Genomic DNA, 136,107 nt, shown 5'->3' with positions numbered 1-136,107 from the left:
AAATATGTAGGTTGTTCCACATTGTACTGAACTCGTAGGTATTTTTCATGTTCGTATATCTATATAATATTAATACGAGGAATTCGTTTCGTATTTATTATATATGAAAACCATTCAATTAATAACACTATCGAGTATTTCGTACCCTCGTCACCGTTCCGTTTATTCTTGGATAAATAAGTACAGTAAAACTGTACAGCAACTAATGCTAGGAGCGTTAGTAGTATTTATGATGAAGTTAACTTACCCATGTAACTTGTGAACTGATAGACTCAATAGCAAAGTTCGTTATTATGTATAAAGAGCTGTCAGTCTGTTGGAAACGTGTACTGCCTTTGGCCCAGACTTTGCTATCCCTATCCTTTGAGTTCTGTGGCCTCACTAATTGGGTCGGACTGACCACTGCGGGTAAAAGGAATACCTTCTGACTTTTGGCCACTTTGAGAGACAACATATTTTGATAGGAAGGAATAAAGTGATAAGATATTTAAGTTTTGACGGGATTTATACTTACTATTTCCAATAGTAGGTAAGTTTGTTCAAGAGCTATCTATCAAGAGTTTCACAACACAACAAACCCATATCATGTAACTTAACACCTTCGATCGATTGCGGATATATGGGTTAACTTTGAAAAAAGGTTAAAGCGAAACTCTTACAGCCTTTCCTACTTTACTTATGTATCTATGTACCTACATTATAGATTGTTCAGCATAACACTTTTCTAGCTTCCTTTAAGTATTAATTGCTGACGGATATACAATCGCAGAGAAGAAGCATGACATTCATTAGCTATCGGACGTTTGGCAATGTGTTTCTAACCATACGTGTCAGATTTACGACTAATTTATCACCGACAAATGCTGAACGAAAAACAGTGATGAAACCCGCGCTGTTCTTGATAAATACGAACGCGTGTACCGGCATCAGAACTGCCATAATGTGGAATGAGGCGAATGCGTCCGTAATTTGCAAACACGATTATCTACCTAAACGTTGTGATTCTATACTTCTTGCTATCTACCCATTTTCACGCTTTACAATAACGTAATCTATATAAACTCTAATTTTCAGCTTAAAAGTTTCAACCATAGCCATTCTTAAGTTATAGAAAGTGTAACTAACACGACTTTCTTTTTTATATATAGAAGACGAATCCCTATATCTCTTGGTCACTCCATCACGCGTTAACGGCTGGACCGATTAAGCCCGACCGACTTAGACCCGGGAGATGGACATTGGTTTTTTTGTCGTTTTTGTCACCGTCTAGCTAAGGGAAGCAGTTATCTCGGGACACGAGTGAAACCACGGGAAGAAGCTAGTTTCGCATAAAATTATGATACAAACAAAAGAACACGTGACGTAAAATCTTTTATTATGTCAAATAACTCAGTGTTAGTGATGATAAAGTGTATGTTGATAATGGGGAAATGTATTGGAAATCCTAAAGATGTGATGTAAACAGGACATAAAAATCGTTTTTTATTGTGGTAGTATTTCGTTGGGAAATGTGTAAGTGACTGCTCTGGAATTTATAATACATACTTAGTAATAGGCATGTATTTTATTTGCATGTTCTTCATAGATGTTATAAAGAAGTTTTTCCTGTATTTCAGTGTTAGACAGTCCGTATTTTGAGTTGCTTCACTGAGCACACGCCTCCTGTGATCTATCATTCGGTCAGCCGAAATAGGAACACCTAGTGCAGCTTTTAGCTAGAGAGCAAGGTGTCGAACGTATCGAACATAACAATCCATTTTCGCTGTTTGAATACTTGACATTTCATGGGCCGTTCCATTTCCAGTTGCTTTATCGAAAAAGGTCTACGAATTCAATATACATAAACAGGAACATTCGAAATACAAAGAATTTTATATAAGACATTTAGGGACAACTTTTCAATCATCAGGTACTTGCCTTGCCTTTTCTATGCAAACGCTGTCAAAACGTCAAACATATTTTTCAGATAAAAGTTATCTGCCGATTGAAAAAACCGCACTAAAGATACTAACTTGACATGTTTAAAAAGGATAATCAAAAATCCGAATTCATACTTTCCTACTTAACAAGCGTTAAAAACTTAAGCCCAGTCGCAATAAACAATTGACACGTACAATACACACATGAACTGACATGAACGGTTGGAGTGTACGTAACGGGACACTGAGGAAAAAAGACTTAGAAAATTTTTGCAAAAATTTATTTTTTTGTATTTTGTTTATTTTCTCGATTCTATCGTATAGAACACCAAAAAATAAGGCGAAAAGCATCTGGGTGATTTTTGTCTCCGACCAACCGTTTGTCGTAAAAACGATGTCGAAGGGATTCCATTATAAAGGCACCAGGGACTTAGAAAATAAAAAACATTTTTTTTTATTTCTCTCAAATCGTTGTTTTCTCGATTCTATCGTATACAACACCTAAAAATAAGGCGAAAAGCATCTGGGTGATTTTTGTCTCCGACCAACCGTTTGTCGTAAAAACGATGGCGAAAAGCATCTGGTCTGGAGTGTCATGCAATGGAATTCCAGAAACTCCCAATGTAGGCTTGACTATGACTTTCAAGGTCATTCGACCTTGACCTCCAGAATCACGACCGTCACCTCAAGGTCACTAACCATTAATATTGACCCTTTAGGATAAAAGAGCGAACGAAGCGAGCTCGGAGCATGGGGCACCCCGACTCGGATAGGTTAGGTTAGAAGGGATAAATAGAAACGAATCGCTGCAAATCCGACCCCACGTGGTCTAGTTTGTCCCAACCCTAGAGAGCAATTCAAAAGCGCGTAGGCGCGTAGGGGCGAGGCGGCCCGCGAGCTGAGGAGCAGGTGGTTATTACGCTTGTCGCCGCAGCTGAGGCTGAGCTGAGGCCAAAGCTGCGGCGGTAAGCGTAGTAACCATCTGCGACGACAAGCTCGCGTGGGACCGCCGGAGCACCGCAGCGCCGGAGCCGTCACAGAAAACCTTTGGATTGCATGTCCCTTTTTTGACATATACAATTTTTTTAACCCTCGACTACGCTTACGTATGTATGGCTTTCACAGGGGAAGACACATACACACACACACACACACGCTTCCTTGTCTATTCAAGGAAATCACGGATCTTGCTTTTCGGAATTTCAACCTTGTCTCAAGGTCAATGACTATGAGGACAAGGTCAGTGACATAATTAGAATCGCGGATGTTACTTAAAAATTTTTGACCTTGACTTCAAGGTCATTGATCTTGACCTCAAGATCAAGGATTATGAAGACAAGGTCAGTGACCTTAATAGAATCGCGGATTTTACTTAAAAATTTTGACCTTGACCTCAAGGTCAAGGACCACGAGGACAAGGTCAGTTACCTTACTAGAATCGCGGATTATACATAAAAAATGGGTATGATTTAAGCTGTCACCAATTTAATTCATTTTGTGTTTCTTAAATAATAGGGTTTGCCCTCAAAATAGTAGATTTGTCACCAAATGTAGTCACCAAACAATATAAAATCATTTCCACAATAAATTACCGAAAATCATGGAGATATGGGGTCAAGTACCAAATAAATGATTTTGTATGTATTATAATAGGTTTGTCCTAATAGTATTTAAGCAAACTAATTTAAAGAGATCACCAATAAATCATATATTATATCACTAGAAAATTTCATGAAGGTCTAAAAATGTAGGGTGGTCGTCATCATCATTTCAACCAAAAGAGTCTACTACTTAACTGGCCATGTGCCTCCCCCCAAGGGCTTTAGTTTCCACAGGTAGTATAAATATATTTAAATTAAATTTCTAGCTGAATAGTAAATAAAACAATTAATCAAAGTCAAAATAATCAATATTTATTGTTAAAAATCTCACTGCCCGCGCCCCGCATCGTATGATCGTACCTACAACCAACCTACAACCCATTCGTTGAGGCCCGAAAGCGCGCCAATTTGTCTCCCTTCCCTTCCTCTTCCCTTTGAACATATTTTTATTAAAATTATAAACTGATGTATTAAATTGGTAACGAATACATTATTTTAATAACTGAACGAAATAAAATGTAACTACTGTATTGGTGACAAAATAACAAATAAAAAGGAGTCGCAGTCAGGGATCGATTAATCGATTTATTTGGTGACAGATCTACCATTTTGAGCACCAAGCTATTATTTAAGTAATAAAACTATTATTATAAGAACGAAGTTTATATTCATGTAATGCACTACAATTTTATTGGTAATCCATCTCATATTTTACACATTATATTAACAATAATTTGCTAATTCATACCTGGGAACACTCTTTGTTTATCTGAGAACGAAAATATTTCGTGGCGATAGATCTATTTATTAGGTGATACAACTTGATGACAAATATAAATTTTGGTGACAAAAAATATAGTTCCCATAAAAAATGACCTTGACCTCAAGTCATTGACCTTGACCTCAAGGTCAAGGACCATAAGGACAAGGTCAGTGACCTAACTAGAATCGGAGATTTTACATAAAAAATTGACCTTGAGGTCAAGGTCACCGACCTTGAGGTCAAGGTCACTGACCTTGAATGACCTTGAGGTGCACCATGGTGTTTCCCCACCCTTCTACTCCCACATCCCACCGGGTCCCGAAGGCTTGATTAGGCGATAGATTTTGGTGAAATTTTTCTAAGTCTTTTTTTCATAGTGTCCCGTTTCGTATCCACTGACCCTCGTAGCTGGATTCCCAGGATTGGTGACTATTTTACAGAAATGCGGTGTTACAAAATTAAAAAAAAAACATGCTAGGTAATTTTCTATTTAAAATTGGTTGAAATATAGAATGTTACAGGAAATGTAACCTTTTCAAATGTATGAAATGGAAAAGATCATAAAAAAAATATGGGAACAAAAAGCTTATGCTCTCTGGAGCCAGAGATGCTACCGTTTAGCAACGGGACTTATATTGCTAATGATAATGAACAACTCATAAGTACAATAGGTTTACCATACATAAGAAGCTCAAATAAACTCAAGAAAGATTTCCTCATAATAATATATACTCTGTATTATGTTCCGCAACATATTGTGTACGAAATGAATACAATATATATCCTCGGGAGTAATCTTTTTGATTTATAGTATAGCTTTCAGAAATGTCCGGCCTATGACGAGGGAAAACTTCCTAATCTAAACATGAGATAATAATAATATACCTAATCCTAATCAGATTGGCCAACAGCGTACGGTTTTGATATAAATAAATCATAATTGCAATACTTATACGGTCAAGTACTTAAGTATCGTAGTGTAACAATTATGTATGTGAGGGTAGGTCTATGACGCTGTATAAACAACCTTTGTACTTTGCATTACTGAAAAGTTTAAACTATCCGTGTTATTAGTAATATAAACAACACTATCCTATCTACATAAATATGTATGTTATTATTATAACTAGTAAGTCTAGGCAGGACATGTCCTGCAAAGGTATTACACACCTTGATTTTATCATTTCTTCCAGTAAAGTAAACTAACAGGTACTATTTCTCGATCTTCAAAACATCTGTTAATGAATGATAGAAACTTCTGTAAATCTTGTGTGAAAGTAGTGTTTGAACTATAGATAGGTGCTTACATATAACTGATGTAAAAAGGGAATTTCTTTTCAGTGTCTCGAACAATTGCTCGCTAGGATAGGGGATAAAAGGGTCACTCACAGCACTCGAAATTCGAGCAATTCCGCGTCCCTTTTTATCCGAACACTCGACTTCATATTCTTCCTTTCATTAAACAAAACGATAGATTTTTAAGTAGTTCCTAGAAGGAAATTATTTTCTATACTTATTTAATATACTTACTTGAAAAAAAAGTAGTTTTGTTTGTTTGTATTGGATAAACTCAAAAACCGCTAAAAGTTGGAAAGCCATACTCCTCCCGAATAACATAGACTATATTTTATCCCAGTATGGGCAGTAGTTCCCACAGGACACGGGTGATACCGCGGGAAAACGTCTAGTCTGAAATATAAGAATATCGTTCCTATTCATCATCATCATCATCATCATCTCAGCCATAGGACGTCCACTGCTGAACATAGGCCTCCCCCTTTGATCTCCACAGATACCTGTTGGGTTTAATTAAAAGTTTTCGCCTTTCGCTGTTATTTCTTTGAGCAGTATTTCAGGAATACGAAACTATTACCTATTTCTATCACGCCACTCGTCTCTTTTGCACCCTTGATCTCACAAACGAGATAAAAGGCACATTTTCTTACAAATGATTTGTATTTCTTTGGATCTCTTTTGTAAATTGTTTGTTTTGTGTTCTTAGATAAACATTATTTCCCTTTGGGAAGGGAACATGTTTAAAAATGTTGTCGTCTGTTAATGACATTTGCTGTATGTGTGTACTAAGTTAAATATGTATGTCCAAATAGAGTATGATTATGTTTATATTATTAATGAACAATCTTTTGTGGGAAACAACATTTCAAAGACTAAGAAAATTATATATTTTTTCGTCTTTTTACTTCAAAGAAAGGGAAGATTTTTGCTCTTTTTACGCAAGGGTTCGTGATTTCTGCTAATAAACAACCCTAAGAAACAAGAATCTTGCGAAGATGAGTCAAATTTCCCTAATGTCCTTCAAAAGGGTCAGTGGTGTAGGGGCGTAGCAGCGTAGCGTCGTAGCCGCGTAGACGGATTCGCTACGAAAAAATCTAAAGGAAAAAACAACGCGTGATAGATCTTACTACTGTTTGTAAATTATCTATATAAGATCCCAGTATCCCTTTCCATTTACAAGCTGTTTTGGTATTAATGAAATCAATTAATAAATGACTGTGTTTAATTAATTTACCTCATTCTGCTTCAGATAAAACGACTGCCACGTTTGTAAATCCAGATATTAATTATGAGTATCCGGAAGCTACGGTTTAAGCTTCATTAGAATCCTTCGAGTTAAACATTTGCATAGTATGAATACAAAATCAATATCTTTAACTGAGAGGAGATCTGAGTCAAAGGCTTTCAATCAGACCCAATTTACTTCCGTGGATATTTTATTGTGGATCAAAGAATATGCAAGAACCGATAAAAGACCATATCAATTTGATTAAAGAGGTTTAGAATTTTACTATTGCGGATACCTACACTTTGGAGTATCTCAGTATTCAAACAATTTCAGGATCTTTATATGTGTATTTATATTTAGCATATTTTCAAATTTTGATAACATCTAGCCGCTTTTATACGTAGAGTACCATTTATCATTAATCAAAACCGAGCCCTGTCTATATGGCAATAAATTCCCGTTGAGTCTTACACTTTAATTAATTCTCGAATTACTTGTAATTTAAAATAAAGCATGTTCTATTCCAAACTAATTGCTTTACCGATCAATTTTATTAGGAATTTATACTTAAGCATTTAAATCGTCAACCACAATCTATGAGTATAATAGAGAAAATGAAGAAATATAACATGTCCCAGTACTGTACACATCATTATCACTGAGTCTGGTTACTGAAAGGATTTAGGCGGCGTAATTGTGAGCTGGAATTAAAAAGGCCTTACTTACGTGACTACTATAATCCCCTAATTGTTTACTAAAAAGCCTTCGTACCGGTATCGCAGTATTGAAGACAATATTTTACCGTACCGTACCGTAGATTTGGTAGAAATAGTTTTTGCTGTCAAATGTAGAATAAACCCTGATGCCCATTTTCACCAACAAATACCTAAATTAAGGGATCCCTTAAGAGCATTTACGGAACACTTAATAAGAATTTCGTTTTCACCAAAGTTTAGGTATCCCTTATCCATAGTCATTTATGTCAAAATTGGGAGAACCCTTATTCTAAGTGGCACTTAGATTAAGAGATTGTTGGTGAAAATGGGCATAAAGTTATGAGGGACTTAAAAAGGTGCACATAAATACATGACAGGTTTATTGACAACACTAGAACCATTTAATATGCCATAAAAAATATAGTCTATTGAAAACTTATTATTTTATAAGTCTAAAGTAAAAAAGTCTGCCTGCCTGTTATTTGGATGCCACAGAGGAGCTCTTAAATAAGCTTGAGCGGTTGCAAAATTTATGTATTCGTTTTGTTTTCAATCTAAAAAAATATGATCATGTTTCTCATTTTCGCAAAGAACTCAAGTGGCTTCCTATTCGTCTTCGCAGGAACACGCGCATTTTGTGTCTCCTTTTTAATCCCAAAACTCCTTCCTATCTGCGAGAACGCTTTTCATTTGTTCGCTCGCCTGATGCGCTCTGTAGAACGCATCTCAAATCTCTCCTTGAAATCCCCTCCCATTCCACTGACTTTTATTCCTTCTCCTACACAGTAAACGCAGTACGGTTGTGGAATTCGCTGCCACCTGAATTAAGGAACTGTCAAACTGTTGCTACTTTTAAACAGAAACTCAAAAGTTACTATTTGTCCTCCTCTTCTTCATAGAGTCATTTTATAAAATATGTATTTTTGTATGTATGTATTATCTTTTTCTTTATATATATATGTGTAATTTATATATCTTTACTATGTCCTTTTACACAGTCTATCTACCTACTTCTCTTCATTCTAACTCTCCTACTACGGGTCTGCTGGAAGAGATTTCGATTTAGAAATAAGCAGTACCTTTGTACTATTTCTATGCTATGTCTATTTCTTTTATATGTTCACTGTGTACATAAATTGTTAAATAAATAAATAAATAAAGTCTCTAATCTTGAAATTGTTGAACATGATTTTCAGTCGACTTCTATTATTAAATAAAATCTTTAGCCAAAAGAATTTCTTTCAAAATTAAATTCCTTTCAAGTCTAAAGGGTTATTCAACATTCAGAGCTAAGCTAGTGTCAGCTGAAGTTGAATAAACTTTGCGCGACTCAAAATTAATATGTTCACAAATGTTGGTGCGAATAAACTGTCCCTAGAGACAGATCATATTTATCACGTTGAAATCCCAACGTTACGAGCCACGTAATACATATGTTAAACAAACTTTTCATTCGATACGTGAATGTCACAATACGTAGATACGATATCTCTTGTCTGCTAAAATTAATTTGCTTATCAGGTGAAATTAAATATTTATGTGTACGTAAGTGCGTTATTAGATAGGTTTATCTACTATGTACACAGAGCATGCAATCATGCATATGTTTTGTTTAGTTTGCATCATCCATCATTGTTTTATTTATCAACCAAATTATAGTGTTGTTTTTTGCGCTGCTCACGATATGGTTTGATAGGCTTTGTCTGCAGGCGCCATTAATTGATCTTAATCTATTTTAGTGCGTGCTGGGTGCTCAATTAATATCGAATCTATCAATTTTCTCTAAATACGTCGCTAATCATAAGTTAAGATTGCGTCAACTTAGTAACATGTTCATCATGGCTTCACAATGTCAATTTTTATCTCGAAGATGAATTAAATATAAGCTAATCACTAACATTGGGGGAAAATTATATGTATGTAGACAGCTTATGATCAGGTCTAGTTATCTATTGATAGAAGAGAAAAACGTATGTAATAACAAAAATCGTACGACAAGCTCCATGGGGCCCGTCAGATAAGATAAGCATGAGCCTATAATATTTCATGTGAACACGTCAACTTTTATTTTGCCCTCCGATCTGTTTCAGATATCGTAAAATATGTTTCATGAATTATGTATTAACATAATTATCATCAACATTATGTCAGCAGTGTTGAATAATGCAGAACATTTTGGCAAGTTCTGTTTTACCTTTTGTATTTGACTAAAAGTCGTACGCCATATTTTATTTGTTCGTGGGGAGTACCTAGTGCTTCAAGCGATCTCGACGCATATTGCAAGCAATAAACGCTTCTTAAGAGCTATTTTTCAATACTCTCAACTGAATAAGTATTCAATGAGATAAAAGTTCTGAAATCTCATGAAAATTAGCCAAAATAACTTATATATTTCTAGGTATATTGCTGGTGTAAACTACCTCGTTTAGCATATGATAATATGCAATATTTATGATTGTTTACCAAACAGAGCGTATAAATTTTCTTTAATCATCTTTTTGATAGGACTTCAAATAAATGTTCAGCGGATTTCGTAGTATTCAATCTATTTTGATATTCCCTGTCGCATCAGTTTTCTAACTTTTTCATTCCAATAAATCTTTATTGGTCGCTTTGCTGGTCTCTATGATATTATTATGACGGGCATTCGACGTTCTTACGAGCCTTCAATGTCTGACGCTTCGAGGCTTTAATATTATTGACTTAGGAAAATAGAATGTACGTAAACCTATAGAACAGGTGAATAAACTGTTAAACCAAAATTTGATTTTGTTTACCGCTATAACTAACTCAATAATTAAATGTAAGTAGTTATACTATAGAAGATGGTAACTGAACTATTTCGGTTAGTTGCTTAAAAAATAACAGTATACCTATAGACAAATATTAGGTAAATTGAGCATATAATTTCAATGAATCAGTGGTAGTAGAAACATATATTTATACATAGTTAAAACGAAATCTTCACGTCAATCGAGGATACATACAGCTAACTGCTTACAATGAATCTCCTCTATATAAAACCCTACAACTCATCACGACCCTATTCCGCAACATATTCTCTGAAAGAGTCTGAATGTAGCAGTCCTTTCTGGGTCAACAGAATTTAATCTACGATTATTTAAGCTCCATTTGTCCTCTAACCCGATAAAAATAAATACAGATATTATACAACCAATAACTAGGGTTTTCTTAGAACTACGTTCCAAGTACAAATATATTTTAAAGGGTATGATTATTGAAGGGCTATTTTCGAGAAAATATTGTAATATTTAACCTTAAAATATTCAAATGTTTTCGTACCTAAGTATGAATATTACTCTTATTATTCTATCAATCTCGTCCGAATTTGTATTTCAATCAGAGGTATCTACTTTATATTATATGCCATGTACCAAAGGTGCATGAAGGTGCTACGAAATTAGCTTTCCATTTTTTTCGGGATAATCAGGAGGTAACCTTTAAATCCGTTAAATCATTTTTTTTTGTAAAAAGACTCAAATGTTCGTGGAGCGCCATATTACACATCTAATATTAACATTAGATTAACATGAAAATAGGATGCATCGACAAGTCACTCATCAAATGATTAACGATAGCCAGTCGACTATAAATACCTACATTCCCCTGAGCAGATACAATTTACTTACTACATGTCTATCTTTCGTTAACCTCTGAAGTAAGCAAACACAATATAAAAATAGAGAAATATCGCCTTCCATACAACCGTTGTATGCATAGTTAGTTTGAAGCAAATACTCGCTTTCAGAAGTGAATATGAATTCTTGTTTACTTGGTCAAAATACCTATTGCATAAGTCAACAAAGCAGGGTATAACACGAATTTATTCCATGCAAAATTTTTGACGTTTGGTGCGAGTATTTCATGCATAATTCACCCATTTTTGCTTTTCAACTACTTTATTCCCTTTGTTAAACAAGAATAACATTCTGTGCACAATTTTTTAGCTCGTCTGTCTCTCTTGGATTGTGCGGACATGTTTTTCTTTGCTTATATACCAACATGTCTGATTTCTAGCCCCGATCAATGTCTAAAAGCTTTCAGAATCATATTTCCATTATCAAATTCTTCTGGGATCAAAAAATTGAGATACAGGAATACAACCATATTTTCAAAGTAAACTAAACCCATAAATAAGGTATACCAATACTTCAAGATGTTTCCCATAGAGTACAATTTATAAATTTCTCACCCTATATCCGGCATTTGCCACATGTTCATAAATCAATAGTAGCTAAGCAGAGGCTCTAGCTGCAAGAAATTTAATTAGTTCGTTTAACCTAGTAGCACAGCTACTTAGTAGTGAGAACTAATTAGACGGACCTTTATTGATTTAAAAGGCGCGAAAATATGAGACGCAATGATAACTTCCAGATTTCTCATCCAGACCAAGGAGCCTGGATTGTTTGAAGGGCACTTAAGATTTAGACTTCTAAAATCTCCTACAATATTTTGCTATTGTAATTTTGAGTCAAAAATAGAATATTAAACCGTTTTCACTTTGTAATAGAAATTCACTTATATTTTTAAGTGGACACCTCCCGGGAATTGTTTCTGTCATTGACTTCATCCAGATGATCTACCTTCGTCACGAACTTGTCAAACTCGAAAACTCCATTAATTTTTTTACCTACGTACTTACTTTTTGATATCACAACTTGTAATTGAGTTATGGGGAGATGTGATTTATATATCATCGTTATACGCTTCATGGGGAAATTAGGTTGGAAGTACGTATTCGTCAATTCGTTGAAAGAAGCCTTTTAATTTTCTACGTCCCTAAAGGTTTATTGCGATGTGTTATTTCCTTGGAACATATTCCTGACATTGGCTTTATGAAAGTTTACCTTGAACCTCGATTCACAATAACGAAAAGGTGCTATATATTACACATATTTAGGTGGTATATACACGTGTGCCGATAGATGAACAAAGAACATAACGTCATTCAGAAAGTAACTTTGAGTAGGGTACTCATGAGTTTGTATTTTATCGACGTACCAGATGTTGCCCACTGTTCCAACCACAGACCAAGAGAACGCTTCTAGAACAAAAAGAAACCTATGTCCTTTCACAGGCTTTGGACTACTCACACGTAATATGGGCAGAATTGACGTGAAGGCGCTACAGACAGCCAGACAGAGTGTATAATTTAAATAATATCGTGATAAGAAATAAAATTACATAAATGCAAAAGTAATTTCTGTTTGTCTTACCGATAGGTATACTGGAGAGATCTCCCCTTTCGCCCAGAACCGTGCTTGAGAGCGGACGTGTGTCAATATTAACCTAAAATTATTTTTTAAGTAGCTATCTCCGTGCAAAGTAATATCGCACTTAGGCTATTGATGAAAGTGTTGAACATCGTAACTACGAAACGACGCTAATTGATCGTGCAGTGTGAGCATCCCGCGCTCCCCCCGTACCGCCTTCGCCCCCGCGAGAACAGTACGTACTTCATAATTGCCATCTCGCTTACTCGTGGAGTGTGCGTCTTTGTGCTGTTCATTCAATACTACATCGACATTTGTTACCTGCGCGTGCGGCGACCGCTTATTGGAATCAGCTGTTTACTACATTACGGGCAATACATCACACAAACCTTGCCATGTCTCTACAGCATACACCTCCCAATACGACTTCTAAGAAAGAAACTGTCGTAAGAAACGTCCTTTCTTCGGCGATAATCCAATCAGGGTCAACGCCAAACCTTAGTGCAATTGAGCATGAGAACGTTACCACTAGGTTCAAACGCAAATGGGAAGATGAGCCTACCTGTATGGAGGAGATCCGTCAATTGATTGCTAAGGCTACTGCACAGTCTGAGTCGAAGTATGCGGTGTTGCAGGCATCGTTATCCGCAATTAGTACCCAAAATGACGACATAAAAACCAGCATTGCCTTTATATCTAAGCAGTACGATGATTTGATCTTAAAAATAGGTCAATTAGAATCGGAACGTCGGTCTGACCGTTGCCTTATTCAACGTCTGGAAGAATCTGTAGAAAATCTAGAAAGACAGCTACACTCCACCAGAATTGAAATAAAAAATGTGCCCAAAAGATCTGGCGAAAGCAAAACCGATCTCTGTGAGCTTGTGAAGTCAACAGCTACTGCCATTAACACGCCGATCCAAACCCATGATATTAAAGATGTGTTCCGCATCTACAAAAAAGATGACCCGTCATCGTCACAAATAATCGTGGAGTTCTCAAGCGCTGTCACCAAGGAAACTATAATAAAAGGAGCACGGCAATTCAATAGCAGAAATAAAACGTGTAAACTGAACACAACTCATCTAAAGCTTGAAGGCCCTGTAAAACCTATCTATGTCTCTGAAAAGTTAACCCCAAAGGCTCAACGTTTATTTTATCTCGCACGTACATTTGCCAAAGACAATGCCTATAAGTACTGCTGGACGTCATACGGAAGGATTTTTCTCCGACAAGATGAGGGTAAGAAGCAAATTCTAATACGAAAAGATGAGGACATAGACATTCTCCGGCCAAATAAGTGACTAGGAATCAGTTATTGTACTTCTTTTGTTATTATTACTTTGTCATATAATTATTGTAATTTGTTGCTACCCCATGTTATACTTTTACACTATACACTAAATCTCAAACACTTCAATTACTCTCACACCCACAACAAACACAAAACTAATATGTTACATCTATATTCACATCGTAATGCACAGGGATGCTTGTTGTTATATACTGTTTATATAATTAGAAATATAACTATTTCACTATGTATTCACTCCATATTATTAACCTTTTACACAAATCACTATAACTCAGTTATTCATATCACTCGTGTAGTCACAACAAATACAAAGTTGATATTTTTACATCTATACAGCGTATATACAATGTTAAATAAAAGGGAGTTTAATATTCGTGGTTATCGCATAGCAGGTACCAACATATGGTTAGTTCACAATTTGATATTTAGAACTACGTTTTATTTCTTTCTACAATGACTCATTCGATCATAAACACGTCTACAGAAGTGGACAAAATAACTATTGCTTCGGCTTATAATTGCGATACTTTGACGTGTAATACTCTCATTGGTAATAACAACAAGTCATTAAATATTTTTTCCCTTAACATTCGTAGTATATACAAAAACTTAGACAATCTATTAGTTTTATTACACAGTCTAGCATTTGAAAATGACGTCATTATTTTAACGGAGTGTTGGCTTCACGCTAATAAAAATGTCCCATCTATTGATAACTATAACACATATATTTCTAAAAAATATTTGAATAAAAGCGATGGTATCGTTATATACGTTAGGAAATCGATTAAGTGTTCTGTGGTGGAGCCGGATTACTCTGGAGCCAATTTTTTATTGTTGCACATTGAACCCGATATACTTATATTGGCTGTATACAGGTCGCCGTCCATACAATGCCTGGATAGTTTTCTTGACTCGCTGGATAATATTCTACGCCCAATGAATTCTAATAAAAACGTATTTCTAATCGGAGATATTAATATTGATATTAAAATTAATAACACAGACAGATGCAGCTCGTCGTATTTGAACCTATTGGCAGAATTTGGGATATTACCTGCTCATACTTATCCCACCAGAATGCTTAACTGCCTCGACCACTGCATGATGAAAACTATGTATCCTGCAACTGTATGTGTTATTGACTCCTGCATAACAGACCATTTACCTGTTATTATCTCATTGGGCATGTCCCAGCGTAGAATTGTAAACAAGAACTGTAGTGTAATTAAATTAGACATAAAAGCGTGCGTTAGTCAAATAGAAGCACTTGATTTCTCCTTCATTAACACTATTTCTGATGCAAACAATGCCGCTACTGTTTTTGTTGATAAACTCTCTAACATTGTGAATATGAATACTAAAGTCTATCGAACAACTTGCAAAAAAAGAATCCTTAAACCATGGATTACTGGTGGCCTTCTGCGCTGTATTAGGCATAGGGACCGACTGCATAAACGACATAAGACGTGCCCTTCTAACCACATCTTAGAAATAACGTTTAAACGTTACCGGAATTATTGCAATTCTCTGTTGAGGAAATTAAAATCTAACTACGAAAAGTCTTTACTACAAAACGCCAAAACTCCTAAAGATTCGTGGAAAGCAATAAAGGCTATAATTAACTACACTGGTGATAAATCGACCTCGGATGGCTTATTAAATTCTAATTTAAACAATATTGACACCATTAATAAATATTTTTCGCAAATTGGCAAGCAACTTGCCGATGCCATTACTGTTACGCGTAAACCTAATTACAATTTTAAAGTCCCTCGCAACCATAATTCTATAGTTCTTTTACCGCCGGATGAATCTGAAATTGAAGCTTTAATATCAAACCTTAAAAACAATTGTGCTACTGGCTGGGACTCTATTCCAGTTCAGTTACTCAAACTGTGCAAAAATACTATAGTCCCTCCTCTGACTTGTCTGTTTGAACTGTGTTATGCTCAAGGTATCTTTCCAGATGTGTTTAAGAGGGCACTCATTACTCCTGTGCACAAGGGCGGGAATCGAGACGATGTGTCGAATTATAGGCCTATCTCTGTATTGTCCTCACTCTCAAAACTATTAGAAAAAACTCTTAACAGCAGACTCATTAATTTTCTTGAAAGTAAAAGTATTTTGGCAAACAATCAATTTGGTTTTAGGACATCAAAAAGCACCGATGATGCAGTTAGTCTACTTACCGATTTCGTAACTACTAAAGTTGACGAAAATCAAAAGTGTATAGGTATTTTCCTGGATTTAGCCAAAGCTTTCGACACTGTCTCGATTCCAGCACTTGTGAACAAGCTGGATGTCATTGGCGTGAGGGGAACGGCCCTAAAAATTTTTGGAGACTTTTTATATAACCGTAGACAACAGGTAAAGATTGGAAGTTATGTTAGCTCTGAAGAAAATGTTGTTTTTGGCGTTCCTCAGGGCAGTATTCTAGGACCGAGTCTCTTCCTGGTGTACATCAATGACTTATGTCTCCAACCACTCTGTAACGGGAAAATATTTACGTATGCTGATGATACTGCCATAGTATTCCATGGTGGGACTTGGGAAGAGGTAACTCGTATTGCCGAGAATGGCCTCCATCGTCTTGGCCAGTGGCTGGAAACCAATCTCCTTACCCTCAATGTATCTAAAACCTCATTCATTCAATTTTCATTTTCCAAAAACAACCTTAATAACATTACTATCAGAGCTCATTCCTGCAATTATCCTAATGGCACAGGCTGTTCTTGTCTTTCTATTAATAAAGTTACACATGTCAAATATTTAGGTGTTATATTAGATGAGAGGCTAAGTTGGGAACCTCATATAAATGTTGTGACGTGTCGTACTAGGAAGTTAATTTGGGTTTTCAAAAAACTCAGACACGCCGCGGACTTCTCGCTTCTCCGTAATATATATTATGCCTTAGCTCAATCCATTCTTGGATACTGCATAGGAGTTTGGGGTGGTGCCTGCAAAACCCGCATGATGCAATTAGAGAGGGCTCAAAGGTCATTACTAAAAGTGATGACCTTTAAGCCCTTCAGATATCCGTCTAAACAGTTGTACGAAAATTGCGAGCTGCTTACAATTAGACAATTATACATTTTCCAAATTATAACTAAAAAACACAAGCAAACTCCCTGTCCTGTAAATGAGTATAAGAGGAAACGAGTTATTAAAAACGTTTGCTTACCGGACAGATGTCGGACGGCTACGGCTAGACGACAACAATCTTATAGGTCATCCTACTTATACAATAAAATAAATAAATTAATAAACATTCATCCACTTACCGTTCGAGAAACAAAAATCAAAGTTAAAAACTGGCTACTTCAATTGAACTACGACCAAACTGAAAGGCTATTGCTCGCAAATTAACATTCCCTATTATCATATTCTGACATAACACACGCACTTACACACACACACACACACACGCACACACACACACACACACACACTCACTCACTCACTCACAAAGACTTCTATAAACACTCATAAGTAACCTTCCATTATTAGATTTATGTTAAGCTACTTTAATTTTCTAATTTCCTTTTTTATTCACAATTTGTATAACAGAAACTGGAAGAGGGCACTGACTTCTGTAACACAAGTTTTTACTTAGCTCAGAAGTCAGGGTTTTCAATAGGATTTTTGTAAAAGTTTGTGTGAATAAATTATTTATTATTTATTATTATTATTTTTGTTTATCTTGTTTTGTTTCCTTCCCTTTTGGGAGTATTAAAAATCCTTGCACACGGGCCGGAGCCAAGTGTGTAAGGGGGTAATAATTAAATAGAAAATGTGGATGTTAAAGTAGATGAAGTTAGAAACTTTCGGGTGATGCGGCAGGTGTTGAGGATTGTAGCTTTTTGGAGCATGTGTACTGTGTAACTGGGCATGTGTAGAGTGTCGAGGCTTTGTTTGAGCGATTTTGGTATGATACCAGTGGTGGAAAGAACTATGGGGACAATATGTACTGTTTGGGCTTTCCACTGCGTCTTGATTTCTATTGCGAGGTCTTGGTATTTGCTGAGTTTTTCAGATATTGTGGTTTGAATATTGTGCGAGTTAGGGATGGCTATGTCTATTAAGTATACGGTTTTGTTGGTTTTATCATGAAGGGTTATATCCGGTCTATTGTAATGGATGGTTTTGTCCGTAATTATCGTTCTGTCCCAGTAGATCTTGTGATTTCTGTTCTCTAATATTGTTTCTGGTTTATATTTGTAATATGGTATCATATCTTCTATAAGTTTAAATTTGTGAGCTAATTGCTGGTGAATTATGGCTGCAACCTGATCATGCCGATGCTTGTAGTCAGTTTGTACTAATGATTTACAGGCACCTGTGATGTGTTGTATAGTTTCACTAGCAGTATTGCAATGCCTACACATGTCCGTCTGTTGGTTTGGATCTCGTATAATGTGTTTTCTGTAATTACGTGTAGCTATAATCTGATCCTGGATGGCCAGCATAAAGCCCTCGGTCTCGGGAAACAGTTCGCCTCGCCTGAGCCATTCGTTTGACTGTGCTTTGTCGACGTGTGGCTGGCTCAGGAAAGCTCGATGTCTCCCGTGAAGAGCTTTAGCAGACCATTCAGAAATTTGTTGTTGTGTAGTTGTAAGGGTTTCAGTGCTTTGTGTGTTTCTATCGTGTAGGTTAAGTGGTGTTAGGTTTTTATCAGTGTCTGCTATTTGTTTGTGTAGTGGTGAGTGTTCTGTTTTGTGATGAAAGTAAGTTCTGAGTGTTGTGATCTGTTTATTATGTAGGTTGTGTATGTTGATTAGGCCTCTGCCTCCTTCTTTTCGTGGTAGTGTAAGTCGTTGAATACATGATTTTGGGTGGTGTTTTCTGTGTTTCGTTAGAGCTGTGTTGATGATGCGCTGTAGTGTTGTGATATCAGTTTTTGACCATTTTATTATTCCAAAAGAGTATGTTAGAATAGGTATTGAAAATGTATTGATGGCTTTAATTGTATTTCTAGAATTTAGGTTCGTTTTTAAAATTAGATTTAAGCGGTGTGTAAATTTCTTCATCAGATCCTGTTTTGTTGTCTTGACTAGAATCTGCCTAGATTGTTTGAATCCAAGGTATTTGTATGTACTATGTTCGTCCATTGGTTCAACTGTTTCACCTGACTCAAGTATATAGCTGTTGTTTTGAATTTTTCCTTTTGACACCGATAATATTTTGCATTTATCAACTCCGAACCGCATGCAAATATCTGTAGAAAATGTTTGTGTTATGTCTGCTAGATGATATAGTGATTGTGTGTCTGATGCGTATAACTTTATATCATCCATGTACATTAGGTGTGATAGTGTGTGTTGTGTGATGTTGTTGTTTAAAGTGTAACCTGCGTTGGACTTATCTAATAGGTGTGAAAGGGGGTTCAATGCCAGGCAGAACCAGAGTGGACTTAGAGCGTCTCCTTGAAAAATGCCTCGCTTTATGCATATAGGCTCTGTAGTGATAGCTGTAGAGACTTGATTTATTTTAAGAGTAGTTTGCCAATTTTGCATGGAACTTTGTAGGAATGCTATTAATGTAGGGTGTATTTTGTAGAGATTTAAAACATATAACAACCAGCTGTGGGGAACTGAATCATAGGCCTTTCGGTAGTCGATAAACATCGTATGTATGTCAGTTTTATTTTTGACTGCACTATTCATGGTAACCGCGTCAATGGTGAGTTGTTCCTTACACCCTTGACTGTTCTTTCGACACCCCTTTTGCTGTTCTGAAAGAATATTGTGTTTAGTTAAATGTGTGTAAATAACTTCACTTACGCAGGCAGTTAGAATTTTATACAGGGTTTGTAAACAAGTAATGGGTCTGTATTTGGCTGGGTTCAGTGTATCGCATGTGTCTTTGGGAATCATGTAAGTGATTCCTTGTGTTATGTAAGCGGGGAGTAAGTGTGGTGATTGGATGAATTTGTTTAAATGAGTGTGTATGTGCGGGTGTATGCTAGTAAGATTCTTATACCAATAGTTGTGGATGTTGTCTGTACCTGGTGATTTCCAGTTGTGTGTTCGTTTTATGATGTCTATGAATGTGTCTATTGGTATAAAATCAAATTCCATTTCTGGAACCTCTAATGATGAAATTTCGGCAATCCAATCTGCTTGGTTATTATGAATGACCGGGTTCTCCCAAATATTTGCCCAAAATTCTCGCAAACTTTCAGCAGACGGTGTTTCTAGTGTTTGTGCATTTGTGTCAGTATAATTGGTTGTAAGGTTTCTGTAGAATATTTTTTCGTTGTATCTAAATGTTGCGTTTTGTACTTTACGTTTTGTGCATGTAATATATCTTCTGAGTCTACTTGACGCGGCATTCAATTTTTGTTTTAGTGTGTCTAGGAAGTGTTCGATTTGTGTGTTAGAGTGTTCGTGTTGTGCGTGTAGTTGGTATTTAGATTTTATTGATTCTACTGCTGTCAGTATTTTCCGACTTCTATTACCTCTTATATACTGTGTCAGCCTCCCTATATTTGCTCTTAGGTTTGCAATTTTCTTTTCTAACCTGATCTGCCATTTTGGTTTTCTGTGTGTCTTTGTTCGATAGGAGTTTTGTGTAATATTCGATATTTTTGCACCATTACATTTAGCTGCCGTCCATGCTGCACAATATATAATAGTCTGCAAGCTGTTAAAATCAATATCTGAATTTACATATTTGGGTAGAATTTGTGTATTTATATAATTAACTATAGCTGCAAACTTCCTAGATGACTTTTGTTTCGGAATGTATGGTCTATTAGTAGGGTGGGTGTCAATAAAAAATTGTTGTGCCTGTTTAAAAGTGTCTTCTAATTCAATATTTGTTTCTGGTGCATTATGAAGGTTGGTTTGATAAGTGTTAGGTTCTTCAACCTGTATTTGGTTTAAGGAAGAAACCTCTTCTGTAGTGAAGAGTGAAAGAGCTTCTTCATTATTTTGTGTAGTTATAACTCTGTCTGTGTCAGTCATATGGATGTTTGTTGGTGTGATAGGTGTTTGTGTGTTTGTGAAGTGAGTATTTTGTGTAGGGCTGTGTTCATCGGATTGTGTATCGTGTTGGGGTAGTATATTATATTGTTGACTATAACTTTCATTCTCTGTTTGGTGGGTCGGGTTGCTTAGTTGTTCGGCTACTTGTTTTTTTATTTCTGTTAATCTATTGTTGTTAATGTATTTGTTATTAATAATTGCTCTCATTTGATCTGATACTCTTTGCTCAGTTATGTGGGATAATTCGGGGTATAAATTTATGAATTGTTCATGTAAATATTTTCTGTAAGCTGTTTTATTGGTTTCTAGTTCAGTTACAGTATAATATATCCTAATAATTGCTTCATTACATTCGTTGGACCATTTCATGCGTTGTCCCGCTTGTGTAATAACTGCAGCTGTTCTGTTAGTTTGTGTGGAGTGTTGTTGTGTTTGTGTGTGTGCAATCTGTAATTCTGTGCGGACTTCTTCATAGATTTGATCTATTGTGTCTTGTGGTAAAAGTTTCTTTTGGACTATGGCTCTACGCTGGTCTCCTATTCTTTGTCTGCTGACCTGCATTTCTGGGTATTTCTCTAGGAACTTAGTATGAAGTGGCTGAAGGTATGCTTTAGTGTCGGTTTCGATTTGGGTGAGTTGGAGATAAGTACGCAGGATGAATTTATTCATTTCCGTACTCCATTTCCTGCGAATTATAGCAGAGCTAGTGGTGGGTACAGGGTCGCTGACAAAATTTGTCTCCTGTACAACATCCGCTGGCTGAACACTAATTGATGATAAAGATGATGATGATGGTGATACACAAAATGATTGTGGTGATGATGATATTGATGGAAAAAGTGATGAGGAATCTGACGACGAGTCGTCCTGTGTCGCTACAACAGTCGGTGACTGGGCAGCTGGCTGCGATACGTTGCCCCCCCCAGAATACGAAGGGCAGCCCAGGCTGGAAGCCGTGGGGCGGGATTCTCCATCGCTGTTAGCTCCGGTACCCGCCTGGGGTATTAATCTATTCCGTAGTCGCATTGCATTGAGTAACTAGAAGTAACCCACATGGGTTGAGAGATAAAAAAGGATAAGTCATATTCAAGAGATACAAAGTGTGATAGGTACTGAGAGGCAGTAGGCATTTTAGTATCTAATTTGATTTGGAGCCTGAAGCTCAAACTTAAGTTTTGTTGGAAGGTGGTAAAGAAAGTAAAAAGAGAAAGGGAAAAGAGGGAAAGAGGAAGGGATTTGTTGGGACCGTTAGTTGGGAAGGGTGAGGTCAAGGTGTTATGACGTTTGTAGTAATTATTTTGGTACCTCCTGTTTTTATATCTGAAAGGACTGAAGTGGATAAAAGTCTCCAAAAAAATCATAGGTAATATTTAAACTTTAGGAATATTCACATTTTCAAAGCCAATGATTTAACCAAAGTTCGGAAACTTGTATTAAACGACACTTTTGTCAAAGTTATGTGTGCCTTTTCTCTGGACTTGACGAAATCTTCGAATACTAAATCAAATCAAATCAAATCAAAACGTTTATTCGCGTATAATACTCAAATAAGATTTCAAAAAGTTGGCAACTATCTACGTACGGTGACAATGAATTCAATTTCACAGCATTACCGTACTCCGTTACAGGATTTTCTTGCTGAAAATTTATTCCCGTTCAAATACGGACCCCAGTAACTAGATTTTCTTTCAATGTTTGTAGCCAGAAAAAGCGAATTGTTGAAAATGCACCGGAAGATATAAAAAAGAGAACAACAATAATAAACGTAGGTATGTTTCAGAAAATCTGGGGCTACATAATATATTGCAGCCCTTCATTTTCTTAACGGTAATAAACTAGTCAACGTGAAGAATTATGCGATTAGTTAGATAAGGGATAAAATTATCGCTGACGCCCTTACATCTGTTAGGACAAATGAACTGAGGTTGCGATTTTTCTCTCCTTGTGTTTTCGTTCTGCGGACTTAGCTACAGATTCTTATACTAATTGTAGATATTAATTTAAATGAATGACAATTATACAATACAGAGTAATAATAATGATAAAACGAAGTCAATCTTAATTAACAAAACCAAACTTTATCGACAAACTAAAATAAATTATGTTCCATTATGAAATTAAACTGTGGTTGAAGAACAGAGTGCTTGGTATATAAAATTAAATTAAACGTTTTACTGTGCTCTTGCTTCCTTTCCAGTATATTAACATCCCTTTGAGTGCGCTACGCACCACAAAGCTTCGAAATAAAACAGCCTTTTTGAGTTCCACTAAAGAATGTATTTATCACATGAAGCAATTTATGTCCGCAATATAAAAAAACAGCAAGCAATACACAAGTCATTATTATTACGCTTGATAACTGTAGCAATTCTGAAGAAAAATACCTTGAGTTTAATATAAAAGAAATTGCATTCGTATCTAGGTGAACTCGTAGGTAAAAGTTAAGATAGTTTTATTACACTCATTTATAGAAGACGCGGGAAGGTTAGAACGGTTGCGTAATCAATGTTCCTTTCCTTGGAGAAAGGTATTTATTTTAATTATACTGTTAATGCTGGCGCACCGTTTTGGTCAAGGCTTAGAGCGAACAGACTTAGGGGTGAATTGAAGCGTTTATTAGTGGGTCGTTCTTCTATGTTTTTTCTTGAGAGGTAGAAAATTATTATTCACCGACTTATCACTTTGTTTGTTTTCATCAAATGCTCTAACTTCAATTGCAGAAAAAAAGACGAATGTCACATGCAATATTAAACATTCCAGAACATGTGTAACTCATAATGTTTCCTCACAGTAAAACAGTTTCATACTGTGATGAAAAAAACAGCCATATTTCTATAAAAAGTCTTTTATGAACACGACGGGCTTATTAAGAGTGTAATAAAATTATAAAAGGCTAGTAATGAACTCATTAATGTAATCAGGACGAAGCTCAGACTTTTAATACATTTTAAAAGGAATTTTAATAAAGAAATTGTGAATGTGTTTTCTTTGAACTTATCACGTTGCGTTTGATTATCCTCTACAAGCGTGTAATGCAGATCTGATGTGTGTTCGGGACTTGAAACAAATGAAAACTACTCTATTTCCAAAGGAGGATTTACTTGTGATATTGCAGTGAATTAGCAGACTCGCTGTGTACATTAAACATTTTCGCTCTGCTTATGCAAAATTAAGTTTTGGTTCTCGTCATTGAATGTGCTTATGGACAGGGGTCAGGTTTTACGAATTTTCAAAAACATTACAGAATAAATATATTTCCTACATTTCTTCTTAAAAAATATTTTCTCAATCACGATTACAGACGATGATTACTTCAAAGAATCAAATATCAACTTCACGGGAAATGCTTACAGCTTTATTACAATGTGGCAGTTAATATTTTCCTATTTACACTTTTTCATGTCATATGAAAAGCGAAATAAAGGCGTGCGTTATTACACTTTTTCTGTGTAACATTCTGTATACGTGTTTTGTTTATGACATGTTTTATTTACATCACTATGCAATCTTTTATTAATTAACGTTGGTACCTACACCTGGTACCACAACCTGGTACTTATGACTACGTTTGGATTGAATGACAAGGATTTGTGGAATGTTACATCGATTTAGTGAAGTGTTCGGTGTCTGAATGCTAGCTATGTCGCCGTGGAAACCGGCCACAGCTTGCGGCGACACCCCGCGTCACCGGCAAATGCAATTATGTTAGCACTTTGTCTTAGGCGCGTCTGTAAGTGTCTATTAGCATCGGATTGAAATGAAATCTGGCTGGATTTGTGTAGAATACTGCGAAAGTAATAAATTAAACGTAGGCTGAAGAAAGAGCAAGACATAATTTTTATGAGATGCAAAAATAACGTAAATCTTCAATGTGGCACACTCCCTCACCGCTGCTAACCCACAGCGGGAGGGGTCATTTGATGATTTTTGACGTCGTTAAAAAAAATGTGTGACTTATGTTATAGATTTTAAGGAGGTTATCGATGCAAACAATAACAAATTCGCAATCGGATCAAAACATAAAACCAGTTGAAGAGAAAATTAATATGTTTAAAAAAAACTTTCGCAATCTCTCCGATGCCAAATCTTTGGCAAATGACAAAAGTTATAGTTAGCTTGGATTTGAAATGTGCGAACTCGGGCTTAAAATGAATTATGGGAACGACTATCCCTCATTTTGTCCATTCGGATTATAAGAACAAAAAAACCCCTCCAACTGGGGCGTTTTAATAAACTTGAGTACTTTATGTAGGTGCTAGTATACTTAGTGTATTAAAGCATAATAAATGGCAAACCGTCTTACCACAAAAACTTTTAAACGTCAGTTTATGCCTTGTCTAAAAAAATGTCAAATTATGACGTTGACATATGGTTCATTTTGCAGCCAAAATTTTATTAGACAAGTGTAAAACAGGGTTTAGAGTTTTTGTAGTAAGGCCCTTAGAGTTTAAAAAGCACTTCACGGCTAGAGCTCTGTATTTTCTTCTTCTTTGTAAGATAATAAGAGTTGCAGGATTTATGACTTTGGAAAAACAAAAGCCATCTAGCAAAGACACATTTATATAGTAACTAATGGTAATAAACATTGCGAGAGAATCATAATTCAAGTGAATCTTTTTTCGCTTGTTCTGCGTCCTACATTTAGTGTGCTTTGATTCCAAAGTTACTCAAGGAAATTGAATGTCAACAAACGATAACTTTGTTCGAGTGCTTCCATTGTGGCAAAGGAATATTCTTGCCATAGCAAAGAATATATTTCGAGACGCGTTCTGCTTGAACTTTGCTACGTATGATTCTAAACCTATGTAGGTATAAGTGAGCCACATTTGTTCATATAGCTGCCAGAAAGAAATTGGTCTTTAAATTAAAATAAATATTATTTCTCTTCTACATACCCGAACTTACGTTACTTAATAAAAACATTATTCTAAATATTATATTAATTGCCCACTAACTGTTTTCAAGAGACCTTAAGGCTAGCGTTTTTATTTAAATCTGTGGACGTGGAAGATTATAGGAGTTCATAAGAATGATCACTCCAAATGATTTTTGTACGTGGTGTGAATTTCGGCGAAAAACATTAAGCTTGTGGAATTTGAAAATTAATTGTTTTGTGGAAACGACGTTAATTTCCGGCTTCCCATAAAATATAAAATATTTGAATTTGGTCGCGCTTTTACCCGGAAATTAATTATTTAAAAGTACCCTCGCAAGATCTGACAACCAATAAAAGTTTTTCATTCACATACCCTTGTCTATGTGTGGACAGGCAGAGTGCTTTTAAATCTGTTTAGGTCTAATGACCTCTTTTGGTTTAAAACTTCTGTGTCCCATGAGTCAAATATGGTACACCCCTATTATTTAACTATTGTGTTTGCATGGTGGACAGTGAAGTAGTTAAGTAGAAATTAATAGTTTTGACAATATGTTTAGGTAGAACATACATACTCAATGAGAAAACTATTTACTTAGTAATTTAGAATTACTCATAGGCAACATGACGTTTCAATGTAAACCTCTCACATTTCACATTTTAAAAGCTAATATTGTCACAGCTAAGTTATACATTATTACCTTCCGTTCATAAAATATGTGCATGTGATTATGTCTGAATAAAACAAATTGTCGGCAGCAGATTTTGCTAGTGACAGCATCTAGTATACCTCTAGAGCACCAAAAACATATGTCACTCGCTCGTTTATTTAATCACGACAATGCTCATGACAACTTTATACGATATGTGTCTCTTTTATGTACTGAAAATATATGGCAGCTAGCAGTAGCTAGGCGTATTCCTAACGACGAAAGTCCACCAACCCGCTCGATCAAGCTGAAATGATAACGAACATAATCTATACATATAATAAAATGATAGGAAAGTCAAAACTGTATATTGAATATTTTTTAAAAAGAATACTTGGGGGGTGATCCGTAATCGATTCTGAACCCAAAAATGTAGTTTTTAGAATTTTTGTCTGTATGTCTGTTTATCTGTATGTTTGTCCCGGATAAACTCAAAAAGTACTGCATGGATTTAAACCAAATTTTGCATGAATATTACTTGGGGGCCGGTTCAACACATAGGCTATATATTATCACGTTATCCCTTACGGGAGATAAGCAATGAACCATTGTTACTGTTAACGTTTCTGTGAAAGCGTATGCAATAATAACACATAATTGAATGTTGTACTTATATTAGTTGACCGGCCTATTATTAATCTTTAAACAGAAAATCTTGTATTTATAAATAACTCGGGGGAAAAATAAAATTTTACGAAATTGTTTAGCCAAGGTTAACGTGGCTCCATCTATGGTATATAAAATACATCAAATTTGACAAAGCAGCGAGGTGGTAAATAAATAACACATATTAATTACCATTTATATTCACAGATGGAGTTGTCTATTTTCTATAATTCACCATATTGTAACAGAGGGTTTAATTTTTTTATAGTTATTTTGATTTAATATTGTTTGTCAGTTTGCCATGCCACATCAATATCCCGCTATAATTGTTTTCGTGATGCAAGTAAAGTTGATAGTACTTACCCAAATTTAAGACGGAGCCTCGGAACAATTAACTATTATGTAAAGAAATAGATGGAATTGCACATTTTTTCATAAGCAAATTGACTTGGGGTTTTATTAGTTTAGCTTATCATCCAGTAATGTGGTGGCTTTTTTTATGAGAAATCATATCAGTTACAAAGGCAGAATTGCCATCAAACATGTTTTTGCTATCCGCCGTTGCCTCCTTCTGCGCAGCAATCATGCTGGAGTAGGAGGCAGCGGACTGACTGAAAATTCGCACTTCTCATCATAACCGCTATGGTGAACGTGGAAGACACCTCGACAGCCGGGTGTCGAGAACTTTGGGAACTTGGTCATCCTTTTCTCCGCCTTCACTGCAGATTCACGGTAGATACATGTAGGTAGAAATTAAATCAAGACATCCTTGGCTATGTGCAATAATCTGTATGTCATCTTCAGTCAAGTGGTCATGTTTATCACGTATTTACCAACTAAATTAAATTAAATTATTAAGTTATATGATTGCGATTTGCATATGTTTTCAAAACGGTTGACTGGACCCAAAGATTTCCTGAACATTACAATCTTTACTTCTTTATTTAGATAAATGGCCACACATCCAGAACACAACATTTATTGGTCAACCTGTGCGGCTGCTAAGTAGTAATCCTCTAGCTCCGCATTCTATATTGCCCACGCAGACGAAGTCGCGGGCAACAATATAGGATATGTAACTAAGATATGTTGTACCTAAAGAAAAGTATCCTACTTTTAGTGATTTTTACGCAAACATACGGAATTCTAATATCCACAATTCTACATATTCCCTAATCTAAAAGTCAATAAGAAAAGTTTCGGGACAATATTTGCGGGACCATTGAATCATTCAAATGAGAAATATTTATATAAACAGTGTAATATATGGAATGCTGGTACAGAATTGAGGGATAAACTATTTTATATAAAAGCAACACATATGATTTATTTAGAAGAATGTATTGGGCGTATTCATGTTCCTTTTGCTTGCCATACAGGGGTCTAAAATAATCCGCAACAAAGGGTACGGCCGAGCAATATTGTAAGAGAAGCTATCGTCCGACGTCACGTTTAAACGATGAACATATTGGAATATAGTGCCCGCCAATATTGAAAATATCGGTGAATATTTTAGAAAAGCGCTGACAGAGGTGAAATTTTGTTGGCAAGTGAAATGTTCCTTTTAGAATATTCATGGTTAATGAAAGCAACGTAAAGAGATGGATGTGTCAACATCACGAACATGGAGCGACATTTACATCCTAAATCTTCTTTGGAAACGTGATTGCTTTGTTCATAATGCTCACCTAGACTACTGAATAGTATATCTACTGGCTTCAATCTTCTATTCGTCAGGTTTTTTTAATTACGGAGCTTCTCTTCTCATTAAAATAGGAGCGTTTGCCAGACATAAAAGTAATAGGAAAAATGAATTCCATTTGTGCCAATTCTCTTAGAAAAACTTAGTTTTTATAGCTGGGTCTAGGAAATTGTAACGTAAGTAAATGTTTTCAAGTAGGTACTTAAACTTAAACGCCGTTTTAGATTTCATTTACCAGAGTGTAAATAGATTGGTTATGGTAATTTGTATCGTTAGCCTAGTTACGTGTTTAATTGCGTACTTAAAACGAGCTCGATTCCCTGTATAAAGCTATGACATTTCTTGCATCATATAGAGAAATCATTCTTCTACACGTACTTACGTATAGCACTTAACACGGGAATTCTCTAACTTTAAATAAGACTGAAATTGAGCATTATGCCTATACTATACATTAAAATACTCTCAAAATATGTAAATACTTTTCACTTTAATTAACAGTGAAACACTTAAATCGTAATTGTACTTAATAAGTTTATAGCAGCTTGAAGCGTAATCTTCAATCAAACACTTAGTTGGGCGCCAGGTGGCAGCTTTTCCGATCGGGCATACCTGCCGGCGTAGTTCGAGAACAAGACTCCTTTGTAGTCGTCAAACCGTGTGGGTGCTCCCCACGATGGTAAACAAAACTAGGTCGGCTGCACACGGGCAGTGTAATAACGTATGAACACAGAGACAGGTGCACGGTTTCAAATAAATAAGTAATCGTGATTGTTTTTGTTCTGATTTTCTTTCGTGAATCTGTGCTTTATAGGTAGGTACGTACATAGTACGCTTGCTATTTAATTTTTCTTTTTGCACAATTGCTGCAATTCACGTAATTTTTTAAAATATTATCAAGGCAGAAATACTCCCACGGCATAAGTAATTTACCATGAAACATTTACATCTAAAAATTTAATATACATTTCATATCATAAAAAAATATTACATTAATCTAAATGTCGACTAGCCTCTCTTCACAATTTTAAAATGAATTTATTAACGAAATCGAAATGGCAGTTGCAGTTGATACAATCGATAAAAACACAATCAAAACTTTAGCCAGATACATCACAGTTCACAGAACAAATCTTTCCGTCAGTGGGAACTGCACTCAAACCAATCAATAGTTCACAAATTAGTTTCTTCACTTGTACTGTCGATACGTGTGTTAGAGAACAATACAGGTATGCGTGTCTATTAAACCTGATGAACGATGATTCTATTAAACTTGACGTTTATTTAATATCATATGTACTTAGGTTTTGATAAAACTGGTGTAAGGAATAAACATGAATTTCATTAGCTAACAAAATGACAGGAAAAATCGCTTAAAAAAGAACAATATTTATTTAGGTTTTCGCGTTAGGATTATCTAAACGTGGCGTATAAGACGCGATGTGGAAGGCTTATCAAAATAATGTGACATATTTTTATACAAAAATAAGCCTCACAAAGCCACACAAATACTTCTAAATCTTCTTACTTTTTGAAGCTACTAAAATCTTTAATTTCGGTTGGAGATTTATCCCAAATTAAAAGCAACATGAGTGATAATAAAAGTTTTATCTACCTAATTAGCAAAGTTCGGTATGTCGTTTTCCATAGAGGAAAGTTACCCTGAATTCACCCAACTCCATAATGAACCAAATCAATGAGTAAATTGGAAAAAACGCTGGAACAATGAAGGTTTATAAAAGTAAGCGCGTTCAGCTATTTTTAGGTTTCCAATTTTAATTAGAACCTTTAAAGGCTTCGTAATCCGAGTTGGTTGTTGATTAAATGGAAATCAGGGACTTTTTTCATATTGTTGCCCAAAATTTCCATGAAACATTGACAGCAAGGCTTTTATGATCGATTATTTTATTTTCAACGAGATAAAAGGGCTGTTTTGACACGTCGAAAAACTTAATTGTCCCAACAATTAAATTGTTATAAAGTTCATAAATCCTTTAATGGAACCTACGTTTACTTTATAACTTACTGTAACTGTTTACCTGGAACTTCAGAACAGTTAATACTGAAGTTTTCATTTTAGAGTATACTTCAGTTTCTATTAACTTCAAGAAAGGACAAAAACTCGTACAGAAATTACAAGAATCGTGAGATGAAATGAGTCTTGGCAAACAATAAACACTCCCCACTTAATCTTTTAAGCTTTGAAACGTGTTCCAATGAAGCACAAAAGGTTAGTATAAATAAAATAAATTACAATTTATGTACTTGTTTAGTGCCGGCCAGTTACAACTGTGGCCGTGGTAATGAAAATAAACACGATTTGGATCCGGCAGTCTAAAACTTCGATTGCTAACCAAAGAAAAGCTCGGACCTACATACATGTAAAAAAAATTCTGGAGACTTTTCCATAAACAACCACAGACAAAGAATATAAAAAAAAAACATGGTTCTCTTACACATTTAGAGAGCACATTATTTTAAAAAGTAAAAATGTTTCACAAGACTTCAATGTAGCAACCGCAATTTACTGAATTGTTAAATACATATTTAACAGCAGTCTAGTAAGTAATAACAACTCGGCTTTCAAGTACTAAATCTTTTTATATCTATTTTAATCTTAAAGTCCACATTTTACGAGTCTACAACAACAGTAAAACCAATATTAACTATAGAAGCCTAGAGAAAATTATTATTTTAAGTACAACAACGCAGAGAACTGAAGCCAAGTTTTATCGTCTGAAAAATTCTTTTGGAAACAATGTTAAACAATCTTATTAATACAAAAGTATGAACTAAAGTCTGAATAGAACTATGTATGCGAATATGTATGTTTGTTACTCTTTCACGCAAAATCTGCTGATGATTTTTTGATAGCATTTGACAGTAATGGGCATAGCTTAGGAAATATATGGGTTACTCTATGTTAATGCGCGGAAAGTATTCCACGTATCCTATATTTCTTTCAGCTTCCACCTTTGGCATTGATAAACTGTTGTTTTGATGAGTACACTCATATGCTGGACCTCACAACCTTCAACGTGATGTCGAGTCGACGATAGATTGATGAATGTATATCTAACAAACGCTGGAATATTTATGAAAACAACGCTTCAATCTCCATTTCGACGCAGGCCGGTGTGCGGCGTGTACTGCGGAATTTGATTGAGAAATACGAGATTTCCTTGTTTACATCAAAGTTGACAATTTCATTATTTTGTTATAACTTTTGTTTTTGTGACGAGTACAAAAATAACAAGCACAGTTAGCCTTTTCAAGAAACGCATTTGTTCCTCAAATAAGTACCTATTGACACAATTTTTAGTTACAGATTAAAATATGATATAGTATTTAATCTTTCGATGTACAAGACAAAGGCATATTTGGCCTAGTGGGCAAAGAACCAACCTCTCGAGTATGAGGGCGCGGGTTCGAATCCAGGTCAGGCAAGTACCAATGCAACTTTTCTAAGTTTGTATGTACTTTCTAAGTATATCTTAGACACCAATGACTGTGTTTCGGAGGGCACGTTAAACTGTAGGTCCCGGCTGTCATTGAACATCCTTGGCAGTTGTTACGGGTAGTCAGAAGCCAGTATGTCTGACACCAGTCTAACCAAGGGGTATCGGGTTGCCCGGGTAACTGGGTTGAGGAGGTCAGATAGGCAGTCGCTTCTTGTAAAGCTATGGTACTCAGCTGAATCCGGTTAGACTGGAAGCCGACCCCAACATAGTTTGGGAAAAAGGCTCGGAGGAGGATGATGAACCCTTTGGTACCTACTTCTGGCATGTAAGTTAGTAAAGTAATGCCAACAGGAAGTGTAACTAACTACTTACTTAAGTACTCATGTGTTGTAATTATTTTAGAATTGGTTTCTAGCCAGGTGTTGTCTAGACTAGATACTTAGTTAGTTACTTACATGTTTATGTATTCATCTAAGTGTCTATTTGAAATTACGAAGAGAAACATCTACGTACATATACGAAAATGCAAACATCCATGAGTAAATACCGAGTACCTAATACCAATAATCATTTAACCAATTTTATTGGGAAACCATTTTCCGTTCCGCTTTAAAAAGTTTGATGTGCGCATTGATTTAATGGTGACAATAAAATATGAATAAAATCCATTTTTCTCCCAATGATGCGTATGAAGGTCGTTTTGTGATCTCTTCAGCGAACAATGCTTCTGAACTGTGAACAATAATGACGTCATAAGCCACTGACCCATATACTTTACTATAGTGACCATAAAACAGGATAGTGACGGATCTCCTTGACTATTTATTGGATGTCCTTATCTAAAGGAGCAGTCATGTATCTCTCTGATGTCAGTAAGTAGGTATTATTATCTTTGTAGCCCCATTCGTCATTCGATAACCACCAAGAAAAATGGATCAACCTACTTTTTGTGTTTGTTTAACGAACTAGGATTCGTTTTTGAACTGATTATTTTCAGAGTGAAATCAGTATTTACAGACAGTTAAACAGAAATATTTAAAACCTAAGAAATTCTAGTTATGTCTGTGATGAAAGCAGCTTTTAATATAATTACGTTAAGATCTTATAGCTAAGCTTTTTACAGGCAATTGCACCCTTAAAAAACCTTTGTGTTTGTTACGATTCCATAAAATATTTTTCTGAAGCTTTCTTACTTTTTATCCCGCGGAGTAAGTCTCACGAACTATAAACCGCTGCTATATTGCTGGCAATACTGACAACTTTTTATAACGAGTACTTTAGCGCCATGTTTTATGTGCAGAGCTGGGCAAAGGTTATATCCGACCATTACTTTAGCACGCACTATTTGAAGGCGTGTGTGACAATAGTTGTTCACCTCCATAGGTTTATGTGTAAGATATGGCCTATCCGTTAGCTTGGAAGGTTCACTTACGTTCAACGGGATTTACAACTTCGATCCCGCTATTATTTCGAATGTAGGTAAGTGGTGTATGAGTCAAGAAAAGGGACTGTGTTTTTCTTTAACATGTTGAAGGTTTCAGTTAGACTTAATAAATTCGATAGCAAAATTATCATTTGCGATGTAGATAGAAAGGACCTAAATCTATCTATAAACCTACTCTACCTACGTACATATCAAGTTACTGACAATATTTCCCATTTTAGGCTTAAAACCCTAGCTTAATCAACACCAATACCCACTATCATAAAAGCTACGTAGATAGCAACCAAAAACCAATTAAGTCTATGCAAGCTGCTATCACCGGCGCCCATACGACCACCTCTAATAGAGTAATCACTATTATCACTAAAATAAACAGGTATAGGTAACTTGTTAAACAAATAAATAGAAAGTAGCTACATTCTTATTAAAGTAAATATACCTAGTAGAAGAAATGGAAAGTACCTAGTTTCATTAGTTGTTTATGTTCTATCTAGTAACTTTTTCCTAGAACAATGATAATGAAAATAAATGGAAGGAAAACTTCCTGACTCACTTTGATCGCATTTGCAGATTGTATAAGGAAATTGAAACGTTTTGCTATTGTGGAGTGCGCGAGAAAACAAAACAACGATGCTATTGTATCATTGAATTTATTTCAGTTATATTAGCATATAATGTCTGTTGTCTATTCAAATCCTTACACTTTCTTACCCTAAATCGCAACATTCAATTGTGAAATTTTATTGTTATTTATATTTAATTATGTAATCTCATCTTTATCCTAACTCGTAATTAGAGGTATAAGTATTGTAAGTAGGTATACTACTATATACACGAAACTAACGTGAGAGATACCGACATTCGTTTGACATCGTTAAGTATAGAGATTTTCGGTTGGACAGAAATCTCCACAGTTTGATGAAAAATTAATTAGTAGATATTAAATTACCGAAACTTAATTACATATTAACAAGATCCGACTTTATTTAGTTACGTAGGTACCTAATTTCTCAAAATAGGTATAGAATAAAGTAACGAAAAGATTGTATTATATCATTATTTTATTAGACAATAAGCTTACAAATGAAAAAAAACATTGAAGCAAGTTATTCCAAAACGTGAAAATATGTACGAAGCGCGATCATTTTTCATTTCTCTCCACGATACGAAAGATTTGTCAAAGCATTATGCGCTCGAGGACCGATAAAACGTTTTCATCAGTCTCCTGCATTCAGACATGAAACCATTTTACTTCAACAAAGTTATCCATTGAAATTTAAAAATATCCTTGTACATTTTAAAGTACATTTTTTTGCTTACACCGCAAAAACTGTGATAGTTTTTTTACCATAGTATGGACAATGTTGGCCTTACTACAAAAACTTTAAACACTGTTTTACACTTGTCTAAAAAAAATGTGGCTCCAAAATGAACCATTTGTCAACGTCATAATTTGACATTTTTTTAGACAAGTCTTAAACTGACGTTAAAAAGTTTTTGTGGTAAGACGGTTTTGGCCTTACTACAAAAACTTTAACCCCTGTTTTACACTTGTCTAATAAAATTTTGGCTGCAAAATGAACCGTATGTCAATGTCATAATTTGACATTTTTTTAGACTAGGCATAAACTGACGTTTAAAAGTTTTTGTGGTAAGACCATAATGGCCTTACTACAAAAACTTTAAACCCTGTTTTACACTTGTCTAATAAAATTTTGGCTGCAAAATGAACCATATGTCAACGTCATAATTTGGCATTTTTTTAGACAAGGCATAAACTGACGTTTAAAAGTTTTTGTGGTAAGACGGTTAGTGTTTTACTTCCTGAATGTAAAAAATGAGTTTTATGAATTAGGTAGGTACTTCATCCTTTTCATGTCAACATTTTTGATCAAAAATATTCAATTTGAACTCTTGATTAGTCCCATTTATTCGAAAAACGATCTTCGCACAGGCGTATTTTTTGGGTACCTACTTGGATTATAAGTAATGTATTATTTGTAAAAGATACTACGGGACACGTGCGACGTCTAGACAGTAGTTTTGTCTTCTTGTGCTTAAAATGTATTGTTGGTGAAATAAAATGGAAAAACTAAGGCGCTTCTCTTTTTGTCAATACATATTGTGTACTTAAGCACTTAAGGAAAATTCTATGTCTTCTTGTTTTAAATGCAGATACTTGTCTACTAACCACCATACGTTGCATACGCGCATAATACGTGTACGTACTTTTCGAGAATTTAGAGACAACTACTGAAATATGACGTAAAATCGTGTTAGGCACGCTTTTAGCTGGGAGTTCCAGCAGTCTTTATTTTCGAACGTGCAGTGCATTTCCACTTTGAGAGATTGAATTCCTGCACTTTGTTTCAGATGAGGACGCGGTGAGCTGTGAGAATGAGTCGGAACTCGAGCGTAGCCGACTCCAATGGAGAACTCAGAATATTACTAGTGGTGACCGTGATCATCGGTCTACTTCTTATGTTCTCGTTGCTCATGTGCTACGCGTGTGTCCTCAAACGACTGTGCTGTGGTACGCCTAGAGAGCGAGCGAAGCATGTGGGCTGCGCTAGGAGAACCGAGAGCTACCCAATGGGTGACGTCACGCTACTCTCGCAGCCGACGGAGAGCGAGCGCGTGTAACTATCAAACACGAAGTCATCACAATAAAGTGACCACTGAACAACATTTACAACGCAATAATTCAATCCGTATGTGGCTATATAAAATAATTTATTGCGTTTACCATTTAGCTCTTTGAGTAATTGGCCCTCGTTTATAATCCAAAAATAATGGTGATTTCTTTATTTGCTAACGTTAATCTTTGTTTGGCACAAAACTAGTCAGTTGTGTAAGGTTAATCGGAATAATCAATCAAAATCTAATTTATACTGCATTTCTTGAAAGACTGATTTAGGTATCTACTCCGTTGCCTGGGTTTAACAGACGAACATCAATTTTTATATTGTTTACCATTTTGTATTTTCTATTTATATTGAAAATGTAAAGACGTATGAGTAAGTGGGTTTTCTCTCTTTTATAATAAAAAATATACAATGACACTGGCACACAGTGAACTGTTTAATGTGTAATTTTATACGTCGACTTCAGCTGAAAAATCAATCTTCGAAAATGAAATGTGATGTTGAAAACGTTGATTTTGTATAAATATTTAATGCAATGTCTATCATGCTAAGTTATGTGAGTAGTCGTAGTAATGTCTATTTGTTTTTACATATTTTGTTTAATTTATTAAAACAACGTTAATGAAGTATCGCAATATAATGTTGACTAGACTGTAATGTTGTGTTGTACAGTTTCAGCAAATTAAATTGGTTTTAGCTGTTATCAAAAGTTAAACAAACGTTCTGTAGCTATAAATAATAGGTAGAATAGACATTTACTGATTTTATAGAATGTATGATGTTTAAAAGTGGAACAATAACAAATAAACTATTACCCACTCTCTGTGGCAGCGTGTTTTCTTCTTCTTATTTATAGATTTCATAGTTATAAAGTTTAAAGACTTACTAAAAGGCGTTGGCGTAGTTGCAGTTTCAATTTTATCAATAAGGTAACCGTTTAATTTGTCTATGTATGTATATAGCTTCTTTCGTAGTTATAAATCCTTGCCAAAACGTTTATGTCAAGAGTAGATCAATTAACTTATAAACCCTAAAACTTTCCCTCTACCGAATGTAGGTATAATTTGACGGACCACGCCAAGAAGTTTCTCAACTTTAACACTTGTAAGTTTGCATTTATAGAGTTTAAAAGGAAAAATTAAATAATCCGATACCTACAAAAAGAATATAAGTAGAAACTCGATTAATGCCTAACTAAAAGCAATGACAATGGTGAAATCTTTCAAAGGTGGACGTGTGTGGGATTCGTAAAATGCGATTTGTTCGCGGACTGAATGCAGGTGGGTTACTAAGATTCTTGCAGGTATATTATGTATGTAGTGGTGCAGACACAGTCTTAAAATAGAAGCCTGCCCGCTTAAGAGAATATCTAAACTGGATGGTGGCTTCTATTGTTGTCCCTGAGTTTATGAACTCGGCCCAACATCCGAACTAAAAATAAAGTTACTACTACAACGGGCGGAAGCTAGTGCAATATTAACATTACTGGCGAGTCTCCACCTGCCATTTTTACGTGTGCAAACATTGTTATCGGCAGGTGCCATAGTTCCCATAGTCTTCCCATTCCTAGTCCACTAACATCCCATCACAATAGCCCAAGTAGTTTTCCTCCATAGTTAGCAATAGTTTAGCACAGAACCGGGGATTGTCCTTGGGTACATTTCTATTGTGTATACAGGGATAATCGTCGGTTTTGTGTCACCATTTCATTAAAGTTGTCTCAAAAGGGCTTCAGCGTGTTGGCTTCGGCCCCACGTTCGCCTCCCAAAAATCCGGGACTCTATAGTCCCGAGGTCTGGTAGAGACATACAAGATATTAATAATAATACTATAGGTAATATCTAGGTACGTACATGGAGTCAAGGTATAGTACATAATATGACAATTATTCATCGTCGTAGCAAATAAATTACAACCAAGTTGTCAGCAAAAGGGCCTGCAACGTAGTAACTATCATAGTAATCTGTGCTGCAACTGCAATTATTGCTACGAAACAGCCTACGCGCGGCAAGCCTACGACGCTACGGAATTCGCTGATTGCTACGCGATGTTACTTATGTCACTAAGGTTGGTTTTAAAGCAAGTGTTTATGTCCTGAAATACGTTATACTTACATAGATTTTCTTCTGATCAGTGCTTTAAATTATTTAGTTTATAAATCTTCATTATCTAGGTAAGTATTCTGACTTCCATAGATAATGAAGATTTATTATATACTTTTTACCCAACTGATTGTCATCATCCATATGTGCAGCCCCGGATCTTCAATTTTTTTTAGGCGGGGCAAAATCTGTAAAATGCCGCCCCGCCTACCTACTTATGTTTATTTTCACCTTTATCATCCATATAATTTTAGCTATCAATATGTAGGCAGGCAGGGCCGTCTCTAGCTCATGTAGCGCCTAGGTGCAATCATCACCCAAGCGCCTGGGTGCAATCGTCACCCAAGCGCCACCTATGTATTGAAGTACTTAGAGTAGTTACAAGGAATATAAATAAGAACGTTCGAATGAAGTGCACTATTTGGTAGGTAAAGGACTTCAAAAAATTTGTCCAATTCATTGTAGGCTCAAACTGTTGGCGGTCTAAGTTATGAAAGTCGAGACAGAACGATGTAATTGTAAAAAGCAGCGCGAGCGAAGCGAGCGCGCAAATTTTTTAATTTGGGACACAAAAAGTTAATTAGTTTAAAAAAGCGCTGTAACAAGCAGCAAGCAAACTTTTTTGTTTTTGAGGACTCCATAAATATATATTTTTTACTACATTTGACCAGTGGCGGCGTAGCATCGGGTGGCACCCGGGGCGGACTACTTATCGAGCATCCCCCACCTCCCCAAAAAAAACGACAGAATATAATCACGTAGTAAAAAAAAACCTACAGTGAGCCCCAGAAATGTTCGAGATGTAGGACACAAAAGATCCCAATTTAAAAAAAAAAAACGGTAAATGAATCCGCGAGCATAGCGAGTGCGAAATTTTTGAGTTTGTTAACACAAAAGTACCCAAACAAGTTTGAAAAAAAGCACTGTACAGTGAAGAAGCCGCGAGCGTAGCGAGCGCGAAATTTTTGAGTTTTGGAACACAAAAGTACTCAAACAAGTTTGAAAAAAAAAACCACCGGAAAGTGAGGCAGCTGCGCAAAATTGTTTGGATGTGGGATACCAAAGTCCTCCACCTCCGCTTACAAATAGCGCCTAAACAACTTAAAAATAACCACTGTAAAGTGAATTTTTTTAATTGTTACTTTTGAGGACTGTAATTTAACTCTGAATTAAGCACAAATAAAAAGAAACCGTGACTGAAGCGAGCGTCAGTTGTTTTTGCTACTTCGGTGCTTAAAATTTTTGTTAGATTGAGTACTCAAAAAGCAAGGGCAGAACAAAATAGAAATTAAGAAAGAACCGCGAGCGAAGCGAGCGGATTTTTTTTTCTAACTTTGAGGAATTAATTTAAGTAATCAGATAAAGCAAACAAATAAGAGAGGGGTGACAGTCGGACTGAGAGGGGTGACCGCCTCGATGTCTCGCGCATGCTCTGTCGTAGTATTGTTTAAAATTTGAATATAAATAAAATGAAACAGTAAATGGTAGTGAACCTAGGCTTCGCAGATAAGAATGTGACTTGTCCCTTCTGCCCGCGCCATCCTGGTCATGCAGATATGTGTCGACCAAGATGGCACCCCCCGAGATGTGGTACCCGGGGCGGACCGCCCCTTCCGCCCCCCGCTTACGCCGCTACTGCATTTGACTTATAAAAGTTAAGGCAGTGTGGACTTGACTTATGAAGTCATTGAGGCAATGCATGTATAATATTGCGCGAGCGAAGCGAGCGCGAAATTTTTTGAGCCCGCGACACAAAAGGACATTGTAAAGCAACAAGTAGCTGCGAGCGTAGCGAGCGCGAATTTTTTTAAATTATTTGTTTGAAGACTCACAAATTAAACTGGGAATTATGTACAAATAAAAAGAAAACGTGATTAGAGACTGAATCAATGACCGACGACCGAGTCAATAAAAATAATAAACAATCAGAAAAACAGCCGTCATTTAGCCGCGAGCGTAGCGAGCAAGAATTTTTTCACTTAGTTGGAGGATGTTAAAAGTAAAAAATAATCAAAATGATCAATCAAACAAAGCGAATGCGACTTTTTTAGAAACTTTGCTTGTCAGTATCGAAATGTAATTTCATCGAAATTTCCTGGTGGTGGGGCGTCCCGTGGCGCCCCTGAGACCGAGCAAGGCGCCCGGGTCATGCGCACACCCTGCACCATCGGTTAAGATGGCGCTGTTGGTACCTAACCATTACAGTAATCTGTGATGTAGGATTTAAAACAAAAATAAATATATGCGATAAGCGTTCCTGGCTCATAGATGATCGCAAATAATTTTTAATCAGTTTTAGTTTGCTAAAACTTCGCCTAGTGAATAATAAATGTTCGTGCAGTGGTGCAGGGTATCGCTCAAGTTGATATGGCCATGAAATTGCTGTACTTGTGCTATTATTTATTCCGTGGTCAAAGTTAAATAAATGATGAGTTATCCATCTATCTACTACTCTGAACCTACAACACGTTATCCATTGGTCTGTGAAGTGTGAATTTGGCAGCCGCCTGATTTTGCCGCCCCCTGAATTTGCCGCCCGGGGCACAGGCCCCGGCTTGCCCCCCCCTAGATCCGGGGCTGCATATGTGTAGTATTGACACATGCATGACAAACGCGTAGGTAACAACATATCCATGCCTATTAGCACAAGAGCCCACGACCAAAACCATGTCTCAGAGCAATACGGCCAAAACCCTATAAAATCGTTAGATTGTATGATTCTGAGCCCGACTAGGTGTGTAGTAACGGTCGAAAGTGTAGTAACTGCGTGGAAGGCCATTTCTACTGTGTAAAAAAAGGCAGTCGGTATTATAGCAATAAGTCTGATAGTGAAAATGTACATAGATTTTATAATTGTATTACGAAAAAGTTTGTTTTCAGACATTTTGCGCGTAGCATATAGCCTGAGCGCATTTTTGAAAATGTCAACAAAAGCCGACCTGTATCATAGCAATACGGATATTTTTTTTTTTAACTTTTCGTATTGCTGCCATGATTACCAAAAACCTGTTTTCAGACACTTTAAGTGTAGCATATGCTCACATGTGTGTGTTTCCTTTTTCCTCAGAATCATACAATCTAACGATTTTATAGGATTTTTGCCGTATTACTATGAGAGAAAAATTTTGGTCGTGGGCTCTCGTACCTACTATATGACGATCCCTTCTCTAATTTCTGCAATGAGGGTTTTCTAAAATGGCGTCCACCAGGTGGCAGCACCGAGTCGCCAGGTCCAGGTAACTGTCAAAGTCTTTACTATGAATAGTGAACGATTTTAGTGTTTTTTTTTATTTTATGATTAAAGCACTGCATTGTTGTTTTACTATTGAGGTTGAGTAAATAAAAAAAACTAAATCATATTGTGTTAACAAATTTTTCAACAAGCTTTTCCTTAGTACCAGTGACTTTTGCACCCTCTCTCTTAGCTCAATTTTTAGTTCGGAAACCTTATTCTGACCGTAGTCCATAATAAAATCAATAACACTTCCAATATAACAGAATTTCAATAAACAATAAGTTCGGACCCTACAATTCCATACTATTTGACAGCTGTTTGGACCTGACGCATACGAAGCGCCGCCTGGCGGCAGAAAAAGTATCGAAAACCCTCATTGGAATGCAGTGCCCAATTTAGCATAGCTCGCTTTATTAGGTACCTACTGGCTGATTCGAAATTGCAGCCTATGTTAGTATTGATTTATTTATGTTGGTAACATCTGCTCGTGTGCATATGAAACTGCAATTTCTAGAGATAAATCCTCCGCTGCGTCTGTCCTTCTTATTGCGATGCGATGGGCTCATAAACTCCTACTAGCAGGATTTTCATTAAGATAGCTACAGAAATGTCGAGGTAAGTAGGTTTTTTTTTTATTGAAAGCTCGAGATGTGTAATTGTGATTATGAACACTGTTAGCTTCAAATTATCTTAGTGGGTTGTAAACTTTGCGCACGAAAAATCTTTTGAGTGGGTAGATAATATTACATTGATTTAGATATCTTATTGGATGGTGAATTAAATGAATTTTAAATAAGACAAAATTGAATTGTAACGAAACATGTGTTTATTTATATTCCATATAAAAACAGCTGTAGAAGGCACTACCAATTATTGACAATATTTTTGTTGTAATAATTAATTTTATTTACCTATTTGTCGTTTAAGGCAAATTTTCCTTTTATCACAATATTATATGCGTAATTCAATTCAATTTTCCAAAAATAAAATAGACTCTTGGACTTAACATACAAGTACCATTTACCTAATTAAAATGATTTTACATACATATCATAAACATTTATAACATACAAAGGTATAATAGAATATATTTTTTTTCTAATTTTACGATCATATCTAGACTTTGTGCAACTTGAACAACAATAAAAATGTATAAATATGTAATAGAACTCTAGATACATTTTCTCTTATCACACGAACATAATATAAGGAGGTTTATCGTCGACATTATCTACATACGTTTATTTGGCAGATAAATAATAGCTCTGCGGTAGTATTAGCATCTTATCTATGTGGTACAACAAGAAACTAAGCAGCAATTTTGAACGATAAACGATACTTTGGACAAGAGTAAAGGGGCATAATAGTACATTTAATGCTAGAATTGACATCATAAAGGGTTGTCAGCAAAAAAAATATCATTAAATATTCTGTAAATAAATTCATGTCACTACAACTTTATAGACATTTAAACAATAAACAAGAGTCACTCTATTATCTAACATTAATAAATCCAAAAAAAAACAATTCAATAACATTTCAGACATTGCGGAATAAGACTGTTTCGTTTTCCAAAGCCCAACAGAAAAGGAAGATTTTCTTAATTGTATATTTTTAAGATAAGATAAATAAGGTAAGTATTTATGGCGTGTAACTCTGTTCCCTCAAAACTCCGTGTACCATAGTTCTTAGTGATTGCGGCTTGCAATATTCTTCGAGCCAGTTGAAAACGCCCGCTGAAAACTCGGCGAAGTTATTCGTTGGTACAGACTCGAACGACTCGAATAGCTTGTCCATTATACCCTGAAACTGAAAAAGAAATAGTTTTATAAATATAAGCATTAATAAAAAAGGATAGTATTAGAAAACCACATACATAGATTGAAATGAAAACTTTCTTAGTTAACTTAAAATTTCGTATACTTTGCGGAAAGACATGGTATCTCTTAAACGTACTTTAGAATAAAATATAAACCAATAATTTTATTTATGTAGGCATGTCAAAAGACTTCATTTGTAATTAATGTTAATTACTACAATGACTCGTGCACTTAAAAAGTAGATTAATTTTCGAATGACAACCTTTCTCTCGCAGTTGCTTAAAACAGAATTTATTTGCAAGAAAAATATTATTTTGAGAAATTAAATAAACTTACAACTTGGAACTTGTCCTGATCGGTGAGCCTCTGTTCATTATGGCCGGGCACCGAGTGCTGCGCCTTCACAATTTGTTCATAGTTAGCCTGCATAATACGCAACGCCACAACATCTTTGCGCAAAGCATTGCGCTCGTCTTCCTGCCTTCGACGCTGCTGTAGTAAGTATTGAATGTAGTCTATGGATTTTTGGAGAACCTGGAAAAATGAATTTGAATGTCTTATTGAAACTCGATAAGGTGCATCTTGAAAATTGTAGACTTTGAATGCGAAAGAAATGCACTTCGCAAAAACTAAGTAGGTATGTATTGCACGAAATAAAGACACAAGATAAATTATACAAGTCCAGAAATGACTAACTTATCTTTATTTAAGGGACGATTAAATTGCGGCTTAATAAACCTGTTACATTAAACCACAGCATTAAACAGATCTAGAAAATGTGCGAAGTCATTGAATTAAAAAATCTATCAGAAATGAATTATTATTTGCTATAGGCGTTCAAGGTTAATACAACACAAAATGTGGACATGTGGTATGGACATAACAGATTTGTTTGTTATTGTAATGATGTTAGACTTCGTATTAAGCAAAGCGATTCATAGCACTAGGCTAGCACGTGCTACTATTTTGCCTAACCAATATTGAGGAAGCAATTTTTTTTACATATCTGTAAAGGTCGTTCGATTTCTGCTAAAGCCGAATATTCAAAGATAAAGATCGTAAAAAAGTCTATGGATGCGCTCTTATGGAAAGATACAATGATTGCTTGATCCAAGATATCTGCCAAATGTAGGAGTAGGTACTAAAAATGACTCGAATCCCTATTTTAAAAGAACTGATCAATATGTGATTTTCATCCTGTATAAGCGTATGCATCCTCTTCTGACACCTAGTGTAAATCTAACTATTATAAAAAAAAAAAAAACTATTTTAGTTTTATATTACATTAATTTAATTCTACCTAAAAATTAAGTGTGCCAGATTCTAATTCGAGTAACCTATCGCATATAATTTACGATTACGAAGTATAGATCTATCACGCTCTGGCCGCATGTTTCTACAAGAGGTGTCACTGGCCTCCATATCTAAGTCGTGGCGACAACACGGCGAAATAACATAGCTGCAAATAACTAGAATGGAAACTGCGTAAGTATTTACTCATTAAACTAAGGAATATGCAGGTATGTATACTAAAAAGGTCCTGTACTAAAAAAATCCTAATTAGGAAAATGATAAGGAGGTTTTAGCTTTAGTCACCCATCATAAAAGTTGTTGTCCTTTAAAGAAAGAGAAACTAAACTACTTGAAAAAAAATATACGTAGCAAACCAAGTGTGTAGTTATAAATAGTACCGCGGATATTATGTAAGCAAGCTACATCGCAATAGGTACTCAATATAGTCAATATTGAGTATTGATTAACAGCAAGGTCGGTAAAACAAAATTGTGATAACCTTCGCCACATAAATACAGAGTGATAAGAAACTTACGGCTGCTTTGCTTGGCTTGTACCCTGATGCGTCTGTTTGCTGGCAAGTCGGCACCAACTCTTGGAGAGAGTCGTAACCCTTCTTAATGGCATCCCTCCTTTTCTGTTCAGCCTAGAAAAAAAATTATTTGGGATAGATGGGAATATCAAAATATTGCAGTTGCTTAACTAGCTCACAGCCAACTCTTGACTACTACACTACCTATATCGGGTGTGTTGTTCATAATCACATTAAATGAAATGCGTTAATATACTGGTTAATATATGTCCATTAACACAGAAAAAAGAAAAATACGTAAAAATAAAAAAAATGAATTTTTCAAACAAAGTAAATAGAATAAAAATGTGAGAAAATTAGAACACCATATAAAAGTCAGTCATTACAAACAACTGTAATTCTCCCTTGAAAACTGACAGCTGTCAACTGATCAAAACATTCGATACTGCTAACTTTATCTCTGCTTTACACATGATGTTGTAAATTATAAAAACGAAAAATGACTCCTGTGGTTAAACCACTGAATGGATTAGGTTATTTCTTTTACAATTTGCCATAGAATATCATAAAGTATATGTGATAGAATTTAATGTGATTGTGAACGACACACCCGATATACCTTTGGCTATTATATGTGGTTATTGGTTGAAGAACAGATGTTAAATACCAAGTTGTATTTTTAATTTATGTGTACAGTTTGAAGTGAAAGTGGTCAGTCAGGAAATAGGACCATTTGATTATTTTTAGTTGCTTATCTTGTGTTAGTATTATCTTAAGAATGCTATTATGTCTTAATAGTAACTATTTCTAGCAACTGTGGTATTACACCTACAAAATATCTTGGTTAAACATGGCCCAGGACATTTCAAATGTCAATCATATTTGATAAAATCATCAATCTTGTTTGTTTCAAAAGGGTAAAACGTAATGATGATATTCAAAAAATTCAATCATAAAAATAATAATATCAAAAAGATATGAAAAAATATGGCCTATCTCAAGCTGATGGTGCATTAATGTTATGTGTTTTCTATTTATATCTCCCATTGAAAGAGTTACTAATGGCCGGTATCTGAGTATGCTTATGAGTAACTTGTCTATTCATCATCCCTTAAAAATTAAAAACATAAAACACTTACAAGGTTGCTCAGAAACTGGCCATGAGTTGCGTTTCAATAAATCTGATGCTGCATATCATATTACTACCTAATACCAAAGAGAGTTACAAAATTATTTATATACTACACCTACTGTGGAGACAGACTGTTGTGAATATATTCAATTGGGAAGAATAAAGAACTAAGTGACATATTTAATATTTACCTGTGTATGCGCTTCTCTCCTCCTTTCCTTAAAGCTAAGTGCAGATGCCTTGTTATCTCCGCTATCATCTTCATCTTCTGTAATTCATAAAAAAAATACCTTTTATTTCTGGTATACTGATGTATTCACACAAAAAATTCATTTGGCCTATGAATCTCTTCAAATCTAAATATGAGAATATCTTACTGGTGATAACATAATAACAAACTTGATTAAACTTTATTTCCAACTTTGGCTTTTTTCATATACATGTTATAATAGCAATACTAGTAAGCAGTACTTTGTTTATCTAAAACTTTTATGGCTTAAGCAAAAGATAAAGTTGTTGAAAGTCTAATAAAATGCATGCAAATTATCTACACTAAGTCTTGTTTTTCTATGGCTGAGTACTCAAAGTCCTGCATAAATAACATACATATGACCTATGTAATATGTTAGCAATGTAAGTTAATGGTATTAAGAACTGAAAGTATAAGAATACCAATAAAGTCCAATAACAACATGAGACTTAGAGAGAATAAGTTGTTGGTAACTATGTTCATTTGCTTACCTGTGTTTTGATTCGAAGAGGAAGGCGTCTGGTGTATATTTTGAATTGAGCCATTACTACCACATCTTGGATACATTTTTGCAATATTTATTTTACCTGAATTTAACTGAAAACAATACTAAGTCGATGGAAATATGATACATAAGATTAAATTATGATTTTAAACTAGGTTAGCAATGCAACGTAAACTACACATGACACTGATTATAGATATTGCATATTGTTATTTATTAATTATACAGCGCAGCTTGTAAACAATTACGCACTTTATTAATTCACTTAGATAATTCGATTCCGTTCCATTATTTCCATGACATTACCACACAACCACAGACTACTGAAACTGAAATACTTAATTTGCTAGACTATCATTCGTTCAAACACTCAATGACCAGCGTCACTAGACCTTATGCCAATCCCACACCAGCTTAAACGACAATCTAGAAGTTATCGTGTTAATTTACCGGTGGAACTTTTAAGGACTATACAGCATAGTCCTTAAAAGTCCTTTTAAAAATCGGAAAAGTGGATTATACTCCACTTTCCCGATTTTTGACACAAATACGACGAAATACGATTCAATTGATCATTTACTATAATTGTAAAAATGACTATTGTGGACGGACCACTTTTTATATAAGAGCAATTATTCATCTCATAGTACGAGAGAAAAGATATTCACACAAAAGTTTAAAAAGAGCTAACCGTTAAAAATACTTTCGTGTTCTATTTCCTTTCTCCTGTATGAGATAAATAATTGCTGTCAATTAAAAAGTGGCCCGTATTGATATAAATCGTAATATGCATGAGGCTTCGATTGTCAAAAAATAATATTGATTTAGGTAAAGTATTTTTTTTTATATTTTCCGCCATCCCAGCCACCATCAGTCAAACTTTCAGTAGTCTATAATTCATACCCACGCACGTACACATGTAAGGTAAATACATACACAAATGCGTCTGGCATTCGCTGGCTCTTATGATATCACTGTGTATAAGCATGGTAGGCTGTAGGTAATCATTTTACTGGGTGCGGTGTAGTCTCTTAGACATTTGGTATTTTGATCGATTAAGAGATTTGTCGATTTGGTCTAAGATGTGGTCATTCTGATAGTAACCCGCATACATTAGAATAACGGAGATACATATTTTTATCAGGATGCAAATATATCACTTAGGAAGTCGATAAAAATGCTGGCTGAAGGTAGTATAAGTAATATTCAGTGTTTTTTTTTCATTTGACTAGTCCTTGACTCCCATTAAGTTATATTTAAAAAAAAACATTGTCAATGGCAGCCTAGATGATCTATTAAATTGTGTAATTATACGAATTGTGAAAATTTTTCTTTTGGCTTATATTGCGCAACAATGTTTAAGGGCTAGCATTTTTACTGCGCAATATTTATATATTTTTATTGTAATTTTGCGCAATTTAATTTGTTGTATGAAGGTTGACCGTTCTCCGCAATGAGGCGACGGTATTCTTCTGTGTGTGTAGGACAGGCATAATGTAACAATTTCATTCGAAAACCGACTCATTCATTCATCTCATCCTTGTCTATTCCTGTGATATCTATCCAATCCAAGTAAAAAAAGAATATTTTTTGTGAAAGCGTAGCGCATTTGTGACTACTGCGTCTAATTATAATTTTGTTTGTAAAGATATTCACTATTTAATTAACAAAAGATGTGCATGAATTCTTCAGTGGGTGATTTGTTTGCAATATTATGATAGTTTCAATATGTAATCCGTAAAATTCATACTTGATTTCTCAAGCGATTAGGTACCGATCTAGTCATCCATGGCCACCATTTTAGAATTTACTCGGTGGTGCTCTCGAGTAATTTATTTTTGTTGTATGAAAAAGATGCGTTGTTTCTGTTGAAAATGTAACTATTCTTATCTTTAGTTCTTTATCTTTGAGTTTCAATGTATTACGGATTACATTTGTAACAAGAAAATGAATATTTTGTAATTTTTGAGAGTGACTCCATAGACTAGTTTAGTTTTCAGGAATACCTAAGTGAAGACTAAATTGGTGGCAAAATGGTGTCGACAAGGCAAATGAGCAGTGTCGGAGGTGGCAATGGGGGCAGCGATGGTGCAGGTCCCTCTCACGCGGAGCCCGTGGCGGTGTCCCGCGTCACTCGTCATTCCAGCGCCTTGATGCCGGGAGGTTCCTCGCCGCACGCTAGTACCTCTAAATGCACTTTAGTGCCGGCCCCCAAGACTCACACTACCAATATACTTGATTTGCCAGTCGAAGTTATTGAGAAGATTATTACCTATCTGGGATTCAAAAGTGTCTCACATCTTAGAATGGTTATTATTTTTTATGATTTATCTAATAGCTAGCAAAATAAGTTCCATCTTGCCCCAATAATAAATTTCAAATAAGATTTTATTGAAATTAGTTATCAATACCATTTTATCATGAGGCTGGCTATTGCTTTTATAGTGTTGGAGATCATAAAGTTTCTTGGCTAAACCTCCTCAAATAATAAAGGGACATAATGTATAGCTGATCAAGGCAAATGTTAAATTGAACAGGCTTGTATCTGGTTATAATGAATGTGAATGTTAAATTCCTTATTGAATTTCTATCAGGGAATATACTGTTGAGTAATATAATGTTCTTTTGTATGAAGATCTCTTTCTGATTTCATTTCAATTTCAGCAGTAATAATAATAAATTCAACTAATTTAATTTGAATGTTAGTCATCCTGTGTTAGTCTTCGCTACATGCAATTTTCCTGTTTTGAACATTGTATTAACTAAATATGATTTTATTGATGCAATTTAGCTAAGTTTGAATTACTTTTTGGTTCTCATGGGGAAAGAAGCAATCTCTGTTGTGTTTTGCAAGACAACATAGCATACTAATAATACAGCACTGCCATTGTTATATAACATTTTATAATATTGCAGGTTAATCGGCAGTTCAATTCAATATGTAGCAGTATATTAAACTCTACGTTTCAACGGTTACAAAATCAGATGTTACATAGATTTCAATCAATCAAAGCTAAGATGCCACGTCGGGAGTCAGCTCGTAGAAGTCACCCGCTGGCATGCGAGTCCGATATTATTGAAACTTTGCATATGAGGCTGAGTCTCTTGCAGATGACGTTTGGAAAGCATATTGAGAGAAAACACTGCTGTTTCTTCCCAGGAGAGGTAAGCACAAGTCTTTTATTATTTCTAGTAACAGCATTTTTTGTACATAGCTGTAAATTTTGTCCTTTGAGATGATTCTAAATGCTTTTAATACTGGATCAACAAGGCAAGAATTATAAGCCCATTGAAACAAATAGGTACAAGCTAAAATTTGCCACAGATGCAAATCATCAGCCTGTATAAGAGGATTTAATAATCTTGTACCTATCACAAACAATATTGATGATTCTACTTTAAATGTACATGATGATGCCTAGCAAGTGTTTGTGTAAATATTATATTCATTTCTGCTGTAATTCACATGTTTCGTATTTACACAAACAACTTGTTTTAGTCCATTTGGTATTTTATAAAATTTAGATAGACATTGCCTTGAGGCATTAAAGACAAAACTGCATTTATGTACAGCAATAAGGAAGTATAAATCATGTGCTAATGTAATGATTCATTTAATTATTACTTGTAATTATTATCAGTAGTATCAGTTTGTGCAATGTGAAATTGTGAATATTGATTAGTTTGAATAGCATGCATATCACTGTATCACAGTTTTATATTCTTTTTTCAATAAAACATGATTCTATGAGTCTAGAAAGAGTATAAAACTGGCACTTAATCGTAAAAACATTGAAGTTACTAGTAAACCAACCATTATTATGGTAAAGCGTGAATTAAGACCTCGTTCGTGCTCCCGCAACTCTGCCATAGAGGTTGCTTCGTGGTTTTTACGCAATGTTTTTTGCCCATGGTATCTATGTGTACTTTACGGTACAAAAGTTGCGCCTCGGAAGCCATGCGGTCCGTAATATTGGTTTTGTTGAATGTTATAATGATAATGATATTGATTCATTAATTTTAACTGCCTTTACTATATACCATTGATTTTAGTTTTTACAGCCATAATTTATCTAGATATTTTTAAAGTGTATAAAATACGGCGACCTATAATAATGAGATCATTTGATTCATCACGAAAATACCTGACGTTTTTTCCGTTTGTCACGCACGGATTATTTTAATCGGCGCTGTTGTCTCTTGGTAATTTATGTATTTATACATTAATTTAGACAGTTGAAAGAGTCCCTTGTAGTTCCGTCTATAAATAGACTTCCCAATCGTTACTGTGTTTATGGGACAGCAACACGTGTATCGTGCAGTGTTTGCATCATGAAAAATGTCCCATCAGGCAATTGCTTTGTACAATAATTAAATAATTAAATCTAAATCTCAATTATTGAGATTTAGATTATGTTGATCAGCAAGGTTGCCGATAGCCTTGTTGACCAATATAATAAAATGCTGACTGATCAAATCTGGGCAATGGTTTCGAACTTTGAGTATAGCTTGCTCAATACTGATCAAGGTAAGTTTTAGCTTATGCAGATGTTCGTCGGATAGGTATTACGTAAACAGAGTAACTATAATTGCTTTGTAGTAGCTAGCAAAAAACTGGCTGTAGGTAGGTACTCTCAGACGTAAGAATAGGATGTGCAGCCCCGGATCTAGGGGGGGGCAAGCCGGGGCCCATGCCCCGGGCGGCAAATTCAGGGGGCGGCAAAATCAAGCGGCTGCCTGATTTTAAATCCTACATCACAGATTACCATAATAGTTACCTACAGGGCCGTCTTAACCTATGGTGCAGGGTGTGCGAATAACCCGGGCGCCTCGGTCTCAGGGGGCGCCACGGGACGCCCCACCACCAGAAAATTTTGATGAAATTACACCCGTTTGATAAGGAAGTTCCATTGTATCATGATACTGACAAGCAAAGTTTCAAAAAAAGTCGCCTTCGCTATGTTTAATTGATGATTTTGATTATTTTTCATAACATCCTCCAACTAAGTGAAAAAATTCTCGCTCGCTACGCTCGCGGTTAAATTACCGTTTCTGTACTGTTTTTCTGATGGTTTATTATTTTTACGCACCCAATCAACGAACACAAATAGCACTCGTTCTAATCGGTTTCTTTTTATTTGTACATGATTCCCAGTTTAATTTGTGAGTCTTCAAACAAATAACTTAAAAAAGTTCGCGCTCGCTCCGCTCGCGGCTACTTGTTGCTCGACAATGTAGGTACTTTTGTGTCGTAGACTCAAAAAATTTCGCGATCGCTCCGCTCGCGCAATGTTACACAGGCTTTGCCTTGTTGGCTTCATTAGTCTAATCCGCGCTATCTTACCTTTTATAAGTCAAATGTAGCGAAAAAAAATATTTATGGAGTCCTCAAAAACAAAAAAGTTTGCGCTTCCGACTGCTTGCTACTTTACAGCGCTTTTTACCTACTTATTAACTTTTTGTGTACATTAATCTGTCTCCAGTAGCGGCTTTAGGGTAGGGCGCGGTTGGGCGACGGCCCAGGGCGCCGGACATAAAGGGCGCCGCAGGCGCCCCCAACCAATCCTTGATCAGAATTTTACTCCTATTTTTGTTTTAAATTTCATCAAAGATCGCAGCTTACAAGAACTGTATCCAAATGTATGGATAGCATCAGGGCCGCCTTAACCTATGGTGCAGGGTGTTCGAATAACCCTGGCGCCGCGAGCTCAGGGGCGCCGCGGTACGCTCCTGGACCAAGAAATTTCAATTAAATTAATGTATTGTCATACAATGCCGCGCGCGTTAGATACACTACTTTTATGTCCCAAAACTCAAAAATTTTCGCGCTCGCTTCGCTCGCGGTTTCTTACTTTACACTTACATTTTTTTTCACATATAGCTACTTTTAATTTAATGTCCCAATGCTCAAAAAAATTCGCGCTCCCTTCGCTCGCGGCTTCTTCACTTCACAGTCGCCTTTTATTATATATGTTAAGGACTTTTAGTGATCCAAATCTCAAAAAAGCTTTTTCGGGCTTGCTTCACTTTATAGTTGTTTTTATTTTTGAAAATTTTTTTGTCTACTGTAGCGTCGTTTGTAGAGTTAAGTTGTAAAAAGGTAGTAAGTTTAAGTCCTTTTATTAATAAGAAAGTAACTTCTAGTTTCTATTTATGGTACTACTTTAAGTCCCAAAATTTTAATTCATAGGCGCCAACACCAACAAAGAGCTATCTACGTTTGGGCTACATTTTAAGTCATTTTTGTTTTGAGTTCTAAAATATAACAAAAAATTTCGCGCTCGCTTCGCTCGCGCAATCACAACCTGTGTTCCCGTGTTTTTGCATTCACCAACCAGCAATAACTTATGTACGATTGGGCTACATTTTAGGTAATTTTTGCTTTGACTTGTTAACTATAAAAAAAAATTCGCGCTCGCTTCGCTCGCGCAATCAGTAACTACATATTATCTCTCTGTTTTTTTGAATTGTAGTTGGGGGCGCCGTAGAAATCTCGCCCAGGGCGCTAGTAGAGTTGAAGCCGGCACTGTCTGTCTCGACTTCATAACTTAAACCTGGCGAACAGTTTGAGCCTACAATGATTTGGACACATTTTTTTAAGTACTTTACCTACCAAAAAAGTGACTTTCGTTGGTGAAAATAAACATAAGTACGTAGGTAGGCGGGGCGGCATTTTTCAGTTTTTGCCCCGCCTAAAAAAAATTGAAGATCCGGGGCTGAGGATGTGTCATGATAATGTGCACAAACCAGTGCAACTACAACATCAATGTTTATAGCATGCCTAAAGTGTTTCACCTGTAAGCGTAGGCAAACCTATCACTTCACATCGTACTTGAGTTTGACAGTTTTGTAATTTTTGTTATCATAAAAATAGCTTTTATTTTCTAAATTCTACAGCGGTGTAACTCCGCTATCTAATCACAGACAAACCGCAGAAACCGTGCATGGCAGAACTCTACCTATAACATTTTACGTAAATTATGATCTGACCGCGGAATTCATGTTTTTGAGAGTTCCCTATATTAATATCGAAAGGAGGATCGTGGAATCGATGAAATGGTGAAATCTCGGTGTTTCTTCAAATACGAACTGCTAAACGTGAAACCCAGTAAAATAGCAATTAATGAAATCAATGCCAAAATAACTAATAGTAAGAACAAAAGAATCTGAAGCAATGGCGTAAAATGGATTTCGAAACACTTAGGAAAACAGATGAAGTTTAAATAACTATGTTCTTTAATGTTATGCACCCCGATTTTCGACTTGTAACATCGTGTTATGCAACTGCATGAAAAGCATGGTGCTGTATGTCATGTATTGGTTTATCGACAGATTACCTATAAATAGTTGTCTTATTGATTACCTTGTTTTGCTTTCGAAGTTGAAGACTTTGATGTATTTATTGGCTTTACATGATACCGGTGTGTATATAACCCCAACGAATAATATGAATGGTTCTCATGACTTCAGAAGAGTTTGTATCTCGTTAATAAAAGCAAATAAAAAGCGCGCTTGTTATCACGTTTGTGGGGTACTGACACGGGCTTAATTTTAACTAGATCTTACCAGATATTATAAAATGTGTACGCACGCTCCTGTCCGTCTTATGACATAATAATCCTTGCACATCAACGTTATGTTATTACATCCTGTGTGTAATTGAAGTCGAGCATACTGCCCTAATTTCAAGATGAAATTATATCTTTTAGAATTCCTATTTCATCCTTTATCATTAAAATAATAGACAATTATCTTGCGATGAATAATACTAATTAGTGTCAATCTATCATGAGTTGTGTGAAATATTGTGCGAGGAATCGAAATATCCAATTTTGAATTAAATTCGGGATAGCAAACGAATTGTCGAGCTGGGCAGTCCTAACTTTTCGTTCTATGGAACCTTTACCTATCTCCGCCCAACCTTTGTATCGAACCTATTTAACCTTTTAATCAATGGCCGTTGAATGAGCTGTACGAGTTAGACATATACGCCCGTATTGGTCAAACTCGGTCAGATGTCGATTTACTCTTTATGATGACCCTGACCTAGAATCGCGTTCTGTTTTGTATGGTGACACAAAAGGAGAGAATTAGCAACGTTCGCAATTACAGCTCTAAAAATCTCTTAGCAAAGTTGTGTCCTAGATAGTATTGTTTTGTTCTCAGTCTTGTTTAGCGAAATGCACATTTCTGCTTTTTCAGAATTTGAATGGATTTGTGCTAAAAACAAAATATGTTGCTCGCTAAATACTTTTTATTGGGCACAGCAAATAGTTTTTTTTTTATAACCAGAATAGTTTCGAAGAATGTAGCTATTCAATCGGTCTGCGTCTTTTTGCAGATAGAAGAAGGGTAGTGTTTAGTACTTTGATCAAACCATCAACTACGAAGCTAATAAGCAGACATGAAACTTATTCACTCCGAAGATTACTATTCAAATTCACACAATTCTTTAACATCATTTACTCTTCATTCAAGCTATACCATATGTTATTTAGCCTACGATTTTTATGCTATACCGGTGCCTATGTCGTTAGTAACGACAAAGGAACATTTCAAGTTCAAAAGGTAACAATGTCACAAGCCACATGGAATAGTGCTTTTTGCAAGAGTATCCAATATTTGTAAGATCTTTAAATGATTTTTGAAAATAAAGCTCTGTGACAAACTGATGACAATTTCATAAAACGAGAAAATAGCATGGGGGATAACACGTTGAAGATAGATAGGGGCACGTTGTGTCTGCTGGTGATTTACTATTAGCGGTGTATGTACCTTCTATGTAATAATAACATGATTTTGTTGAATAAAATTATTCTAAAACAAAACGCCACACACTATGGGTTGTATTTGGTATTAATTTTGTAAACAATAGTATAAACTCATCTCATTATCTTTATTATAGATATTAGATGAAGTATACAGTATTCTGTCATACTTAAAAACCACGACAAAACTAGCAAGACCTTACAAGGTGACTGATGAACTCTTTGATTTGACAACAATGGCCATGGAATACTTCAAAGAACACATTGAACCCAACTTGCCAGAGATAACATACTTTGGTACAGATTTCTTTGATATTACTACAGCATTTTCACGTGAGTATCAAAGCACGTTACTTTTTTATATTCCCACAGCGAAAGGACAGTTTTATCAAATTGTATAATATATTATGCAATTTTTTTTTGTAGCCTGTCCCACTGCTGGCCAATGGCTTACCCAGTCTTCCAATATTTCCTTTCGAAAGCTCGATCAGCGAGGAAGCCGTCTTTAATTACTGACCTAATTTACATAAAATTGAATTTTAAAGGCAATTAATATATATTTTATTTAACTGATTACAGCTGGCGAGAGTAGTAAATCGTACATTTGTTTGGACTCGCCGCCGCCGAGTGGGTTCGAGTCGTCTTCGTCGCAGCAGGCCGGGGCCAGCGTGTCGGACCGCAGGGTGTCTTCGCTGAATTTGTACTTGGAAGAGAGTCTGCCGCCCTCCCCGCCTCCGCCGCAGAGCAACATGGTGCTACGGAAACGGATACATCGCATTAAACAAGGAATGAAAAAGTGAGGACAAATTTTAAATATAACTGTTGTTTTACACAAACAAGGCGATTAACTTAACTGTTAAGACGTCGAATTTCACTTTTTTATGATCTCCAATGATAAATCGTAATAACGGCAGACGAAGTATTAGTTGTTTAATTTTTGTTAATTATATCTTCAGGTACAACGACCAGTTATCAGCATTGCGCAGTGATCTTCGTAGTTGCAAACGCAAGACGGCTCTTCAACAGAAACAAATTGCAGAACAACAGAAGCAGATTGCTGAGCAGCAGAAACAGACCTTGGAGTATGCTAACCGCCTTGATGATTACGATAAGAAGAATGAGGAAACAAGCCGCAAGTTTCAAACTTTATTACAGGTAAAAATATAGCCTTGGTTGCAAGTTGTAGTAATTTTTAATTTACAAAAAAATCTATCGCTGGTACTACTATTAAATACTGTGTGTATTATCTATATTCTTAATTTATATTTTATATTGATCGCTTGATGTTTTTGTTCCACAGGAGTTAAATAAGTGCAAAACGGAGCTACAGTACTGGCGTTCCCGTTCCCCGGCCGTGCCGCCGCTCTGCGCCGAGTGCGGCGCGTCCCTACGTCTGTCGCCTGCCTCGTCACTAGCACAGGTAAGCCTCCACTAGTGGGATGTTATGCTGAAGTTATTTGAAAAGTCTGACAATCAGTTTAACCAAGGTATAGCCTCCATTAAATTCTAGCTCCATTGAAAATTATGGTACTAAGCTGAATCCAGTTAGACTGGAAGTCTATTAAAAGATAAGGCTAGTCTTAATTTCCCGTAAATTGAGACCTATCTCTATTTAAAATTCCTTTATATGAATTGCAGTGGGCGGCCGGCACCAGCTCGGAGCCTACAGAGTGCGAGATGGGCGCTGGCGACGCCGAGCCCGCGCCGCTGCCCAGCGCCGCGCCCGAGCCCACCACCGAGCTGCCCCGCGCCGACCTCAAGCCCGAACCCAAGTCCAAGCCTGACTCTAAATCAGAAACCAAGTCCAAATCCGAGGCGAAAGTGGAGACCACCACCAAATCTAAACCTGAGCTTAAAGTGGAGAGCAGTAAATGTAAGCCGGAGCCTAAAGCGGAGAGCAGTAGTGAGTGCAGCGTGTCGACGCCGCCGTCGCGGCGCCGCGCGTCGGCCGACGCGGCGGGCGCGAGCGGCGCCACGCCCGAGCGCAAGAAGCGCCGCCTCACGCGCCCGCGCAAGCTGTGAGCGATGCCCACGGCTGCACAGAACATTCTCGAATCGACGGTGAGTCGGATCATTCTTGTTACACTACTTCCGATCAAATTTGGCGAGTTTACAGTTAGCTGTTCGGCTACGCAGTAGATTTTTTTTGGACAAAATTTTCTGTAGCCAATAACCTACCTCAAATTCGCCAAGTTATCTCGGAGGTACTGTACATTTGCGGCCCGATGTTATGACAAAAACGAGGACCCTGAATTTAGCGATTCGCCTCGCAATATTTGTTGTTATTTATTTCTCGCTATTGAATCCACTTTAAATAAAATTGACAGTGGGTTAATGCTCGCTTTACTGCAATACACTGTTCCATGTGCTTAACTTATTGACCTGTGATGTATTGCATGCGGTAAATCCAGTTAGCCTTCTTTTTATTCTTTGGAATTAAAAGTGTATTATTATATTCAGATTTTGAATTTCGTTTATATTTATTTATGCACAACTACTGTTTAGTATCAGACATGTACTGTCTCTCGGGGTCCGTGAAATTGCTAAAATGAACTGAATAGGTATACCTATTCTTTTATGGTTATTTGCTTTGCATGGATAATACATGAATATGATTACATATAAAGTAAGCATATTCATCTGCAATCCAATTGAATTGGTTCGAAAGTTGTGTGTTGATAGAGTTAGCATTGAATGTTATATTTGGAGCGGGGTGTAGTAAACCCGCGGTTGACGCGGGCGCCTCGGTCAGGACGTTGTTGAGTAATGATAAAAACTTTATGTACGTACGACGATCCGCAGCCAGTAACCATTATTCTGGAGTCCATTATAAAAATTGCATTCACTCATAGTATGTAAAGTAATATTTTATAGATTTATTAAAATTTTGTAGTATTTAAAATTGGTTACTATCTCAGAATATGATTCAACACACTATGCACATAATATTTTTTATTTACTGACTTAACGGAGTATTGCTTTGATGTTGTAATTTTTTAAACAATATATTCTCCTGGGCGAATTGTTTGCATGTGTATATTATTGTTTAATAAATTGCAAGATTGTGTTGTAGAATTTTATCTGAAACTTAGTTGTAATAGTTGGATTGATTTACAATTTACTGCTGATTTGACCTTCATTGTGGACCATTTGTGAACAAACTAAAAATCTACCCAAAAATACTTGACTATCTTTTTAATTTAAATAATTGTTTCGGAACGAATACTTTGTCAATTTAGCAATCGCAAACACGACTGCTGATCATGATGGTGTAATAGGTTCCATTCTCATATTGGGTTTTCTCGTATATATCTATAAATTAAGATTTTCCCTTGATTAATGAGCATAATATTTACGAAGTAGTCCTTAGGTACGATGTTCCATAAAACTTGCAATTAGTGGTTTTGAGGTTAATTTATTAGGAGTGGATAGTATTCTACAAATTCGCAGCTTACTTTCAAGTAGTCAAGCTTTAATTAATCTGCACAAAGGTGACGGTGTGTTGGGCCAGCGTGCGCTTTATCTTAAACTCAGCGTAATTTTTGCCTCATGATTCTGACATGAAGAATTGCACCACAATATTAAAGAATCTTATAATAGTTTAGTATTTTATTTTTTTGGTTTGTTTACGCTGTTCCATGGGTTTAGATGCTTGCAGATATTGTTCAGGGCAGTATTCATATACCAAATGGCTAAATAGATTTCTTTATGATGAGATATGATGTGTTATAAATTATGAAACATTTAAATGACTTTAGTACTGGTCAATGCTATGTTTGTTTCTTTGAGGTGACAGTAAGAAATTATAATTTGATTAATTTACTGTAGAAGATATTTATTTATTAGTCTATTACACTTGCGTAACAACGTGATTACCGACTTGATTGTCTGGTATAATTACTTTTTGTGGCTTGCGAAACCATTGGCAAAACTTGTTATGCATACGTACATTTTTCATATTTTCCAAAACTGAATTAAACATGATCGAGAACGAAATTATTTCATAATTCACCTCAAGGATCCAATAAACTTTCAGTTTTAAATAATGTTTGAGTAAAAACGGAGTTTCTACTAAATAGAGACCACAGCATCGCGGTAAGTGTTCGCAACACTAAAACGGTTCTGTGGTCTCTGTCTAGAGAGTTACAATTAGTTTTAATTTATAGGTTTTACAGCCCTGATAATTTTAATTTAGCAAAATAGGTTTTAAAAATGATTGTTAATGAAAATGGCGGTTGAATGTTGTGTTTATTTGTAAATATTCTAAAAGTAAAATCACATGTGTAATGTACAAATGAATATATTTATGATTGTATAAATATACAACAGTGTAAATGAAATATTTTTGTGACATGGTGTACAGTTAGGTGACAATAGATGTGGCATAAAGCTATTTTCCATACTTTGTGTTTAAGAGATGTGCTCACGGGCTTCACACAATTCTTGCATCATGTCACTTAACAATTTACGAACATATCAGCCAAATTCATCGAGTCATCATCGTGCAGGTTACCCAAACGATAAGCACCTAGTTCACTATTGTATTCTGTATCAAATACGCACAACTACTACATATATTTATATTGATTGACAGATTCGTTTATTTAATTTGCTATTTGTGAGTCATTCACCTTTAATTGCGTTTGTGGTTTTCATGCTACATTATTATGTACATAATATTCTTAGTGCATATAGTATATAAATATTTCCGATGTTTTTACATACAGAAATCACGAGTACAAATATTTTTCGTTATTATGCCACAAAGGCTTCTTTGTTTCGGTTACAAAAATAATATTCCTCGTTTATAATACATACTATATCGTTTGACTTAGTCATTACACTATACAATATATTACTTTGAACAAGACAGATTGTAAAATATTCAATCACGAGATGCTTTTGAGATAATAATTGTAGAGAACATATTATTACTTAGGTGAAACACCTATTTGGACAATAAGAAATGTTAGTTACCATTGTCTGCCACAGTAGCGAACATGCATTAGAAAATAAAGCTCTTAAGATGCTTGACAGCCACGCTACAAGTGTTTTTACCCGACTGCCAAGAAGGGTTATATTTTTGCGCGTTTCTTGTATGTATGTAACATTTTTTATTACCTCATATCTACGAAACGGCAGAATGCATTACGACAGGCAGGGTATCGACGGAATTGTTTCGATTCCTCAAGTATTCTTTAGACATGACGTTCAAAAACAACATGGCATCTAAGTAATTGCAGATTGAAGTAAAACATTTTCCTTTGTTTTCTGCAACAATTATATAATCATTACCCAAAATGGTATATGATTATCAAAATAGAAAAATAAACTAAAATTAAATTTTATTTTTAAATAAACGCCTAAAATAGAGTGAATAAATTATTAATCATTAAATACCTTCACCAAGTAAACTAAAAATATTGCAATCAAAATATTATTTGAAATAAAAAATCCGCCTGTATGAAAAATCTTAACTCTAACTGAAAAGGTCGAAAACAAGTTGAATAGTTGCAGTTTTGTGACTAACTTGATAAGCAAGTGTTCCATAGAACAGTCCCTTTTTTAATTTTGGAAACCCAATATTTCACCACACTCACAGCAGAATATTTCCACATAAAACAGATCACCTTGTGAAGAAAGAATATTTATTATAACTCACTGACATTGTTCAAATTGTTCTACCCCCTCGGTTCATGAGTAAAGATTTTGCGTGCAGGGTTTTTTGTTTTCAATAATATTTTCTGGGTTCATACACTAAAGTGTAACATATAAACGGGAATAGATAAACCGCTAATGTGTGTTCAACGTACGACGCTACTCTCGTTTGACCTCTTTGCCATGTTAATCTGTATATAGTTACAATTTGTACATACTATGTATGCTGTGTGTAGGACTGTAGATTGTTTCACATTCTTAGAGTTGTAAGGCAAGATATAGAATAAAAAGAAGTACACAGATTATTTTTAATGAGAGAACCGAAATCTGAGTTTGTCTCACGCTGAGACTGGACTTAGCGCCTCGGCAGACGCTGCCGGCTCTAGCGGCGGTGCAATCGTGTACATTGTGTGTTATATTCAATGGCTATGATATTTCAACGATCTAATAACGAACTATAAGGTAACGCTTAAACATTCTTGGAAACTCGGTACATATTTATTGGACTATTTTCTTTTATAATTTATTTAAATGTTAATTTTCTATTAAAGGTGAATGTTACAAATGAGTTTATTATCATTTAGCCAATTATTAGAGTACATTGTGTACATAATAACATATTAGGTTAAGTAGTCCACAAATGATTTTCGAAGTGCATGCAACGGCGACAGGCGGTCTATATTCATTTGTTAGTCGCGTGGAACTGGCTCATTTCATGTTACAAATGATTAAAATGTAAAATAATACTAATTATCTTATATTGTAATAATAATTTCGTGTCGAGTTTATCTTTGAAAGTGTTCCATTATACTTAAGTTGAAGTTTGTGAGGAATAAAACAACTGAAATGTATCTGATAGATTATCTGGAAGTAAAGCGTAAGATAAATATACTAATATTGTAAACACGATGTCATGTATGTGTTGTAGAGCTTAATGAATTTAAATTTTAGAATTTTACTTTAGATGAGAAACGATTCGAAGTGAACATAATTGTGCCTAAATCAGTTAAGTACTTAATGTCATGAAAAAATTGTAAATTATATGTGCGGACCGATATAAGAAGTTACGGTCTTGTGTACAATATAGACATATATTTTATTCACGATCTTTTCAAATGACGCAAGATCATTACTAAATTTTAAAACCTTTTATGATGTTTGAAAACAATAATAAGCTTTTTATGAGGAGTAAAACGATGTGTTCTCGCCAGTTGTGGTTTAAATCACTGCATTCGTTGTAATATGATCTTGAAACTTTAAAATAAAGTGATTCCTTTTTAAGATAATATGTGTGACATAACAATCCTACAAATATTTCAGACGGCAGGCATATAAAAGCCCACAGCTCTGATAAAACCATGCAATTATCCCAATCTTCGTGGGATATAAATACTACCTACTACTATCGTAATGTTTCTGCACCCTAATCAATGTTCTATTTTTCTTCATCATTCAATAGTGCAATATGTGAATATATCCATTCAATGGTGTTATTTTGACAAAATGTGCAGTTTTTATTCTTCGAAACTTTAAATAGATGCGATAGGGCTGTAAATTAAGGTATAAAATAACGTTGTTAGAGAAGATAATGATGTCCTGCCAAGTGCACTAAATGCATTACAGGAGTTTTATGTTGTGCTCTGGCAAGTGTGTACAACCAGCAAGACTGTCAATTGCTGTAGATATTCTCTTTATGATAGTTATATGATATAGTATTTTTATTAGACAAAAATACAATAAATGTGTGAAGTCCAATTTATCTTTTTTTTTCTCTTTTAAACCCTACCAACGAACCTATCATCAATTTGATTTTTTGCGTAAGTATTAGCTACTCGCACAAAATATCAGTTATCTAGACTCAAATCTATTATTAACTTGAGACATGAAAAATGGCAACACCCCAATCGCCACTAAGGATTTATTTAAAGTGTCCGTCACTTGCCTAACCTACCTTTGCCTTAAACCCGGCGTTGTTTGATGTAATTTGATTTTAGCCAATTGATAAAGCTTGACACAAGTAATTCAGTTCAGGCACTGCACGCATGCCTTTTAGGGTGCGTCCACATCTGGCGAATGTGCCGCGAATGCGCAGCACGCGAGCCGATTGCGAGCCGTCTGCGAGCTGCGCGCGTGCAGTCACTGCAATAGTTTGGTGTGCCTCTTTAGCGCAACTCATGCAAGGCTCGTATAGAGCGCGCGAGCGGCGCGCGATCTGCGCGCACTCAGTTCTCGCCCTTACAGTTCCGTATACTGGCTCAGCAGTACTATCGAAGATGTCAGACGTCGCGCGCCGCCTGCGCGCTGATCGCGGCGCTTAGGTCGCGCGCGGGCGGCGCAGAAGCGGCGCACGAACAAAAATGCACGCGCGCAGCTCGCGGGCAGGTCGCAAACGGCTCGCGAGCTGCACATTCGCGGCACATTCGCCAGATGTGGACGCACCCTTAGGGTCGAATGACTATTGACATACTTTTATTATATCTTCCTCGATGCTCGTTGACATTGAAAAGAGAATCAGTCGACTCCCACGTAGTTACATAAAATACATATTTCGGAAACAGCAGGTAGGTACAGCAAGAAGATTTATACAGTCTACAGACGAAGGCAAGGTACTGAACTTGAAATTAAAATTCATGCTTGCAATTCGACAATACCTCAAGCGCCTCAAAGGTTTCAAACCCAAAACGGTGTACTTAGGTATATCGTTAACAATAAGACGGATAACTACTGTATAGATCCGGGTAACTGAAGCGTAGGTACCTTCAAAAAAATGTTTCGTTGATTTACAAGTCACATGTGTTGGCACTGGCCACTGACCATGATAGAATTCGATTGCCGGATCCGGCAGTCTTAATGGGTTTGCCAATAAAAACCGATCACAAATCTAGGCGTATATCCTTACTCTAATCTATGAGAATGTAAGTAACTTTGTTGCTTGTTTTTCACGGTAAAATGACTAAAGCGATATCGATATTTGCTATTATGGTGATAGGCAGTTACAATACTACATGCCATCTCTTAGTTAAGTAGGAATACTGGTCAAAGAATAAAATCACAATCCAAATTAAGTTTATGTATTGTTATGTTAAAATAATTCATAATATTTTGTGTTTAGGTTGACCAGTTATCAAACCTACGATCCCCGGCATAGAAATCGAAAACAAGCGCTCTACGCTTAATAATTTACATCCCTTGTCCGTATTTGCGATACCACGAACTACAGCCTTAGATTACATACTACAGTTTACTTAAATATATGCTCCTAATTCCTAGCATATCATTTCGCTGCATTTTCAGCGTATGGGTTGCTCTAAAATAGAGACTTGTCAGTAAAATTCTATAAAATATTAAAACACCATATGACGTACATAGGTAAGTCCTAGGGTGATATGTATACCTACTTGAATTCGAGTACACTATAGCCCGGAAAACTACACACCGAAAGCAGCTGACGTGCTTTCATTATAGGAGGGAATTTATAAGCGAGGGAAATCGTTGGCGGCGCACAGTTGTCTGTGGCATTGTCGCGTGTCCACGCCGCGCCGCTACCGAATGCACCGCACACGCTGCATGTCGCGATCACATTCGTAAACAAGTGCGCAAACATGAAATGAAATTCGTTAATAAATAATATTATTTAAATATTTATTTTGAGGACCCAAGTGATTAGTTTTAAGTGACAATGCAAGTGGTTGCTGCAATATTTTCTGTGTTCGCGCTTTTGCAAGGTATGTTATATTGTATTGATAGTGGATTTATTTGATAACAATAGATGATAGATTTAGCATTTTAATAAACTAAAAAATACTTAGCTCTACTTAGACTAAAAATAATGTTTGCGTTAAAAATGTATTAGTCTTTCTCCGGATAAATAAATAGGACCTGGCAACAGAAATCAAAAAGCTCAAAAAAATTAAATAATATTAATGAAGTTTTAGTGATAGTTAAAACTTTTAATTAAAAATAAAAAAAAAACGTAACAATTCAAAATATACTTACCTACTAATAATACCTAATTATCAAATTTTATTTTGTTATTTCATAGATTTTTCCACAAGACTAGTAAAATAATTTGATCTTCCTTATTCCTTGCGCCCTTTTAAATTTTCTGACTCATGGGATTCATGGAACACCTGCCTAGTTCTAATGACATACTTGAGCCACACTACTTAAGTATGGTTCTGATAAACTGAATAAGGGGGTTAACGTGTCAATACTTATGTACATGACTTGTCATTGACTCATTCTCCGCTCCGGGAACTAAACAAATGTGAGTTATATTATTTATAGATAATTAACCGCTTAAACATTAATTATTTGTAGAAAAGAAAATACAAGGAAACAGCTACGACACCTTTTAAATTATTAGTTTTTCTTTGAACATCGGCTTTTCATGTAGTTAAACACGTCTCTATGTCAAAAGTTTAGATATAAGCAACGTATTAACTTAGTAGGAACCAACCTAACTCAAAATAAATGCAATGGATTAGAGATTAATGACATTAACATGGGAAATATCCTGGTGGTAAAATTTACGTAACAGGTAATACCGAAACAATATGCATACTCTATAAATAACGTGATTTTATACTTGTGTAGGTAAAGGATGTTCACATTTATAATAATTACCGGCAGGATGACTTTTACACTGCATATTATATATCTTAGTTCAACCGATTTCTTTCCTGAATGTGTAATTTACATGATTGACAAAAAGAACAGAAAAATAAACAAAACCCTTTTCATAACATTGATAAGCAAAGAGCGCTAGGTAGCTAAATTCAGTTAGGTCTCAAGTAGAGTTTTTTCTTTGCCTTGGTGCTGGCAAACGATACTTAGTCCCTTCTCTTCTCTATTGGGATATTTGACTGTGAGTTAGGTAGGTATGCCTATAAATAGCTATGTATATAGGTTTATGCGTCCTACACTTATTTCAAGTTATATCAAAAGATTAATTCGCTCGAGTTAACGGATCGCATGATTGGGTATTTAACTCACAGCACAGCTATGCAGTACCTACCTACTACTATAATATTTTTCACTATTTTTTTCAGTTGTTGCAAAAGCAGTATCTTTGCAAAATGAACTAATTAGCAGCGCATTACTTTAAAGTAGTTAAAACTAACACTAAATGATATTTTTTATTACATTGTTGCGACAATTAACGCGGTTTATTGTAATTCCTATTGCATAATAGAGAATTTTGCTGTAGCGTTTCGCATAGTTACCTACACTTGATGCACTCTTCCTTAAACTGAATATTATTAAAATATCATTGCATTGTCGACAAAAAATAAGCTTGTATAGTATCTAAGAAAATATGCTTTTTTCAATTCATAACGGCATACCAAAAAAAAAAGGGTTAACTTAACTTGAACTGAATTCCACTTCACGTAGATAATTAATGGACATAATTCGATACCGGAAGAACAATGAGTATTGACGTCATTTATTTATTATTTAATATCTCGGATGCAATGTTTACTATCACTTAACTGAGGCCATATAAGAGTAAGAGGCGTTAAACATGAGAAAACGAAAGGAGTTTGCGGAGTCCGCGTTGTTTTCAAGCGAAAGTACCTACATAGGTGTCTACTTTTAGTTTGTCAAGTTAATACAAAAAGTAAATAAATGGCCAGCAGGTTTAGGAAAGTAGAAAAATTGCTGGTTCGTAGGAGATGGCAATATCTAGGTACATATTGGCGTCACGCCTGGTTCCTGGTTCCCTCAGAGTATTTCAGAAATCGGCTAGTATGTCCTATAAATGTAACTACTTTTCATATCTATACATTGTTGCTGATTGCAATATGACAAAGCATTATATAAAATACTAGATTAACATTATATCCCCGAGCGTAATAATGGCTAGAAGAGAAAGTGCGTAGGAACGTTAGGAAATCCTGCAAGTGAAAACAAATAAACATAGTAGGCGCACTAATATGTTTTGTTCTGTTTCTTGTGCCTGTTTCATATTTCCGAAGGCTTGTAACGTCTCGTCTGAAACTTCGTCATAAAAATTAAGTTGTTGGTATTGAAACAAATATTTTATAGGTAAGTACTAAAGCTATCCTGTCAAGTCAGCATGAAATAGCGTTAAATCTAAAGGCTTTTTTAAAAGAAAAAATAAGTGCAAGGTTTCTTTATGAAACTGTAAGGCACTGAATGTTTTAATAGGTAAACATTGCTAAACTAGAACTGCAGATAGTCCGATAATTCTGTCCGGGCTTACATAACACTAGATATATCAGTATTTAAGTTATCTTCTATGCATAATGCAACAGATCAGAATAGACACAAATTGGTTGCTATCTGTCACTTCAAGTTTTCAATGATATCCGTTATAATAGGACCTTTATATAAGAACTTTATTTAATTAATCGTGTAATGTAAAGAGAACTTGTTTCTTAGCAGTAACTAATGCTTCTATTTACTTGTGTAATGATTCTTATAAGATATCGGAAATGTCTAGGTATGTCGAAAAGAGAAAAAAAGTCGGCTTAGTATTCACAATTCCAATTGGTAGTAAGATCTTTTTTTGTGAGAAATCATCAAATTATCTTTCCCAGTGTGGGTGTAGGAGTGTTTCTTTTACTGACTTAAACCCACCATATTCCTTCGTGAGCCACCACCTGCAGAAGGTAACTTTTCTCAATTGATAGAAGGACCTACAATAATAAATAATTGTAGTATTTAAATGCTCTATAAATGAATGTTCGAAGGCTCTTAACAGCGGGTCGCAACCAAAACACGTAACTGTGATCGATTTATCAATTCGCCGAATAATCGCTAAAATACAAAGTCACGCAATCATGAAGTACGTGGTTACAGCACAGCCACATGCCAAATCATACCGATCATTCGATGGACATACGGTCACTCCCAACATTCGATCTATCTCTTGGTTCGCTAACTAGAGATAGATATTAGCCCCATACAATGGTATGAAAAGTAACAAAATGGTAGATTATTGGGAACGCTGCTACGCTGTATCTAGAGGCTCAAACAACTGAAATTTTCCCTTGAAAACTGACAGCTGTCAACTGACCAAAACATTCGATACTCCTAACTTTATCTCTGCTTTACACATGATGTTGTAAATTATAAAAACGAAAAATGACTCCTGTGGTTAAACCACTGAATGGATTAGGTTATTTTTTTTACAATTCGCCATAGAATATCATAAAGTATATGTGATAGGATTTAATGTGATTATGAACGACACACTCTGTATAACGGACCTACGTATAAGTACGCATATTTGTACTTTAAAATGCAATATTAAATTTATTAGTAGGAATATAATGTAGGTTAACTTAGATATCCCTTTGAGACATAGGTAGGTATCTAATCTACTTAAGTATGCATGTAAGTACTCATATCCCGCATACTTCTTAGAAACTCCTATTTATTGGAAAATGCAGTTAATTGAAGGGAAGTACCGATACCTAATTAAACCTAAACATGGTTATGGTTATGCGAACATTTTTAAGTGTATTTATACGACTGATACGTTCGGCTGCCTTGACATAGCTATAAAATGCTGTAAGTAGGTAAGTAGACCTATATAGGTATCAATAGTGGAAAATGTAACCAAACTCCTTGATTAAAAATTCTTTGCTTCTTTTTGGTCCTATTTCCCAAATAGGAACCACCGTTGAAAAGAGTTCAACGAAATCAGTCAGAAATAAAATATCCAAAGCAAAGGTACTTAGAGGACTTATTTAAACCTGTGGAGAAGAAGAGATAAGATGATGCAGATCTATGATGTTGTAAATCGCCATTTTTTCAGGATACAACTTGTATTTACCCATTTTTAACCCCCGACGCAAAAACGACGGGGTGTTATAAGTTTGACGTGTATGTGTGTGTGTGTGTGTGTGTGTGTGTGTGTATGTGGCATCGTAGCTCCCAAACGGATGATCCGATTGTAATGCGGTTTTTTTTGTTTAAAAGGAGTGTCATTCGGGAGTGTTCTTAGCTATGTTTGGTGGAAATCGGTTCAGGTCTTCAAGGTCATCAGCACGTTTGTTAGGTGTGAGAGGAATGTTACACGCTCAGTTTACTTGCAAGCATGTGTGGGATCTGAAATTTGAAACACTAATGTCTTCTGGAACCACTGAGCTGGTCTGCTGTTAGGGCACGAAGGTAGGAGACGTAACCCTGAACTGCCTTTTAGTAAACCCATCGAGTTTGGGCTCGTTGAATTTGTCTTGACTAGTTCTCTTCAATTGACGAGAACCTGATACTGGAAATGGGATGTGGCGGATGAAACCCTGGAATGCCGGAATGAAACGGATAAACCGATTTATATCTTCGCTGAAAATCTAGAATGACCAAAGGTTTATGTTTCCTCAATCTGTGCAATTCTCCCAGAGCCAGTATGTTATGAGGATTGTTAAACAGCATCCTTTGGCCGAGATCGCATAGAGCGACCCCATCTTAAAATAAAAGAAATTAACTGAAAGAAGGAAAAATTAAGGAGCTCCTTCAAAAAGCATGAAATAAAATTAAATTATAAATTTAAAAAACCCCCGACCCAAAAAAGTACGCAATTAGTATGACAAAAGGTTAAAAACGCTAAACCCTATAAAAAGCAAAAAATAACTTTTAACTCTACGTCAGTACCAACTAAAGCATGTCAGACTAAACTAAATTTTGACGTGTCGGGGGACCGCTTTTTACCTTCAAAAATACTTACATAAATCAAATGATACCTACCTAATTACAACATTCGTATAAAACAAAATTATATACACAGTTATAAGTAGTATATACTTAATTACTTCTAACGTTAGGCTAATAAATTAGAGCGGTCCCCCGACACGACAAAATTTAGTTTAGTCTGACATGCTTTAGTTGGTACTGACGTAGAGTTAAAAGTTATTTTTTGCTTTTTATAGGGTTTAGCGTTTTTAACCTTTTGTCATACTAATTGCGTACTTTTTTGGGTCGGGGGTTTTTTTAAATTTATAATTAAATTTTTTAAGACGAAAATTCGTTCGTTCACATTAAAAGTGTTACAGTTACATTATTTTTGTAGACTTCTGAATAATCACACATTACCGATGCATACCTACCTATGGTTTTACAGTGCACGTTTTATGCATATGTTAAATCCTGTAGGTAGGTAATCTTATACATTACCACCAAGAAAACCATAAATCACTATTTCTAAGAATCTATACTTAATAGAGATACTGCTCTTGTTATAACTACGTAGGTACATAATAATAAAGACAATCTGACATCAAGTCCAGTAGATCATTATAATGTTTTTTGTGACACCGACTTCAGAAAGACAAGTGTTAGTTATTTTTTAGTGTTATTGATTTTAGTTTTTGCTTTGACTTGAAATCCCATTGACACGTCTATTTTAAGTGTAAAAAATATGTTATAAGGTTGTCACGTCTGCTTAGGGCAGTAAAAATAGAGAATCAATCGTTTTTGAATCAAACGCTGAATCAAATAAATACATCTACTGGATTCACAGTAGGTACCTACTCATGCGTCGTATTGCAATTATTTACACTATGCTGCTAATGTTAAGTAGGTAGGTACCCTTGATTAGATAAATGATATGATACCTAATAGATACATTCATAATTTGTAAAAAAATCCAGGTGCTTTAAATAAGCTGTGGGTCCGAAATAAACAGTATTTCATTTTAATCAATATTTACCAGATAAATAATTTTTAACGTAAAAACCCACTTCACATCGAACACCTGAGTTATATCACGACAAATAGTTTACCGAACTGTACTTTTTTTCTAAGTAGGTACTCTAGGTATCTACTCCCAAAGCTAGCGAGGACATGACTACGTGTCAATGATCCTTGTGGTAAATGCTCGCCATGAATTAATAAAAAATACAATATTCCATTTGCTCTCTGGGCTTGTTCCCACCTGCTCCACAAAAGCGTTCCCAACGGGTCCAATGCGAAAAAAAACTATTCATTATAGTTCGGCCATTCAGAGAATGCGTTCCTGACACGTCGCGATTGAACTGACGACGTAATAACATTCATTGATTATTGATATAATAATGTTGTTTTAATGCTCCTCAATTGTTAAAACGGTAAACAACCAGCAAAAATATTTTTATCGTAACTGCAACGCCATTGCAAAGTTACGTCGTCAGTTCAATCGCGACGTGTCAGGAACGCATTCTCTGAATGGCCGAACTATAATAATAATAAAATCCTTCCCCCGAGCTCCAAAAGTTATGAAAATTTTCATCATGTGGAAGGAATTTGAAGGTACTTATATTTTAATTTATTTTGCTCTACAAAATTTTTGACCCAAATGGAAGAAATGTATGAAAACTTTGCTAACAGGAAACAATGGGTTTGGAGTAGATGGGAACAAGCCGCTCACTGAGGTTCTACCTATAGATGTTTTTATAAACGCTGTGGTTACATAGAAGCAGAGGTTAATGATGACGTTGAGTCAGGCTTGCCACCGGACACTATATTTCATAAAGATAATCTATTCTCGTCACATCCGTGATATATTCCGTACAGGGATCTTAAAGACCTACCGGTTCTTTAACCAGGTGCTACAGATAAGATGGAAATAATACCTTAACTTTTTTGTGTGTAATAGAATAACTTAAAACCAGCTCCATCTACGTAATGTGACAAGATTTATTTTGAACTTAGATTAGAATTAAAAGTCGAAACTACTGTATGATTTGAAATTAGGAAATTTTGAGTTGTATTAGCAAATGCCTGAAAACAAATATGGTGGTAGGATTTTTATTTAACTGTGTACGGTAACACACAGAGAGTCTCTTTGTGACAGGAGGCCTATGCCCGAGCAGTGGGACGATAATAAAAGACTGTAACTGAAAATCAGATGCCTTTAAAATCGAGTTGATTTAGCTAAATAGGTATTTTGTAAATGACTATAAAATTAAACGAATGTGCCAATGTAAACACTAAACTCCCTCGTTGCAGACATCAGACTAATAACTCAGTCACTACTAAAACAGTTCTGGAAATAACAAATCGATTAATAAGGTATCTAATAACATAGTTGCTGGAAAATCGCATGCCACATGCCAATAAAAACCGTTATTATGTACTTTTTTATTTGATTCTACTACTGTGTGAACTTGGTTTTAATTATATCTACCTATACACAAGATGTGGTCCACGTAGTATCTCTACTACGGAGGAAGGAATATGAACGGAGATGCCATAAGTCAGGTAGGTCAGGCGCCCTCTTGTTGTAAGTACCATAGGTACATGATGACCAAAACGATCGGTTACCAGTAAACTAATGAGGTGTTAGGGCTCCTTGAATCATTTGACAAAGTGGTAAAAAAATGGGTGGTTTCCAAAGAAGGCGGAGACAAGTACGTACGTCGTCCCCCAAGTACCCGTATATTGGCGATCTATTTTCTTAGGAGATTTTCCATTATGACATCTCCGCCCGTCATTTTGTTCTCCATGACCTCTACATACATGCTATATTTAAATACCTACCTAACTTCTAATAACTACATACGTAGAAGTTCGTATAGCCTGCATCACGATTGATTACTAATTAATCAGGGGAATATTAAACAAGCAGTTGCCACGTGCCTGTCTCGCTAAATGTTGCTATTAAACAAAATGTTATCACAATTAATAAATTACAATGAACTGTTTTTATGGCGAGTTATAATGCTAACTCAATACAAATAATCATTAATTTTATAACGTCACACGGTGTTAAACACGTGTCGTGCATAATAATGAGAATATATCATATGAAAGAAAGGTACTCATTTAACTAATTCCTTTGTTCTTTTCTAACATAAACATGAAAGAATATGCGTCTTTAAGTTTATTAATTTTCTAGAAGTTACCTAATAATTACTTCATTATGTACATATTTAGCTTTTTTTTCTGTTTGTGTCTGTACGTTGCCTAAGTATATAATTTCGCAATTTACGTAATTTTTATTTCATAATCATAATTCACTGTGAAGGATTAAGTTAAATGACACATTATTTACATTATTTTGTCAGTTTACAAATGAGCTGTCAAAAAATACCACATAATAATTCCCAAATTCCGCGGCCTATTATTTAAATATTCTTTGTGATGAAAAAAAAATATAACTCGGGTTACCTAAATATTCCCAAACCAGTTTTGAAGATAAAAAATGAGCTGTCGGCAAAACAGTGATAAAATCTTTTTCCAACGAAAATTATTTTTAGTTCATTTTAATTAGCAAAGTGCGTTAGTTAAAGGACAATAAAAAAGGCTTGTGTTTAAACACCACCCAAAAAAGTACCTATTTTACTACCAAAAAAATTCTAAACGGTTACCAAAATGGATAAATGGTCACCAAATAACGTTTCCAAAAATATTATTAGGTAAAACCATTTTTTCGTATTATTGACTACTAAAAAAATATATGGACGCCTTTAAAATACACTTTAGACCAAATATTATATATTGTCACTACTTAGATGTTACCAATTATGTAATACCATGACTCCTAATTTGGTCATTTTTGTTAGAAAAGCTAACGATCGCTAGAATATTTCCCAAATACCAATTAATATACTGGGGTTCCCAAACGTACGTCGCTTATTTATTGTTATATGAATTTGTGTGTAACTCAGTAGTAAAATGTAAGCACGAAACATGCAGCAAGCATGGCTTCTGTCACGGCTCCGGCACTGCGGGGCTCCGGCGGTCCCATGCGAGCTTATCGTCGCAGAGGGTTTTCACGCTCACCACCGCAGCTTCGGCTTGCTGGCCGGCTGAGCCGGCCAGCCTCAGCCGCGGCGGCGAGCGCTGAAACTACCTGCGCCTCAGCTCGCAGGCCGCCTCGCCCCTCCGCGCCTACGCGGATTTGAATTGCACTCTAGGGGTAGGGCAGACAAGATTACGTGGAGTCGGTTTTGCAGCGATTCGTTTTCGTCACTAACTTTGATTTTGGTAGTAATATTAATCTTTTAGTTGGATAGAATTTGGTGACCATTAATCCATTTTGGGAACCAAAAATAATATTTGTGCGAGATTTGCGATTTTTCTGATGTTATTTTATTTTTTTTTGGATCATAATATTATATACTTTAGTGCCCTTTTAATAAAGTCAATTTATTTTTTTTTGGAGTTGTTTATTTTATTTGGTGCCTCAGCTTAGAGTCTTAAAAATATTTTTGGTGATCGCCTAAATTATACCCAATAAAAAATAACCTGCGTAAGTAAAAAGACGAATATCTGCGTCAAATGCGGTTGATATAAATGTTAGAAAAAATATGTAAGATAGACGTAAGCGTGGCCATATTAGCCGAAGAACCGATAACCGTTGGGGTAAACGAGTTCTAGAGTGGAGACCACGCCTCGGCAAACGTAGTGTAGGACGTCCTCAGGCACGGTGGAGTGATGACTTGCGCAAGACGGCTGGCAGGAGCTGGATGCGAGAAGCTGAAAATCGATCTCAGTGGCGTGCACTTGGAGAGGCCTATGTCCAGCAGTGGACTGCGATAGGCTGATGATGATGATGATGAGACGTAAGGACCTCATTAGCTCCATACATAACATAGGTTCGTATAGTAAATTACAATAGATGATTGTCTAACAGATCAACCAGATATGAACATATTTGCGGAATGAAACAATGGTTAATTATTCAGTTTTACAGACATGAATTATAAGGCAGGTACATAACCGTATTATTAAAGTCTTACAGCCAGTTTCTTCATCAAAAGTAAAAGCCAAAGTAAAAGTCAAAGTAATGTCTAAAGTAAAAGTAACGGTCAAATTCATTTTTTCTATTAGTTTTGCTGTCACTTTAGCCTTGAAAAAACGAATTTGACCGTTACTTTTACTTTAGACATTACTATGACTTTTACTTTTGATGAAGAAACTGGCCGTTAAGGGAATTTGTTACCCATTGATTCCTTCAAATTTACAATGTATTCCATTGTTGTGTATTAAGCACCTACATTATTCTTTGTAAATAATATTGATATTTTGGTCCGTGACAATGTAAATGCATTTATTACAATATTTATGAAAATAAAAGGACAATTGTGTGAGTAATTATTTCTCTTACATACCGTGAATATCTGTATGGACAGCGTAATAAATATATTATGAATATAAAGATAATTACTTTGATTTCACAGTTCGGTGGCCAAACAAACTTGGAGTTTGGGAAAAATAAGGTTTTACGATCTCCATTTATTTAACAAAGCCGTAAAATGTTTGTGGTAAATAAGGTGTACCTACTTACTTAATTTTAAGTATGTTTTATTTTTTAATAATTTTTTCTCATTGTTGTACGTAAATTGAAAAATATTTAACACAAATGGGGAATTCATTGTAAATGATTATGTATTTCAGTAATTGTTGCTCAATTTAATTATAGGTAAGTTAAGTTTTGTTACACTAAATTGGCTTTTCTGAATCTTATTTATTAACCACCCATGACCCAAGCTTCTTTTTACAAATTGTATATAATATTTTGATCAACAAGTCGATTGAATTGAACATCTAACAATCGATGTTCAATCGGCAGTAACTGTAAAACGGTAATGAAAACGCATTTGAAATCATAACAAACAAACCTAGCCTAGACCGCTTTGTTAATCAGTTGGCATACACTTACACCAATAATACCTAGCTAGGTATTTAGATATGTCAAAGATAGGTTCCGAGTTAAATAATCTCATTGTTTCTGTGATGATCCATTACGGGTCCTGAGAATACGGAGGAACTAGATTCTATTCTGATTTAGAAATACAGGAAATGATTAACTTTAATATATAATATACATACACATACCGTCATTAGAGACCTAATTAAAAGACAGTAGGTGCGCGGACACCGGTATCCACTTAGAATCTGACAATTTAATAGGTATATACTAAGCGTTAGCTAGCCTTTCAGACACAGATTTACATAATTTTGTTACATAGAAACGTTATACCACAGAATAATTAATAGTACCTACAAGGTACAGAAGATTATCGCGCACATACATACATACCTGTAGGTATGTATGTTTGTGCGTAACCATACAAGTCAAACTTCTCAGTTTGGCCTGTACCTATGTCTGATCACCTCCTTTTTTTTTAAGTTGGTTAAATATTTTATAAATGATAAAATTTTTAACTGCCACATAAAAGTCAGAACATATTCACAGTTCTCAATAACATAGATAAAAAGTTATGTTAATTTAATTTTACCGAAGAGGCAGCCCTGCGATTACTGTGGAATCGCGCGGTGCGAAGCAATCACTGCTGTATACGCTTGAGCATTTAGGCGCATTTTAGCATACAGTGGTTGTTGACGCGAAGGACTAGGCAATTATCGTAATAGGTATTGGAAATTTTCTACTGAGTGAAGTATCTGTTACGTAGTAACTATTCAGTAATCTGTGCCTACACTCAACTAAGGGTCTTCTTAAGCGAAGAACGACCAAGTCCAATCAAGGTGATATAAAAATTAACTTAGAAGAAGGTCCATGACCAAGCACAAGCGACTTCTTATGCTGACAGTACTGTCTTTGAACATTTGTCACCACAATAAAATTGGTAGGTATAGTAGGTATAGGTTGTGGTTTCATACTCGCACTTTCCAGCGTCTTTCAACCAATTGAAATCCACGTTTAAGAAGACTGAGATGGAATCCATTTTTGAAGGCTGTTTTTTAAACCAACAACAACATTTCTGAAACTCTGCCTCTGTGGGAATATTGTTATCAAAACAAAATGACAATACAATAATAATGCCTTTTAGTTTTTTTGTTACGTGTCAATCGTCGAAATTGTACGAAACAAATTCGTTGTAAGTACTACATAATTATGTAAATATGTCGTAATTACGAAATAATATCTAATACATGAATTCATAACTATTAAAGTAAACTGAGGTTGTATGGTTTTTGAATGTCAGATGTCGTCATTAATTTTTATTAAGGCTTTGCTTGACAAAGCGTATAATCCTTATTCGGGTTGGTAAGTAGGCGAAAACTGCAATATTGCAAAAGAACCTGTAAAGTAATCGTTTGCCAAGAATTCCTTTAGCGTTCATTGCCTTCAGTTTCAACATACTTTGATGCAAAATAATTTTTAATTGATTCGTATTTTTGTAAGTACTATGTGGATGTTATTATTATCAGACTCATATAATCTTATTACATGAAATGTCGTTATTATCAGACACATATAAAAAGGCACATAAAGTCGATATTTATTTCCGTAATAAAATCTGCACGCAGGGAAAGGCATTGAGTGGCAATTTTATAATATCGATATCAAATGTAATTAAGTATTGCCTTCACCTAACCATTTCTACTAGTGCTCGCAGTAAATTACTCTATTAGCTACCATTGATACTTTAGTACTCTATAACATGCAACTTAGCAATAGGACAATGTGAACATCTACACAGTTTTGTTGTAATGTAGAATTAGGTCTCAACCTTCTTTATATCGGGTGAGCTGCGGGTTTGTGATCACAAGCACTAGTCTCAGAGTTTTCTCACCTGATCTAACCTGGAATTGTAACAATGACTGCTTCTGAGTACCATTCAGAGACACCGGCTTTTCGAGCAATCAATCTCAATGTTGATAAAAGAGATAAACATTTTGATCGTTTCCTGTAAGTCCGAATGCATGTAGGTACAAAACTGCATTAATGTGTACTGCAGTTTAAATGTTATAATTAAACGTATATTTGGCGCTGCACGCTTAGATCCAACGACCATAAAAAGAATTTATGTCAGTTGGACACGAACCAACGGCAATCATAGCTTTTGTATTACGATTGTTAGCTATATTGAAACAAAGAAAGAAGTTTAATTTATAGGAGCGATTTCGGTTCATACGTTACAGGTATGAAGGTCAACTTTACATTGAAAGTTGACATAAAATATGATCAGTCTTGTTAAAGTTAACAACCTCAGTGCCAGCCATGTTTTAGCCTACTGACTAATGAGGGGCGTTACGTCACTCAATTATGTCTATGACAGCGAAATTGATTTACTTATACATGGATAGGTACATCTGCCTATCGGATTTTGTATTCCAGTGATTATGAACTCGTTAGGAAAATTACTGAATATAGGCAAATATTTCCATAGTAACGAATAGAGTTATTAAAATAATCAGGGGTTGAAGTTGTGCTTTCCAGGAATATGAAAGGAATAGCCCTACCTACATTTTCACAGATTTTAATTTAGATTACCTACTGGCGTGTTTATTAAAAGGGTAAAAGTTTTATGCACAGTTTTTAAAAATACCATAGTTCTCATTTATTCGTTGACACCTGTTTTTACCACGGTTTTTCCGAACCATTTTTAATAAAAAAAGCACCAGCTATATTTTCCCCCAGGCTAATAATAGTATGCATTGGACGATAAAGTCTAGTATAAAGGGTACGACTGATTGACAGTTTAGAGCTTAATATACATTATAATTAGGAAAATACCGTATCTGGGGAATTAGTGAAATACATATTATGTATGTACTTAATACTCCCAAATAAGAAATGTCCCAAAGTGACATACTGTTCCCTGAAAAGTACTTAAAAAATGTTAAACACACTTAAACAATTTAGTATAAGAAAGTGACAATATAATGTAGTTACATTTGTATATTTTTTAGGATAAACATATTTTTTATGCTCTATAAAATTTCTAATGTCACTTTCTACTTAATATTAAAATGTTTCTAACTGTCTAAAAAGTGGTTAGGTATTAATTTCTTGAATTTCAACATCATGTCGTTCTTCTCTAGAATGAAATAAAATATATTTTTTTATATTCATGAAAGTATTTAAATCAACTGTTTAACAAAATCATATTACTGTCAGTAATTCGATATTTTCTGCAAATCTAAATTAAGTTACCTAGCGCCTATTACTTACGTCATGCACAACTTTCCTGTAGAGTTTCAGATACCCAGACTTCATATCATATTGTATCATTGAGTAAATTCAATTAATCACTACGATGAGTTTATGACAAATATTACATATTTGTACAAACCTCTTAACGGTATCCTGAAAGATAGTATTAACGAGAAACGTAGTATGATAACATAGTAAAAGTGCCACGATAATAAAGATAGTGCACTATATACTATATATGAATCACAAGCAAGAATGTTTACGAAATGTAGTTCACATTGTCTCACACATGTTTCCTATAAACTTTATGTTGTAGATAGCCATGCTCAAGTGCAGTGTGTCAACACCAAAACATAGCAAATGACTCAGGTACCTATTGTTATAGCTTTATGCCGCGTAACATGTTATGAAGATATGATTTTAAATAGGTAGGTACCCTTCATGGCAAAAAAATATATCTGAGGCAAGTTTTCTTATCGGCTCAGAAAATCTGTGCATTAAAATAAATCTGACTTCTTATGTAACCATAACCGTTTTTATGATTTCAAAGTACAAAGTTCATATGGAACATTTTTTGGAAGCAGAATGCCATAAAATTTTGCTAATGTTATATTTCTCAAGAATCTGCCAATTAGGTAGTTAATTTAAAAGATATTCATTCTCACGATTTAAAACTTAACTATGCACATAATTTACGAGTAGAACATTCTCCAAGATTATGAATAAAACAAACCTAAATCCATACGTAACACTGAAAGGACTACGGAATTTTTTGGAACCACTTTTGTGGAGTCACGCCTACGTCTTCATCTGTATGCAGACAATGTTTTGTAAGTGGTGCAGTGAGTGAGGCTCAGAGGTCGTCGTCGCCTGAACTTGACTAACGGAGCTCAACCGCGAGTTACTTCATAGTTCCTACCTCTACGGAAACAATTACATCTGTATATCATAAGGTTTATGGCGTGGAATTAACGGCTACAAGTATAGCAGAAATGCAAATAGATCAATGGTAATGGAATAACATTACTTTATGTTGTTAACATTGATACCAGTATCAATCATCATCAGATCCTATCCATTTATTATTAATAGGCATCTCTTAAACAATAAAGTTAGAAATGAGATCTTTCCAGTAACTGCTTACTTACTTTGGTTTTACACAATATATACTTATACTTATTGTAAATTCTCTCCACATCCAGATACTTAAGTTGTTAAGCGTAACGTAAAATAAACCATGTGAATTTTATGCAACCGGTCGTCGTGTCGTAAAGGGCATTTCCAGAAAATGGTGCAGGCATTGCATTGGAGAGTCGAGATTACTCAACGCAGGTTTTATGAACTGTCGTCTTCACGAGCGGAGATAATTGTAACTTAAAAGTTGTCAAGTCGTGCTCCACGACATTAACTTTTACTTTTAGTACTTCATAATAAATAAATTGTAAGAAACTCCTTGAAAACTGATAATTATGGTAGACTGGCACTAAACAGTTTCTGATACTAATAAGATGTCAGTGAGCATTCTAATTTAAACAATCAAAATTTTATTCTGCATTGCAGAACCTTGGAGATTTCCTATAAAGGCATTAATTAGAAGGTAACTTGGAATGTCTAATGACGTTTAGCCATTGGGCACCTCTAGGAGTACGAACTACCTTCCGTCTCACTTTCAAGGTAATTTGTCATTGAAACACTAAGGGAGATCATTGATAAAGGTGCCTTGGCCTACTTGTCCCCGAAGCGAGACCTTGTAGTTGCCGAAAGAAGCGCTTTCGCAAATGTTGTGAAGATGCGAGCACCAATGAGCAATGCGCTGTCTATCTAGTGTCTGCTTGTGAGGATGCCAAAGAAGGAAAAGCGGACGAGACAGCTGAAGGCGAACTGCCAGCAATCAAGAGCATCAGATAATCACGCCAGGTTTATGAATTCGTGTGATCTCGAGAATGCAGATGTAGGGAACGCCAACAATCGTAACAACAACGTGGAGCAACGTCGAGGGGCGCCGACCGGCTCCGTGTCGCATCGAGCCAAGTATTTGTTTCTATGTATATTTAAAACTAATTAGGCGAATCACTGAACAAATGATTTCAAAATGAAACAGATGCATGTCTCTTAACGAATTTCCTGTCCACGGCCATAAATCAAAATGAAATGAACTCGTAAATAATGTGATAATCGTCACGTAACATTTGCTGACTATAAAGGACGGAGCACAATTAAGTACGCTATTTAATTCATGACAGTGTATGCCGTGCCGTGTAAGTACCAAACATTGATTTGTTTTATAACTGCAGTGACGTATTGTAACAACGAGCACGAAGCCTATTTCTCATAACATTTGCGGTTCAACAAATTATGCCTGAAATAATGCAAATAAAATTGACATTCGATAGCTGGTAATTGTGACAATTTGATGTGATTACTGAAATTACTAGTGGAATATCAAACAAAATTACACATAACGCTATAAATTGTTTAGTAAATGCCATTTAGGTACTAATGTTAGTTTTCTATTTACTGATTTGTTTAAAGTAGAACTGTTTACTCCGTCAACCTGACTTTGTATGACCATTTAAATTTTGTATGGGTTGGGTGTGAAATAATTAATAGTTTACTTAGCTATGTAGATATGTACCTACATTGTCGGTCTTATTGGAAATACCTGCTTAGGTACATTATTTTTATCTTATCAGATTAAACTTCAACGTATTCAATTTAGAAAATCAAATCTGCATATTCAAGAGAGGTACGTGCTAATCAGAACGAAGTGGTCTCGTCATTCTTTGGAATAAAACTGTATGATCGTAAAGGTTAATGATCGATAACTGTGAGTTAAGTATTTGCAATACAACAAGGCCGACTGTGCCCAAGATGAAGAAACAGTAGCCAAAGGATATAAACAACTCAATTAATTAATAATACAATAAAGGTTCTTAGTTAACTAATACTTACCTCACCTACAGAAAAGTGACAGATATAACAACATTACGAATTCCGATGAAAACCTTTAATTTGAAATGTTCTTTATTTTTCGTGGCTTTGAAGTCGGTCAACCACCCCATAATTAAAATTAAATAGGTTCGATATCGGTAAGACATCCTTGATAATGAGGGCAAACTTTGAACAGCCGCCAAGGCAAACTAACAACCATGTAACTACAACGACGCTCGCGTAACACTGGTAACAAGAATAACACAATAGAACAAAACCTATGTTCTTTTGGCATGGTACACCCTGACTGGTTTCTGGGACCTTCGCTACTTCTATGCCAATTAACGAATTAAAACAATGCGAAACTGTACACGTTTCACGTTTTCACATCGCGTCATAAGACAATCGCCTTTTATGTCCATTCAGAACAACGTTCATCCTTTACACGAGACACGGCGTAAATAATAAACAATATTGTCATTGTATGTATATTTGGACTTTCAAAAGCGACAGCCTGGTTAGTGAAAGCGTGCCTTCGTATAGACATGCCCACAATTGACCTCTAGTCCATTCGGTGCAACAGGATTCCCACCAACTATAGTTCGGCCATTCAGAGAATGCGTTCCTGACACGTCGCGATTGAACTGACGACGTAACTTTGCAATGGCGTTGCAGTTACGATAAAAATATTTTTGCTGGTTGTTTACCGTTTTAACAATTGAGGAGCATTAAAACAACATTATCATATCAATAATCAATGAATGTTATAATTTTGTGCCAAACTGAGTGTCAAATAACTTGGTAAACAATATTTTTCTAAATCTATACTGCGCTATTACAAGGTTATGTCAGCGGTTTATATTTTGTAGTGCTGTGCTAAAAATAACAGGCAAGTATCGTAATCTGTTCTTATACAGTTATAATATAAAATAATACCTTTTGATTTTCTTTTTACTTTTATGAAATATAAAAATAAAACTATGACCAAACCGCATTTTTATACTTAGATTAAAAATGGTAACCCCAAATGGCGTTATGGGCCGCCATTTTGTGACGCTAAAACAGTCGTCCGTTGTCGTTTCGTGCGCATAGACCACGTTTTTCAAGTGTTTTCGATCTGTTTTTATTTGATTACCCGGCTTTTGTTAGACCGAGATATCAGGATTGATTCTGTTATTGATAATAATATAATTATACATGTAGGCGAAGATGATGATGAAGACACCACCTCCTCAAGCAAATCGGAGTCTGATTAATATTCTGTTCGCACATTCAATTCAATGTACTTGTAACAAAGAATAAATAAAACAATTTTATTATATGAATATTACCTTTTTTTGGTTTCCACTTAAATAACTAAAATATAAAACAAATGATTCCGCCAATTTAAAACGAAAATAATCTTAAAATAATGCGGCGGTTCATTTTGAAGGAACGGTAACGAACTCAGTGTTATGTTGTGCCCATCACTAGTCGTGACTAACTGATAGGTGTCAGGAACGCATTCTCTGAACGGCCGAAGTATAATTATGTTGCGGCACCTGCTGTACCTTAGGATCTCACGGGTGCTAAATAGTTTCGCATGTCCATGGACATTGGCAGTTGTAAAAGGTCACTAAAGCTATTATTGTCTTGAGTAATTTATTTTTATCAATGAGTATGACACGCGTCACTAGTTGTTACGGTATAATTTTTGTTTACACAAATCAATTTGTTATTTAGTGAACCTTTATGTGAAACAACCGTGAATATTTTATCACTGATTAAAATTGAAATGAGAACTGGACAATGCCAAAATTCACATGACTTTTAATACCCGCCGCTTCTTATCATACGATTAATCTGGAGTTGGTCTCATTTGGGTTAAGAAGGCTACAGAAAAATATTATATTTTCCTAGTGTAATAATTCACGGCCTCCAAGAACATCTCTGGGTCGCCCTAAAAAGTTGTGGAATAAAAAAAAGATTGATTGAAACCTTGAGTCGCGGAAACAAGGTGAATAAGAAGACATCGTACTCCTCAAGGCGAACTCATTTTAAATTTAGTGACTTAGCCATCCACATCCTTATGCACCTGATAGTTCTACAAAACCCTTTCCTTCTTCCGTATGCAATCCCGTTTTGATTGCATACCTGGATCGTAACAGACGCTATCCAAGTAGTAGACTCATATAATGAGGATATTCATGATATTTATCTGAGTTCCGGCACACCGACTTTTATGGACAGATAATTGCAAATGTGGAAAGCCTTAGATACTGAAGATGGTAGAGTTCCTTAGCAAATAATGATAGTTATTTGAACTAACAAGCATTAAAATGCGGAATCGAAACCTAAAGAGACTGTTACGGCGCAGTAGCACAGGATCTACGACATTTTCAAAATTACTTAAATAGTATGGTATCGATCTTAATAAAGTTATGTTATGTACATAATTGGAGAGGTGAAACGATCTTATATAATTTAAGAACTAACAAAAGACGGTCCATTTATTAAGTTCGATAATCCTTCAACAAGTCTATCGCAAATCTTTTCAATAATTAAAGAATAAGATGTTCATCTGGATAATGCTGATATACTACTTAGGTACTAAGATCGCACTTATTTGAGAAGCGATTACCATTGCAGTTACGTAAATGAATGCTTTTAGATATAGAGGACTTTATATCAATATCCCATTATAGTTTGTCGTTAGACACTTTCAATTAATGAATGCTGATGTTCTTGACTTTCATTGCACTTAGGTAATTGCTTTCGGAAGCGGTTTCCGTCATATTATAATGGATGTGTGCATATCGAGCAAGCGCCCTAGTGTAAACCAACAGCAACAAGTTATTTATGTGTGTGTTGTATTCAGGAAACCCATAGACCATTTGATAATAAGTATAATGACAATGTTCCGTTGTTAAAGGCACACAAAGGCAAAACACGCTTGAACTGGCTTCATCGCTAAATACCTACTGTTTGTTTGTACTAGTGTATTTTATGACACAGATTAAGTACCTAGCTTTCTCTCAACACATCCCTACATTATAAAGATACATACTTAGATAAGTAGGGTAAATATACAAGAAGTATTGAATTAAATGACTCCCCTAAAATCGTTGTAGATAATCATGGAGCAGCTTTTGAGTATGTTCCAGTTAAATGTTTGTTCCACCAAAATCGATTAACTGTTAACTATAAGGTACTGTCGTAACGAATTCTAATTAGGGTAAATACGCCAAATGTCGGCCCCCTTAGCGATTTTCTGATTGCGGTTCGCTATAGCACCGTCAGTTTCCAACGAAAGATAGTTTCTGATGCGGTTTTGGATAGTTTGATTAATCTATGTCATGTTTATAGGCATAAGATTGATATTTCTACGAAAAGAAAAAAGTAATAATGCTTAGATGCGTCGAGAACAGAAAAACCCTAAAGTTGGCCATTCACGGCCCAAGGTCGGTCGCGTTTTTTCCAAATGTCGGCCGGGTATAGGCTGTTTTAAATTAAGGCAGTGACAAATATTATTAACATGATTTATTTTAGCAGAATTATAATATAATACTAAGTATACATTTGTATATATTTTTTTTGTTTCCCCTAAACAAAAAAAGTCGTATTCACGACCAACCATTTATATTTTTTAAGCTAATAAGAACGGTTTAATAGATGGCAAGTATCAAACTATAAAGCTACCATAAACATGCCTACAATACTGTCAACTCCTACATTTAAACTTAACTCCTATACGATATAATGAATTATAATAAATAAATTATTTCATTTTGAGAAAATGAAAAAATATAAGTATTTTTTCATCAGCCTGTATAGTGGCGCTTGAGTTCGAGGCTGGTCGACATTACGATTATTTACGATTCTAATGTCGGCCCCTATTTCTTGTACCTTATTTCTCGAGATTCAACTAATATCACCCCGGCCGTTATTTGGCTATTAAACGTAAAATAGATCTATTTGCCTATAAGCTTTGCAAATTCTCTTGTTAAGCCAACGGAATTAGTACAATAGGAATTTATAAAATAGACTGCATTTGCTTTAAGTCGGCCACGGCCGAGACTCCGGTTTTAAGTCAAAACCGTTGTCCTAATGGCGGCCTCCTATTTTTCCTTGAAAAATATACGCAAACCGCTGAAAAAACTATCTTAAAATATAGTAAAAATAACCTATTAGTGATAATCAAGCTTGAAACAAAAATAAATAAATGTTTTATCGTTCTAATATCAATCCCCAAAATGTGAGTATTCACTTCGAGTAAGCTACTTTACGTGCGAATTTGATGTTTCAACGGCGCAATCGCTACTGACGCTCAGTATGAGAAGAGTAAGTGACAGAATCGGATAGTAACGATTTGTACGTATAGAGTATAAACCAAGGTTGCAATTCGAGGAGCAAAACTAACACTTAATTACCTTTTGAATGAATGCAAGCTGAAAATGTACAGACGGCCGAAGTTTGGGGGGAGGCCGACATTTGGCGTATTTACCCTAGAAGGTGCAACGCTAATAAAATTGAACTCTTAAGTACCTACTTCTTGCATCAGTCATAAAACGTTTAGATCTTTGTTTGCATCATATTGATAATTTTCCTACTGTGGTCGTTAAAGTAATCTCTCTAATGATTCTTATCATGATTGTAAATAAAATACAACAAAGCACCTGCCATGCTTCTGAATTATCATTATTATGAATAAGTAGTTATCTTATATGTAGGCACGGTCTATGAATGAACTATGTAGAGCCTCCACCGTATAGGCGAATGTGCAAAGTAATGTTTATAGTTAAAGTTATATCATGCAATTTAATTATTTTATTCGTTTTTTTTGTTGCAGAACTTACGCATGGCGAAGAATTTGGCTATGATGGAAATATCGGTAAGAAATAATTACTTTTTTTTTACATATCGAGGCGATCACGCACTTTACAGTCACGTATTGCTCTACTTAATTGGTGTTGGTTGGTGTATCAGTTTACATTTTTGACAGCCTTGCCTTGCTGGCAACTCGATTACTTCTACTGAACTCGCCAACATAAGTAGAATTTGTGGTTTGTTTTGCGAAATCTAGATTTCTGTCGCATTGAAATGATGGTAGGCACTTACCTAGCCTGTTCTTATTATATCCGGCAATCTCTACGGAAAATTGAATCAAAGGGAACAAGCAATATCATGATTTATTTGCGAGTTCCTATCTATAAAACAGTAGGAAATCTCGGGACACCTGTGTCTAGCAGCTGGTAACACCTGCCACCATTAATTACTAGATGCCAATTTCCCGGGCCCATTCGAGTTATATAAGTGGTTACCTTCCTAGCAACAAAGTAGCCACCTGCACCTATAAATTTCAATGCATTTCAGATGCAGTGAGTTGTAAACATAATGGTGCCTATTTTAACTGCAAAATTAGTATGTGTCATGGTTTGTATGTACCTACATGCACGATTTCTTATAATTATTTCCTTGAATCAGTGATGGAAAATGAAGTAGATATATAAATAGACTGGTACCTAAACAGCACAGTTAGTTTTGTTTTCATCAATACATCTGCACAAGTTCTAGACCTTACATTAGTACTACAGCATAATTCTACGTGATGCTCTAAGAAAATTGATTTTGCAGTTATAGGTAACCCTACCTACGGTCCATAGCAAGTGAAGTCATACCTACTTCGAACGTAGGTACCCTGTTAAGGAAATTTCTCTAACCGTGAAGTCACTCAAAAAATAGACACGAGCCCTTGGCCCAACTTGCTGGTTGCGCTCAAAGTAAAATTAGCATGAAGACTACAATTACATTATGTAACTTAGTAGGTACACATTGTTTTACAAAAAACAATGAAATTGCATACTACCGTGCTTTTTATGTCATGATCGAATTAACTCCACCCAAACTATCGCTGGTTATTCGCGAATAGAATGCAAATGACAAGGTTGTGTGTAATTTAGGCAATTAGGAGTAATTATATACCCGTGTTTATTGATTAGATTACAGATCTAAAAATACCTAGTTTTTATAGATATTGGGTTGTTTCATAAATACCGTTTTATTGCATATGTTTTATCAGTTTAGTAAATGGGAAATCCGATTGTTAATTGGCCTGTCCGAATGAAGGTTTTGACGTGGGTAAATTGGTGTTTGCGTGGTAGAAATAATAAAAAACGACGGAACTATTTTCTATGGATATTAGTCGATATTTTATACGCAACCAATATGGCTGGTATAAGAGAAATCAGGAAGAAAAATCTGTAACAGTTAAAACCCATTATTGTATCACACAACTGCATTCATTACGGATTACTGCTTACTTAGTTACTCCATGGGTATCGTATTACGGTAGAGTATCTACTTACACCTCGAGCTATTCCTTAAGAATAAAATTCATTCCCACAAATCTTCAGCCTTTAGATTTGCTATAAGACTGCTGTCTACATTGCAGGTCCGCAATACTGGGGTGAAAGGTACCGCGAGTGCGCCGGCAAGCATCAGAGCCCCATCAACATCAACGTGCTGCGAGTAAAGCATGTCACGTTACCCGACCTCGTGCTCGTAGGCTTCGATGATTCCATTGATGACGTTCACGTCACCAACAATGGACACACAGGTACGAGTACTTACGAATTTTTCACAGAAAGGTGTTAAGATATACTTACGGCCCGGACCACGAAATACATACTTAGATACGCCTATTGTGACTCGGTTCACAGTGAATATAAAAACACTTCCAGTGGATGTCGTACAAGGCTACTGAAGGTTGCGCGGTTGACGTGACCCCACCATATTAAGTTCAAATTGTTACCTGGAATACTGGCAGTTCACATAGACTTATAGTTTTTGTTCCAAGTGCATAGGCGCCTTAACTTTATTAAAATAACAACAACATCGCTGATGACCCTTTAACATGATAAGGAGCATAAGAGAACGTAAGATTTTATAAGTATGGTTTGTTCAATCGATTTGATTCTAAGAAATAAGTATGATAATGCACCACAATGTATGATACTTTTTTTTTGTTTTCTACTTCACATTTACACCTGAAACTATGGTTAGGTAGGTACTCATGTAATTGGTAGGTTCGGGTTGATATTAAATGTTGATGACTTTCGTTATCGTACATGTACGTAAGTAGGTACCTACCTATTGTTTCTTTTACAAACAGTTGCATACAGCTGAGCCCCTTTTTAAATGACTCGATGCATGACCAACGTCCTATGGGCGATGGAGTCATGCTTTTTGTCGTATCACAGATGAATTGGTTATTAAATGTATTGTGATGTAAATACTTGATAGCAATTTACCTAGTTTACGATGATTGGAATCTGTAGATCTGTCATATCCAAAGAGATATAAAGGTATAACTATGTTTAATGTTTGATCATAAACACAGTTTCAGTTCATAAACAATGTTAGCCGATAAGTAGGTACCTATCTACTGTTTCAGGGGCCTAAACATTGCCGGCCATAAATTGTAAAAAGGGACGCAGTCTGTATCTTCCTGAATATTTTGTAATTAGAATAAAGCGGTTTCTAAAGGTAAAGAATGAATATTTCACAATTGGCTTTGACAGTCCGCTCTACAAACATTAGCCTGCTTACTCAAGTTAGGACGATTTCTCTCGATTTACCTAACTAATATCTATTGTATTTTTTCATTGATTTTAAATAAGCGTGTAAGTAGGTATGAATGATAATAATAGATAAGCAAAGTTCATGCCTATCGCGATTCAATTTAGAGATGGTGTCAAGGTTCAGTGCTAGAAGTGGCTGACAATTTGCCAGTATGAACATAGTTCAATAATCTAGGGCCTGTTTTGTGTTACACAAACAGTATGGAGATACATAGTAAGATATCCTAAGGATACCTACTAATAAATTAAAGCGATCCTCACTCTTAACAAAAGGCTGAGCGAGGATAGGCATTTCGATTTTGATTTGATTGTTTTGAAAGGTGAAGTATAAAGGCTCGAGCAGACCGGATGCGTATGCGTAGACGTAAGCGTAGACGTGCACGTACCACTGAGTTGTAATGTATGAAAATGTATGAGACAGGCCACACCGCTTGCGTAACGACGCGCACGTCTACGCTACGCAAGCGGTGTGGCCGGTCTCATACATTTCTATACATTACAACTCATGGTACGTGCACGTCTACGCTTACGTCTACGCATACGCATCCGGTCTGCTCGAGCCTTAAATGTTTAAACCGCAGTCGACTCTCTAGATAGGTCATAAATGTCATATGATCTACAACTGCAACTGCCCAGATTAATTAAAATAATGTCTCCACAGTTCTAATAGAGGTGAAGAATGAGCCACACCCTCGAGTGAGGGGAGGGCCGCTCAGTGATGACTACATATTCAGCCAGATGCACTTCCATTGGGGGGACAACGACACCTTCGGCTCCGAAGACAAGATCAACCACAGAAGGTAACATCAATATAGATTAGAGTATAGTGCATACCATACGTAAACAATAAACATGAATTTTATGCATTGTGTAAGTACGTCATGTTTACGACATTGCACTTCACATCGACATCTTTTTTGGGATCATTTAAAGCTGTAACTAACAATGCAAATCTTATATATTTCAGTTTCCCGATGGAGTTGCACATGGTGTTCTTTAAAGAGGAGTACCAGTCAGCTGTGGAAGCAGTGAAGCATTCAGACGGCTTGACTGTCCTCGCATTCTTTTACGAGGTCAGTTTGACTTGCTTCTTATGTTATAGAGTCTCTCCTATTTTGGCTCAGGTATTATCACATGAAAGTAGATATACCTATATCAATTTAGTACGACTTATGGCATGAATTGCGAAATTCTGACGTAACTAGCGTACTACAAACGCCCACGGAGGACCTAGATGTTTTCAAATAAATAGATCCTACCTACTTATTGCTGCATGCACGTGCAAACTAATAGCATTGATCGATTGTAGGCATTCGGCTGCCAAATGTGATGATATGATTACCGATAGATAAGTATAATGTATTTCGTCTTTAATTCATCACGTTTGGCTGTCCGCCGCATCGGAACAATTGCATTCACATTATCTAATAAATAAACCGGCCAAGTGCGAGTCGGACTCGCGCACCGAGGGTTCCGTACAAATGCTGTATAGATAAAAAGTGAGTTTCGCGCCAACCGTTCAGTTTAGAACAATCATAGTTATGCTAATTTCGTGAGAGTCAAAATAGTTAATATTTTTTATTTTATAATATAACTAAAATAGTAGGCCAGTACCTTGTAAAAGTTATTTTATTGAAGTTATTTATATACAACATTTTATAGTCATCATTCAGAAATCTGATTGAAAATAACTAATTATGTCTTAAAGGTCATGGGGCATACCTGACCCGCTTTGTAAAAAGTGGCGGACATGAATCAAAGTAGTTTTAAATCGTGGAGAATGGTATGACGTTTCTTTGAATATAAATATTTTATTAAAATTCCATGGAGACGAATGTCCAGGATCGTTTGAAAAATATAAAAGACAAGCAGTTTCAGAGGATTGTACAGGTTACAATGCTAGTTTTTATTGTTAAAGACATTTCAAAAAGAAGGAAGGTGCCAATCCGGATGACCAGGATCTGATGAGGATCTGGAAATCCTGAGAAATCGAGGGCAACTCTTGAATATTGTAGGCACGCATCGAGTCATAACCAGACATGTGAGTGTATTTTTGAGGGTACTGGTAAACAGTGAAGGTTTGGAGCTGATTTGATTATGGAGACTACAGAGAGTCAAGGGAACTCCCGAACGGTATGTTGCAACTACCACGTGTTTGGGCTTATTTTATTCGTATTGGCGAAGACTTTCCACAAAGATAGGTTTGACTGCCAGTGTGGGATCGACAGCTAAGATCAGATATAGTTATGGGAATTCCTTTACAATTTATAACGTAACCTTGTGTTGGAGCTTATTTTATTTTAGGTGATGAGAATTCACTACTAACTTGGGTTAAAGCAGCCATTGCAGGAATGGGATCTTTTATTTTTGAGGGATTAATCACCTAAAGAGCCCCAGTTTCAGGTTTTTTTCGAAACAGCCTGACGACTTGTAGCTGTTGAATTGTAACAACGACTTCTAGAGAGTAGGATTCGGGGCTGCTGGCTTTACGTTTCTAGAGCCTTGACAAAAGTGTAATTCTGTCCCTTTCTTTGTTTTATAAAGTCGGCATTATTTTATTTTGTAGCATTTTACAAACAAATCCAACTTCAAACATATAAAAAAGCAACAAGAAAACAAAAACAAGAAAGAAATTAAAAAGATGTTAGGTGCATCGGTCTAGAAGTCGGTGTCTAGAGGATGCATCTATATTTATTCTATATCTAGACCGATGCATATAAACAGTTTTCTTGTTGTTTTAGAAGTTGTTGTTTATTTTTGTAAAAAGTTTTTATTTTTAACTTTTGTGAAAAGTTCTCGTCAATACGAATAATATAAGCCCAAACACGACGTAACTAAAACATACCGAGTTCTCTCGACTTTCTCACGTCTCCATCATCAGATAAGCTCTAAACCTTCACTGTTTGATAGTATCACCAGACATACATCTGAGAATCAAGTTTTAATCCTATGCATGCCTACAATTTCTGATAGTTGCCCTCGATTTCTCAGGATTTCCATCATCAGATCCTGACCTGATGACAATGGAAATAAACGGCGAGTATACTCTTTTACTACAAAGAAATGATTTCTCAAATCCGTCAAACTTGGTCGTTTAAATTCCCCATTGAAATGAGGAAAATATTTGATGTTTACACCTGATTTTCTCTAGATTCCCATGGTTCACATTGATGCGACTAATGCCATAGTAAATCAGAGCCTTTATCATTATACTGTGCTATATTTCGTTCGTATCCGCCGTGGGTATGGTTTTCATACTAAGGTGCCCAATGACCTTTGAATGATTTAAAATTTTTCACAGTTTAGAGGCCATTATATTTAAGAAGTGTTTGATATGAATTTCACTTTTTATTCAAAACTTGAATATCTCTACGCGTTCATGTGAAAAAGGGTAGGTAGTAAGTTTATAATTATTAAAAAAATATTTTATGTCATGTAAGCAAAAATAATATTATAATATATACAAATTTATCATTTTCGCAATTTTTCCTTTATCTGTACTATATAACATTGCTTCGTGCCGAATTTTAAGATTCTGAGTTCACGGGAAGTACCTTGTAGGTTTTGATTCCCTAGCGTGTGACGGAAATTCGTCTAAGGTGTCGGTAAAACTGCTGTATCTTTTGATCGCGTTAACTTAGAAGTTTGATTTTTTCATTGCTTAAAGGGACAATAGACCTAGGTATTTGGTATAAATTTCAATTTGGTACCTTTATTCGTTCGTGAGAAATAAGGTAGTAAGTTTCATTTTATTAAAATATTTTTATTATATTATATAACAAAAAAAAATGAGATTTTCGCAATTTTTCCTATATTTGCATTATATAACAATGCTTCATGCCAAATTTCAAGATTCTGAGTTTACGGGAAGTACCCTGTAGGTTTTGATTCCTTTGCGAGTGTCGAGAATTTGTTGAAAATATCGACATAATCGGTTGTATCTTTTGATTGGCTTGGCTTAGAAGCTTGATATTTTCACAGCCTAAAGGGGCAATAAACTCGAGTATTTCATGTGAATTTCAGCTTGATACGTCTACGCGTTCTTAAGATAAAGGGTCTTGACAGACAGACAGACAGACAGACGGACAACAAAGTGATCCTATAAGGGTTCCGTTTTTTCCTTTCGAGGTACGGAACCCTAAAAATACTCGTGATCTTTGTTACGGGTGATTAGAATAGGAATGTAGCTAGATATTATTAGTACCGCATCGATACTTTTTTGTTCGCTTTGTAGACCTACTTTTGATCTACGCAGCGCGCTGAACCGTAGTTTCAGAATAGAGCACTTTCGAGCGGTAGCCGTGACTTCCGAATCCGAAGTCACGGTCAATGATCGAAAGTGAATGAGATTTACGGTACGCTGATTTAGTTTATAACCCTAAACTTTTTACTAGTTATGGTTTCAGGCCCTAAGCCCTGTTTAAATATGAAGTTATAATTGTATTAATTTGATTATCTACGGGTAATAAATATCACTGTCTATAAAATAATTATTCGCGCTCTGTAACAATATCTTATTTATCGAGTTAACGCTGTGTTACCAACAACGAAATTCCATTCCTCCTTCTTTTCCTTGATAATCATCAACCCCAATTAAATAGAGTTAAATATTATGTCTTCATACTAAACATTTATTTTCTATCATTTCAGTTGGACCGTCACCAACACCCGGCTTACGATGATATAACATCTGCGCTGGTGAACGTAACGGAGCCCTACAGCAGCGTGGTGATGAGCCACCCGTTCTCATTCCTCCACATTCTCCCGTACGACCTAAAGAGATACTTCACGTACCAAGGCTCTTTGACAACGCCGCCCTGCTCTGAAGTCGTCACCTGGCTGGACTTTGAACAGCCAATCAGGCTCACACATGAACAGGTAAAATAAATGTCCATCCATGCTACAGTTAAAAAAAAAAAACAATTTATTATTTTTGCGAATAACTTAAGTAACTTAGCAGTCAGTGTTCCACTTAGAACTATTATATTAAGAACTATCAGATAAGATCGGCGTATTTCTCTATAAATTCGGATTTTTTAAATTAGAGTCAGTAATTTGGTACTTTGAGTGTACTCTGTAATATACAAAACTCGAACACCTTCACTGAAATATAAAAGCTACTTTCCTATTTTTTTAATAAGACGACTGGTTATACTTACGTCATACGAACATGAAAAAAAATGATGTATGCATGGAAATAAAAAACTGCCAGTGAGGTATTACAAAAACACTGGCCTCTAAGGGCCAATAGTGCATGACATTTATAGTTTCGCAATTTATAATGTCTGTATAATTCTGTGCTTTGATAACGAACAATACAGTAAACATGTATACATGGGAAATCTGAGATTGGTATAATAAAGAAGTGGTTATATTCATTATGATTATTTTTCCTGTGCAGGTATAACTAGCATGTGTCACGTGACACATGATACTCATTAACACGTTGCATTGTTATGTCCACAGATAGAGGCATTCCGAGAGATAAGATCATCACATGGGAAGATCACACACAACTTCAGGCCAATTCAACCGATCGGTGACAGAGTAGTATTCTACAATATTGACAAAGACTACTACTTGTATAACAACGAGATCGATGAACAAGAAGAAACCACAACTAAACACCCTCAATGGAGAAAAAAGGGCCGCAGCAATGCTCATAGTATAGTTCCTACAGTTTTAAATACAATCTGCCTTACTTTACTGATGTTGTTTGGCTTGTGATAATCTTTGAAGACCTGTATTTACTCAGCTAAATATGGTTTACATTTCGTTACTGTTGGATATTGTATATCAATAGGGTAGTAAGATTTTGTTACTAAACAATGTCACTAATTTAAAATTTGTTGTGTGTATGTGATGGAATGAGCATGAAGAGAATTATTTATAATTTAATTTAAAAACTTCATAATAGATGAACTATGTGATAGAAATGAAATTACTCTTTATACATATATTAAAGAAAGGTACATGTAGTTGTGAGAAGATTGTATGCATTGTAGATGTGTTTAGTTACTCAGTGTTGTCAGTTTAATGCTTCCTCAAAAAGAATTACTGCACTTGGTGTTTGTCAGTGAATAAAGAGAACTTTAAAATAACAAATAATACTGCTTACTGACACAAATTGGGTTTTATGTGTGTTTTAAAATCTTATATTTAGAGCAGCCAGGTAAAATGAAACTAAAATGTTTAAACTAGTTAACACACAAAATTTTATGACTGAGATATCCAATTTTGTTTCTAACAATGAATATAAAATTGTGCCCTATTTATTGTATTCTGTGATATTAAACTAATAGTGTGAAATTGAAGTTCTGTGCAATAAATTTCACTTGAAATAAAGATGTGTTTCTTTTGATGTAAAATTAATTTACGACTGGGTTCTACCGTAAAGCAAGATATACAAAAATAAAAAAAGAAGTAATAGGTACCTTAATTACTTTACTTACTGATATCTTAAAAACTATGTTGATCATAATTTACAGAATGTATTTAGAACTAGATCAATCTTCTTCAGTGGCTCTATTATCAGTCATAGTTACCATGGCACCCAAGTTATCTTCACTACCCTGTTTTAATCTTTCCCATATCAGCTCCGCTATTGCCTTCTGTGTTCTTCTCTCCAGTTTCTCTAATTTCTTTGCCACATCCCTTTTGAGATCCCAGTCTGGTTTACGTGGTGCTAAGCTTGAAATGTCTAAATCTTGTAGAACTATCTGGAAATGCAAAAATATTTATATTACAATATTGATGATTACATTCATGAAATCATATAATGATAATAATTTACATAATTTTTGTTTTGAGTATTGAAAAATACAAAAAAAAACGCATTTCCTAACTGTACATACATGCCTCTGATTTGCTTACTTACTAAAGGCTCATGCATTCAGTTACTTAACTATACATACAGTTACAGTTTACGGTACGGTACAGTTTGGGCTGAGTTCTGTTTTTTTCCTTGTGGAAAAGCTATAAATACGTCTGTGCAATATAATATAGCTTAATTTTTAAAATTGGGCCACTTGAACCTAAGTTTGGCTGTTGGTAAGATTTGGTTAACCAAATCCTTTAACTTTATAACATTCCTACAGCCTAGTAAAATAATACATTTACATGGGCAGATGCAAGTGGGTCTTTACAAGTTCTACCTTTGGAGAAAGCTTAATTATGTCTTTTTTATTTACTAACAGCGTAGTATACATATTATTTATTTATTTCATACTTTTTGTACATTTTGTACAATGGCAGACTTAACATCTTAGGTGTTTTGTCGCCAGTCAAAGGTAGACTGGTTTTTTACCAGATTACCTTTTTATTACACACAATTGAACACAATATTCAGTACAGTGCAATAATTATGTGAATAGTTCTAACAATGATTGATTAGTTTACCTTCTCCTTGCCAGCTTCAAGTAGATCCTTCACTTCAGCTTCTACGGCAGCTGGTTCAGCATCCTCTAATTTGGCTTCCTGAAGCGTCTCATCCTGTGGTTTGTAACTTCTGAATTTTGGTCTGAAATACCCAGAAAGAATATGACAATAATGTTCTCTACAAATACGAGAACTTACAAAATACCAGGTTTCTATTTGATTGTTTGACCCACACCAGTTTTGCACGGGTGCAATGCTGATTCTAAATACACTACAGGAAAAAAAATGTTATTATACATACATATAAACCTTCCCCTTTCATCATTCTTATCTATTTAAAAAAACAGAGCATCAAAATCCGTTGTGTAGTTTTAAACATTTAAGCATAAATAGGGTTATAGGGACAGAAAAAGTGGCTTTGTTTTATACTATGTATTTATACTATGTATTTGTTTTTTACTATGTATTTATGTAGTTATTGGCACGGATAATGAGCTCTCGGCGGAAGAGTGGGGATCGCTTTGCGCACTGTACACTTAAGGCAATAAACCAATAAATCACTTCTGCGCAGGTGAAGGTCAGGGCTCAATATCCTTGCCGATGATTATAGTGATGCTGATGCTAATGTGATGGTATAATGTAAGGGCGAATTTAATAATATAGTAACGGACACCCACTACCCAATTGAAATTTGGAATTGGAATAGAAAATCTGTTCTAGAAAACACTACTAGTATTCAACAAGCATACAATGTTTAAACTTTATAACCTCAAACATTAAGGAACGAAACTTACTTTGGAAGTGGCACAAATTCACTGGACGTATCATTGGCCGAACTTTCGCTTGTAGGGTTTTTACGCTTAAGGTTTTTAAGCCTTTCTTTTCTTTTGAGTGCCTGTTCTTCTAAGCTTCCAACACCTCCCGCTGTATCCATGATAACCATAGCAAACTAGGATCTAATATTGGTTTCCTAACCTGCAATATCGTAGTAGCAAATCTTTTCTCTAAGAAAAAGAAAGATTCTCTCAATATTTATTCTAATTTGTTTAATTTAACTAATAGTAATGATTTTGTTTACGAAAACCCCACCATAGCCCTAAACTTCTGACATTGACATTATTGACAACGATGATTGACATTTGACTTTTTTTAATGTTGTAACATTTAAAAAAGTCAATATCTGTAAAGAAATATATTACAAATCTTTCTCCGATCATTTGCGCATTTATTCTTCAATGTCATATTTTTTATTTATTTTCTTTTATGCAAATATAAATAAACACATAAATTGCAAGCGATAAAGCATAATGCACAAGCACTACTCGGCCAGCTCTATTTTAGTTAATGCGAAAATAGACAATAAAAAAAGAGCGGGAAAAACAAAAGAGCAAAATAATTCGTCCTCTATTTGTTCGCTATTAATTTAAAATAAATAAAATAACTAATGTGTGGAACCTTTGGTGTGGAACGTGTAAAAGTAGTATTACGAAAGTGTTGCTAATATCGCGAGTCGTTCGATAAATGTAAGTACTGTTCTACTTGTTTTAGTTAATATTATAGTAGGTAATCTGTGCCTATTTCTTACATGCAAAAAGTAAAATAATCCTGGGGACACCGCTACCAACATTTATCAACATTTATCTAGTGTTTTTTAGGTTATTTATATGATTTTCCTGAAGTATTGGTATCATTTATTTATCATTTAGCATGTGTAAAAACATTTATTAGTCAGTGCGTAGTCTTAGACGTTTTTATCGCAAACACGGCTACTGGTTTAAAATTTCCCTATGTTGTGTGGTAGCATTATTTCTTTTCTATAATCTTCCATTATAACATGTAATTACTTACAAAATATTATTTGTGAGATGTCGGCAGACAAAAGAGTATGGAAGATGAAAACCCAAATGATGACCCCAAATAAAATTGGAATAAGGGCAGAAGAATGATGCTGATGCAAATACTTTACCAACTAGTCTAGTTGTGAGCTCAGTCACAGAGCAGGAAAATAGGTCTATTGTTTTTGTTTGAGTAGGCAAACTATTTTTTGTCAGTTGTTCTTAATACGAGCGGCACTGTAATGCAACTCTTTTTTGTATAGTCGTTTATGTATAAATTCTTAGTTGTTATAAACTGGGCTTTTAAGCCCATCTCGAGTCTCGCAAGATAGAGTTACCGCGACCCTACTTTTTAAATTCACCATTTTTTTCCCCTTATAGGGGGAGCACCTCCTTGTGCTTCCTCGAGTACTTCTTTATGTATTCCCCTAGTATACTTTCTTATGTACTACCCAACCCCGGCGTGATCCTCTATCTAAGTTCTCTCGCTTTATTCCCACCCTATGCACTCCCTTATACAAATATTGTACCTATACATCCTTAAGTACTTTATCACGGTATATAGGTACTTTCTCAGCCATATCCACCCGGATATGATCCACCTCTGCGGCTTGCACTGAGAAATGAAAAGAGATTTTGGTAAAAAAAAAAACAATTAATTATTATGTGAATATGAATATATTTACATTTGTCTTAATTAAACATAAGAGGTACTAACAATATTGTGTATGATGACTCTAAGTAAGAACTTATGACATGTTCAGCATTAAGATTAAGACTTAAAGGATAACATTAAAATAAATCATGACTTTACATAATTTTTAACAAGCAATATGCTTTTACAACTCTGTTATACCTAACGGGTAATTAGTAGAACAAGTCAAGATAATCGATTTGTGTACTCTATACAGATGATTTGATAATTGAAAACAAAACTGCTCAAGTTTCTTAAGATTTTTTCTTATGAATCTTTAATATGCGCATAAATCTAAACTTATACTTAGCTGGGCCTGCGATTACTTACTCAACATTTATTTCTGAATAGCTGTCGGTCAAAGTTCGTAATATAAGCTCAAATACTACCTTAAACTAACAACGAGGAGCTCCGGTCAACAGCATATTTTATTTCTTTTTTTCATTCAATTCAAAATTCATTAACGCACATTTATATATTAAAAAAAAAACAATTCATTTGAATAAGTACATACATGGGGGTGGCCTGTACCTACAGCCAATTAATTACTAAGTTTATTTCACGCGCAAGCTGCAAAAGTAAATATTGTCATCACTCTCTTAATTATACTACTTATGGCAGTTCGTCAATATTACAGTAAAATAAATAATAAGGTTCTAAAACTAACATAATATAAAACATTTGTGGAAACAGATTTAATGATGTGTGAATTTAAAAAATACATAAATTGTATTTCAGCGTTTCTTTGGTTAGGCAGGTTAATTTCTATTTGTCAATTTTGCAGGTTTTAAAGAAGTGTAATTGAATCGTCAAAAGGACCCATTTGGTAATACTTACATAAAAATACCTTGTTGGCTTAACAGTAACAATACAATTAATAGCTCTTCATTTGAACAAATGAATAAGTACTTTGCACTAATCATTATTATTTATAACAACTTAAATTACTTATATAAGTGGCCTCACATGTCTTCTACTGTCGAAAGGTAACCTGTTAGAAATGTTATTGTTTAACGTTACTCCATGGTTAAGAGATAAAACTTTCGATACAATATTTAAATCTTCTTGATTCCTACCATTTAGGCCATTTTGTACTAATAATTGTTTTAATTCTGCGTCAACATTATACTGGTTCTGTGCATTTATCGGAAAGAAACGGTTTGTATGGATTGGATTGAAAGTGTTGAATGCATTAAAATTCTGATGGTTTATCCCAAAGTTACCAACTCCACTATCTTGACGGAATACACGATGACTTTGTTTCGGTTGACCAAATTGATCGCTGACTGCTCTTACTTGATTATAATTAACTCCTTGGTGGAAGTTCTGACCGGAGTTCGGGTGCAGGAAATTACTAATTCCTTGAGGAAGGTGGTTTTCTTGTAACGGAAATTGATCCGGCTGCTGACTATGTAAATGAATAAGAAAATCAACTGCCTCACGATTCGGTAATTGTTGATTAGTTACTGTACTGCTCGATTCTAAAGGTACACTCTGTTGAATTGATACCTGACCGTTGTTCGGTCTGACCGGTACATTCTGATTTAAGAACTGGTTCTGAGGAATATTTTTCTGTATTTGAAAATTATTTACAGAACTCTGAGCTTGAAACTTTTGAGTATTGGAAATAAGTTGTTGTCTTTGGGCTTCTTTTTGTTGCAAAAGATATTGCTGCTTCCTCAGCAATTCTTCTTGTTGCCTTTGCTGCTGTTGCAATAGACGAAGTTGATCCTCGAGAATTCTTTGTTTTTCTTCAAGTTGTCTTTGTAGTATTAATTGTTGGCTTATGTAGTCAGAAGGGGGTATCTGGTTTAAATTAACACCGGGAATTATTTGGCCTAATGTTTGGGATTGCAGAACTCCAGAGGCCAAATTTGTCGAAGGCAACGAGCTCATAAAGTTTTGGTTATTGGTTTGCTGGTAAAGTGGTATAACTTTTTTCGGCAGGCCTTGTGGATCTTGGTGAACAGTAAACGCTGCAACCAAAGGAGCTTGATATACTTGTACATCACGTTTATCAACTTCTTCAATGTTTTCTCCGTCGTCATTGTGGGTCGGCTTCGGAGTAGTTGTGGTTGTAGTAGTAGTAGTTGTTGTAGTAGTTGTAGAAATTATAGGTTTAAACGTGGGTTTTTTAACACTGGCATCGTTTTCTGTGTTCGATTTAGAAGTACTAGCAATGCTTCTTGTCTGCAGCAGATTGTTCTCGCTTGCTCTTGTTTGAAATATTTCAGGAAATGTAGCTGCTGTGGGTAAAGTGGCTGTTACTTGGCTTTCAACATTTCCTGCAGTAGTGCTCAAAATAGATATATTGCTGTCTACTATTGCAGGTGTGTTTGTGCTATTACTTGAAAAAGCAGACTGTCCATTGACGATGAATGAATGAATCTGTACTTCATCTTTATTCGTTTGAGACTCAGGAATATTCTCGCTAGTTGTGTATACATCTGAATTAGTAGTCCCGTCTAACCCTTCAGATCCTGTTGTTGAGTCCTCCAATTCACTGAGAGCTTTAAGTAAGGCCTTTCTTATATAAGGATCTAGTTTAACGGATGGTTTAGGCTCAATGGTATTAAATTTATCATTATAGCTATCAGTGGTAGTTTCTTCGCCCAAACTCAACGCAAGCAGAGAAAAGAATAACAACGCCAACATCTGAAACAAAAAAATATTTGATTATTTATGATAGAAATGCTGATAATTTTTTTAAAGCAGAACTCGAGTAAATTGTTTATATTAGGTACTCTGATACTGTCCAATGTAGTACCCAGACGAAAAAGTTATAATCATGTTGAGTCGTATGTGAATCTCGTTTAAAAAGCCTCCGGTAAACCTACGTGTTGAATACGTCATTACGATAGCTATTGATACCTACTTCCACATTTCCATCATCTTGTGTTTTTACACTTGAGTGTTCGATTACAGTGTTTGTGTAATGTGGAACAATGGCTGAGTTTTCTTATGGATCGATTACACAACGTCAATTTATCTACTGATGTAGAACGATGCCAAAAGTAAATACTATCAGTTGTTCAGTAGTATCTTTTGTTTTCATTGGTTTCACTGTGAAAAGCTACACTCTTCCTGATTAACATAGACTATTTTAGTATTTTTATCCCGGTACAGATGGTAGTTCCCATGGAACGCGAGTGCAACCCCGAGAGAACGAAAATTTGGAAAGAAGAATGTCTCATCTAAGATTTGGGTGTACATAATCTTTCTGTATAGTTTCATGTATTAAGTGAGCAATAAAAATGCGATAATCAGATTGCAATGCCTCTTTCGAGCTAAGAATATATCAAACGTTGCTAGGGAGTCGCCTTTCATTCCGTTGTTGTGATTTTCAGTTATGGATTGGTATTCATAACAGAAATGGATGTTTTCACTACATCGAATTTGGTAATTCGGTGATGTTAAAACTCCCGATTGAAAGAATAGACTAACAAAATGAGTATTAAAATATTAACTACAACTTAACTGAAACTGCTTTGAAACCTATAGAAGGATGTTGCAGACAATCTTGACATTTGTTAACTGTGTTGTGGTAAATAAAATAATATCGTTAATTAAAAGACTTTTGCATAACTCATAACCTATTGAATTCTTTGTCAGTTGTACTACAACGTTATGCGTGCTTAGTTAAACAATAAAGCAATTGAGTTGCGTGTGCGTGACCCCTATATGCAAACATTTGTAGATAAATACATACATCATTTATCATCATCAGATAATTAATCTTATTGTAAGATTTCTATTGTTCACAAAGTGATGAAGTTAGCATACATGGAAAGGGTGTGACATTAAGATTATACGCACTTAGACACTACAACAGACTGACAACTGACAATTTTTGCACTGGGCAATGTGGCAATGTGCAATGGACTAACAGGGGCAAACCTAGATAGTAGTTAGGTACTTGTAATTCTTAAGAGTACCTAAGTGGTTAAGTTGCCTTCTTAAAAAAAACCTTAATGCTTCAATCGGAGGTTACTTTTAACAAAGTAAGCTGCAAAACCACTACTGCTAGTCATCCAATTGTTACGTTATAATTTATCTAAAATTACCTAGCTATTATTTAATCAAATTACGGTTTTTGCATACGGTTTCATAATTGAGATTGGCAGCGAAATGCATGTTTTATCTTAGACGAGCTACCTGAGTTAGGCTAAAGATCTCTATCATTTTCTAGCCAATTACCTACTTCAAAAATTACAAAACTATATTTATTTAGCTTTCGTTCATATTTATCAATTTTTATATATTTTTCTATCTTTTAAAATGCATTCCTAATAAAATAGTTACGGTTTTATTACTGCTTACAAAAATTTAGAAAACTAACAATTAACTTAATTGTTACTTAGTATGCTGGCGCCGCCGTCCGCCTGAGTCGAGCCTGTTATACTTTAGTTCTTGCCATCTATGACCCATAGAAAGTTCGAACATTCCGCAAAGGTCAAGATGTTAGTGCATTGTAGGTAGCTAGAGCTAGTGAACGTTAGGACTTTTAAGTTAGGCCAGCAGAATATTAAACTGGGGATTTTTATGCCATATTTTTTACGTTTCTTAAGTATCAAATATTTTGCTAATTATAGGCACCTGCCATTTAACATGTTGATTGGCATGTTAGTATTTTTTAATAATGGAAGCCAGCTGCCACTTGCAAAAGTTATGTCGCGTCCGAATCATCGCTTTCACCAAGCATAATTCACGGAGAGACTTCTCTCGGCGAATGTCAAATTCAATAGCGTACACCTTTGGCACACCTACGCGAACACAAGCCATGGTGACATAAGTCTTGGACCTGACCACACAGGATTTTCTCTCACGCATATTTAATTATTGGTTATAATATAAACTCTACTAAAATATAAATAGGTACGATTCTATAATTTACTTATTATGAGCATGTAAATTGTTCTCAATTCAGTGCGCATATATATTAAGTATATATAATATATAATAGATCTACTGAACTACTAAAATCGTAATTAACTTCAAATATACTTCCTTTGTATTCATCGTAAAATTGTTTGTACAACTATGACAAACATCCTCCTAATTACTCTCAAACAATCCGGATGCGGATCGTCGGAAGTAATTCAGAATTAGAGTCGTTTCACACGCGCTGTAAGTATGTCCGCGACTGCGAAATCGAATTCAGGTTAATATGCGATTCGTAGTTACAATTTAGCGCATTTTCTTCAAATATTGCATCGTGAATTCGATAATTATTGTGATAGGAATCCCTCATAAGTGTCTATTGATAAAATTTTATGAGGGATTACTTTGCACTGAGTATAATAGGCATCGTTTCCGGGATGGTAAATAAGAGTTAATCCCGCAAAACGTAAATACAAAAAACCTATCAAAAATTCACTGTAGGAACTACCGTTATTAATTGAATAAATTCTGCGTGATAATTGTAACATCATGACTAGCTGCTTTCTTGTTATTATCAGCCAGCATGGTTATGTGTTTACAGTACCTACTTAAGTAAAGCTTTTTGCGAATAATTACATAACATTTGCTGTCGTCTGTCGGTAAAAACAGCCCGGAGCAACATAAAATGATGCGCCTGTTATTCAGTATCAAAGGTCGAACGTAAAGTCGTGAACACAACTTATGTCAAAACAACTTCGTCAATACATTTCTCTTGTTGCAGTCACGTATGAAATTTCTATAATAACGACTGATGGAGTGCTTGAGATGTTTTCAATAACAGTTACTTTATGTATCGTACAAAAAGTAGCTTATGGTCTTGTGGATGCCAACTTTCTTTTTACTTAGGTACTTATAATATCCCTAATAAGAAGTGTTTGACAACGTTTTTCCATATTTACGTTAAGCGTTATATCGGGTGTGTCGTTCATAATCACATTAAATGAAATGCGTTAATATACTGGTTAATATATGTCGATTAACACAAACAAAAAAGAAAAATACGTAGAAATAAAAAAATGATTTTTTCAAACAAAGTAAATAGAATAAAAATGTGCGAAAATTAGAACACCATATAAAAGTCAGTCATTACAAACAACTGAAATTCTCCCTTGAAAACTGACAGCTTTCAACTGATCAAATCATTCGATAGTCCTAACTTTATCTCTGCTTTACACATGATGTTGTAAATTATGAAAACTAAAAATGACTCCTGTGGCCAAACCACTGAATGGATTAGGTTTTTTTTTTCACAATTCGCCATAGAGTATCATAAAGTATATGTGATAGAATTTAATGTGATTAGGTACGAAACACCCGATATAAGTAATAATATTTTCAAGCCAATGTGTACCCACATTATATAAGAAAGTAACTGAGTGCGAGGAGCTGTATCGGAGAAACCTCCCAGTCGAGTTGAAATCGTGTGCTTGACCCGCCATTGCACCCTCACTCGCAAACGCTACCGATGAATATCTAAGCTGTACCTAAGTGCAAGGTTTGGGCATGCTTTCCACTTGTTTCTTATTTTATTTATATGTTAAGTAAATTAAACACTATCGCTTGCAATTCACTACTTTAAATGGCTCAGATAGTGTAATTATTTACTTGACTATATAAACCGTTGATGAGACGATGATACGCAGCGGTCACTGACATTCCGTGAAAAGTAAATAAATAAGTGCTCAATCTAAGCAGTTATCCGTAGCTCGTGTGAGTGACCGGTCCCAGATTGTCGTTTGTTTTTGTCGCGTTCCTCCTACATAGTGCACTTAAGTTAGTGTGGGAACTGACACACCGAAGCCGGTTCTAACTTCCAGAAATAGGTGTTATTTTATTACGCCTGTGGGCCAACTCAACGGCACTGCTGAAGCACAATGACACATAATTATGTAAGGCACCATTGTCAACAAATATGAAATTCGCTTTCTATGGCTGGCAAAAATTACTTTGTAACTTGAAAGGATTTAGCATTCGTCGTGCACGTATCGATTATTATCTATTGACAACGTGTTCATCACATCGACGACGCCTTTGAATGCGCGACCTCTTAAGCCGTTGAATGGATCGGACTGGATTTCTTCTCACAATGTATAAATTGACACTAATCATTAGTTACATGGCTTTGTAATGTCCATTTGAATGTGCGATGCGACGTGTAATGTCTTCATTAAGGCTTTAAAAGATCATTTAGTTATTGAGGTTGTTGCGGTGGCTACTGTAACTAACACCTTTTTTTAAATTCATCAATTGACGATTTAAAATTATTTCATAACTTGACCTGATTCCAATATAAAACTTATCAAATTGCTAGCATATACTTGTGTAATAGGTATACATGTATGTACCAGACTTCAGGAGCCATGAAATTTCAGAACACACCGGGTGTTCTGGGAAAGTGGGTGTAGGTACCAATTTAATTGTTATTTGTATTATTTATTTCTAATTAAATGCAATCCAGGCTGTTATTTTACCGGAAATGTTTTTAAATCACCTAGCATTTATACTTATCGCAGACCGAAGCCAGACCTCACAAAGACACGCTCGAAACATATAATAACTCTAATCCTTAAATGCGATGACGCTGCATTTCCTAAAAATAACGTTCCAATATATAAGTAATACAAATATTGGCCATATCATGTTCGTATATTACAGATATCTATAACAAGGAAACGACCTGCGGCTTAAACCAATTATTCTGTAGGCGTCGGCATTGTGCAAGCAAATAACATGGTCGAAGGCCCAAGCGCAAGCGCCTGTGATAATTATCATAAGAGCAGTGACCGCCGCTAGCACTGCGTGACACCCGCCTCTGATGCTATTATTTCCGAAACAAGAACAATTATTCTTTATTGCTGTAACGGTACGAGTTTGATTTATCATTGCGCAACTCTACACATGTATTGTTCTCAAACAATTCCATATTAACTAATTCCAGAAATTACTACCTGTCTTTTGCATTGTTATTGCTATTATGTATATTAATTTATAATCCGAGGTAGCCTTGTCTTTTGTAAAGAAAGTTTCTATTTTAAATAAATATGTATGATCTTATTACTAGGGAAAGGCTTTCTAGTTTAAAACAAATTAATATTATTTTCTGCAATGTGTCGTCGGCACAACTGAAAAAATGTTTAGTGGGATTTCACATTAGGACTCATCGATTAATCTTTTTACAATATTTTATTTTGCAAACTAGCATTGATATACGGGCATTTATTGCTTTGCACAGCACGCGGAACATTTTCTAATTCACTCATGCTTTCGAAGCTTTATGGCTTGTCATAAAATAAAATGTTCCATAGTGCACGCGGTTTGGTAATAACATTTCTATGGGCTAAAATTAGGTACAACGCACAATATATCTTTACATTCTGACGATAAGTTTCTTTATAGTTCTGTACAAATAGGTTTTCGGTAAATCTCTTTCCACATTGCATAACTTAAGGTGTTAGTTTTTATTTTAGATTAATGAAGTTACAAAATATTTTACGATAGCTTAGCTTATTATATACGTACTGAAGTATATGTTACTTTAATCATATGTTGAGAAACATAGCGAATAAGTAAGTAGTTCTGCGATTACAAAATACCTTAGTGCTTGTGGTGAACCACAAAATAGGCTATTCACATTGTTACCCATACTACATTTGGTGTACGTTTCCCTACATTGTTGGAATAATTTCACCTTCTTTGTGTGTCATAATGTTACAATAATGTAAATTGATAAAAACATCGACTTATCAACTTGATAGGTTACTGTCCAGCCTTATACTTATGTAAAAAAATTAAATGACTGAACGTTAGAGATTTGAGATACGTGTACTCATTCACACAACAATATATGCTGGTAGCATACTACGACAGGTTTCACTTCGCCCCGTAACCCATCGTTAATTTGCATAAATAATAATTAACAGATGCTTTTGCCTCGGGCAACGTGCGTTATGTGCGTTTACAAAATGTTTTGCGAAATTTATTATAGAAATCGTATGGGACATAGAAAATACTGTAAATATTTTTGTTAAAACGCACGCATGTCTTATAGTTCATTATGACTATTATCTTTAGCTACAAAGACACATTGTCGCTGTAAAATTACTACCGTATGTTTGAAAGAAAGTTTGCCTTGTTTGTATCGTAGCTCACGTTCAGGCAGTTGGGCGGCATCTTTTGTTTTCTTGACGAGGTATGAATGCAGGCTACGTTTTGCCTCAGTTCGTGAGTCTACAGAGCTCGCGCTCCGTGACTCGCGATGCATGCACTCAATGCACCTTCAGATAACTTGTGTGATTTCCAAATGTGGAAGAACGAACACGAAATCAGTGGTTTGTATAATCGGTGGGAAATAAAAGCTGGGAACATCAACACATGTCGATTCTCCACGCTAAACAAGTGTTACCCGACGGAGCAATTATGCTGTTATTATCATTTTTGTAATTGATACCAATCCTTTCAAGCATATTTTATGACAAAAAATGTTTTGTTTAGTGCTTGTATTACACTTTCCGTAAGATTCGTTGAATTTTAACGAGCCGAGAATCTTTTATTTTCACCGTGTTCATTCAATCTGGGTATGACTGACCTTTAGTTGAACTAGATAGAAGGTAATTTGAAATTTAATAATCTGCGTATTATTATGTTATCTATTGTGTACTTTGGGATGTATTATTGTGAACAAGCAAGCTGTAACAAACAGAACATATCCGTAATGCAATATAAGGAAGTTAATCCAATAAAGTGTACAAAATTGCTATACATAAAAGTGTAACTGGGTGAATAAGGTAGTTCACAAGCCTGTCATTATGCGGATATTGAGATGTGTAACACGCAATCTGGGATGTTACGAATGTGTATAATTTGTGAAGTCCGTGAACTGCAAAGTAGGTCTAAATTAATTTATTCAATCTTGATGTGTTAATTAATCAATAACAAGATGAAACAGCAGCAACAGCTGCACGATTAGAGGGATTCGTTGCATAACTTACATTTAATTATAGATTTAATACGTGGGATATATGGGAAATCCATATTAATTATTTTTGAATATTCAAGTATCAATATTTCAATATAAAACAGTGATGTTAATGATGACGGTGTTCCAAATTAATGAAAATATAGAGGTACTCTTGCAATTCCTTCTCTGAACGACTTGTATTGAAAACATTTCTCTATCGGAGATTTGAATTAGGTACATTACATAGGTAAAGATCGAAATTCAAACTTAAGTGTAGACGACTGGTAAGAGGCATCAGTCAAACATTATAGGAATATAAAAAAACATATGGATATAATTATGTTCAATATCCTTTTTTTAAGAACACCCGCATTGTCGGACTAACGCCATTAAACGCCAGAGAAAGTTTACGTCATCACAGCGCGCAGAATTTGCGCAAATTACCTCTTGTGTTGTTGTGTTCATACTTCGCGCTTTGCAGTTGCAAAGGAAATTATCGCTATTGCAATGGAAATGGCTATTTGAATACCCGTGTTCAATAAGTGCCAATTCATTGATTTGTAGCTCGAGCTCGCCAAAAAGCTTTCGTTAGGTTAAAAATAAATTAATTTTGAGTTAGGATCTACATCTTTAGCTACCCATCTTGAATCAAAACCTTTGTAGTCGAAAAACGAATGTTTGTTGATGCTTTAGGCATCTCAATAGGTGAAATTACCCAGTATTAGGGTCTAGTTACTTGAGTTGCATTATACGGAAACAAGCATGCAATCCTCTCAGCGTCTGATTGAAATATCTGGGAAGCCAGCGTATAATGAGTGTATGCCGCCTTTCTTTGCACAGAACGTTTTTGTGCGAGTTTCCTTCTAAGCGCAATTAATGTATTTGCAAGGAATTCTCAGTGTTCAAACATACACATCTTAATTTAGTAGTTTTATGTAAGTAGGTATGTAAATTAACGCTTATAAAATAATTGTCCAGGTAAGAAAAATCGCAATACGTTAGTTGAACAAGATTGGATCAACGTTCGACTTTCAAAAAACTGTTAATACTTATTCTCAATGTGCTTTCGCCTAAAGTAGCAACTTTCAAAGAAATACAAAAAAAGGCAATCAGTTTGACTAGTATTTAATCGCCAAGTATATACCTACTACCGTCTGAAAAAACATGCTCGGTAAAATAGATGAATGTTTGCAAAGAATAGGTTCAGAGGTTTATCGAATCTTTTCCTAAATAATCCATATGAAAATAGCTGCCGGCTATTATTCTATAACCAATCTAGTTAGAAGTTTATTGAAAAAATCGCAACGCAAAATCTGTACAGTACATGATTTCATCACTGCCTCTCAATTACATAATTCATTTTTCGTAATAACACGCGTCGAAAGATGACTACTGGTAGCACAGCAAAACGAAAGCTCCTTTGCCGAATACGGCACGGCGGGTCACTCATCGCGTACAACTTGCTGCGTAATCTTCTCATCAATGAACAGCATTCCTTACACGTGCACAATTCGCGTAAAATATTTCTGTTGCTGCATTGTAACACCGTGAGAATTTCAATAGGGTTATTTCAAAAACTATGTAGTACAATCTGTAGCTTCAATAGATATTTGCTTGCGACACCTCATTAGTTAAGACCTAGTTATGAATGAGCATTGTTTTGCGTCCTAGAATTGTTTACAAACTTCTTATTGTCCCGTGGTGGCTGTGATGTGATGATGTGCAATATTTTATTAGTACGTGTACATTGTACGTGTTAGTTACGCATTGTCTTTACGTTGCGGTCTAATTAAATGCTGATAATGCGATAACAGTTAACGATGCATTTAAAACAGTAATGTGGGATTTCTTTAATTTAAGTGTGAACTATTATCATGGCGTTGAGAAACTTTATGAAAATTAAATTAGACATACTTACCTATATCTGCAAGAATCATACACATTTAGAAATAGTAGGTAACTAATATATTCGTTGAAATCATTTAAACATGGTCTAACCTTGGCATGTTATGAAATAAACCATATTTATTCAGCAATTTTAGTGTTAAATATTGTCATGGATTTATAATTGATAGGAAAAGTGTAGAAATCAAAAAAATAAAGCTGTGTCGAAAATTAATGTTTTAGATACTTACGATCTTAAATTCAATCCGTTAGTTAAAGGTTTTGCGACATTGCATGGCCCTCAAAGCCTATGTGTTTATTTAAATTCAAAGGATCAATTACGCAATCTCTAACTAAACTTTCTAGTCAGCAATCAATTCGTTAATTACTCAATGTTGTTTTGTCATTAGAATTCGGTTGTATTGTCTTTTTTGTGTAAGACTTCGCGGCACATAAAATTTCTTTAAAAGTTATTTCATACCTCTAAAGTAATCGTTTCCGCTTTATCTTATCGAAATATTTTTACCGTGTGAAATTCTTTTCCCACAATCATCATTAACAATATTTTGTTTGTCTCCTAAAAAATGTTGTGTAGATTTCTCCGGGATTTGCTTAGAAACTATTGTTATTGATATTAAACAATTAAAATTGCAGGTATTTTTTAGTTTAGCTACACTATACTATATAAAATATGTGTGGTTATTAATTTCTGCTCAGTTCTTGTACCACTATATTAATAATGATGGAAAAAAAGATTTACTGCATAACTGCGTCATTGAATGTCGTAACCTTAATAATATCAAGTTTTTTTTTAGTTCCTCAGGTACCAAATTATGAATGTTAGCTTTTATTTATTAATTTTTAGGGCCCCTGAAAAAATGTATCATAAATCGATGTTACTTATTTCCTTCTCTATTATTCTTCAATCACGGAATTTTGCTAAACTAAACGTGATTCGCTAAAGCTCATTGGCAACGCTTACAGTTTGCGTGTTTGAAATCACAAGTGGTGTGATGTCATGAAATTTATCACCGTCTAAGTATTATCTAAGCCAAAGAGATCACACAATCTTTCTCTTCCTCATGGCTATCTAGTGATGTCATGTATCATTTAAATGTAAGATAGATTGTCGCAACAAGCGAGCACAATTAGAAGGCGTGCAAATAATAGGCACCTAGCATTATGCACTTATTCGGAACCACCCACGCATTACAGTTTGAATAACCACTAACTCCGCCCCTGTCACTGTAAAATCAAATTTTGAATTGACGAATGTATTGTTACATAAACTATTATCACAATGAATACAAAATACATTCAAAATCAATTTAGAGCAAGTGAATATCTAGAGTTGATATCGGTACTCGTTATGAAATTGAGTCCGCTATGGGTGGTCAAAGAGAACAATACGAAGATTCGGTGCGGTGTATACATACTGCTCTGTACACACCATAAATCAATATTCGTAAAAGTTTGATTTGTTTTGTACCGACTATGTCTATCTGCTATCAATCAGTGAAATTCACAGAACATTAGTAATTTGATAATATCTTTAACAACGGTATTGCAGGCATAAGATGACATGCTTTTTAAATTGGCTTAAGCAGATACGTATATAAATTTGTATAAAGTGGGCATCTAGATAATTACAAAGTTTCTTATAATTCTATTAATACCTCTACCATTTCATTTCATTGATAGGTACTGCTGGAATAACTAAAATATAGCTATTCGACAATTCGTTATTAAGAAATGGATATTGATTTCTAATGTCGCAACGCTTGTGCACTTTACAACTAATTACACAAGAAAACTGTGGGAAACTGGCGGAAAATACTGGCTTTATGCGATTACCATAGAGGGGATATCTACTATACTATTGCATTAAAAGACTCAATTAGAAATGAGAGGATATTGCACTCGCAAAGAGAACACAATTACGCTGATTAATTTGATCCGTTATATTACAATTACTAATTAAAAGAATTGTGTAAAATAACACTATAATTTCTACTTTGAACAAAAGTATTAAGAAAGATTATGTGAAATATTGTTAAAAGTTGTTTATCTTATTAGCTTTCACTGTCCCACGGTCAGAAATGAAGAGCTAACAACGAGAGGCCATTGTGGTGATTCAGCATATCAGAAAAATCTTGTTTCACTTCAAATGTGAATTCTTTGTAGTTGTAGTTGGCCATGATAGCAATCAAGTAATACTTCAGTTACATTTTAGGCGAAAACTGCTAATTGCAGTAGTACTCTCTCACTGTGCAATAGATTGTTTTAAGTTATGCGAATCTTTAATCTGACAGGTCAGTTACTTTGACATCGTTTTCTTAAGTATAGATTTCATAAAACTATGCAACAGTCATCTGACTCTTGCATTAAAATTAGCATCTACGCATTTGGGTGTATTGCAAATCTTCCAAGAATTAGTTGTTTCAAGTGGAAAGTTCATCATAAACAAAAGCTCGACGGCGTCGGTCATCGTCGTGTCTGCCCGCTCTCGGTCTAGACGTAGAAACTGGAAATGATGTGAAATGATTCAAAATTTCACCGATAACGGTGGTTGTAGTCGTAACACGTGTGACTCGAGAACGAATGATGAATCCTTAATAGCCATCATTCTCTTCCTACCATTCATGTAAACGAGCGCACCGCATCATCACGCACCTTACGTCATTCGGGGAAAGCGCATTGATAAATTTATTGTTAAAATATAATATTTGAATAATTCGCACGCTATGCAGTACAGAATCTTCTAGTCGGTTAATCTGGGTTAATACGTAATTGGAGTTGATTCACCTTATTATTCCAAGTCATACGCGAGAGAGTTAACTTGATTTTAATTGCTTCTGATTACCATGAATCTCTGGAGGGCGATAAGGATTAATATATATATTTTTTTAACAAATTATCTCTTAATCATGAGGTTATTTTGAATGACAAGGATTTGCCTAAAACAAATAATTTCCTCAACGTGATTTTCTGCATTTTTATAATTGAATATCCTTCCGTACTTCGTAGATATATTGCTTTAAGAGAAAGATAAAAATAAACAACACTTATGAACGGTCTGCCGGGTTTGACTTAAGAACTAAGTATTACTTCACATCTACATAAATATTCAAATGGTGTGAGCAAAGCAACGCATACAAATTTCCACGTTACAGTCTACTTTAGATACGGTGGAGAGTGCTTGCATAGGGACGCACTCATTTACATGACAGATGACCATCTATTGAGATAAAGAATACAGACGTAACTGTAGCATCATTTTTATACAGACCCGGTCGTTAGTTAATGGCAACATAGCTTTTACTTGACATAAAGAATGACAGAAAAGCGTGCTGTGCTATACAGTGAAAGGTTATAAATGTTCATATAATAGAGATCATCAATGCGATTTTCACATTTTAGTGAAACCATGTTTTATGGATTGCAGATTACGTAATTTGTGTTGAATGCGATTTATGGGGACTTTCAATATGACGATTGTTTATATAATGATGAGTATTAAATAATGTTTTTGTTTGAAAACAAAAACCATTGTTTTATGGTAAACTGTATTTTTTACGACACAGCATACTTACTCCTACATACTTTAGTACAACCCTAAGCTTTGAGGTCTATTTTCATATATTTCAAAACTCATAAACAAATCACAATAAAAGAAATTCATCTTGATCAATCATAATCCCATTAAAACCAAGACAGGTATAAAAATACACTCATTCATCAAAATGTTACGCATCAACTCATAAATCTCACGCACAAAGATAGCACTATTAACAAAATTAAATCAAAAAATCAAAATCAAAATCAAAAGTCATTTATTCAAACTTGGCTGCAAAACAGCACTTTTCGAACGTCAAAAAAAAAAAAAAATTTACAAAAGACAGCCCCCAAAACGCCCACCCTTCACCACTTCCTATGTGTTTTTGCTGGGAAGAAGAAGTGGCGCAACAAACTCCCCAGTAACACATGTCTGTCTGTTCGGTTAGAAGAACCTTAAACATTGTTTGATATGTACATTTGTATACAATTTAATTTGTATATTACAAAAGAGGACAATACAGTAAAAATAATGTATACACCACATGCTAGCTAGCACTCACCCTACATACCTTAACTAACTCAAGCATTGAATATGTTTGATGAACAGAAAATTATAGCCTCCAAATATTTACACTTAATAGAATATCAGGGAGTGCCCACCTACATGTGCTATTCTTTTGTAAACTAGTAAATTAGACCGCTCAGCCAGAACATATGTAAAATAAAAAGAGTTTACAAATAAAAACAAAAAAACTAATAGATAGTCAGTAAGACGACCTGGCACCACAAGCAGCACCCGTTCACGAGCATAACGCGAGGATCAGCCATCGCCCCCCTCGCACATTTTTGAGGGAGGGAGGCAACCCGACCGCCGACGCTACCGCAAGCAGTGCCGTCTAAGGGAGCATGACGTACTCACTGCTACACAACTCAATATCAAGATTAAATTATCAGTTCCCGCTAAGTAGTATTATTTACTAAAATCCAAAACAGAAAATTAATACAAAGAATGTATCTTGTCAATAATGTAAAAACATTAAAAAATAATAATTAAATAATAAATCAAAATAAAATAAATGTCATTGAGTCAAGAGATTGAATGGGAGAAATTTAAATTATCTAAATAATATAGCTAATATAGCTGTCTTGCGTTCATCATGGCGACCAACTATTTTTATCATTCAAATAATCATTGATGGTGTAATATGCCTTTTTTATAAGAACAGCCTTAATTTGTTCTTTGAATTTATTAAACGGCAGTTCTTGTAAGGTCAAAGGAAGCTTATTATAAAAACGAATACCTAAACCCAGAAATGTGTCATGCACTTTATGAAGCCGGTGATAGGGTACACACAGTTTATGCTTATTTCTAGTATTAATGCTATGGACTTCACTTTTTTTGGTATATAAATGTAGGTTCTGTCTAATATACATAATGTTGGCAAAGATGAACTGTGATGCTACAGTGAGAATACCAATTTCTTTAAACAACTCTCTGAGGGAAGTTCTGGTACCTAATTTGTATATAGCACGAATAGCACGTTTTTGTATAATAAATATATTCTCTATATCAGCGGCTTTGCCCCACAACAAAATACCGTAGGACATGACGCAGTGAAAATAGCTGAAATACACTAATCGCGCAGTGTCGACGTCAGTGAACTGTCTAACTTTTCTGACGGCATAGGCAGCAGAACTAAGCCTTCCCGCGAGGCTAGAAATATGTGAACCCCACTGAAGTTTTGTATCAACTGTTATACCCAAAAACACGGTAGATGCAACGGTTTGAAGAACCTCGTTGTTTAGGATAACATTAGGACCTAGGTTTTTTACATTAGGCAAAGTGAACTTAATGCATTTTGTTTTTTTAGCATTTAGTACTAAATTGTTTGTTGTAAACCAGTGCGTAACTGTTGAGAGTGCACTGTTTACGTCGTCAAATTGCTCTCTATTTCTGTCAACTTTGAAGATAAGAGATGTGTCATCTGCAAATAATACAACATCGCAGATATTTTTGAGGTGGTAAGGTAAATCATTAATGTACACTAAGAATAAGAATGGACCTAATATTGAGCCTTGTGGCACACCTAGCTGAACTGGAAGGCCCGATGATTTAGCACCATTTACATCTACACATTGCAATCTATGTTGGAGATAAGATTCTATTACGTTTAGAGCTCCGTTTTGGACTCCGTAACAGCGTAATTTGCGTAAAAGTGTATCGTGATGGACGCAATCAAAAGCTTTGGAAAGGTCACAGAAGACCCCAATAGCATTTTGAGAATTTTCCCATGCATTATAAATGTGTTTTAAAAGGGCAACACCAGCATCTGAGGTTGAACGACCTTTTGTAAAGCCATATTGTTCTGTATGAAGGAGGCTATTTACATTGAAATATCGTAGCAGCTGCTTGAGTATCAACTTTTCAAAAATTTTACTAAACGCAGGTAAGATGGAAATAGGTCTGAAATTAGTAATGTCCGTCTTGTTTCCTGATTTAAATAGAGGTATGACTTTACTGTGTTTCATGAGGTCAGGAAAAACACCAGTGTCAATGCACTTGTTGAATGTAATCGCAAGGTAGGGAGCAATAACGTCAATTATATTACCTAACAGCTTGATCGAAATATCCCAAAAATCACCCGTATTTTTTAATTTAAGAGTTTTAAAAACATTTAGTACATCAATTGGAGTAACGTGTTCAAAACTAAACAAAGAATTACATTGAGGCACACTAGCACGCATAAGCTGTTCAGCGTCTGTCGAGGATGAGTTTAAGGAGCGAGTCGTGGTTACAGGTATATCCGCAAAGAACTCATTAAAAGCTTTAGCTACATCAGCCGCATTACTAACAAGTTTGTCATCTAATTTAATTTCCAACTTATTTCTATTGTTCACTGACTTGCCAGTTTCATTATTTATGATTCTCCAGGTTGTTTTAATTTTATTTGAGGAGTTTTTAATTGATTCACTTAAAAACTTTGATTTTGCAAAGTTACAGACCTTTTTAAATATTTTTGAATATTGTCTAACATAGTCTACAAAATTATCATCAAATTGACAAGTTTTCATACCGTATAACTCATATAGTCTCGCTCTACTTTTATAAATACCTGGAGTGGCCCATTGGTTGAATTTGGCCGAGGTACCTTTAATATTTAAGGTTTTGGTCTTGAACGTAGAATTGAACTCTTTCTGTATAACACCAAATAGAGATCCGTAAATGGCGTTAGGGTCATCGTTATCAAGAACAGAAGGTTCCAGATTTTTTGTTACGTTACTTTTAAATCTAACACAACGACTAGCTGAATAGGGTCTGCATTCTATTTTAAGTGGCTTAGTGTGAACTAACATGGGAAAACTAACTTTTTGTCCACAGTGGTCAGACGAGAGATGGTTGATGACTAAATCATTGGAGGCCTCAGTGTCGCTAAATATGTTATCCAAACATGTAGAAGAAGTTGCGGTAATGCGAGTTGGTTCAAAAAATAAGTTAACCAGGTTAAACGACTTGAAATGATTATAATGGGACACTGTTACTCACAGGGCGCATGTTGCCGGTTGTCGAAGAGCACTTGTAGCACAAAATTACAGCAACGTGCGGAAGACGTCAAGCCAGGTTGTCGCACGTGTGGATGCGGCCCGGTATCTGCGTGCACTGCGCCTGCGTGAGAACAACGCTCTGTCGCTCACCGACGCTGGTGCGCCCGCGCAGCGCCCAAACAACCACTGATTGTAATAATATGACATCCGATATGCCACAAGGATGTTGCCACTACGACAAGTACGCATGCATGACCTAACTACCTGGTTTTACAGATACGGGAAACCAGAATTAGTAAACTTTTTAGCAGGTCACAAGTTGATTGGCTTTCCTTTATCAATAATGATGTAGGTATCGTTTGTTTCAAATGATAGTAATTCATTTATCGCTTGAAGCTATAGAACGCTTACGTACTGAGTGCTAAAAGTTTCGAATAAGTAGTTGTTACCCACACGAGTAGGTGCTTAAAGATTAGCCCACGGCCTACAATCAACATGGTAACCTATTACCCTCACTTGAATCTTGCAACTTTCATGGGAAAATTCGTAGTTCGTTACAGCAAGTGCTGCACCTACTTATTTAAGTATCTATTTTTTTCAAACCCTAGATGACAGGTAATGGCAATATCATCAGTGAATTTTCCAAATAGTGCAGCGAATGTAATTCTGTTGTTTACTACACCTTTTATGTTCTAAATCGTCAAACGACCTCCCACCCGCAACGGTCGGGAGATGGGAATCAGAGTTTTACAGACCTAAACCTACCGTTTTTCCTTTAGAAAGTCTGTAAGTCTTTGGAACGATCCTACATGCCCGGCAGACTTCGGCTTCAAGTCACCCTTTGTTTACTAAATCCACGATTACAATATTGCCATAGACAGTTTATTTAAGTTTAACCCATATAAAACATCCGTAGACTAACCAAACATGGACTGTGACATCATCGATGAATGTGTGCTTGTGCATCTTAACAGATAGATAGTGTAGAAATAGTGTGTTAGCATCAAAACGATTACGAAACATATTGTTTTGCAGTGAGCTAACAATTAAAATAATTATTTTTCTTTAACATAGTTTAAACAAGCAGATGAAAACATATTGTTTGTAAACTCAAATAGCATTTAAAATAATGGCTTTCCAGTTTTTCATATTATGGTACCCAAGTATTTGTTGTCTTTAAAAATTTCTTAAACAATAGCTTAAAACTCGCCGTGTATCTTGTATGGAAATGCGAAATGTCATTTCCGCAGTTTCACAGTACGCGTCACCCTATTCATTGAGGCAATCATACAATTTCAATAGACCATCACAAGCTTTATTCCTATGATGTAAATACCTACCTTTAAACATTTAGAAACACTAGGTTTCAGTCCATCAATAGTGATGAATGTAGCCATCGTCATCAGCCTCCTTTATGCAATACCTATATTCGATAAACAATCCATAAATTACAATATAACAGATTCTATCCACCAACGGGATTTCACAAACTCCTGTTAATTCAGTAAAGACATCAACGCGTAGTTTATTTTTACCCTAACCGCCTGTAAATCGTAAGTGCAAACAAGAGCGTAAGCATACGCAATACTCGTCAACATAATCCGGCACGCCTATGTAACACAGTTAATGCATTTTCTCGTGTAACCCCACTGCACACTACAATGACAGTGTTAAAGATGTATGACTAATACGAACAAAATGTGTGAAACGAAATTATACCAAATGCGAAATACACATGTTTAACATGTTAGAATTGTTGTGACACATATTTTCATCACGCCTATTCTTCCTGAGGTAATAAGCAGAGGCAGTATACAGTAAATGCGTAATTTTAGATACGGGGAAATTCCTATTTCTAGCTTTTTTTATTGGGTAAAAAGGCACAAGTAATTAAATTCGAACTAACCTTAAATATACCTGCGCTAGAAAGTGGTTTGGATTGGCCCTATAACCTTGTCGTTTGCACGTCCCGACTTTCATGCCTCATGAAGAGCTCTATCTCCTAGACTGTGTGCCTTAATTATCTCGTGGTTACTTCTGATAATGCGAAATATCATAACCCTTTTTGGCAGTATGTTTAAAATAAACTTTTCATGTTGTATATCTTGTGTTTCGTCTTCTTCAAAAACCTATAATAGGTACCTACTAATTCCAAGAGCTCTTCATTCTTTCAGTTTTGTCTACTAATGCAACCTTACCTACTTGTCTGAAAATCTTAAGTGCATTGCTAGCTTCGGCCTTTTTACAACTGGCAAAACTGACTGACTGACTCCGATTATATTTTTTTGTGAGTTTAATTGAGCTGCTTTCTCTAACACAAGTTAATAAATAACTTACCATGGGGCTAACCGACCGTGTGTGAAAAAGGTGTCCCGACAATACCTATGCACAATGCAGAACGAATGAATGAATAACTAAACGACAGAAAACAATAATAAAAACGCATAATTCTCTAATTCTGATTTTGTAATTTTTCAAATAAGAAGTATTTAGATTGTTTGTAGTATTTATTCGGGGTCAAAGCGCAGCGACCGAGGGGCGCGGCGCGTCGGCCACGGGTTCGCGATGCATGGACTTTCTTTTCCGTAACCTTAAACCGGGTCCTCACAGCACAGGCGAGGCGAGAGCGGATCTTTACGCGAATCGAGATTTGTTTGAAAGTTCAAGCGGTTTGAAAGGATCACATTCTGTTGATCTAGACTCGGAAATGATTCCTGTCTCACCGGGTCCTATTATTTACATGTCTTAGTTGACCGCAGGTCCGGTTCTATGTGATGATATAATAAAACTGATGGGTAGGAATGCTAAATTTCTTCACAAAACGATGTTACTTACTTACTTAAGAACTTTCAAACAATGCCGGAAAATCTTATTAATTTAAGTAGTAGTAGTTGGTTATATCAAAACGAAGCTTTATGCATAGGTATTCTATAGGTACCTGCGTTGTTTGAAGGACGACTGGGCCTGACTAATTTGAGCCTAATATATATCTACCATTATACCTACCAGTTTAAGTTGCGACTCTCAAACAAGAACTGATAACTTACAATCTAAATATTTTGAAATTCATTATTGAAAATATGTTGTATAGCCGTAGAAGATATATAACTTTGGGGTGTATTAATTAACAGAAATATTATAACAGGTGATTGTGGTCTTCACAATGTAATAATGAAATTGTTTAAACGTTACCTATGACAATAGGTGTAGGCCATATTACTCACTTCGACTATCGTATATTTTCTGTAACATTGTTAATTACAAAGATAGTTTTCAATTTATGTATTCGGGGATATTATAAGCCAGTAAAAGTATTAAGCTAATATTGGTCACAATGTATGTACCTATTGTAGAAACGATAACATCTAAGTCTTTCTTTATAGTTATTTAAGTTACTAATTGTCCAGTTATGAAATTTTGCTTTGAATTTTAGTTTTCCAAATAAAAATCTTATAAATACATTGTCTGTAATGTAGAAACTAAGAGAGAGTTTATGGTGACGAAATGTTTCGTCACATTTCATTAACAATAGTAGATAGACCCCAATCAACGAATGACAAATTGAAGTGTAAAATTCTTTGGTAACTTACATTCTTGTCAATAGAGATATCACATAACAATTAATCATTCATTTGATGGGCACGTCACAAATAACATCTCATGTGAAAGATGAGATAGAAAATTCTTCGCAATAAACTTTAGTTTTGTTTACACAGCTATTTTCTAATTAGTCAACAACCACGGTGTAAAGAGCTAAGTTTATTGGAGAGTAAAATTTATTTATAGCCAAACTAACAAGCGTTTTAGTTTACATCTCATTATTAGATTCCATGTGCTGAGAAATAAAATTATAAGTATTTAAAATTTTAGGTCTTATGGATTTTATTGCCGCGCGTGTTAAGAATTTGGAACTAAGTAAGTTCCAAGATTTTAATTTTGCTGATTAATTAATGCTTTTATCCCCAATAAAATTTTCAATAGTCTACGTTTTGGATTTCATTAGTGAATTCTAAAGAATAGTAACAGAAATGTATATGTATCGCTAATCATGAATGAAAGTTCATTCTTTCGTTCTGCTACAGACATGGTTTTACACGGTTTTAGTTTTATTGTAATTTCGTAATAGTACAAGGCTTTCTCTGGGTGTGTCGTTTACATGCATGCGCATATTTCTGTTTACTTTACAGATTTCACCATAAGTCGCACGTACCCACACGAGGCTTGACGTCTCGAGGGTATAAGAACAATTAGAGGCTCATCAATGAACTGTTTACATTGCACTTAGCTCCGCGTACTACTCGACACAATTGAACTATTGCGAAATATTACGGAATCGTGTACAATGCCCGAAGGGCTTTCGGCATCCAAATTAATATGTTGCTTTGCAAAGCTTAATGATATACAGTATGACTTGTGTTTAATAAAATATTCATGTCCATTTAATAGCATGTTACGTAGCATATAAATAATCTTTAAAAACCGCCATCTGCAACGATATGTTCAAATTGTAACAAATTACCCATTAATATACATAATTGGTTACCACTCAATCATACTTATTACCCATCTAAGTATACACTTAATTGACAACTATTCATGAAAGATTATTTCAGCTGTTATTGAGCTAAGCTACATAAAACTAAGGTATTTTTAAAAGTTAATTGATCAAAACTAGCTTGTTTAGTATGTGGCAATATCTCCTTATCCAATAACTAAGCTCTACAAAGCTATAATCGTTAATTACAAAGTTATTATGTCTGTCTCCCCATTTGCTTAAATTATGCGTGAATTCGTAATTTTAACAATAAAGTATCTATGTAATAACACTTTACCTACATACCCAAGAGATAAAAATACGAAATGCTTGAGAATGAGATGGACTGCTCGTAGTTACCTCATTCGCTATGATGAACAGGCTTAATGTAATAGCATATATCAACCGATTTAAATGACAGCATTCCATTCAGACGCAAATAGTCTGAGCCGACTGTAAGTGCGCTTAAATCAGAATCATCTTTGCAGTCGATTTACGTTACTTTGAAAATTATAACGAACATACAGCAAACTCATTCAAAACTCATCAAATTTTATTATAGCTTCTTCAAACAGGTGAATGACAGCAGTACAGTTATAAGTGGCTATAAATATATATAAGTAGGCATAGATACTTATAATAATTGTAACCTGTTCTTTGTTGAAAGTTCATCGTGATACAATAGGTGCATCTCTGCACTTAGGCTCTGATTGCATAAGCGGATGAGAATGAGATGTATTGTGTAATATTTGTGTATTATATTGGGGCATTCAAAATATTTAGGTATAGTATTGTTTTCGCATTATAAATAACATGGAAGCATAACAATTTGGTTCAAGGCCTCAATATTCTATTTTTGATTAATGTGTGATGCGAACAATGGCTATACATCTTATTAGTCTGACGACTGGTATCTATTTTATATTATCGATATTATTTTGATCTCGTGGTAACAATATAGTCTATAGACATTTACCTACTAAAACAGTTGTTTTTTTTACAGCGTATTAGCAAAAAGTGCCTACCGACTCTGCTCTACAACATCAAATAAATTTTTCAAGAGAATTTGTCGGAAACAGCTAAATGACGACGCAGGTTTTAGGAATAATATGTTGGGCAATCATTGGTAATGGTGTCTCTAAATCAACAGCGGGAAGAGCTTTTAATTTGAACCAGTCATTCCATTAAAACATTTGGTTTCCACTTCGAAACGCCATTAATTAGGGAAATAAAAATACAGTTAGGTAGAGGTTGACATATAATGTAAGTTGATAGCAGATACAGTAAGTGAATCGCCAAAAAGTTTGTCAGTACAGGTTTCTATGACAGTGTATCTAAATTCAATTACAAAATTAAAATGCAACATAAATTCGTAAACAGTAATTTCTTAGTTTAAGTTAGAAGTTATTACAACTTGCGGTTTTTAATTATTATTTTTCAACAACTTGGTTGTTAATCGTGAACTTTATTTACGACATCACTTTAATTACATTTTGTTTAATACCTAAGCCTACAATGCAAACACAATAGTAAAATACCTATCTCAAATGTTGTGTTTAAATATATTATTTCTAAATACAGATTATTCAATAGAAAAGCTGAATAAAGTAATGTATTGTGCAGTGCAAAACATTCGGTATTAGAATTACGAAATCAGTGATCAGATGGATTTGGTTTAGTTTATTGGCACTAATAAGAATCATGTTTTAACTACTTACAATTTTATGAATTGCTATCGTTGATCCTAGTATTCTATACCAAAAGGTAACTTGAACAATCTACCTACATCCGTTAAAGGATTTCCTTATGAAAGTTATTGATTTATTGATAACAAAATTCATCTTAAAGTATATTTTTATCCCCATATTTGTATTTGCCAATCTCAATAGCTCAATAAAATTTAAATTTTTTTATGTACCGATTCATCATAAAATAATATTTTGAAACAGTAGAATTATAAAGAAAAAACTCTACTGCTTGTTTTTCGGGTATCTATTGAGCATTTGTCAGCGGTGCCACGTAGAGTAGTTGTGCCAAGTTATTCCTATTGTATTTGCCACGGAGTGGAGCTCCATGTCCCTGTCTACCCCATAACGACTCCCACGTCTCATGGTGTTTTCTCACACTCTCTGCTGAATTCTGGCGATGTTCCTGAAAATATTTAATGATCATAATTACTTATAATGTCCGCATCAATTTTCACTCGAAATTAATGCAAGTCATCACACATACCTCTTTTTGAATACATTTCACTTTCATCTGTTGCTTTAATTCTCTCAAGTAGTCCATATTAAGCGTTTCGCGCCATCTGTAATATGTATTTATGTGCAAGTCTAAAATTCCAACAGTATTACCCACTACCAGTTTTGCGGGCACGGAATATTAACTTTCTTGTCAGCTAAAGGCAAAGGTACTTAGAGCAACATTTAAAGATCAGCATCTCAAAAACCTATTGTAAAGAGGTCACGGTTCAAAGGCAGAAAATAAATGATCATCTATCTGAATCGCGTTGTTAGTCATCGATATCCAAGTCGAGGTGTCAATGATCACTATCGACAAGTGACGGTGTTGCGGCGCACATCACTGGCCTAATGAAAGCCGTTAATCTTGGTGTCGTATGGATTCCGACCGATAGAAAGCCGTGATGCAACGTTTACCTTACCGGATTGGTGACCAAATATTGCCTACCGTTAGATATATAACTCGAATCTTCGACGGAAATAAAATTGTAAATATTTATAGCGAATGCTCGAGATTAAGCCATCACTCTTGGTCGAGAATTACAAGGCGAAGAAAGATTTTCTGAAACAATCCTTCCTTCTTCCTTTGAATATTATAAATGCAAAAGTACCTAACTCTGTCTGTCTGTTTAGGGTTTTCACCCTAAAGTACTGTATCGATTCAAATGAAAATGGCTCAAAATATAGTTTAGAGTCTGAGTAAGGACATAGACTTCTTTGCAAAAAGAAACCACCCTTGAAACAAAAATACTAATCTAATTAATAGGACGAAGACACAACACACATGAACATCAATGGAATTTCCGAATCCGAACAGCAGATCATAATATTCAATCTCACAATATGATTTACGAAAAAAAAGTGTTACGACATCCGCTGACATTTTACACGCGAATAAATTTACGATTCGGGAAAACGTGTCACGCAACTGTGCAAGCCTTCGGCAAATTACTTACCTACGTCAATAAAAATAACTATAATACAATGTTCAGCGTATCAAATCGATTGGATATAAAAGGGTCAGGTATCGTGATCTTATAAATTAAATTCTTTTATTTTCTCTGACCTTGGTTAGCTCGTATTATGTACAAAGAATGTGATTATTATCTGTACGAAATGCGTAATCAGGTCACGACCTAACATGTCGCAGAGAATAGATGTCTAATCATCGCTTGAAATACTAACAATCGCATTTTTTAAACTTTGATACGCACTGACATGATTGATCCGCCTGTCTTGTGACATCGCTGGATGGCAACGTTCGCGCGCCGACTCTTCGTCTTCTAGCAAGAAGTGGCACAAGTTCAACACCGCCAGTCACTCGTAAAATAGCGTTCTCAGGAGTAAGCTTCTTCTCGGTAACTGCTACTGCTTCTTCACTCTCGTAACTGTCGTCAATTATCAACTTTGTCACTTTGTCTCCATTCGATAATCTTTTAACAAATTTAGTTTTTTTCGGACTTCGTCTAACTTCTCCCTCCCCACCATATACAATTTCATGTTTAACTTTTACGTCTAAGCTAAATCTTCTTGGTTCTGGAGCTTGTTTTTGTACATTCCTATTCACTGCGTATTTTATAGTTGGTAACTTTTCAACATTCGATGGTTTTACATTTTCTTTTTCAGGCGTATCTTCCTCCAAATCGTCATCTCCCTTTACTTTAGGTAAAGTAAGCGAAGATTTTTCGTTACGCTCTTTGGCCCCATCGAGTTTATTAAAAACTTCATTGTCTGTCCATCCCTACGTAAAAAGAAATATAATTCAATTTAATATCCTTTTCTATTTTTTAAATATACATATGTTAATACCGACCATAGACTTAGAGAAATTTAACCCAACGTTCCGAGGGTTCCTCCATATAGCTCCACCTGGTCCTGGTTTACCCCAAGGTCCTTCCATGGCATGCTGAAAACAGGAAGTGTAATATGTATCATCCACAACATTTAATATTATTAAAATACTGCTGTTACCATTTTGCGTTCATATTCCAGATTTCTCTTCTTTTCATCTCTTAAAGCTTTATTTTTTTTCTTAACCATCTCATCTGCAATGTTTACATAATTTTATTTTGTATAAAATCATAAAAACATGTGCTAAATACAAAATTCTTACAATATGTATAAATGTTTATGCTTACAATATGTATTTTTATCAAATTCTAAGACTATGTTTATATAACATGCAAATTATTTATCAGTATAAAAGCTTACGGTAAGGTTTTGTTTTATACCTAGTTCTAGGAATAAATATCAACTTATTTATCATAATATTATAATGTGTTATAGTGAAAGCAGACTGGATCAACTTTAAATAAAGCTCCGAAAAGTTCAAAATATATTAATCCATTGTCGATTCTCATCGTTTCATGTATTTGAGGACTTATGTAATTTCTTGTGAACTTTCACGTAGGCACGTTTGGACTTTTGTTCCTTTTTTCCAAATTTGATTTTACCGACCTAATATTTGTTTATAGTTCTGTTGCTCCTGAGGCGATTGTTTGTATCGTATGTCGTTGTCAACGCTCTTGCGTAGTGGCTCGGAGTAGCACAGCTGCGGGTCTTCACGCAGCTTCACCGGAGTCTGCCTCTGACGCCTCAGTGGTGACGTGTTCCACCTCCGACACGCCTCAAACAATGACACTCCCTGAAAAATATAAATAAAGGAAAACTAATAGCGACGCGAAAGGAGATTTTTATTATCTCCAAGGTATCATCTGTTTTCGTAATCCTTCCATATTTCTATATCAGATGAACGATGATTAGTTGCACACATCGATAATTTTATGTAAATTACTCGACCCAAACAAAGTCCAAAGGCTTATGTTTCAAATTAACAACCTTAAAATCAGTCAACCATTATAGTGTTGATATTTTGACAATTAAACTTGATTACCCGGCAATAACAAAGGCAATCAAGACAATTTTCTATGTGAAAATTGTTCGAATGGAAACCGTGAACATATAAAATTTACATGTTGATACCATGATTAACCTCAACGCCAATGACCAGTGTTGTAATAAAATCGTGTCGTGTAATTATGGCGATTACATTAAAGGAACGCGGACAACTTTAAAGAGAGGAAATTACTGATGACGAAAATACAAAATACCTTAAATGTATGTCAACAAATTTCATATCCTCGATACGGCAGAAGCGGTCATTCGCACATTTTTTATCCATCTTCGTTTCGTAACGCTACGGTGTGGTCCCGCCTTAATAACGTTCAAGTAATGAATGACCCTTTACCTTATATAGATTTATTGCCATCGGTCAATCGCCACGAGCAACTATTTTTATATACAGGTAACGATTAATTAAATATGTACCAGATAACCTGTGTACACTGTAGGTACAGCCTGAGCCTGAGATTAAGAAACAAGTCACTATATGATTCGTTCAATTTTCTATGAAATTCTTCGAATTCAGAACATGCAACGTATCGACGTATGTCAATGTCTTGAGGTCACGAAAGAAAATAGGCCATGCGTATTATTATTATCCTTCACCTTTTGAAATAAATTATTCGATTTTCAATCAATAGACTATAATATTTATAAACTACGACCTATACATTCACTGATTTTGCATTATTTCGAAATTGACTAACCTATGACCATGGCGTTTTAATACATCATATGAGAAAAATCTAGGACAACATACAAAAATAGTAATATTTACATAATAATAATTCCTTATAAGATTAACGAGGCTCATTTAACAAATTACAAGTTAGTTCACATGTTGAACGAGACGTATTAAAGCAATTTATATTGAGTAACATTTAAATACAGATCTCATAATCACTAATAGACAAATAATTATTTCAATTAAATGCTAGATTTGATCAGGTATGCGTGTCATTATGACAAAGACTTAGAACAGCGATGCTCAAACTTTTAACTGTGGGCACGGTGGCTCCAACGCAATGTGTCCTGTTTGTGCGTAGCTCTCTACGCGTAGTAATATAGCTACGTCGCCGTCGCGTGGTCGTAGCACTAACAAAGGAACCAATAAAGGACGCTGGTCCAAAACTAGACATAATGCAGAATTGTGATATCATATTGTCTGCATTAAAGGAAATAAGCATTAAAGCATAAACATGAACCCCCTTTAGGCTGAGTTACAATAACCACTATCTTTTTACCGTGTAAGTGTACCTACTAAAGTTTGATTACCTCTGATCACTGCATAAGTTGATGGCGTTTTATTGCTGTGGGCATTGCCATTTCAAAGTTATAGCCACTTTCTCTACACACAGTCGTACGTAATTAAGACGACAACGATACACGCACGATGAGCTTGTCAAAACAAATAATAAGATAATTTCCATTTAAGATTTTAACACAAGCAATAATGCTGATAGATGTCATGTATTAGATGCCTACTCGCATAGACATAATATTAGTAAACAGGACTGCGCATATAAACCCAAAAAACGAGCCGAGTGAAACAGTTAGTACGGAGGCTGTCTGTCCCTTTCTAATAGGGTGACTATGAGATTAAGCTATGTGAGACAAATCCGAATTTGCTAAGATTATTAAACACAGATTAGTATTGAAGTTTTAACTTACGCAGTTTGTGACCTTAAGATACTAATAAAGGCTTTTAATAATTAGCGGAAATTAGCAGTATAAAAGCAGGAAGATTCGAAGTGAAGACTGTTTTTTTTTGTATTTCTACTTCATATATAGACTGCTGAGCCATTTATGTCGCCTTTCTTCATTTTTTGGGAAGCTATAACAATAGTACAACAGTTTTAAAATCCATCACCGATATTTTGACTCGTTACAAGAATTCATGGGCACCCTAGTTGTTTGGTTTACGAAAATGTTATTATTAGCTAACCTGTGGAACGATATATTGCAACCACCATAGGATTCACTTTTGCAAGTAGAAACGCAACACTTTTTCACCATTTTAATAGTTTAAATTGATTTAATACAAAAAAAATATAAACAAAATTTTAAATGCTGATTACGCGCCAAGAATGTTCAGGGTTACCGCTAGAAAATAAAAAAAAGCAAAATAAAAATTTATGTTGTTTATGTTTTAATAATAAATACGAATAAAATAATGCGATTTTTATTAATTTGTTGACTTACAATTGTTAAAATAAGATAAAAATATAAGTGATTCAATTGTTTTTGGGAAGACAAAACTTTTGATCACAACATTTTTTTATGCTGGCAAGGTGTTAGAAAGAGACAAACAGCCTCCGTTCGAACTATCCCGCTCGGCTCGGATTTGCCTCTGTGTATTATGCAACCAATTTAGTACCTTATTGCGTTAGAATAGAGTTCATTTTCGTAAATATATATTTTGAGCGTGCGCAATCTTGTTTAGTAATATTATATCTATGCCTACTAGCTACAATGACAATTATATTAATTACTGCAAAGATTAAGTTCAAACAAGGCTTTCCGATAACAAATTAATCTTTACTAATGGATTATGAGTAAATGTGAAAGTGACTCTGTTTGCTTGTGCAATTTTTACCGTAAAACGGCGGAGCCGATTGTTTAGGAATTCGGTATGACCTGCGGGAATCCCCTTGGTATGCGGAGTCGAAACGGGAAACAGCTTGGTAGGTATGTAGTCCTATAGGCAGACAAATTAATTAGTGTGGCTACAGTTACCGATAGTTGAAGATGATTTATTTACCCTTAGTTCGTCTTCAGGAAAGATTCCCTTGTCTCGAAGTTTGGTAAACCTCACGCCTCGAGGGTTCGGAGCGCCGCCGCCCGCTCTGCCCCACGGCTGATACGTCGCCAGCTCTTCACGAGCCTGTAGGTAACAATTATAAGATATTTCGCATATTCTTATTTCTATCTAAAGCTTAAACAAATTAAATAAGCAAGTCAAATCTCTCCTCGTGGCATTTAAACAATTGTGCCAGCTTTAGGTACGTACTTAAAATCCGCTTAACCATCTCGAACTGTAAGTAAATAAATTCAATGAAACAAAAAAAATATAAAACCCTACTCTTACATCAGTAATTTTCATATCGTTGCTACAAACAATCCTATAATTAAATGACTAAGTAGGTAGGCCTGTTAGTATTGCAATATTATAATAAGAGAAACACGCCTACGACGGTACCGCACATTCACACGCAATCGAAAAATGCTTTAACCCTACAATGCATGATTTTTTTAAATGTTGTCAATTTAATATATGTGGTTTTATATAGTGTCTAGAGATAATAGAAAATAAAAATAAAAATTAAACTTGATTAATTTTGAAGATATTTATTTTTTACGTTCCGTTCCATATGTGGTACAGTATGCATTAACATTAATATTTGGCTCTTAATTAGGAACAATGAAAATAATCGTATATTTAGGATCATAATAACAATAGCTCTATTTATTGATCAAATTTATAAAAACAATTGTTTTCTTTGTTCAAACACAACTAAACACGACACTTTTCGCATAGTATATACATTTTTCCCTTGCAATGTGGATATTTACAGCGTTCTCTTCTCGGTCCATACAGGAAGATGATCAAGTTTGTCCAATCTGACACCTCGAGGGGGGAGGATTGCTGTATTTCTTTTCTTCTTCTCAATCATGTCTTCTATGGCAAAAGACGGTCTTCCTCTTTTTGTCTTGTAATGATGGACCACACCACATACAAAGACTTAGCGATTTCCGCGATGTTGCTGCGAGTTGGTTTATTCTTTTGTTCTCCCACCCTCTTGTGCAGTAGCCAGATATAGTATATGGTGGCAATATCTAGAAAATGGTCAAACAAACGCAGATACCATTTTTAGTGCGCATATTTATTTGTAGGTACTTCCCAAGTAAGGAGTCCAATAAATCTGCTCCCTCCACTGCTGATTATAGATTTGTACTATTTTAGGACAATCCACTTTAATATATTTTTAGATTTTTTTTTTTGCAATATCGGCTAACCCTTTCAATGGGCTGTTGACCTAACAAGGACGAGGACAAAACAACAGGCTTATTATCATAAAACATCACTACACCGACTTCTATGCCATCTACTTCAGCTACCCATTCTTCTGAATGCTTTCGTTCTGTTTTAGTACTCTTCAAGTCTTTCAGGGATGGGATTTTCAAATCTTTGCTTAGTCGACCTTTGTTGACCGTTTCCAGTGACTGGATACCTTCTCCTCTCTTCTTCCTCCTTCTTTTCGTTCTTTTATCAACGGTATTATTATTTGACATCCGATTTCTGGTAACTGGCATGAATGAACTTCTACTTGGCATGATGACGTACTTGGCTCTGATATGCTGGCTTGAGGATTTGTTTCGGTGGAGGAGTTCTTTCTGGCGAAGGGACTGTATAGTAAATAGAAGATAATGGAGCATACCTGGTAGGCTCGACATAATTTTCAAAGTCACTATCTGCAGTCATTTGGTCTAAGTTTTATCTGATTTTCGAAATGTCATCATCACTTTCCGCACGCGAAAAGTCTAGACCGTCTTCGCCCCCTGAGGGTATATCTAAATACTGCTCAATCAACTCATTAGATAGTACCTTCTTCGTCATTATCTGTAATAAAATCCAACCAAAATAACATAAAAGAAGTGAACTAATGCATGGTGTACCATATCTGGAACGTTTAAATAAGTAGGTAGATTAGTACATAAAACAGTAATAATTAATAAAATTATCTTACCTTCGTTTAGTATACACTATTTCCAATGTAAACTTATTTTTTTTCACTTAGAAATATTGTTAGAACTATTTTATTTAGATTTTTCAATTTACGTAAACCACGAATTCATATCAATCGTTCAACTTCTGTACGAATCAATACCTATCGATACCTTACGCCATCAAGTGCATACATTTGTCGTTAGTAAACCGATGCTAAGGGCTTAAAAAATATTAATTCGGCCAATAAATGACGCTATGTATCTTTAAACAATCAGGAAATTTGTTTATTTTTCTGTACCAGATATGGAACAGTATGCATTGTAGGGTTAAACATTCTTGAGTTCACAACCTTCAATCAATCGCGTAAGCCTTTAAGCTATTGTCGCTTAAACATTAATAATATAGGTGTTAGAAACATTATATTATATCATTAATATCATGATATGAAGTGGCTCGTGCCACGCCTTGTATTTCGTCAGTCAGGTGGGAGGCAAGGTATAAATCTCATGGTGTCATCATTGTTTCTGTGTTACCCATCATGTGGTGATACTTATCTTGCGATATGAGAAAATGCTTTATTTGGAAATATTCCGAAACCATTCTTCTGTTATAGGTACGACAATTTTGGGATATTGTTTACATGGGATTGCGCAGATCTATGTTATAAGATGCAAATAAAGCTTAAAAAATGGTATATACCAAAACTAAAACTTGAGACGCCCACGTAAGACGAGGCAGAGTAAGTGTGCGTTACTGTATCTACAGTAATCCATTAGAAGACTTCAAGATTTTATCATACCAAATTACAGTAAAGGGCAAAGATCAGAAGCACAAAAGGTTATACGAGTACGTTTTGTTAAATGGTGTTGTTAATGGCACCCATATGGAAAATGATTACTTGCTGCCGACGATAATTGAATAACTTAACTTTCACAATTGATTTCCTTTTAATTAACAGCCACCTACTTATTTTTATATCTAACCGCCATGACTTTCAGTTTCAAATTTCATCTAAAATTGAGATTTTTGAATTATGGACATTTGTATCGGGGAACTGTATCCTTTTAAGACGAGTTTTACCAAATTGAAATATCTATTAATCTGACTGTGACACAAACATTTTGTAACTATTTAAGAAAAAAATAATCCCAGGTAATTAGCAAGGTCTTAGATAAATAACTACTACATTGCTACGTTTAGCTATAGATGTTTTGTCTCTGAAAGAGGATTGCTTGTATATGTAAATAAACATGCACATTGTTTTTGTATGACTCGACCACTCCTAAGCGTTCCTGAGCATACGCATAAAAAAACAATATGCATTTATATTTACACACATAAACACACAAGTATGTTTCACCCGCTTTTGTAAAAAAAAACATCTATACTTACACGCCAGTATCAACTAAAGGCCATTCCCAGTATTCTACCTATCTATAGTTTTGAAAACGAGATAAAAAAAACGATTTTACTTGTATGGGGCCAATGTCAAAATTCTTGTCTCTAGTAAGCAAATCAACAGATAGGTACATAGAATATTGGAAATGAGTTGTGAAGATTACCTTCCTCTGCTGTTCAAGCTTCTCCCGTGCGCGTCGCTCTTTCTTCTCGCGCGCTATACGCTCGCCCTCCGCCCTCGTCTGCTCTGCTCGCTTGCGCTCCCGGGCTCGACGGCGGAGTGACCCTGACGTCGGGGCGCTTAGCCTCCTACAAGTTGTTGTTAAGATTTGTGTAAACACTGGATAGTCAAAGCTCTTCCTAAGTGTGAAGTCATTCCTAAGTAGGAGCTCATCATAACTGGCAAATACCACATAAATATGGTTTAAATGTGATATAAAACTTTTTGACTATTCGTTCTAAATTAATTATTAGGAGTACCGAGATATTGCAAAGGGCAAAAGCTCATTTTATTTCATCAATCTGTTCATTAGAATATCCTAAATGAGAAACGCAGTCTAGACTAGCTAAATAATTAATCTATTTTTTTTGTCCATACTGAAGGCCTAAGCAAAGTAGGTATGGCTACCAATTTCAATACAGCCATAAAAATAAACGTTTTTGTTAATCAAATACCCAATAACATTAATTTTGGGTTTTCTACATTCAGAATTTATTTGCTTGCTATGAATAAATCAATGTAGGTATTCAACGTACACCAACGTCCACTGAGATTTTGTAATTCTTTACTTATTTAGAAAGCACAACTTTTGTCTAGCGACCATTAAACGGTATCTTACCTACGCAATCTTCGAGAGTGCAAAGCAAACATTTAAACAATAGTTTCACTAAACCCAACAAGTAATGTCAAATCACATAACTGAGAGCGCAACAGATTCTGACAAGTATAAACGCCGGGAGGAACGTGCAAACACTGAAGATTATCATTTCAGGTGTCCGGTAGCGACCGAGCGGCTTTCCGCCGACTACTGAAACTCGCGAAGTCGCCGCGCCGCCTTACAGCTGAAATTGTGCACTTTCGGGACCGTTTCCATTGAGCGATGGTACCGTGACGTAATAAATATAAATTATGATGCCAGTTTATCAGTCTATAATCGATTGCGAATTTTATTTACTAATGGCTTATCGTGATTAAACTTAGATACAGTGATAAAAATTTGAACTATCTAGACTCATCACTGAATTATTTAATCTCTACTGAACCATAGGCACAGATTTATAGTAAAGTTAAAATTGTATTAGTGTCTATAATAAT

At 35.2% G+C, this 136,107-nt stretch overlaps 6 protein-coding genes across 6 annotated transcripts; 2 read left to right on the top strand and 4 right to left on the bottom strand.

The window, feature by feature from the left end:
* Window positions 1-42,647: 42,647 nt before the first annotated feature.
* Window positions 42,648-47,706, bottom strand: LOC124631923 (max-like protein X). Its single transcript, XM_047166556.1, has 5 exons — window positions 47,358-47,706; window positions 46,808-46,884; window positions 45,488-45,598; window positions 43,996-44,193; window positions 42,648-43,648 (listed from the first exon to the last, which is right to left on the bottom strand). The coding sequence occupies exons 1-5, from the start codon at window positions 47,431-47,433 to the stop codon at window positions 43,481-43,483; spliced, it is 630 nt and encodes a 209-aa protein (XP_047022512.1). The 5' UTR covers window positions 47,434-47,706; the 3' UTR covers window positions 42,648-43,480.
* Window positions 47,707-48,938: 1,232 nt separating this feature from the next.
* LOC124632130 (F-box only protein 28) lies at window positions 48,939-63,552 on the top strand. The gene is made up of 8 exons (XM_047166809.1): window positions 48,939-49,062; window positions 49,365-49,680; window positions 50,288-50,536; window positions 56,277-56,472; window positions 56,719-56,935; window positions 57,096-57,294; window positions 57,440-57,559; window positions 57,778-63,552. Exons 2-8 carry the CDS (start codon window positions 49,405-49,407, stop codon window positions 58,159-58,161), a joined length of 1,641 nt encoding a protein of 546 aa, XP_047022765.1. The 5' UTR covers window positions 48,939-49,062; window positions 49,365-49,404; the 3' UTR covers window positions 58,162-63,552.
* Window positions 63,553-65,312: 1,760 nt separating this feature from the next.
* LOC124632131 (carbonic anhydrase 7-like) lies at window positions 65,313-96,546 on the top strand. The gene is made up of 7 exons (XM_047166810.1): window positions 65,313-65,522; window positions 87,411-87,452; window positions 89,013-89,177; window positions 90,863-91,001; window positions 91,169-91,274; window positions 94,852-95,079; window positions 95,668-96,546. The coding sequence occupies exons 1-7, from the start codon at window positions 65,477-65,479 to the stop codon at window positions 95,926-95,928; spliced, it is 987 nt and encodes a 328-aa protein (XP_047022766.1). The 5' UTR covers window positions 65,313-65,476; the 3' UTR covers window positions 95,929-96,546.
* Window positions 96,547-96,625: 79 nt separating this feature from the next.
* LOC124632132 (coiled-coil domain-containing protein 12) lies at window positions 96,626-98,702 on the bottom strand. The gene is made up of 3 exons (XM_047166811.1): window positions 98,373-98,702; window positions 97,600-97,720; window positions 96,626-96,920 (listed from the first exon to the last, which is right to left on the bottom strand). The coding sequence occupies exons 1-3, from the start codon at window positions 98,519-98,521 to the stop codon at window positions 96,708-96,710; spliced, it is 483 nt and encodes a 160-aa protein (XP_047022767.1). The 5' UTR covers window positions 98,522-98,702; the 3' UTR covers window positions 96,626-96,707.
* Window positions 98,703-100,072: 1,370 nt separating this feature from the next.
* On the bottom strand, window positions 100,073-119,116 carry LOC124631978 (putative transcriptional regulator cudA). The gene is made up of 2 exons (XM_047166632.1): window positions 118,992-119,116; window positions 100,073-102,762 (listed from the first exon to the last, which is right to left on the bottom strand). Exons 1-2 carry the CDS (start codon window positions 118,998-119,000, stop codon window positions 101,056-101,058), a joined length of 1,716 nt encoding a protein of 571 aa, XP_047022588.1. The 5' UTR covers window positions 119,001-119,116; the 3' UTR covers window positions 100,073-101,055.
* A 5,651-nt stretch (window positions 119,117-124,767) lies between these two features.
* Window positions 124,768-135,853, bottom strand: LOC124632129 (histone-lysine N-methyltransferase, H3 lysine-79 specific). The gene is made up of 9 exons (XM_047166808.1): window positions 135,632-135,853; window positions 134,957-135,101; window positions 131,427-131,549; window positions 128,222-128,408; window positions 127,736-127,809; window positions 127,578-127,670; window positions 126,979-127,505; window positions 125,757-125,832; window positions 124,768-125,675 (listed from the first exon to the last, which is right to left on the bottom strand). The coding sequence occupies exons 1-9, from the start codon at window positions 135,661-135,663 to the stop codon at window positions 125,517-125,519; spliced, it is 1,416 nt and encodes a 471-aa protein (XP_047022764.1). The 5' UTR covers window positions 135,664-135,853; the 3' UTR covers window positions 124,768-125,516.
* Window positions 135,854-136,107: the final 254 nt, after the last annotated feature.

This window comes from Helicoverpa zea, chromosome 7 (assembly GCF_022581195.2).
Source record: "Helicoverpa zea isolate HzStark_Cry1AcR chromosome 7, ilHelZeax1.1, whole genome shotgun sequence".
Classification (NCBI taxonomy): Eukaryota; Metazoa; Arthropoda; class Insecta; order Lepidoptera; family Noctuidae; genus Helicoverpa; species Helicoverpa zea.
This window is presented reverse-complemented; position numbering and strand designations above follow the sequence as displayed.

Bases quoted from the DNA above. Each gene is read 5' to 3' on its own strand.
- LOC124631923 (XM_047166556.1), bottom strand. From the start codon at position 47,433: ATGTATCCAAGATGTGGTAGTAATGGCTCAATTCAAAATATACACCAG. The intron at 46,885-47,357 runs GTAAGCAAATGA...TATGAATTACAG, and splicing joins CTCTTCGAATCAAAACACAG to AAGATGAAGATGATAGCGGA. The intron at 45,599-46,807 runs GTAAATATTAAA...TTTTTTTTCTAG, and splicing joins GGAGAGAAGCGCATACACAG to GCTGAACAGAAAAGGAGGGA.
- LOC124632130 (XM_047166809.1), top strand. From the start codon at position 49,405: ATGGTGTCGACAAGGCAAATGAGCAGTGTCGGAGGTGGCAATGGGGGC. The intron at 50,537-56,276 runs GTAAGCACAAGT...TCTTTATTATAG, and splicing joins GCTGTTTCTTCCCAGGAGAG to ATATTAGATGAAGTATACAG. The intron at 56,936-57,095 runs GTGAGGACAAAT...TTATATCTTCAG, and splicing joins ATTAAACAAGGAATGAAAAA to GTACAACGACCAGTTATCAG.
- LOC124632131 (XM_047166810.1), top strand. From the start codon at position 65,477: ATGCAAGTGGTTGCTGCAATATTTTCTGTGTTCGCGCTTTTGCAAG. The intron at 87,453-89,012 runs GTAAGAAATAAT...TCTACATTGCAG, and splicing joins TGGCTATGATGGAAATATCG to GTCCGCAATACTGGGGTGAA. The intron at 89,178-90,862 runs GTACGAGTACTT...ATGTCTCCACAG, and splicing joins CACCAACAATGGACACACAG to TTCTAATAGAGGTGAAGAAT.
- LOC124632132 (XM_047166811.1), bottom strand. From the start codon at position 98,521: ATGGTTATCATGGATACAGCGGGAGGTGTTGGAAGCTTAGAAGAACAG. The intron at 97,721-98,372 runs GTAAGTTTCGTT...TGGGTATTTCAG, and splicing joins GAATTTGTGCCACTTCCAAA to ACCAAAATTCAGAAGTTACA. The intron at 96,921-97,599 runs GTAAACTAATCA...TTGCATTTCCAG, and splicing joins TTGAAGCTGGCAAGGAGAAG to ATAGTTCTACAAGATTTAGA.
- LOC124632129 (XM_047166808.1), bottom strand. From the start codon at position 135,663: ATGTTTGCTTTGCACTCTCGAAGATTGCGTAG. The intron at 128,409-131,426 runs GTAAATAAATCA...TATATTTTTCAG, and splicing joins TTCCTGAAGACGAACTAAGG to GGAGTGTCATTGTTTGAGGC. The intron at 125,676-125,756 runs GTATGTGTGATG...AAATATTTTCAG, and splicing joins TGAAATGTATTCAAAAAGAG to GAACATCGCCAGAATTCAGC.